Genomic DNA, 126,421 nt, shown 5'->3' with positions numbered 1-126,421 from the left:
AGGCTTAGAAAAAGATCCTGGTTTGGTGATACCAGTGTGTGTATTTTTGGAAAAATGTGTGTGTGTTTTCGTAATAACAGGCTATTGGACAGATGGGATTTCAGTCCACTGGGACATTTTTCAGATTATTAGGGTTTCAGAAGGCTGTCAGAACAATAGCACGGCACCAGCTGTGGTCAGCTTGAATTCGAGCAGTTCCAGTGAATTTCAGTTGTTTTCATGGTGGACAAAAAGTATCAAAATGTCCAAAGAAACTTTTCTAAACCCCTTCTTCGTCATAATCCTCCTCTCAGCTGTCCATCTGTATGCTCATTGTGTTCCAAACAATCACATTTTGCCAAAACACAGCTAAAGACACCGCTTCCTGGCACAGCTTCAACGAGTTGGTGTACTTAGCCATATTTTGGTGAAATGGTGAGATAATGAAAATGCTAAAGATATGGGTGGACAGTGAGGAAATTTATTATACCACAGGAGTGTTTTTTTAATTCTGCTTTGAAACCATTTGATTCCTTTTAATCCGACGTGTTTTAAGCTGTCCACAAGCGCTGTTCTACATGGAGGAGGAAATTACTTACAGCCACCTTACAAGCACAGGGGATGAGTGTGTGATAGTAATAAGACTGGGTGGATTATCACTTCAAAATACCCACTTCTGCTTTACTCACTGCACAAAGGGTGGGGGGTTTAATTTTGTGTGTTAATTTACAAAAATAGAATTCGCTATAATTACGTACTGGATTTGACTTGAAAACAAGCCTCCTTGATTTTTTTCATATTGGTTTAATTCAGGCTAAAATGGAAAGAGTAGATCTTTCCCAGTGAACCAAAGTCTATCAAAACTAAACTTTCTCCACTGACTGAAGCATTTTATGGAATATTTATGGGTGGTGGAAAACCCACACAGCACAATACAAGAGAGCAGAATTGGGTAAAATGCATTCGGTTTGATTTGGTTCTGCAATTTAAAATCCACGTGGGTGTTCTGGATCAGAGTTAGAAACCACACACAGTACTTATTATGGCCTTAGGAATCACTCAGCAAACTAATTATGTTTAATCAAGATGTGTGATACTTATGTCTTAATTGGTCCTCTGTGCCTGTTCCCATTAACCCATATATATAGATATATATATGTATATATTTATACATATATTCCAAGCGTTTTCCATGAAGAGAAGGATGAGCAGTTACTGTTGTTGTTTTCACCCACCTTCCAAATGCCTTTCATTTTTGTCAGATGACGCTGATCTTGAATCATCACAAAGAAATGTTTGCACCAAAAAGAGAAAGAGGAGAAGGTATTGAAACATTAATTTTAATTTCATCCCCAGGTGTACAAAAAAACCTAAACTTTGGTTCTTCTGATGTGAATTTATGTTCTTATTCTTTGCATGGCGTTTTGGAAATATCTTGGAAATATTAATCACAGCACAGATTATTTGTATGGTTTCAAATGGACCTCTGTAATATAAGAAAAATATTTAATTGTAATAAATAATATATGAGTTTGAACATGTGGTTGGGAGGGGGTTTTTTTTATGGCTTGTGTAATAAATTTAATTGGCAAATACTCGAGCCAGGTTGAGAGCTGTAGTAGTAGTTGTTGCCCACATGGTGGCTCACTTGGTCAGTATTTTTTTTATCTGATTGTTTGATCAAATACAGTCATCACAGTGATCAGGACGCTGAGGTTTTCAGTCTTTCAGTCTTTCAATTCATGCAGGACTTGAAAGACTGTCAATATTAATTGACTGCAGGTTTTCAGAATATTTGAGGCAGCGAGCTGTATCCACATTACAAACTCAATAAGGTTTGTCAAGCTCTTGTGTAATCATGATCGAATCAATTCAGCCAATCAATGCTCACAACGTTTAGTTCACAACAATGCATCCGTCAGCCAAATGTGTATTGTCTGTTTTTTTTGTGGACAATTAAATTAAAAATGCATGTTGCTTTCTGACTGTACACCGAAAAAAAAAAACCCACAGGAATTTAGTGTAATAAATTAATCTTTTTAGAATTAACATAAATATATGAGTTTTATTTATTCGGCTTAATTGAACGTCAAATTTCTATTTACTTTCAGGACTTGAAACATGAGTTCTTCTCATTTCAAGTCTGTTGACGTTATGAGTTGATTTAATAAACTGTACAGAGTGCAATCAACTCATTAAATTAAGTGTCTATAGAAACATGATCAGCATGTTAGCAGACTTCCCAGCATGCATTGTTTGAGAGTTGAAACTCTCCTGATAACCTTCTTCTTTATAATTTGAACTGAAGAAAACATGCATGATGAGGTCATTGTTGCTTGTTTTCACAATAAAGAAAACACTACAAACATGTTTTCTTAAGTACAACTGAATAGGTTTTTTCACAAGAAAAGTTTATTTGTTTTGAATTATTACAAAATTACCTCAACTTTTGAAATTTGGTCAACTTGAAATTTTAAGGCACACTGGACATTAACTTTTTCAAGTTAAAACACATAGTCTATAGTCAGTATATACAGTGAACTAATTATGACTGTTGTTTTGGAGAGTTCAACCATGTAAGAAAACTCAAACTACCTCTGTTGCATTAAAGCACCTGAATTTCAGAAATATAATTTATCTTTATTTGCATTTTAATGTAAGAAAAAAAAAACCTAAAGAAGAAGAATATTTTAGGCTATCTTAATAAATCAAACTCACAGTTTTCTTTCCATTGCCTCAAGCCTCTCCCCCTTGTTTCCACCTTTGTAATTCATTCATCTCCTCCACCTGGAATGATTACGACCCCATTTATCTGTTCCGCTGCGCAGATCATGACAGGAAAAACAACAGCGTGAGCATCTTGAAAGCAGACATGAGGAGACATAAATCATCTACCTTCAATAATCAAGCCTCTGATGAATATGGATGAGGCCTCTGGCACCACTCAATCAGGTTATGAGGTTTTAAATGGGATGAGTGGTAAATCATTTGCATCTGTAACAGCGAGCATGTGTGGAATATGAGTCAAAAAGTTCAGCTGCTTCAACTCATGGCTTAGCCTACTTAGCAGTGGTGTGTACACGCTCAGTGATCATGCAGTGTGAGTGTGTTTGACTTTGTTGCTGTTCCTTCTCTATATCCTGGTCCTGTTTCCTGCAGTGACACGGGCAGCTATTCCCAGCCAGGGGTAGGGTGCTTGCATCCCACAGGAGTATGGCTAAATCTGCAATTGCCAGGAGTGTGCGTGGAAAGCTTAGCTGTGCTTTGACTTTGTGCAGTGCTGATCTGAAGTACAATTTTGATGCAATAAACAGCTGATGACAAGACAGTAGCATGCACACAAACAGCTGACATAGCTAAATGTAACTTATGATGGTTATTTCCAGCTTCTGCCACTGATAATTAAATGCAAACCTGACTAAACCAGTTAGTTAGGTAGTTAATTTGATAGAGCTGCAGGAAAGGCTGCCTTTTCTTCCAAAGCCTCTCCTATAAAAAAAAAAACTGCAGGTGTTAGAACTGGTGAAGAACAGTTCAGTCCTTTCCCCATGTACACGAGTTGTGCCGAGACAAAGTGTATTTAAATTACACACCTGCAATGCTTTACACGACTGACTCATTCCAATTTTGCACCACTCTGTTGTCTTTTGACCCTTTGCTGCCTACTATACAGCTGTACACAAGAAATATACTGAATCACAGCCACATGGCTTTACCTTTTTGGAAGATTTCTGATTATTGTGGCAATTTGTTGCTGATTTCTCTGCAAAATCTATAAGAAAATGGAAAGTGTTGCAAGATATGCTTCTTATGCTGCAAGAAATATTAATATGACCATGTTTTTCTTACTTAAGAGCCAAAAGGCTTTCTCATTTTATTCAGAACAGAGAAGAGAGATTTGTTTTGCTACTCTTTCGGTCTGTGCAAAATCCACACGAAGGCAGAGGAAAACCATTTCTTATCTGACATTCAGGATTTTCACACCATCAAAACTCCCACTAATTATTCTGGGTTTTACACACCTCTGCTTCTACTGCACCCTCCAGGTAAAACTGTGACTCCACAGGAGGTGTTTTTTTTTTTTTGTTTTTTTGTTTTTTAATAAGAACCTTATGAGTCTAGAGAGAAAAAAAATACACAGTAATATCAAGTGAAAGCCTATAAATTGTTTTCTTCATCTCAAAACGCCCTGCACGGTTGTTGCAGAATTGCCTTGTTTGAGCATTTTTGGCAGTAAGAGCAGACTTCAAAACAGCATCATAGTCCTTTTTGTTGTTGTTGTCGTTGTTGTTGTTGTTTTTCTGCTCATGTTAGGTATCACAGTGCCACAGCTGAGTTGTTTTTTTCTGGACATTACAGATGCATAGAGCTGATGGGAACAATCTAAACAGCCTCAGAATGAAAGAGGACAACCATCTCTTCTGTGTTTACACTAACACCACACAACTACCAGTACTTACTATATCAGGACCACTGACGATTGCATGTGAAGACTTACATTTGCATTTTCATAAACAATGTTCACAACACAATCAGACATGAGCATAACATGTAGCATAAGTGGATGTGTGATTTACACGTGCAGCATCTCATGCTCCAATCGGGAGAGGTTGTGCTTCCCTGATATAATATTCAACAAGTTGTCTTTACTTAATTTCCTCCTCTCTTCATCCCCACATCCACTGTTTTGCTCTGCAATCATCTCCCAACCATTAGCTGCTAAAACATAAACTTATTGCTTTGTAATTTTACCCAAAAAGGAATTCTGGGTGTCTGAAACACAAGCAGCCTCAACACCACCACCCTGTCCTTTTTTGTGAGGTAACATCTGAGATGAGATCAATAAAATGAGCTGTTTAGAGCTTAAAATAAGACCCATTCAGTGGCTTTGGCTTAAGAAAACTAAATGACACCACTCAGCCCTCTGTTTGATTAAGTGTTAAGTGCTTTGTGGATAATTCGCTGGATATTTTCTGATATAATTGCCAAAGAAAGGGATAAATGGTTTAAATTTCCTCACAAAAAGTAATATTATAATTGCACATTCGTGGCTAACAGACACCATTATGGTTCTCAGTGTTTTTTCCTGGAGTACCATTGTTTCATACTTGCTATTATATGAAATTTAAAAAATTCAAAATAAGTAATCTTTTTAAAGATTGTTTGCTTTTATTAGAGATAATAGTCAGACACATTCAGTTTAGGTGATGAGTAACACTTGTTTTTCAACGTTGCCGTTGTAACTGGGTTTTCTCAGGAAATTGATTTAAACAGACTTTGAGAGCCATTCATGGCTCTTGAAAAAATAATTTACTCACATTCATTACAGCTTGTTACAACCTGGCAGCTCTTGGTCTTGACAACTTCAGGACTTACAAATGAGGTGAGAAGCCCCACAACGGTGCATTACTCATTTGTTTTCACTGCTTTCAGGTGAAAGTGACTCATCTTTCAATAACACTGAGCTGTTGGTGCTCAAAGACACAATCAGTCGTGCTAGTAACACGATTACAATGTCATAACTGTGTTCTGGCAGCACATCAGATATCATGCCAATAAAACATACAATGTAAAATAAAAAGCTTATGGGAATTTAGTGGAACCAACTAATCGTTTCTCGTTACCTTAACATAGATATACAGGTTTTATTTGTTCAAGTTAATTAAACTTTAAAATAAAATTTTAAATTTGTAGTATTTATTTTCAGAACGGTCATAAACATGAGTAACTTGAAGTGTTTTGACTTGAAATGATGAGCTGAGTGAATGCACTGTTCAGAGTTCAGTCAACTCATTATATTAAGAAACATGATCAGATGCCCCAGCATGCATTGTTTGAGAGTTAAAACTCTCTTGAAACCCTTCTTTTACTTTAGTTTAGTTTAGTTTGATGAAAACATATATGATGAAAACTTGCTGTGTGTCTCTAATATACTTTAACAAAAGTTATGTTTGCGTGTTTGGAAACAGTCCAATTCAAAACCATAGTAGTAAATTACTTTATTAAAAGTGAATAAATTATAATAATTGTTTAATGTTGTAAATGTTCGTCACAGTGACTGAAGAGTTGTTAGTTAGACAAGTTTAAATTTAAATTCAAATTTGACTGGAAAAGCTTGTTTGTTTTGAATCATTACAAAATTACAGATTGTATTTTATAATTCAGTAAACATAAAATTTTAAGGACGCCATTTTTTTTTTTTACAGCATACTGAAAGCAGTTCAACCTGCATATCTTGCCAGCCATTAGTGTGACAGTTTCCAGAAAGACAGAAGACACAAGCGCCTTGCAATGACATTGTGCATATGTAAAATATTTTCACACAGTAGGTAAACAGTTTAAGAAATGCACATATAGCTGTTAAACTAGTTTTAAAACTCATCAGATGAAGATTTTGAAAAACTTTGTGTTTTTCATTTGTCCATTAATTAAATTCTCTCTCAAGTCCATTCATTCATGACCATTTTCCTAATGAATGGCACTAATGATGCTTTTGTTCCTCTCACCACCTAAAAGTTGACATTTAAACACGCTGAATATTTTGCCTACCGTGTTGTGTTCGTCAAATGTCAGCTGCGGCAGAAAGTGTGAAAAGCTTTCGGTGGCTCAAGGCCAAACTGAATGACAGAAATACATTATTCATTCACTGTCACAGAAACTCCTCATGTTCATATTTCATCCTTAAAACTACATTAAATGAATGCAGACAGAAACATGATTTAAATAACCCTGTTTATTGAGCGACATTTAACAAAACAGATCTAATATATATATGCGATACACATATACGATTATCCTAATACACTAACAGTTAAAGTGGACAGGAATTGGAAATGATTATTTTGATCATTACATTATATACATAAACATTATGTACAATATTAGAAATTCACATGAACATGAATACATACAATTAGAAGAAAATTATAAAATGTGTGTAGTTTTGCAAAGACAAGAGCAGAAACACTGTGTGAAATATATATTTAAGGTCACAATAGCATATTTTTCAGTGCCAAGTAGACTTAAAATACACTTACATGAGACTGGATGTGGTTTATTAAAATACCAAGAGCATCACTGGTTCCAGTCTGCTAAGCCTCAGTAATGTCAGGGAGGTAAGGTGCCTGCACTGAACCCAAAGGATACAAAAGGACAACACGCACCCCAGTCGCAGCCTGTTCACCCTGCTGCTGTCTGGCAAGAGGTACAGAAGTATCCGCTGCTGTACCACCAGACTGAAGAACAGCTTCTTCCCCTGGACTGTGAAAGCACTTAACTCATCTTCAGCAAAAATAGATTGTTTAATATTTATTTTAATGACTTCTCGCTTCAACTAATCTACTGATATTTTTTGTATATAATGTTTTTTTGAAAAGCAAAAAAGGAACTACAACTTAATCTCCCTATACAACCCTGAAAATGCTAAATAAATCTACCTTGTTCAGGGTCAGCTGCTTTATAAATCTAATCAAGGCTCATAGGGTAACCACAGGGGATCACAAACAGCCGAATGAATTCAGACAAACCCAAAAATCGTTCAACCTTTTTTTGTAATAAAGAAAGCCAAGGCTGGCATCATAAACTGAATCAAAAGCATGTCTCTCCTTGAGAAGAGTCCCTCTCAGACACCAGCTAAACTAACCGGGCCTTTCTTTCGTGAAGCATTACTGGTGTGTGGTCAGGTTTTAGAGTGAGTTCTCACCGACGGCTGTGGAGGCTCCAAATGTTAAGGTTTTCATGTCCATTATGATAAATAAAAATCAATAATACAACACAAAGCTTGGTGCAAAAGACTAGGCCTGCTTGTGATTGGGTGTAGTGGAGCACAATAACTCATTAGTGCTGAAATTTCCACATATTTCATTTAGAATATAAATCATTACCCATCTAATACTTTTAATCAAAGCAGACTAGTGTTTAAATTGCATACATTCATTCAAAGAGACAGGCTGCAGTGTATTTTCGCTGTGCAGACTCTGGCTGTAACTGGATTCATATTAAATTTGGAGTGTGGAAAATACCAAGCATCATTTCTGAAGCAGAGATTTTTATCCAGTTGAGCGGAAGAAAACACCAGTGGATTCATTTTTTGTGTCTATTCATCTGAAACGGCAGTTTAAGCATAGTTGTCCTGAGGACCGATGTTATTTACAACAGCGTCTGCCGCAGTGGAGGAGGTGTGAAGGCGCTGCGCTCTGTGTGACACTGTCATGATGCTTGACCTTTGGCCCCCATCCTTTCCTTTTCCTTTCCTCCAGGACAGGAAGTGCTGACACACACAGGACAGGAACTTGTCGTGCAATGAGGCGTAAATAAAAGGGTTGTAGCAGGCGGAGCTCATGGCGAACAGGTGACTCGACACCTGGATGATGTTCACGTAATTCTTCCCTAAAATGGAGAAGTCTGTGTCCAGGTCACGGATCAGATTCACCACCTGTAAAATTAAACTGTGTTATTCAAAGCCTTCATCCAAGGAAAAGTTTGAAAAATTTGACAATTAATTCAACACATCTTCATAGGACAGAGTTGTTTGTTTGTCAGTGACTGCTATAACGATATATATGACCGTTGGACAGTAGCAGTGACAGGTGTAACAGTCAAAACTGTTGCATTATGGTAAGGTTTAGGCATCAAAATTACTTGGTTAGAATTAGGAAAAGATTATGGCTTGGGTTAACATACGTAAAGGTAAGTGAAATTGTATTACATACAAGATGTAAGTTAAGTATGTTATGTAAGTAACTTATGTGCGTAACTTAAAATAAGTCAACAATAATTTTTGGTTTCACATGGGACATTGTAATTAATACAATTAATTAATGATTAATACAATACAAATTGCCTCATATAATAACTTTAAGAATGAATTTATTCATGTTTTCAGATATATTTGTCAGATCATAAATCTCTCTTTCTCGCTCATCTGTACCTGTAAGGGGAGCCAGGAGAAGGCGAAACAGAGGACAGACACCAACAGCAGGTAGAAGGTCTTTCTCCTCCGTCTGCCCCATGCAGCTCTTGCAGATCTCAACTCTGGACACGCCGTCAAGTCCGACGTGGTTCTCTGCCGAAGCTGATAGGATATAGCACAGTAGGAAATGGAGACAGCAGCCAGTGGGACAAAGTAGGAGAAGAAGAGAACAAAACAGGAGTAGATGAGGCGGCCTCGCTCCTGGCCATCCCAGAACTCCTCACACACGGCCATCTGCAGCCCTGCAGCCCGCAGGTCCAGGTAGACAGTGTGTAGTGCTGTAGGTGTGGATAAAGCCAGAGAGGACAGCCAGATCAGGATCACCAGACCCCAGCAGAACTGACACCCTGCTCTTTTGCGGATGGGATAAGCCACAACCACGTAACGATCCACTGCGATGGCCATGAGGGACAGGACCGCTGCGAAGACAGCTGCAGACTGCATGACCGTGACAAAATGGCACATGTAAGGGCCAAACACCCATCCACGCTGGTCAAAAGCATAGGACGCAGTCAAAGGCACGCAGAAGATGCACATGACCAGGTCGACCAGCGCCAGGTTGCTGATGAGGAAGTTGGTGGTGTTATGTCTTTTCTTGTTGTGCCAGATGAGGAAGAGCAGGAGGAGGTTTCCGGAGCAGGCGACCAGGACCACGGCCGAGTAGAGGGGGATGAAGACGAGCTTCAGGTTGGACAGGAGGTCCAGGCCGGAAAAGGAGGGGGCTGAGAACGGGGAGGTCAGGAAGAGGGGGTGGGAGGAGTTGCAACAGGAGGAGAAGGTGGATGAACAGTTGGACATGGATGGAGGAGAAGAAGAAGCTGGAGTAGAAGAATTCAGCCCAGACTGGTTCAATGACTTCTTCCAGTCCATATCTGCAGAAACATGATGATGTAGTATGATGTAGATTAGTTAGCTAGTTCGCTAGCATTTTGTCTTGACAGGCTCCAAATTTTTTGATTGGTTCCCTTGTTTAAAATTGTGTGCCTCCTGTCTGCCAATCAAATCAATGCACATTGCTCTAGGATCTGCCATGCCTGCAACCAGCTGCCCACGTCGAGGTGGGTGTCATCAGACAAGAATGACTGTCAATGCTGGAAATTCAACAGGGTAATAATATGTCTTTTTAGTTTCGTCTCTCTCCCTTTCACTCCTCTCGCCTTATATCTCACTTTTTCTCTCCAGATCTTTCTCATCTCATTCTTTGCTATGTGTTTTGGCATCTCTTAGCTCTCTCCATATACAGCAGAACACCTTAAGAGTCAAACCGATTGTCCATGATTGTCATTCAGGACATATGCTCAAACATATGGACCCAATTCTCGGTCAATGATTCGCTTATCTCCAAGCAATAAGACATACTTATCACTGAGCATCAGGCAATCAGGTGTGAGAGCGTGAAAATTGGTATGAATGCTCATTGATTCCACATTTTGCACAGAGGCTTATAAAAGCTTCTGTCTCTTGTGCCTGTGACTTAAAGGGCTCGTTAAGGAAAACCACATAACAGCACTGAAAAGAATGAGAGCGCTTCTATCTAAATCCGCAAGATAAGACGAGAATGAAAAAATCTGTCTTCTAAATGAATGTGTTTCGGGCTGGATGGCATTTTTGATTTCATTCATTAAAAAGCAACAAATCTACCTGAAAAACAAACAATCACTATCTAAAAAATTTATCCTGTCACATTTGCCAAATTCCAAACTGTTGTAAAAGGAATGGGAAAGCTTCATTATTACATTTGTAAATGAAAAACCTTAAGTGCCCTATTGCAAAGCATGAAAATGTGCTTATTAATGACATATTTAAACTAAGAAAGACCTACAGACCACCGCATTTATCATTATGTTCACTAAATTGTCAGAATTTCCCAAGAAGTACTGCTCAAATTGTGCCTTTCTCATGCTGAATCAGCTTATTGCCTCATTGATTGAACAGTGATGAATTAAGTTGCACATAATTCAACTGTCTGCTTTTTTAAAAGATTCTGTTAACCCCTTAATATGCAACATCATTTTGTTAACAGATCATTTTCATCTCTTAGAAATAACTGCACATGAATTTGACAGTTATCAGAGTGCATACATTTTCAAAAAAAAGTAAAAATCAAAAGAAAGAATACCTCTGAGAGACGTCAGTCTGACATTTTTCATTTGACTTGAGCGATCCAGCACCTGTTTTTGTCCTCTGTCTGCAGGGAGTCCCACTGTTGTGCAGCCGTACCTCAGCCCGCTCTGCTTCAGAATAAAGAGATGTGCTCTTTCACTGTCTCTCACACAGCATACACTAAGTGTTCATGTGAGTGAGTCACCTCCAGTATGGTGAAATGGTAAAAGATTGTCATCTCAGTCTCACTCATCACACCCAATGAACAATCATTATAGACTCCTATAATATACCTCTTGGGATCTATAATGTGTCTCCAGTGATAAATTGTGAATTTATAATGACTTTGTCCTGTTTTATGGTAATTTAATCCAACATGGATCACTGTAATCTTCCCTTTGGGACTTTTAAAGTGTCTGTGGTTTTATGTAAATTTATAGCGATCCTGGCACATTTTATGATATAAGTTATAATGTTTTATTTTATAGACCAATTACATGTCATTCATGTTGACCTAAATGTTCTGACTGACTAAGTGTAATAGAAGGAAAATTATTAGGTTGAATAATCTCTGCCCACACCTTCCGTGAATCAGCTTTAATACTGGATGTCAAATTTCCAGCTGTGCAGTTCCTCGCATTAAGGTCACTTTCTAGAAAAACACACTCGGACACAAGCATCAGGGAACAGAGCAAAAATTGAACAAATAAGGGACAAATCATTATCTTTCTCCAGCAGTACACATTAAATATTCATCAAACTAAAACTAATTTAAAAAGCATATTGGTGCCAGAGGTACTAAAGGACTAGTGTGACTGTGTGATTCATGCGAAGTATCTGCAAAGGGTCATGCAGAACGAACTCATTAACATAGGACTGCTTGAAGGAACAGACGGCTGATTGTGAAGATAATGAAGATGTCCTTATCCTAGACGACATGGAAAATATTAGGGATTTGTAAAAGGACATGTACATTATCATTACATTTACATTATATATCACATATAGATATACACATATGCACATATGTTTCTGTCATCTATTGTGTAAATATACGTTTCATATTTTACCATCCGACCAGTGTTTGCTGGGGTGTAAGCTAGCTTTAGCCTAAGTCTGTTCACTGTAACATTATATCATGTACGCAGCTGTTAAGTAAGTAAATTTACATGTGAAATCTGCCAGCGTTGCATAGAGAAAGAAAAAATATATATATATACATATATTACTTCTATCACATATATGACTTGATCATGTCTGGCAGAAAATCACACAAAACGTTTTCAGCCATCCGGTCTTCATCAGTGTGTGCCACTGCGCAGTGTGACCGTGGAAAGCTTGACAGGCATAGCAACAGTAACTAAGGAGGGCGGGCTTAGCGAAGTGTGAATTTAGCCCTGACATTGACAAAATCATTCCACTGACAGACAGACATGTAAGCACCTGTCAAAGTAGTCAAAACAGCCTCTGTGGAGATTCACACTACAGTAGGTGTCTCCAGGGCCACATTTTGCCATGATGATAGACACACACACACACGCAGAAACTCACAAGGTGAAAGTGGCACAGCCCACCCTGTTGCGTCTCTAAATATAAATGCAGCGATTTTCAAACCACAGGCTAAAATCTCAAGGCACACCTGCATTCATAGCCATGCATAAAAACCTCTGTAACCAACCTAAGCAACAGAGGCAACAAATACTAACCAGTCAGCTAACCACTGGGGTGGACAGCAACCTCACATGTCCATCTGCTTCACAGACACGTGGATCAAGTGGCCACCTGGTGATGCCTCTGGCGTGAGCGAGGGCAGTCCTTCCTGTTCAGAGGTGATGGCAAACAGGTCTTTGAAAAGTCTTGGGCTTCTGTAGAAGAGTCAGAAAGTGTAACCACTGCTGATCTCTGCCAACACAAAAACCTTTTCGATCTCTTTGATGCTTTATTTTCCTTTGTAATTTCTCTTCGCATAGGGACACAAGACATGATACAACAACAACAAGAGCAACAGTAATCACATGAAGGAGAGGGGCACAGTGTGTATTAAATTTGAGTGCACAAACATCACATAGGTGGATAAGTGGACAGGATAGCAGGGAGATCTTACGTTGATAGAAACATGTTTAATGGGTATGTGAGCACTGACAAACTGGAGAGGAAGTATCTGGGTTCTTAGGAGCTTAGGAAGGATCTTCTAGACCCTTTAGTGTTGACGCGAAACAAACAAACTGAAGGAAAGCACAAAATCACCTCAGAGCACTAAGCCACATAACTTAAGGCAAAAATGTAATCTTGCTGTGAGGTTGCTGTGTGCAGGTTAAAGTGGTGTTAATGTCGCTCAAAGATCCAACCTCTTTTCAAAATTCATTAATATAACTTTCTGGCAGAGATGCACAACTCTCAACAACACCAACAACAGCGACATGGAGAAGGCGCCACAGTACATCCTTTTAAATTGGAGTGCACACGTCACATAGGAGGATAAGCAGACAGGATAGATGCTGTCGGCAGGGAGACCTTATGGTGGTAGAAACATGTGAAATGGACATGTGAGCCCTGATAAATAGAGAAGTATCTGGGTTCTTGTGAGCTTGGAAAGGCTCTTATAGACCCTTTAGTGTTGACATCATGATTACATCAAAGGAAAAGCTGGATGCAAACATTAAATCACCTCAGAATAGTAAGACACATGAGCTAGTGCTGTGTTACTGTGTGCCAGAAGCAAAGTAGTAATGGCTGATGTTTGTTTTTTTTTAAACTGACCAAAACCATTTTGGTCAGTCTTTCCACTGTTACAACAATCATCAACTCTGGTTTGGTTGAAATTAATCCTTAACTCAGAGTTAGATGGAGAGTAAATGACTGTTTTCTTCAGCGGATCAGTCCTTACCTCATTTACAGTATTTTTTCTAAAGCACAGATATAATTTGAGCTTTTTGAAATTCAGTGAATATAAATTAATAGATAAATAGATTAAACATTAATTGGAGTTATTTTAAGTTTATACTATAATATATTATAAGTCAAAGTTAACTGAGAAATCTGTAATATATTTACTGTAATGAATCATAAAATGATCATAATGTGTCATCTGAGATCAAAGAAACATGTTGAAATATTTGCTTCTCTGACATCAACATTACATTAGTAGCTACGGTGTGCTTCGAAATTTCTATTCCAGGCCAGACAGCTGTTTTAATTCACATTAATTAGGGTTCAAATTAATGCTGAATGTTCGGCAAATGAGTAAGTGTCTGGTTATGAGTGGTAAGAAATCATAAATGGTCTTTTAGAGGGCGTAGATGTTTATAACGGTTAAATTGAGCGATATGTTAATGAAGTCTGACAGGCACTGAGACAGACAGCCACTTAGATTGACTCCAGAGTGTATTTACAGAGCAGTGGGCTTTTGTTTTCAGGGTAACAGGCTTAAATTTTCATTGACAGACAACTGACGGTATAAAAACAGCTGATCGACTGCTTTCCCTGCAGCTTGCCTCGGGGAAACAGCTAATTAGTGTTTAGGGTTTCAGTCTATTTAACACACAGTCTATGGCTGGACTGCAGCTCTCATTTTGTCTAGAACTGCTATATATTGTTCCATTAAATATTATTTCTTTTTTTTTTTTTAAGGGATGATGTTCAGGGTTAAATAGTTACTAGGTTGCTGAAGCTCAATTTCTCAGGGCACATCACAGCTGGCTTTCTTTATTAACACCTTACAGTCCAGAGATGGAAATTACATTTAATCAATGACGGGTGCCAATCACATTCTAATTATCTGCTATTCTGGGCTTCACACTATTATTTGCCCTCTCAGTCCAACCTGTTAGCCCAAAGCACGGCTCTGTGACACCTGGAGAGTCGCTAACTTTGCTCGCTGAAATACTAATAATTGTAATAAGCATTTCACTTGAAAGAAAAATGAGAACAATCCCTGTTTTAATTGCGTGCATTCAACTGGTTTCACATTTTCAGTCCCCTGGCTCCTACAGCAGATAGACTGCAGCTAATCAAGGAGTTCCCAAAGGTTTTCATGTCAAGGACTCCGACTAAAACTGAAATTGATTCACGTTAGAGAATTAAACCATGATTGCCATTATTCAAATGAACACTAGTTTAATTTTTCTGATTCTCCCAGGTTGAATCGATTTCATTCACTCTCAGCGGCTAATTTCTTAGATAAATCTGGGTAAAACTTACGCAGCAGCCCTGCAATAAATGTTAACTTTGTGAAGGTTATAATGTTCAGTCTTTGTTGAATGTAAAGGATGACCAGGACACATAGCACTTCGATATTGTTTCTCAAGCTTTTGGCAGTAAAATTAATGTTTTTTTCTGTATTGTGCCTTTTACCAGACCCTCCTGAAAGAAGATGAATTCTTCAAAGACATTTCAAATCACTGAACCCCAGTCTGACAGATGCAGACTCCAACACCATGAGCTGTGAAAGAAACTCTTTGCAAACCCTCTCCATTCAAGAGCGCTCCAACATTTCTTTTTAGCGTTACATTCAGAGATGAGCCGAAACCATTACGGTGTCTTTCTGTTTTCAGTTTCAAACGATGGTGTTGAAAAAGCCTTCAGTCCAGTGGACACTTACTGTTGAACTTTGTCTCCATTCCTGCTGTCAGTTGTGTACTGGCAACTACTGATTAACAGAAATGTCAACTAGAAGAAAAAGGATATATATAAAAAAAATGTTGATAGAAATGTATTACATTCCTTCTGAATGTAGAAATATATTGAAAAAGAGATGGACTTTATTCAGGAGTGATAAGCTGAGATTTTCTCATTGGTTTTTAAAGTCAACACATCATGAGAGTTTGTTGTTAATTATATGTTTATGCCTGTAGGCTGGTGACAGTATTTGAGATTAGCTGCGGACAAACTGTAGATCCAGTGATCATGCACACACACACACACACACACACACACACACTCACTCATGCATGCACACATGGTCCACACCAGGCATAAGGATAAGGCATAACAAACAAATGGAGATGGTGGCAGTGTTCAATATAGCACAATATATAATTACTAATTTCTATATTTATATGTCAGTCATTCCAATAATATACATAATAAGGTAAAGGAAGGTGAAAAGCCAAGCTGGCTATACTTACAGTAAATATACATACTTGCGACCCAAATCCTAAAACGGTCCTCACTTTGCATGTCCTCATTCCTAAAGTCTAAACTTCAAATAGGTCCTCACAAAGATGGTACAATAGCACAAACACACACACACACATACTCACTTCAGCGTCTGAGAATATTGTAAGTTTTAATTGCATGTCAGCTGTTCCTCAGCTCTCTAGCTAAATATAACCGTGCCCTTGTTTCTGCTAATGAGCAGAAAGACGAACAGAAACCATTGTAGTTATTTTTATTGAAACATGGGTAAAACTTCATGTAAAATCAACATGGCAAAAATAAAGATGTTACAGAATATGTTACAATATTTCCAGGAATATATTCCTACTCTAGACGTCACAGTTTTTAAAAACAGAAAAATAGTGTATCTGCGAGATAAATGTATTGCGTATGTCTTCAAAGTCTCATTTACAACATGATACTGCATGTGGTCCTTCATTAGCGTTTGCATTTGTACAGAGAGTAGAGAGCCATTCTTGTAACTGACACAGTAGGAGTCACAACACAGACTGGATGCAAATTCTGCTGCTACAGGACAAACGAGTCTAATTTCAAACTCTTTATCATATATTTTCATGGTGTGATTAAGTTGAAGGGATGAATAGCGAGGACAAAACATGTGACTGAATAAGTACTCACAAACACTCAGTTGCTGGGGATACAGAGGATGATGACAGGCTGTAATTGCCTCTTTGACCGTCGTTCACAAAAGCTTTGGCCAAAACACTGTCGTGACATAACGCAGCTCAAAATGAGCGTGTGGGTAACAGGTCAGCCCGACTGAATGCACGCCAAATTAGTTCTCTTTTCAGTGTTACTATTTTAAACGCGCTCATTTCTCCGGGCTGGGGGTGTCATCTTCCTCCGGGTTGCGTCTCTCTTCCTCTGTCTCCTCGTCGTTTTGTGTTTGGTTTGGTTCCGCTGCTTCTTTACTCTGAGACGGCCTCAGGAGATATTCCAGCTCCTCTGCACTGATGGCCACCTTCTCAGGAATCAACCACCTCTTGAAGTGTTCAAGAGCACTGAGGAAACAGTCAAAAGATTTTAAGATGAAAACACGTCTATTTCCGTTGTCTAGAAAAACAAATTACATAAACTCTTGTAAATTTACAGCACACTAGAGGAGCAGATGGAGTCGTTCCTGCAACAAAAGTCTGAAAATCAGGGTGTAACTTTAAAGAATGTCACTACCAAACACCTATTTTCTGCATTTAGGCAATTTTTTTGGGTTGATATTAAAGGAAACATAGTTTTTATATGTGAACAACTGTTCAAAACTGTGTGTGTGTGTGTGTGTGTGTGTGTGTGTGTGTGTGTGTGTGTGTGTGTGTGTGTGTGTGTGTGTGTAAAACAGCGTAATTCATCCCTGCCATCATACCTCTCATCCATGTCACCGCCTTGGAAGAGCTCTGAAGTCTGGGCGTCGTGCAGAAATCTATCCCAGCATTCTTTCTTAGCTTGAGACAAGGAGCGCAACATGTCCCTGGAGGTCACATCGCTGGACTGGCCCTTTAGTTTCTTCAGGCGGTTCTCTGCACCAAAATGTCGGGGAAAAAATGTATTTTACCTCCTAAATCAAGAAGTTTACATTTTTGAGTGGAGGTGGAAGTTTAGCTTTGACTAAACATACAATACAGGATGCAGGCCACTGTGAGTCCATCAAAAAATTTAACATGTGTCTCAATACATCATGGTTTACTGCCCAAATGTTTCTGGATATTTTGCCATCATTAAGGTAGCATGAGGTGTTGTTTCCTCTCTCTTCATATAGAACACATCAATAAATCAGTCAGTTATTCTGGGGTTAAAAGATTATTTTCATTATTGATGAATCTGAAGATTGTGCTCTCAATTAATGGAACAATCATTGAGTCTAAAATGTCAGAAAATTGTAGGGAAAAAGTTAGTTTTTTTGTTTTGTTTTGTAACTCCAAGGTGATGAATTAAATTGCTGGTTTTCCCCAAAACACCACTGCAAAATATTCAGTTTACTACTAAATGAGACAGCAAATAGCAAAATTAGGAGGCTGGAACAAGGGTGTTTCTGGCATTTTCGTTTGAAAAATTACATAAACAACTGATTATGCAAAAGTACCTACAAGACAAAACACAAGATCTGGGTGCCTTACCACCTCTGCTAAACAATTTCATCAATAGCTTTTTCTACATCTTAAAAAAAAAACTATTCTGGAAAGATAATTGTTTTATTTGTATTTTGGGTGATTTAGAAAAGGGAACATGAAAGGATGAATTGATGCACTACGTCTGTGGAAACCTGAAACAACTTCAGATACAACTTTGATGATGGCAGGATAGCTGAAAACATTTGGGAAATGAAGCACGGCACACTGGAGAAGAACTGTGCCACATGTTTTCACTTTGATGGACTTTGACACACTATCAACCGTACAAGGATGCAAAATTAACTTTTTTTGTCCACTGGCCAAATAGCTTGTGAATGTTCAGATTTTACCAGCCATGCAGTTGATTACCATTGTTTTGTTTGTTTGTTTTCTTGGCTGGTTCAATCCAATCCAACTTTATTTGTAAAGCACTTTCATGAATAAAATCTAGCAGCCAACATTTGGCTGGTGATAATATTGTTCCCTGATCCCTTCAATCTCCCAGACAACTTGACTGAGAAGGATGTATGATGGATGCTGTAATCAGGTGGATGGAGGACAACGTGAGCTGAATGCGGCATGTGTAGCAGACCTAAACTGTACCTAAACTGGCAATGTAGATCTCAGAGTCCTCCATGGGCTCCCACTTGGCGCTGGAAGAACTGGTATTTGTCCCATTTGACTGTCCATTGACCTCCTGCACTCCGACTTGCAATGCTGGCTGGAATGAGTCTTTGAACTCCGTGTTGTTCTCTGCAGCTCCTTCGTCTCCAGTCTCCGGCAGGCTGGAGCAGATTTCGGACCACAGCTCCCCGCTGGACCGGACCTCTTGACCCTCGAAGTCGTCAACCATCCTGGTGTACTGAGTCAGAACAGATGTCAACATCAGTTTTCAACACCAGTTAGCATAAACACGGTGTTGTTTGCGACCAGATTGTCTCAGCAATAGAAAACAGATGGATAAAAGATGTGGATTAAAGAGAAATGATGCCGTTTCCCAATTACGAAGGGCCAATCAAAGCTTTATTTACATTAAAATACCTAAGCTAATTGGTTTCTGACCTATTGTATTTACTCTTGTCATGCATTTAAAATATTCTTCAAACGGGTTGTCATCACGATAAATTCCAACTTTCTCTTACCTGTGTGAAAATCTCAGTAAATTGGCCGTTAATTCCTTAAATGTATGAATTCAAAGATTAAAGATTAGCTTCGCTAGCTAACCGTGTCCATGATCCACAATGTTGGCCGTAACTGAAAGAGAACCCTTGACTTGCGAAACTCTCGCGCGATTTGTACGCGTTGTTTCGTCGCTGGACACTTTGTAAAACTAATTACATTTTTTAAAAATGTGACATCGCTGTGGTTAAAATCTGTGTAGGTTCATGGACAGAAAACACGTGGTCAGGATTAGTGAAAGATCAAGGCTTGGGCTTAAATGATCATTCTGTCTAAATCTTTCACGAGTCTGGGGTTCCCTTTAAGAGATGACCAACATTATTGAATGCGCGATAACCCACTTCCTTATTTAGGGTGATATGATTGGATATTATAACCGCCCATCAAACAGCTTCGAGATGTGATTGGATCTCGACAGCGTCCCGTTGGAGAGACCGCATCTAATTGGCCAGGCGTTGTGGTTCGCTCAAAAGGGATCCAGGAAGTTTGTCTCAGCTGGAGGACGGAGTAACAGTGGCGAACTACCAAGGTAAACAAGCTCTACTGACCTCCGTTGAATTATTTTATTCGTCGGGTTTGACTATTTGAAGAGCTCTCATTAACATTAACAACTGTTATAAGATATTATGTGGTTATAAGGCACTGTACGGATCGCTTACTAACAGTCAAGTTTAGTTGAATGTGTGATTAATTTGCTGTGCCACGTTCAGTTCAGTCTGCTTGTAAGGGTTGAGAAAACTACTCCAAATTCACCAAACTGCCGCCTTCATTGCCACACGGATGATACAACCTGGTCATTAAATGTATGTTACAGTTATATGTGTGTCATGTACTCAGGTGTGAAGCGCTGCTCATCATGTCACTGCAGGGAGATCCAGTGTAGGAGATGCTAGCAGCGTTGCGCCTGGCAGTAGTGGCAGTCCCTATGGGTGTGCTGCTGTCCCGGACCATGGCGTGGATGTCCAGCGGCAAAACACATCCAGAGCTCATCAGCAGGCTCAGAGGTAATAACGGACTTTGACATGTCAAGGTCTTTCATTCAAAACCTCAAGGTCCACAAAGCAGAGATATGCTGAGTGTGTCAGCCAGTGATTTTATACCTATTTAAAATACACTAGGGTGATACTATTTCTTGTAGTGTGCATATCTGATAGGCAAGTAGAGGTATTCATTATTAAATTTACTCAGGAACATGGAGGATGATTTTACCCAGAATTAATTCTCATAGATAGATAGATAGATAGATAGATAGATAGATAGAAAAAAACATAGTATACTCTATAGGCAATAAGATATATATATCCACAGAATACACACTACAAAGAATATTATTTAAATTTAATGAACTCTCTAAAAAAAAACAACAACATTTTATTAAAATTTGAAAACAAAAATTATTTAAAAAAATAATATGTCATCTTTTTGTTCATCCATTTGTTTATTTGAGCTGTTTGCAAATGAGGCATTTACAAAGTTTAGCTGCAGCTTTTAAGACGAGGAACACACTACATGTAAGCTACATCATGACGTTACAATGACCAAAATCCCTCACAACTATCAACAGTTAAATATATTGATGTTACTCTGCTTTCATTCTCATTTTTATCTTCTAAAAAGCCTGCATTGATTATATTTCCCCTCACATTATTAGGTAAAGGTAAACACAAATCAAGAGGGAAACTGAATTCAAAATTGCAGAGTTCATCCTGCACTCATTTCACTCATTTGTTCTCTCCTGCAGATCATGGGGTGATCCGCAGTGACCAAGTGTTTGAGGCCATGCTGGCGACAGACAGAGGACTCTACTCTACAGACTATCCTTATGCAGACTCTCCTCAGTCCATAGGTAATCATTCCAGTCACTCCTTGCAGACACATACACACACTTGCCTATCAGTATGGTAAATTGGAGTGAATACATGGTGTTGTAGAGTTAAATCTGTTTCATGAGCAAAGGCGTGTGCTGTGACTTTGTCGTGACATTTTCTTATTACAGGCTACAGGGCGACCATCAGTGCACCACACATGGTGAGCAACAAACTGAACTGTTTTGTGATGTGAGCAGATTTCTTAAGATGAACTATAATTCCCTTATGTATACTTACGCTTGTTTAACAGCATGCTCATGCTTTGGAGCTGCTTAGTGACAAACTAACGGAAGGGGCGTCGGCACTGGATGTGGGTTCAGGAAGTGGATATCTCACCGCCTGCTTTGCGAGGATGGTAAGTTTAGTAACATTTTTTTTTATAATGCCCATGTCTATAATGCATTATAAACAAACATATAATGTGTTATACAGTATGTATAGCAATGTATAATTATAGTTACATGCACTAATAATATGTTTTGTGTGTTGTTCTAGCATAATTTCTTTTTTTTCGCTTTTCTTCAAGCAAACTATGATCCCTTATGATGACCTCAGAAAATTTACTTAACTGTAATTGCGCAATGACCACTTAGAGTAACTTACAATCGCATTATAATGCATTATAACAGTGATTATAATGCATCATAAAATGTATGTAATGTATTACAACTGTGAGACTTATAATACACTATGATTTTTGCTGAAAATGTCAGTGAACGACCAGCAGTTATTAAGTATCATGATACTTATCTTATAAGTCAACAGAAAATGCTTTATAATATTTTATCATTATTGTAATAAATCATCAATATTTGTCAGTGCCTGCATGTTTCATACCATACACGTTACTCACTTGATATATTTCACCCAGGTAGGCATAAAATACAGTATATGACTGAGTGCAGTGGCTGTATGTTTCTGTTGTCTGTAGACTGGACCGAGTGGTCGAGTGGTTGGCATCGAACACATCGATGAACTGGTTCAAAGGTCAATAAAAAATGTGCAAGCTGATGACCCAGAACTGCTGACGTCTGGACGCATCAAACTCGTAGGTGAGTCAGGAGTCGTTCCTCTTTCATATTTAGATGTTGAAACTGCACAGCTAGAAAATACTATAAAATCATACCAACGTCTGTCCACATCTGTCCACAGTGGGAGATGGAAGGCTCGGCTGGCCAGAGGGAGCGCCATATGATGCCATTCATGTTGGAGCAGCTGCCCCTACTGTTCCTAAACCTGTAAGAACACTTAACTATGGCTTTTACTCTTGTGAAAATAGAACAGAAGAAGAGAAATTGTGCACAAGAGTAAAGGTTAAAATACATTTCAGTCTTAAAAGTATTTAAAAAGCAGTGAATTTAAAATTCTCAAAACAGGGCTGTAAAAGTCTTGAATTTCATTTACAGGTCTTGATTTTTTTTTTCTTGTCATTTTGTAGGATTTTAGAAATAATGACCCTAACATCATAAATAACTGTCAGTTGTATAAAATGGTTGAGCCCTGGAGCTAAATTATTAAAGACCATAGTATTAAAACGTTATTGGTTCTATGTGTACATTTTTATCTACAGTAGTAAAGTGAATCTTAGACAATTTCCTCAAGTGCTGTAAGCTGTGAGGGAACTTTGACATGCAGAAAACAGAAGTGTCTCCACTCTGACTGACTGAGCTGAATCTGCCTCCTGGACTCACCTCATGTGAATTTTCTGTGTTCTGCCCTCTGTTTTATTAAAGCTCTTGGAGCAGCTGAAGCCTGGCGGGCGGTTGGTTCTCCCAGTGGGCCCCGATGGTGGCAGTCAAGTGCTAGAACAGTACGATCGTCAGAGTGATGGGACCTTCCTCAAGAAAGCTTTGATGGGAGTGGTTTATGTCCCCCTGACTGACAAGAGACGCCAGTGGCCTGGGTAATGCACAAATCATTATTTTTCTCAACAAAATTAATGAAAGAAAGCCTATTTCTGCCGATATAATGGAAAAAAAATACATCTTGTAAGTCATTAAAATGACACTTTCACAAAATGACTGTTTTGAGGAAGTTATTCATTATTCCGAGTCATTGTTTTAAGAAAGCTTCTCATTATTTTGCAATACAAAGTCATTGTTTTGAGAGTTTTTCATTCTTTTGCAAGACTAAATCACTATTCTAGTCACCGAGTCATTTTGAGAAAGATTCTCATTATCTCGTGATACAAATTATTCTTTTGGGATACTAACTCTTTCCCATCACACTGGCAGAAATGGGTTTCTATAAAACAAAAACTTGTCTGTACAGACACAAACCTGCAAATTATTTTTTAACTTTATGTCAATCAGGTGTCTCTGTAATTTCATGCAGTCATGAGTCACAGCCACCTACATCCTGAAGCTTGTCCCTGCTGATTTCCATGCTATCCGTCTCTCCCCAGAGGTGAGCTCTGACTGCAGTGTGGTTGCCCCTGCAGGAGGTGGCGTTGGTGTTGCATCTCTGGAGCCCCATAGCACTCCTCGTGGTTTCACTGAGCCCCAGACTTAACAGCCACCTGCCCCGCTGGGTCGTCACCTAGCAACATACAAGGAAGATCCCGCTCTGTTTGTCCGTCCAGATTGTCTTCCGAGAGTGCTGAGACAGTGAATGAGTGACCGCTGCTGGACTGATGACTTCACCCCCAGAATCCTTGCAGTCAGTTTAAGTGATTCACAGCATTATTCATGGATAAGTTAGTGAAGTTCAGCAATGAGAAAAACGCAATTACAGCTTGAGGAGCTGCAGTATGTGTTCTTGTGAATGCTTGTGGGAATTTCAGATGAATGGGGAGTGTGTGACGCGTGTAATCTAATGGTAATGCTTTGGTAATGAAGTACAAGCCAAGGAATTTAAATGGAAATTCAGCACATTAACAGATTAATATATATTTTGGGGAAAGAACTTCTTACTGGCTTCACATGCTGTATGTGTAGAATATGTCTTATTACTGTAGAGAAAAGGAGGCATCGTGCCAAAAATTGATCAACTGAGGCACTTAATTTTTTTTTAAACTGTACAAATATTGATTTATGTGTACACTTTATTAATAAAACTTACTAATGGATACTATTTTTCTACTGATTATTAATACATCATAGTCCAGGAGAGCTATAGAAAGGACAAAAAGGGAATCTTCATGATAAATGAAAGACTGACACATGAAATTTTACCATTTTCTATAGTTAATCAAAAGCAAGAAAATGTGATCAGCACCTGCAAAGGGGGTAATATCCTTATTACTTCAATGGATGTATGTACTGTATTATATTTCTAAAATAAAATTAAACATAAACCTTTCCTTTTCACATAAAAAACAAATTATGATTAAGACTTAAGAATCATATAATTTTAGGGGAAAACTAGTCATGTTTTAAGAATAGAAAAATGTATATAAGTGTAGAGAAATAATAAGAAGTTGTAAAAATATGTACATTATACTACAGTATCTAACAAAAATAATACAACAATTTCAGATTCATTAATAGGACTGGGTGTTAGAATCCTTGAATATTCAGCACTACTCCCACCTGAGCGGTGTTTTTGGAGGTGACCACTGTATGAAGCTACCAGTACAACACATCATCAGTTGTGGACCTCGAGGTTATCGGGTGTTTCAGCCTTTTATCACAAGACGCCCTCAGTCAGGGCAGGACCAACCCAGGTTGATCACAATAATGATAATATAACAAAGATGCACAGAGTCAGACCAATATATCTTCTGGCCAATATTATCAGCCTGGTATCAGCGTAGCACAGCTATATCGGTATGTTGTCTCATTTATATATTTTCACAGAACATAATATGGTCAACAACAAATAAGAGGTATGTGAAAAATATTTGACTCATTCTACAATATGTAACAGCAATATATATAGAAAAAACAAGTAAAAGATGAAAAAAACATGCAAACAAATGTTCACACTGTAATCTATAACAGTGTAAATAAAAATACTTACTCTAGAAATATTATTACGGCATATTTTCTAATACCTACTACAAATTGCTGTCACCCACATGATGCAGCATGACGTGAAACATTATGAACAGTTGGTGGCGATAATGCCCCGGTAAAGAGGTGATTTAAGAAGAAGAAACAGCAAGGTATAGCAGTTTTAACTACATGTGAGGCTGATTGGACTACAGTTATACGTCATTACTGTGCGCCTGTGAAGACGAGAAGGACCTCTCTTGCTACAAGGTGATGCACGTGAGTGTGTCTGTTACAGCATTGATACCATGTAATTTATCGTCTTTCCTCGCGGGTCAAGTTAATAGACACGTAATCAATCAGATAAAACGTCACATTAGTTTACGTTATAACGTTTATCCTCCTCTGAATCGTCTTTTTCTGTCTCCACGGTGTCAACAGAGCAGCTCCGCCATGGAGGAGCAGGCAGCGGCGGAGGTAAACAGTCTGCCGTCAGAGGAGAAATCAAACGCGAAAGAGGCAACACACGCCGGTAAACGTAAAAGCGACGAGCCGGACCAAGCCGAGACAAGTGGCCGAGGGAAGAGACGGAGAGGAGCGGGGGGGAAGAAGCTCCGTCCGGGCGAGAGATACATCCCCCCTCCGCAGAAGAGGAACCCGGGGGTCAGCTTCAGCCAGGAGCACTTCATTGAGACCTCCTACTACTTTGAAGGAGGTCTGCGCAAAGTGCATCCGTACTACTTTGACTTTAAAACTTACTGCAAAGGTCGGTGGATCGGGAAGACTCTGCTGGAGGTGTTCAAGAGTGAGTTCAGAGCGGAGTCCATAGAGTACTACCAGAGGGCTGCCAAAGAGGGACGGATCAGGCTGAACGACACACCTGTGGAGGACCTGTCTGTGGTGCTTAGGGTCAGTCTCACCTGGACATAACTGTATGACTTAATGTTTTAGACACTCTGGGTCTCTAGCTAGAGATACCTCCTGCAGGCTCTCCAGAGCCAGGGCAGATTGTCAGCCCCACCAGACCCTATCCCAAAACCTATAATCAACCTCCAGCATCATGCTCCAGTGGACTGTCCAAAGCCAGTCACTGGTTTTGCAGCCCTGAGACAGCCTCTGGCAAGCCCACTGAAGCATGCTGGTTCTGGGATTTGCTGTGGCTGAGAGCTGGTGGGTTGAGATTGCTGGAGACTGTCTTAGAGCTGGAGAGACAGTTTTAGGGGCTTTGCGTTAGGCACCACTGCAGCATGATGCTTGGGGTTGGTTATAGGCTTTGGGATTGGCTCAGCATGGGTCTGAGAGCTGGCCCTGATTCTGGAGAGCCTGCTAGAGGTATCTCATAAATTCAGAAAAACAGAGCAGTTTTTTTGCTATTCCATGAAAACCTTTCAAACAATTCTGAGATAACAATCTTGTTGATTCAGAAAAACAGGACTTTTTTTTTTTTCCTTGAATTGAATGCTTGATGCGTCTGAACTAATCAGTTAAAACACAGAAGGCTCTCTGACAGCAAGGTAAAGCAGTTAAAATATTGTGTACACTTACTGTAAGGTTGATTTTGTTGTTGTTTTGTAGGTGGCTACAATACAGTATGTTTTGATGCTGCCCCTGTAGACAGCAGTACATTGTTTAGCTTCCTGCACAGGTAGTCCTGCAGTCCTGTAGAAAATACTCTGACTGGTTCCAGATGGTATCAGTCTTGATAAATTACCGCAGGGGGTGTAAAGTTACTATATATTTCACATTATGGCAAAAGTTGAAATCTTCCCTGACTCTCCACAGAATAATGACCTAATGAAGAACACGGTGCACCGCCATGAGCCCCCTGTAGTCGGCAGACCCCTGGAGGTTCTGGTGGATGACGGTGAGGTTCTTGTGGTCGACAAGCCTGCCTCGATCCCAGTCCACCCCTGCGGCCGTTTCCGCCACAACACAGTGATTTTCATCCTGGGAAAAGAACGAGGTATCTCTGAGCTTCACACAGTTCACAGGCTGGACAGACTCACCTCAGGAGTGCTGCTATTTGCCAGGACGCTGGAGACCTCAAAGAAACTGGACCAGCTGGTGCGAGATAGACAGGTATGTTTATGGCAGAGTGGATTGAAGCTGTCACTTAGTTAAATGGATAGTTTGCATTATTTGGAGTGGGGTTGTATGAAGTATTAGCAGTAGGTGGTGCTTGGCATGGCTCTTAAGCATACTTTTTTCCCATAATGCGTCAGAAGTGCATTTGCCATAGGATATGCTCATAAATATCCTGTGTTTTTCTAACAGCTTGAAAAGGAGTATGTGTGCCGAGTAGAGGGAGAGTTTCCAGAGGGCGAGCTGATCTGCGAGGAGCCCATCCTGGTCGTTTCCTTTAAAATCGGTCTCTGCCGAGTCGACCCGAAGGGAAAGGAGTGCAAAACTGTCTTCCAGAGGCTCAGCTCTAACGGAAAAAACAGCGTGGTCCGTTGTCTGCCCCTGACTGGACGCACACACCAGATCAGAGTCCACCTCCAGTACCTGGGCTTCCCCATCCTCAATGACCCCATCTATGGGTCCTCAGCCTGGGGTCCTGACAGGGGGAAGGGGGGCCTCGTGGGAAAGAGTAACGAGGAGCTGCTGCAGGCCCTGGTAGAGGAACATCGCTCTCAGGAAAGTCTCCACCTGCTGGATATTCCAGATGCTGGGATTGGGATTGAGCAAGAGGCAGAGAAATGCAAGACATCTGAGAAAGCAGATAAATTAGGTGTCACGTCTGAACCGAACACAAGTGGGGAAATCCATCAGACACACACTGACACACAGCTGCCAACAATCTGTAGCTCAAACAGTGAGACGGTGAGTCAGGGCTGCAAAGATATAAACACTGACAATACCTCACTGAAATCTGCATCCAAATCAAACGGAGATCAGACAGAAGAAACTGACTCGACTGACAAAACTCCCCCAGGGACCAGAGACCACCTGTGCAGTGAGTGTAAGCTGGTGCGACCAGATCCTACAGAGAAGGAACTCATCATGTATCTCCATGCATTACGCTACAAAGGACCTGACTTTGAATATTGCACGCGTTTACCCGACTGGGCCAAAGAGGAGTGGGTGGAGGCTGATTAGAGCCGACCTGAGGGGTGTACTACGAAGTGAGATTAATCAGTTAGTGAGGTATGTTGAGCCTAGAGCCAGAGTTTTCAGTGTCCTGAAGGTGGCACTCTTTGAACCTAGAGAGATCACCAGGGTAAATTAATTCAGAGTTTTGGTTCAAAGCAACTCTCTTTAATGAACTATGACAATATTCTTTGAGTGATACGGATTCTCAGCTAAGGGACCTCCTATCTAAACCTTTCTTTCTTTCTTTATGCTAGTAATGTCACAGAACAAAGCCATGTGACATGTATGCATGTGACCGCAGCACCACAAACTGTATGCATCACCACAAGAACCTAAGTGCATTCAATTGGCGATGCAGAAAGCCATTTTTCCTGTTTGCGTCAGGTCATATCAACACCACACAGCATGTCATTCATACACTTAAAGAATAATGAAGCAACTATAGTCTACTTTGAATGATGTTTTTAAGCTTGATCCTGATTTGCTGCCAAGTCAGCTCAGAACACTGATTAGAAAAGTGATTGATCCATTTGTATTCATCACAAAGAATATTCAATCAGTAAAATTCATTTTAATTTGCCCCAAAACTAAAGTGATTATCACCTTTCCCCGACTATGGGACAGTGTCAGACCTGAATGCATGTCTTGAGTATCATGTTATAACATGTTGTATGAAATTTAAAGTTTAAGAGCTCTACAAATGTGCAGTTGTCAGTTAAATATAAACTGAAGGCATGAAGCATGTATTAAGTCAAATAGTAATTTTCTGCCAACATTTCTCTGTTGCCTTATTTGCAGCAGCAGTGTTACTTTTTGCCTTAACATTTTTCATAGCTCTGTTGCTCCAAAGTAGGGAGCAATAAAGAAAACACAGAAACGGAACAAGAAGGTTTCTAACCACCGCTGTGATACCCATTATCTCTCATTTCGGGTTTTAAGTTTTGTCGAGCCAGCTAATGCAAAGAAACTCTGGCTATGGGCAACTTGCTTTGTATTACACCCCTCTGATGAGCACCCTGGTTTTGAAGACATTTAAAAGTATGAGGTTTTGCGCTGAGGCAGTTTTTTTTAATTTTGCAGCAATGCATTTTTATTATTTCTTCAGTAACTTCTCTGAAGGTGGTATAAAATGCCTCAAAATATGTTTTAACAGTTGCTGTTTCCACCAGAATATGTTTTCCTTTGGCTCTAAGCTGTTTAATGTCAAGAATCTGACATGTTTTCTAATTTAATTTCATCCCTTTAAGCCTGTAATCTACCTGGTACTCCTTCAACCGAGATTTGAAATAAATTAAAAGCCAAAACTCTGCAGGAAAATAAATGTTTCATTTTATTTCAGTTTTGTGAAAAATTAACAACATTAACACCTTTACATAGGGGTGGTGGTGACCTTTTTAGTTTCTCCTGTCCACAGAAAGCCTGTGATGAGTTTCATTTGTCTCTAAGGCAGGTTTTTCTGCTGAGTGATGTAAAGTGAAGGCTCGTTGAAGAATAGTGATCATACAGTCAAGATGTCAAAAGCAAACACTTCTTACAAAGAGAAAGCTGGGAAAAAAAAAAACGCTGCTCATAGGCACATTTGACAAGTGAAGTCTCTAGTTGTCCAGGTCTGAACCACCATCACTACATAGACACATCTTTTACTTATTTAAAGGACACATCCTCTGCACAAACACGCACAGTTTCAGTTGTTTCAGTGTATGAAACAACCTGTTGAAAGACATTTGGCACATGCTGTTCATGTCAATAAATACTGTTATTTAAATGTTACTGAGACACATAAAATCAGCCGATGAGACATCTCATCTGTGGGATGGGGTGCAGATAAAGGCTCTCTGTTAGATAATCTGTTAAAGTTTCTCTGAACAGTGCTGCAGCAAGGTCTATATACAAATAGTGAGCTGCTGAAGCAGTGGCATGTGACAGTACAACTACTTCCTCAGAAATAAATCACGTCTTTTCAAAGGCTAAGGCATACACTGACATCCACAGATCCTGGAATAGTATGCACCTTAATTAAAAACCTGCATATAGAGATATCTATTAAAAACCTTTTTTGCCTTCTTGTACAGTAAGTAAACATTACATTTTTTGGCACTGACACTGGAATCAACATGACTTTTAATTTGACAGTGAAACACTAAATGCAAACAAGCCATGACACTACAAATAACACAGTATTAACTTTAGGTTTCTGGGGCCTCGTGACAGAAAAAAAATCCTAACTGCTTGTCCTCCCTTAAATTTCAAGGACTGAAAAAATCTTGTCTTCATATTACAGAAGCACTTCCTAAACTCAGAAGACTGCCTGTGTCCTTGGCAACGGCTGTCTCACTTGTCACTATAATGGACAAGTTAAAAAAATGGGTGTTAAACTTAGGTTTTTATGGGTCAGAGGTATTAAATGTGTTGGTGGAGGAAAAGGAAATCCCATCAATCAGCACACTGATAAATTAACCATCTTGGCAGTCAATACATATCCATTAATATATGGTCCAAGAAATATAAAGTGCCATTATATGTTTTGAGTAGTAGGGAGAGTCACAATTTCAATATTAAATGGAAAATCGATAGAAATGAGCTTTCAATAATCAAAATCAAAGGCAAACTCAGTGATTCTCCTCCAATTTTTTCTAAATGCATTTAGGAAACGTTTCTGTAATACCAAATATCCTAAATGGCATCCTAAACTGACAAGAAATAGGATTTCAGACATAAGAATTTTCTGTAATGAGGCCCCTGGTTTTCTACATCATGGTCACAGAGGACATACTGTACATTTTATCGCCACAAAATGCAAAACCAACTGACTGTAAAGTCTGTTAAGTGACAGCTGTTTGCTACTCAAAGCAGCTCTTTCTCTGCAAATCACATTTGTCTTTTAATATCCAGAAGTCCATGAATGTATATGGCTCATTAAGGTCAATTCCAGCATGAAGAAAGGCCATCGGCTGTTGTTATAACCCAGTCTGTGCAGGTGATAAAACGTTCCAGGCACAAAGTAAATTCTGCAGCACTTGATTATTTTTGTGTAGACAACAAACTCTGGCTTTCAAGTGTGATATTGGTGTAAGGTTGTGGCTGAAAATTAGGCTTCATCTTTCACTGCTGTCTGTCTGCAAATGCCGGGGTGAACTGAACAAGTCATGCTTTGATTTGACCTTTGGCTGAAGAGACACTCATGCTCTGACCTCATTCACACACTGTAACAACCTTAGCAGCAACATTAGACAACAATGCTGTCACATGTTACATTTGCAGTTGGCTTATATTTCCTTTGACTACGGTACAAAAGTCACATTGATTGCTCCTTTTGTAGTTTCTATTTGCCTTTGTAAGTTCAGTGATTCCTTTTTTTTAATGCACAGTGTTTGCAAAGATTCCACCAACTTCACTTAACAGGTATCCTCCCGTTGTCCATCTCTCTTTATCCAAACATCTGGCAGGTCTGGTTTACTGTTGGGTATGATGACAACTTCTTCGCTCTGACTGGTGCGACCTTTATTGCAACTCTCATAAACAGTTTCTTTCAGTGAGAGACGAAGTGTGTCTCTCTTCCCGTTTAGATGTCCTGGCTGTAGCTGAACCTCGTCTTCTCCTTCGTTGTGCTGCGTGCTGGAAGGCCCCGGTTCAATATCACTCAGGCACGTTTCATTAGAGTCCTCCAGGCCCTCGCATGAGCTCTGAGACTGGGAGGAGAGGTGCCCTTTATTGGAGTGACGATGGCGATGGAGACTCTCCTCTGTGGTTTGTTCCTCTTTGCAGGGAGACGGCTGGTCGATGGTCTCCAGTGTGTGGCTGATGATGGTCTCCTCTAAGCTGGAAGATGAGGAGAATGATGTATTGCTCCAATGCTTCACCCCACCAGCCTGACCTCTGCAGGTTTTACACAGCAGCTTGTCTTTAGCTACATCTTCTACAGGCCGTAGGGTGTTTTCTTTGTACGGAGATGAAGTCTGGAGGGCTGGAGGTGCTTGGCAGATCTTATGTTGATGGCTGCACATTTCCTCGTTGTCCCCGTCCATGCCTACATCTTTTCCGCAGTACTCGATCTCATCGGACAGCACAGAGGGTCGGTTGGACAACTTACTGGTGCAGGTGCTGTTTTCAAAGCTGTCACTCAGTCGATAGGCCAACGGCTGCAGCTCGTACTGCTCCGGGCCCAGGCCCCCGCCTCCTCCTCCTGCCCCAGTCTGTTTCTGTCTTTGCTGACGCTGGTGGTTGGGGTAGAGATAGCCACCTGCCTCTTTGTCATAACTCCTCCTCACTCGAGATCTGCCAAAGGCCCCGTTAGCAGCAGCCAAGGCTGATGAAGACCCAGGGTCTGCTGCCGAGCACGAGGACAGCGTGCCATCGGTGTGATCTGAAAAGCACGGCAGCGTGATCTTCCCGCAGTTTTTCTGGGGTCCAAAAAAGCAGCAGAGGGACTGGAAAAAGAAGGTTGCAAATCCACATGCTACACATTTTACCAAAAACAGGAAAATCCCCAGTTTTCTGAACAGCAGGGCCGTGGCAGGTAACATGATGATCCCCATGGAGAAAAACGCACCAGAAACTATTGCTACAGGACAGCCCATCCTTTTAGTGGAGTGTGCTACTTTCCCGATTCTGTCTGAATGAGGAGCCAAGCTGTAAGATATACAGTAGTTAGCAACAAAGTCAACAGACAGCCCAGCTGCTGATGATATGAACAGAGCCTCGATGCCGCTTAGCTGCCATTCAAGAAGAACGAGGAGGCCGACGGTGACAAAAACACTCCCTCCTATGGCTGCAGTCCCATATATGCTCAGTGGAATATTCCAGGTAGTTAAGAGAAGCAAAGCAAATGTGAGAGCTACTGAGAACCCAGCTACGACCAGAGTCTCTGAGCTCAAAGACTGCTGTAGGTCGAAAAGAGACAGATGACTGATGAACCAGCCGTTCTCCAGCCCTTGCGGCGCTCCTGATATTTCTCTGTTGAACCATGTGAGGATTTCTCTGTAGAAAAGACTGGTTCTGCTGAAGTTGAAGCTGTAGAGGTATGTGGTTTTGAATGCCAACACGAGGGCCGTGACCCTGCCATCTGGCTGGAAGTACAGGCCTCCACTGTGGGCCAGATGGCCCTCGGCATACCTCTCCGCCAGCATCATACTGAGGCAGTTCTCAAAAACACTGGGAGGGTAGGGGAAAGGGATGTCATTACAGCAAAAATGGAGGGAGTCATCACTCTCTGAGCACCGTCGGACAGATACCCAGCGTATTAGCTGCTCCACAAGACAGATATTGTCTGTCATGTCTTTATCCTCAGGCAATGGAGGGGAGTAAAAGCTTTGGTTCTGAACCCGTCCACATAAGTCCCTCAGCCAAACCTGAGCGTCTGGTCGGCTCATGTTAAAGTCTGGGTCTAGAACCAAAGAGCTGTTGCTCTTGGGGTTAAAGTGATCGCCATTATCAGTTGGTTTGACACCCCAAACGAGCATCAATGTGACAGGTTTGTCCTCTCCATTCCTCTGTCTCTCAAACATGAACATGTGACGATACTCTGCATCGTATCTTTCAAAGGGGTGGCTGGAGCGGAAAAGCTGGGTGACTCTGCTGTCCAAGGTGGGAAGCTTCATGCCTGGGTCGATGCAGGACATATACGTGCCCCCAGCAGCAAGCACTGCAAACCAGCACACCCAGATGTACCTAAACTTCACCACACCACAAGGCAGGATTTTCATAAATAATAAGTTGGAAGTGTCTGTGAGACCTCTTTTTAATTCTCTCAGTTTCTGCCCGAGAGTGAAGAGGCATCGCTTGCGCGAGCTTGTATCCCAGAAGCCGCCGCCAGTGTTTTTGGAGCAGCATGGTTTCCACCCCTGCACCGCCACAGATGCAGAGGACGCCTCTGTGTATCGCTCACGGAGAATGAAAGAGCAAGGCAGCCACACCAACGCCAAGATCGAGCTGATAAATGAGGCGGTTCCCAGATAAACAGAGAAACATCTGATTGCTGTGATGCTGCTGAGATAACCGGAGAAAAATGCTGCGCTGGAGGTCAACCCTGACGCAAAAATCAAATAGCCCACTTCCTGCAAGGCTCTGTTTACTCTCTTCTCCAGGGAGGCTGAGGGATTCTGGGAGAGCTGCAGATTCCAGAAATCAGCAAAGATGAAAACCTGATTGGAGCAGCTTCCCAGGAGAATGAGAGCCGCTGTGAGATTGACCAGGGGGAAGAAAGTCAGGCGAAATGCTACTTTGTAGAAGAAATAAGCAGTCAGGAGGGAGCCGGTAATTGCTATTGCAGATAATGCTACTATGAAGAGAGACTGGAGATAAAGTGCCATCGTGAAGAGAAGAGAAACAACAGCCAGGACGGGGTAGACTGAATCTCTCGCTAGGTAGTACTTGAACAGTGTCTGCTTGATGCCGAAGTCCATGCCAGTGATGGTCGTGTTGTTGTGCGTTAGGTCCCTGCCCTCGAGACTGTGCATGTACATCTCCATCATGTGCTCTCCCTTGTCCACAGGTAGGAACAGAAGGCTGTACTTCAGTGTAGGGATCTGATATTCAACAGTCTGTGGGCCGAGAAAGTCTTTATCAACCAGGAAGTGCAGGATCTGGAACACAACGCGGGATTGTTTACAACGGGACGGGACAGAGGAGCAGCCGCCATGTTTGGGTCTTTCCACACAGGCTTCCACCAGATGTCCTTCATGATAGTACGGAGCACATTTCCGGAGAAGGTTCAGAGACTCAGACACCTGTTGTGAAAGAGAGAAAATGAATATATTCAGTTGTGTTATAGTGTAGTGTTGTAGATTACATTATCATCTTTTGTACCCCACTTTTCCTACATTATCAACTTCAAGTTGAAGGAAAAGTTTTGGACATTTATGTGATTCCTGGCAGAAAGTTCGACGAGAAGATTGTTATCCCTCTGATGTCTGTATGACAATGTGCCATTTTACAGGGACTGATGTGCCAGATTATTAATTGGCTGGGACCAGTTGCCAGGCAACCAGTGGAGTTTCCAGGAAGTCGCTACTCCCAGCCAAGAAATGGTCATGTCTAGAAGGGAACTCTAGATTTGTGAGATTTTCTGCACTTGAAAGATTTATACTTACTGTTTCTTCATAGAGGGTGCCTCCCACCAGGCTGTACGCACACCACAAATTATTTACATAATTTGTGTTTTGTGAGTAGCATGAAGGTAGTAGACTAACATTTTGTTATAGAACCCTGCATTATAAAATGATAAATATATGAACTTTGTATTATGTGACATTTATTCATCCATTTACATATTTTTTGTTTTACAAGCAGCATAAAGGACTTCAACTAGCATTTCATTATACATTTATAGTTTAAGAAGATGCTGAGTGTTTAGAATACATATGTAAAGTACTTTGAAGTTACTCAGTCACAGACAAAGATATATATAAGGTAATAAAATTAGTCTTGGGGTTGACCTTGTGCGACTGCAGAGACTTAAAACTTAGTTAGAGAAGCATCTCCAGGAGCATCTCATGGTATATCTGCCATTGCTGAGTCAAGCATCACTGTGCTGAAGTGCCCCTGCACGAGAGTTTCGCAGCTTTAGAGGGTTTCCCTCTAGACGCAACTCAAAGAAATAAGTCTACACATAACCAACCATAAAACACTGAATTTACGTTTTTGCACAGATTTTTGTGCAGATTACACAAACGAGATATAACATGATAATTTGCGAGCTGTAATGGTGCTAGTAATCTGATTTTGTTACCTTTGGTCGGAGACAGGCTCGATGTTTCCCCTTGTTTCCAGTCTTTGTGCTAAACTAAGCTGCGGGCTGTGGCTTCATGTTTACTGTACAGACACATGAGTAATATAAGCCTTCTCATCTAACTCTTGACAAGAAAGCCACTAAGTGTATTTCCCCTACATGTTGAACTATACGGTGCTGCAGGGATGCTGTAGTTTTGTAGGCCAACCTGGGAGTTCCCTCCACAAATTTTTTCATTGGATTTTGGATTACTGCAGAAAATTAGCTCTGTGGCAGACACAAGTTTTTGATGCTTGATATAAAAGAGCACAACTGTTCTGATTTTTGATGCATAAATGCAATCAAAAAGGCTAACATCAGGCTTTAATCAAACTACACCACAGTCACATGACTTCATATCAACACCAGAAAGTGACGAGTGTTCAGTGTGGTGACGTTTAATGTCCCAGACAACCTCTGTAGTCTTATTCATTTGTTATTAGCATTATGTAAAATCTTCAATTTTACTTCACATAGTCTGTGTTTATTTAGTTAATAACAAGAATTATAAAAACATATTTGAGCAATCTTAATATCTTAAAGTCCTCTTATCAGCTTTTTTTTATGCGTAAACTCCATCTGTGAAAGAAAACTGTGAGACACTGTTACAGAAAAGTTGAGATTATTTTATAAAACTACTATTTCCATGGTCCAAATTGAACTTTCAGGGTTAAATTTGTTTAATTATTTGATTTTTCACCTTAAATAACATGGACAGTTAACTTTCTTATCAGTCCAAAATGGGCTATTGCAATGTACTTTGTGTTTATAATTGCAGTTTATATAGTAATTTGTTTGTATGGTAGTTTCTAAAATGTGAAGAAAGTCTCAGTACCTGGTGTGAGGTGAGACTGAGACAGCAGGAGGCATTAGTGAGAACAGCCAAGTAATTCCCCAGAGACCAGCTTGGACAACAGCCGCTTCTGGAGGTTCCTTCAGCCTCCCCTCTCGAATGCTGCTGGCACAGATCCTGGAACTGAGCCTGGGAACGAATCTGTATCAGACGAGAGAAAAGGATTTTTTTTGAACACATGCCCAGTTTTGCAACAAATTGACAAAAAATGAATTCATTTGAGATGAGGCAATGCACATATAGTAGCGTTTTTAATTTCAGTAGAGGATTTAAATGTGAGTAAAGGTCTCAGGACATCAAAGAGAAAGAGTGAGATCTGACAGAAGAGATGAAGAAAGTAGAAAGACAGAAGAATGAGATGATGGAGAGCTGAGTAGATCAGAGCGAACCCTGGATTGCTCCATCTCACACATGGCGTGGATGGCCTTCAGACTCCACAGACTGGCCGAGTTTTCTGATCGAAACACCAACTGAGCCAAATGCTCGCCTGCACGGACAGAGACAGATGGTTTCAACATACAGGAACAAGATGACCAGCAGTGAATCAGCACTCGTTAAGACGGGTATAAATGCAGGGAAAATCTGCTAACAACAAATTTCTTGTGTGTTGTATCCAGCTGTCTGTGTTGAATAAAAATTAGGCTTCATAAAATGAAAACCTCAAGGCTTGAGGAGTTGCTAATAAATCCATTTAGGGAGCTTTCCGTGTATTTATAAGTCTTTGATCTACCAACACACTATTTCAAAGTAGAGCTTAAAGAAGAAAATCTGGAAAAACTCTTTGAAGTTACAACAAAAGCTTTTATTCACATCTTCTCACACATCTCACTATTTTTTTCTGTAAATTAGCATTTAACCAATAAGCTGTCACTGTCTTCATTAGTTTGCTGTGAGTGCTGATTACTCCCTCACAGGCTGGATGGCTTTGCCTTCAGCTCACAGTATTTACATAGTTGTTGAAGTTTCCCAGCTGCTGAACAGGCACATATCACATTTACATTTTTAAAATAATATTTCCACTTATTTTTTTTTTCCCAGCGTCTGCTCCGCTGAGTATATGCTGGAGCCAGCACATATTCTTCTTCTCTACTTTTGTAAACGTGACACAAAAAAAAGTGTCTGAAGTTATTCACACATTCAGTACTCCTCGTTCACCATGTAGAGATTTTTATGGAGAGGATTCTCTATATAGTGAAGAAGAAACCCTTTCAGAAACAACTCTCTGCACAGTTAATTGTGTCACTGCCTTTAAGTGCAGTGGATGATGGGATATAGTGCTTGGTTAGTTGGTTGCTTGGTTGACAATGCAGACAGCGCTACAAAATTGGTGAACTCTGTATGATTTAGTGGCTGATTTCATACACACCCTACAACTGACCCATCCAAAGTCCCACCCCTTTTCACTCTGTGCTCCAATAACGGCTGAGCAAGCTTGGTACCCGGCAGAGCCTCAGTCAGCGTTCTCCTTTCCTGTTTCCTTTGCTTGGATATGCTATGTGCTAGGTTCACCTATGTTGAAAAGAAAAAATTGAAGGTGATCACAAGCTGGTTGACATTAGCTAACTAGCTAGCTTACCTTGTACAATCGTTTGCCAGATATGTGCATCATTATCCAGCTGCTAGCAAGTTACATCTAATAGCTAAGGTTAGCAAAACACAAGCTAACTAACTAGCTAGCTAATATACACAAATTGTTAGCTAGCTAGTTAGCTACTGTTTTAAATTAATCAATTTAAGATGTGACTATATATAAGGTTGCTGTTGGGCAGAAATATATAACTAAGTAAGTAAATAAATTACAGAGTGAAAAATGGCGGGCCTTAGAAAGAGTCACTTTGGCTTGTGATTGTTGTTTTGATGTGGTTTATATTTTTATTGTTACTAAAAACAGTGTGGCAGAATTTTGAAGGATTTATTTATCGACAATGAATTTTATCGACGGGGATGAACTGATCAGGTTTGACCCACCTGGAGCATCGCAGAGGAAGGTCTCTGGAGATGAGTCTCTGGCCAGCATCCTCTTGATACGAAGCCTGGAGGAGTCCTGGCTGCCGCTGTCGTCCCCGCTGGCAGCTCCCCCAAAACTAGCACAGACAGATACACACAAATATGCACTTTTTTCCATCCTCAGTAAACACATACATCTGTTTCCAAAGCTGATGAAAGTGATACGTCTCACAATTAAATCGTTTTAATACAGAGAGAAAAATGTTTCATTGGCCACTTGCAACTAGATTATTAACACAACACTGACATATCATCTCCCTTTACGTTGCTTATTATACCTCCAGCAGTTACAAAGCAATATCATTATTCATTTGGAGTTCTCCACCGTCCCCTGAGGGAAATATGTGTCCCTTTGCTGTAAATGCTCCACTTTATCCACCAACCGGTTGCTAACTTTGTTTGGCGTTGTGTGTGTAGTGTACAGCGGTTTTATCAGACCTGTGATGAGGGCAGTGAGAGTGAATCAGACCAGTAAAGTTTGCGGAACCAAAACAATCTACAAACTAAAATGGAAGGAGTCTCTGTCTGTCTGTCCTTCCATTTTCTCAACAACTGTTCATCCGATCAGCTTCGCACTGGACGTGTACTGCTGAGGATGCAAGGAAGAGCAGTGTTGAGTCCAAGCTCTTGAGATCTATGAGACATATTTATAAGAGGTGTGTTACCACCCACAGAAGTACACGCTGTGTAGTCTACATGCTCGCCACAGTACATTCAAGAACAGATGAGGACAAAAAGAGCAGAGAGTGGAGATTTTACATTGCAGTAAAGTCTTGTAAGTTTACCATTTTGGAATAAACACTTTTGTTCCTGAACATAACCTGGTCCCAAAAAGCTGGCTGTTGTCATTGCTGATTATCTCATGCTTGCTACTACTTTAAGTTGAATGCCATTTTCGCTTGAAATGCCCATCTTTCATTATGTCTTGTGCATCACCATTCAATAAGAAGTTTGCTAGGAGACACAACTATATCACTGCAGTGGACCTAAGGAAGCACAGTGTCGTGTGTGATGCTGTTCGGATGAGCAGTTCTCACGAAAGCTGCAAGCAGTGATGCCAGAGGCTGAGCAATCAGCCTGCTCTGAACAGGGAACTGGGGCATTGCACGATGCAGAGTCAGGTGATAATTCTTAGTTTGCGTTATACATTTGATCATTATTAATAGAAAAACATTAATTAGAATAGCTCCAGTGGTATAATTTATTCAAACAAAATGTTACTGACTTTACATACTACTTAATTAATGTGTTCTTATGTCAATATTCTGCTGACCTTTTACTAAGCTGCTGTGGTAAAGGAGACAGAGTTTTCCCTGGGCCTGTGTTCTCCTGCAGCTCGGCCAAGCTGGACTGGCGAACTCCGATGTATGTTCCCCGTGGCTCAAAGCCCTGAAGAAAGAGCACACACACACACACACACACACACACACACACACACACAGTCACACAAACAGACATCAAAGCTTCAGACACTGTGTGGACATCGACATCGACGCACTGCAGCAGCTTTCTGAATGAATTAGCATCATGAGCACCCTATAATGTTGTCTGAACCTCCACATAAAAACACAGAGAATGAGCTTGTTTGGTAGATGAGTGTTTGATGTGAAGAACCACACACTCATACAGCAGAAACACTTGTGAAGCCGTTCTTTTGAAATCTTTTTGGATTCATCATTAATGATGCATTGTTGTGATTCACATGTTGCATTAGCAGAATTATGTCTTAATCAGTGTTTATCCTGAAAGCATGCATATAAAAGGTAAAAATTAAGATTAATTAAGATGACAGTGAGCATGATTTAATTCAGTGCGGTTCAATGAATGTGATATGACTGAAGTAAATGGAGAGATCATGAGCCTTTAGGGAAACAGTAATTAACACTCAGCCTGAGGTGGTGAGGGGGGGTTGTATTATAGACCTGACAGAAGGGTGAGAGCAGAGATACGTGTGCTGCACCACAGGACACCTCAGGATTAAATTTTACACACTCATTGCTTTTTTTTTTTTATGTGTGTATGACTGTGTGTGTGTGTGTGTGTGTGTGTGTGTGTGTGTGTGTGTGTGTGTGTGTTTGAGACTCACCAGCAGCGGGTCAGAGAAGTCTGGCAGTGGACCAATGAAGAGTCCGGCCAGTGAGCATCCCAGCAGCAGCATGGCACAACCCACCAACACTGCTAACGGATAGTCCACTATCACCTGGGAATAACTGCCAAGTAGAAAACCACAGAAGAAGAAGAAGAAGAAGGAGCTGTCAGTGACATGGAGGTAAAAATAATTACTATGATTAGCCAATCCTCTGGGTTTTAAAGGGAAAATTGGTTTCAGCACTTACTTTCTAAGGATGCAGTAGAGACCCCCATCCCTGTGAATAATTGAAAACATCATTATAAGAATGACTCAACACAAATTTGAGAAGGCTGCAACGCAAACGGCCCTTAAAGGGACAATTTAACAGTTTGAGAAATTCTCTTATTAGTTTTCTTGTCGAGAGTTACATAAGAGATGATACTGCTCTCATATCTGTTAAATGTGAAGCTGCAGCAAGTGATCAGTTATCTTAGCTTAGCACAGAGACTGGAAACCAGGGGAAACTCTGTCCAAAAGTAAAAAATATACTTGCCAGCACCTGTTCTCTACTTGTACAATGTAGTGTGGCACACATATTATAAGTCAGGGCTCTCTCTCTGTCTTAACTTTAAACTTGTTACTACTTTAAACTATTGAAGGGCTGCGCAAGAGCACAGGGACATCTTTGTCTGTGTAACCCGATCCACTTTAATGTCCAAATGAAAATGTAGGACAACTGAATACCGACAACAATAGTGGCATTTTACATCTTAAATATAACTCCGCCAATCTTAATCGTAACTCACATTACCTGCATATAAGGTGCGCCATATTATGTAGTTACAAATTTAACTTAAAGACCAGAATACAGCATGAACAATGTAATTACAATTAATTAAATTATCGATTCTAAATAATGAGCCTGAGAAAAATAAGGTAATCTACTAAATAAATCTTGTTTACTTCCTGTCACCCCTACAGTGATGTTACACCTCCAACCTCACAAAATCATATTAGAGTGCCTTTTCATCATTAAGTTAGTTGTTTCACGTTTCACAATTAGCTTTGTACATATTTTCATAGTATTTTCGAAACTATTTCTTTAAAAACTGACCTTACTGTCACCACGTGTCGCTGTGCCGGTTTCTGCGCCCCGCTTTCATTCGACCCGTGCAGCCAATGACATCTCACCGTGCCGTGACAAGACGTCTGATGGGCAGAACTACAACTGTGTCCCACTTTCGCCGCCACACCTCCTTCAGCATGAGGACCTGTTGTGTTTGAATGACAGTCGTGGCAGGTGTTTGCTTTGATTGGCCCGTAATGGCTGCAGTGGGGACATTTTCGGGAATCGTAGGCCTCAGCTTGAGGGCCCTGAGGGACCTCGAGAAGAAAAAAAGGACATAGACATAAAAGATTCTGTCTTTCCAATGACACACTGACTATTTTTGCTGCTGCCTCCCAAATACTGGATCTATTTCGAATCTTTTGAGACATTCTGACTCTGTTTTAATGGGTCTCCAAATATCTCTCCTAAACAGCACACAGTACAGTCGGTGCTCAGACTTACTTGGTGATAAAGCTGGCAGGAGGAAGAGGGTCTGCCGAGGTTGCTGCAGCTGTCACACAGCTCCCCTTCAGACTGGATGACTGTCAACTGGGCCTCAGTGCCACAGTCGCTGTCAGGAGGGCACAGAGACAGCGCCGGGATCTCACTGAGGAGAAGAAAAAGACAGACAGGAGCAGCAAAAGATGGGAGAAAGGGTGTGAAAAGATGAAGAGAGGGAAATTATGAAAATATTGTTGCAGGAGAGAAGAAATGATTGACAGATATTCAGGAGAGAAAGAGGCAACAAAGCTTTTTTTTAAGTAGAAGGTACAAAAGTTCAGTCTGTGAAACAGTGCAAATATCCGGACGGGAATGTTTAGAAAACTTAGGCATAACAATCTGTTTCTCCCACCACACGTTCATTGATTGACATCTCAGTTTTCTTCACTGCGTTCTTTCCTTGGCTTCAACTCATATTCAGCGAAGAGTCGAGTGGGCCAGCAGAACTAATGAGGTAAAGAATGGATTTCTGGGTAACACGCCGTGGCTACTGGAAGTACGGAGGCCCAATTAAAAAGGAAAGGAGGAGGGTATGAGAGAGAGTGAGAGACTGTTTTCACATCGTGTCACAGACCCCATTATGAGAGAGGTGGGTGGCTGTCGAGGATAGATAACATGAGAGTGAGTGAGGACTCATGGGTAATGACGGCAGCCAGGAGAACCCTGGAGTGACGCCTGTAATGGTCTGACTCTCCCGTCTGCGTTTGTAATGTATTCATTTCTCATTCCTGCAGTAAATGATGCAGGCTCACTTTATGAAACTTGATTAGCAATTTTAAGTTGCTCTGGGGATGGCGATGTTAGTTCAGATTAAAATAAAACTATTTGATAGGTCAACATGAAACTCAGACGTTATTGGTTCCCAGTAGACGAATCCTGACAGAGGAGGGACCAAGACATTGTTTTGCCAGTTACAAGTACGTCTCAAGTTTTTGCAGTCCCAAGTCCTAAACAAGTCATAATGCTCTCTTCACCGAATGTTATGCAATCTTAACAAATTCAAATGTCAAACTAAGTTGGAAGGTACTGTATCTTTCTGCATACTGCACATGTTTTTTTGTTCACTAACTCATAGTTCAGTAACATAATGTCTGTTCCTCTCTCTTGCAACTTGATTGGATGCTATCAGACAGGCCCAAACAATGTAGATCTGGGGAATGATGTCATCTTTGGGCTTGGGAGAAGGACACTCAAGTCCAAGTACAGTCACAAACCTCACAAAATTAATCAAATTTGTGAATCTCATCTCTCTCATCATCTCTGAATCCTACTGACTTTGGTGATTCCTGGCTTTTACACTCACACAACCATGATGTTGGTGTTTGTGTTTTTTTGTGAAAAGTCTCAACAATAATTGGATGAATTGCAATAAAAGTTGGTACAAACATTAATGTTCCTCACAGGATGAACTGTGATAACTTTGGTGATTATTGACATTTGTAGTTGTACTTAGTTGTACTGTACTTTGGCTTATGAATAAAATACATGCAAAACTAACAACATTAATTTTGGTCTCAGCTTTACTTTAGTTTTCAGTGCTACTAAGCAACTATTAACATGCTAACACACACTAAACTAAGATGATGAGCATATTAAACATTAGAGGACTGTCCATTGTTCTGACAGCCCAGTATTCTTAAAGCCTAGTAGTCCAAAAAATGTCCCACTGGACCAAAAGCCCAGATGTCTGACATATTATCCCGAAAACAATCACCCATTGCCCCGAAAGCCTGCTGTTCTGAAAATACAAACTGTCCCTGGAGTTTTTTTTCCTTCAATAAACTTTCTTACTGTATGTTGACATGCAAACATCTGATGATCTCAATCAGGTGACCTTCATCATCATGGTAACAATAGTCAGGTGACCGTTGTTATGGTGGAGTACCCTTTGCTGACATGGCAGCAAGAGTATGAAAAAATAACGAAAAAGACACGCACATGGGATTGGTGCTGATCACAAAAATGCCTGCATATATAGAGAGAGATCCGCACACCAACATGTCCTGTTTAAAGTATTTATTTATGTAATCTGTACTCATTTTTATTCATTTACTCATAATATTTTTTAGGGGTTAAATCTGATCACAGTCCTGCTTTTCAGTCAGATAGGATCATTTATTTCATTTTCATTTAACCTATTTCCAGGATTGAATGCAGAGGTCTGAAAGTCTAGAGAGTAAATAAACAAACTGAACCACTGAGTACTGCTCCAGTTGTGTCTCAGTAAAGGGGCCATGAGGTCTGTACAGTCTCGTCTACCACATGCTTGTTTTTCCACAGTAGACTGGATGCAACCGCACTTCCTGTCTTGTCACCACGGCAACGGAGTAAGTCAACAGAGCCTAAATGACCTCACACAGTTTTATTTGCAACCCATAATAAGGTGCACAGATGATGAGTAGTGTGTTGAATTGGTGGTTTGCAGTAGCAGAGGGATTGTGGAGCTGATTAATGGTGGAACTGAACCTCAGTATTTTGTCTTTGTATTACAATAAAAACGGTAACATGATCTAAATAATAAATAGCCTTCAGTGTACTCAGCAGCTCTTTGTCACAGAGCAAATGTTTGTCATCTAGTTTAACCTATTTAGGCTCTGGAGTGAGTGAGTAAATAGACTCATAAAAAGTATCTGGAAGTCAACACTGTTTCTATTGGTGCAGCACTGTAGACTCCATCCATCCAGATTCACTCCAGCAGGTTCAAATATATACTGAATCATTAGTAACTGTGTAACCTGCGCCTGGCAGCCTCCTCACTACAGAGTTCAGGATAATTAGTATGTAAGCCTATTACTCATCTTTGGTAGTTTCTCAAAGCACACACACACACACAAAAACACACGCACACACACACAAGGGGCGCAATTTGTGGAGCTTATCAATATTTCAGTGGCTGAATACAAAAATACACCCAGGAAGGTGTCACCGAGTCATTCCCCACACCCAGGAATAAAAAAAGACGGTTGCATTGTGCACTGATGTCGGACTGACATCATAAATCTGAGAATCATCAAGTGTGTAGAAGGTAAAACAAAGGGTCACACTCATTATTTGTAACATAAAGTAAGTTGCCAGTTTGAGTACAGGTACACCCATCTACACTTGTGTATGTATAATAATGCAGTCTAATACAACAGCGATGGCATAGAAATGAGGACGATAAAATATTAGAAACGTTGCAGAATAAAGCATTATAAGAACAGCACCACAATCTACAGCCTCCAGAATGGCCCAAAAGATGAATCAACACCTCTTCAAAACAGTTTAATCAAAAACTCAACCTTCACAAATTGTAACCTTCACTGAAGTGTATTAGACTGTTTTAATTTCAGCTAGGTGTACCAAATAACAACTGACTATATGAGGTGATGGATGAAATATTCATAACCACACTAAAAATACTCTTAGTCCTGCTTTAAAAAGTCTTAAAGGGTAATTCTAGCATTTTTAAACCTGGTCCCTATTTTTACTAACCTGACACAAAACAAAAACAAAACACTTGGCAGGTGATTGGATGAACCATCTGACATGTCTAACCTTCAACCAATCTGATCAACCCACCGAAGCGAACCTGAAGCCGCCTGGAATCGATAAAAGCCCTCAGTGCCGTTCTTTGCTCCTCTTTCAAGAAATACTCTCCAGTTCTGATATAGTTGATGATTTCGCAGTATCTATGCTAATCTCTTCAGGAGCCGCCATCGTTTGCTCGAGACAAATCGTTTCCATGGACACTTCTCATTGTTGGCGCATCTAAAACCACGCCTCTAGCTGCCAGTAGTCCCTCCATGGATGCTGACTGGCTGCACTACATCTGGTACGGACACAAATGGATAGCTTAGAGCCTGGCAAGATGGATTCTCACGTCATCGTGTAATCTCATGATCTCAAAATATGAAAAAAAAAAAAATAAAACAGGGCCCAAGTTTATAAATACCTGAATTACCCTCTAAGTCATCTCCGGAGTTGCACAAACCAGACGACCCTGGCTCTTTTCTAACAAGAATAAACTTAATCTCTGTTTCTGCCCTGTGCTTCTTATGGGACTTGTGCAACACAAATAAATTGATTGAGGCAGTGGTAGACCAACAACTCCCTTGTTCTGTGAGGTTAAATGACTGTTTTTGTCAAAGGAGTCCGGTGGCTTTGGATCGAGTCATATAAAACGGCTTCACTTTCCCGTTTGAAAAGGTCTGTCTCTGTGGGATCCTTTCCTTTAGTGTTGGCAAAAACAAGCATTTTTTGTCGACATGCTTTGACAGACTTATTAGCCACCAAGGATTGTGTTAGAGCCATTGCAGCCCAGCTAAGGTGATCTACTGGACCAAATCCAAATTTCTTTTTTACCAGTACATAATCATTATCAGCTAAATGCAAGTAAAGATAGTCAATGGAGACAAAATGGCCACTGGGAGTATACTATTGTAGTTGGCTGAGCTGGAGCTAATTTTCACTGTTTACATTCTGTGTTAGATTTCATAATCTCCTCCTTTGGTATGTAATTGAGGTTCATTTTATTTCCTTCTTACTGAGGTCCAAACTAACTTTAAGTTAATTAAAACTAAGTAAATGTTATGAGCATTAATCCAGACTGTAACAACAGTGTTTAAGGACCGCTGTAAGGCATCAGAATTACTCCAGCAGGGAGAATCACAAAATATCTAACAAGCTAAAGACTGTCAGCTCTCCTCTGTCTTTCCCACTCCCTACAGCACGTCTCTTTCATCAACTCTCTGGATGCCAGTTAGTGTCATGTCCTCAGACATCTCCTAAAGCGCCAATCACACATGAAAAAAGGACAAAAGCTCAGGCTGTATGCAGGAGACAACTGTTAACCTTCCTCAAAAGGGAGCTGCTTTCTGCGGGGGTGTTATTCAGAGGAAGAACTCTTGAGGGTCTGCCTTCCAGCTATAGGAAAAGAAAACCAAGAGAGGATCCTTCTCGGAGAGACGAAACATGGCCTGTTGCTGAGCTAAAGGATAGCAGGCCTCAGCTGTTTGCAGCTCCGCTGTCATGTTTGAAGCCCCTTGGCCTTTTTTATATGCAGCAGCAGAGTGAGTGACAGGGTGACATCCGTGACCCAGAGAGCCGAGGCTGATGACACCGAACAGATCTTACAAAAGTCAGCTGGAGTTTAACGGCGACAGAGGGACTGTGCTGTTGTGCTGCTACTGCATGCACTATTATGCTTCAAAGGCAAGTCATAAAAGCATAAAAGCTTGTTTATATGGGGACATATGGAAGTCTATTTAGTGTGTTATGTCTCAGTATCTCAAAATACTGAGAAACTTTCTCAAACTAATGCCTAGATATCTCAAAATGTCTACTATATATATAGCATCTAAGCCCTTATTTTCAGTTTCTCACTATTTTTTAGATACTAACTCATTATTTTGAGACACTAACTTATTATTTTCAGATATTAACTCATTTTCAGCTAATATTTCATTATGTTGAGATGGTAATTCACTCATCTGAGATAATAGCTCGTTATTTTTGAGAAACTAACTCATTATTTTGAGTGAATACTTCATTATTTTGAAATATTTACTGATTCATTTGAGGTAATACCTCATTATTTATCATAGTAATTCCTTATTTAGAGAGTTTGCCGTCATTCTGATATATTAACTCTTTCCTTATGAGGTACTAAGTCATTATTCTGAGATACCAAGTTATTATTTTCCATATACTAACTCATTATTTTTAGAGTTTCTCATTATTTTTAGATACTTATCCATTGTGTTAATACACTAGCTCATTATTTTGATATACTAACTCAATTTTGACATACCTACCCATTATTTTGAGATTTCTTATTAGTTTGATTACGTTTCTCATTATAATGGCTTACAGGGTAATTTTTTCATCACATTAGTGGAAATGGGTTTTCATAATGCTAAATCAAAGAAGGCACTGAGAGCACTAGCTCTTATTTATCACCTTGTAAAATACTGATGTACAGTGTGATCTTTTGCATTAACTATTGATACGTGACCTGGAAATGTTGTGATTACCCAACACAAATTGTTAAAAGTAACTTCAGCACATTACCATCTCTTTCAGCAGTACAAACAGTCCGTAACAAAATCAGGAATAAATGGTGTAATAATGTTGAAATGACAGTTATAGTAGTGTAATGTGAAAAAAAAAAAAAAAAAAAAAACATATCCAGGACATAAATCCTATTGTCCACAGCAAAAACACAGCTGGATTGAACAATACTCACGTCGACCACAGGAGGGTAAAGACACACTCACGTCTCCTACTGTAGATCTCATTTAATTTCTCTACAGTAATCAAGTTACACACTAAGCAGCAGAGATATCGGACATGAAAAAAAACAACCCACCTCTGGCAAGCCTCCTGAATTTCCCTTTCATCTGTGGGAGAATCATCCATCACTATCGCATCCGTGCTTTCTCCTATTATCGAGCAAGCCTCCATCTCCCTCCTGGTTCTGCTTCAAAGCTGATTTTTTAGAGAGGCAGTCATGAATTTCCTGATATTTCTGAATCGGGTAAACGGAACAGCCTCCATCTGCCCAGACGAGAGTCCACGAGGATCAGAGGTACAGTACGGGCTTGTTTCCCAGGCTGATACTACAGAGCAGCACCGGGGCTGTGGGGGTTAATCTGCCCCGAGCTGCGCGCTGATTGGCGGAGCCGCGGTGATGCTGAGGACGCTGCCTGGTCGCTGTCCAACCGGCCTCGGTGCTGGAGCACAAAGTGACGGAGAGTGTGCATCAGTGGCTGCTTAATTGGCTCGGACAGGAGCTACAGCTGCTGTTTAATGTACGCTTATGAAGGTGCACAGACAGTTATAATGTGTTCAATTAAAACAATCAGTTAATTGGGACCTCCAGCTGGTGCTAAATGTGCTGCAAACAGTTTTACCCCTGTCAGGACTGATGAGATGAAGTCAGCTGAACACAATTATCTACAATTTTCTCTATTTTCATCTATACCCAGGTTTGGGAGGATTACTTTCAAAATGTATTCTGATACAATTACTAATTACCTGTCAAAGAATGTAATCCAAATATCACAGTATTAATGTAATTTATTACTGTCCATTACTTTTAGATTACCTCATTACCAAATAAGATGAAACTGTTGAGCCTAAAAGGTTTGATGTTTGTTGTAGGTTTATTAATTGTTTGTCCAGCTATTCCTTCCTTTGTTATGTGCAAATGCATTTTTTAGTAATAGTGGTAATTACACAAATTAGAATTTTCTTTATTACATAAAGTCATATATGAACTACAAGTGCTCAGGGATGTCATTATCCATATCTGTATCTATTCTACCAACAAAATGATCTGTCTCCATATCTGTATTTGGATAGAAGACCAGAGATGGGTGTAGCTTATATCAGAAATCATGTTTAATTGGGCAAATGTTTTTTTTTCTCTAATTTAACATTTACTGACATTACAACTGTTGTGCCTCCAAAGCACTAAAATGTTGATTAATTATGAAACAGATTTTTACACACGGGCGGCACGGTGGTGCAGTGGTTAGTACTCCCGCCTCACAGCAAGAAGGTCCTGAGGTTCGAATCCCCCAGGTGGCTGGGGCAGGGCCTTTCTGTGTGGAGTTTGCATGTTCTCCCCGTGTCTGCGTGGGTTCTCTCCGGGTTCTCGGGTTCCTATCCCAGTCCAAAGACATGCATGCTAGGTTGATTGGTGACTCTAAATTGCCTGTAGGTGTGAATGTGAGTGTGAGTGGTTGTCTGTCTATGTGTCAGCCCTGCGATGAACTGGCGACTTGTCCAGGGTGAACCCCGCCTCTCGCCCAGTGTCAGCTGGGATAGGCTCCAGCCCCCCGCGACTGTATGTAGTATGTCAAGTATGTCAGACAGACAATGTGCCTACATTAGGCTGTAACACGGTGTTACAATTGCCTCTGATCTTGCACTCATGATAAAATCTTGTATGTTAGCTAACAACAGCATAGTTTGTTCATGTACATTTCTAACCAATAATCTAGAAATAAAAGGTTTGTATTTTTAAATTTGCAGTTGTCTAAACTTTAGACAGCGAAAGGAAATTACTGTACATCCAAAAAGTAACTTTCATTTTTTTTTGTTGAAAAGTTCTGCAGAGGTGAAATGATCCTGCTCCTGTTCCTTCTGAGCATGTGCAGAGTGTCATCACTCTAGCTTGTTTCTGATTGGGTGTGTTTTACAATTACCCCCTGTTACAGTTGCCCCTGGTCTCCCCTACTTGTACCAGAGTATTTCCATTGTATGCTACTTTGTACTTTGACTGCACTACATTTCAGAGGTAAATACTGTACTTTTTACATTCTTAGTTACTTGTTACTTTTTCCATTAAAACCATATGCTTATATGAAATGATCCAGTACTGTACTACTGATCGAAACAGCATCTAAAACTGGCTCCATTTTAAGAAACTACAAATGTTCTTACATGTATTCATTGGTGATATTATCAGAATAATATAATGTATAACTAGAGAAGGCTATTTCTGAAGAAACTACAAGTGTGAATGCTGGGTGCAGAAATGCTAAACTGCACTGCTGGGTTAAAAGATTGAATAACACTGAGAATCTATGAGAGATGTAGAATATGTTAAATGTTTGTTGAAGGGCTGATGCTAAAATGAAGATGCTGAAGATGTGTGAGAATGAGGGGTTTTCTAATTGGCTTCAATTAGAAATAAGCTTCAGAGAAAGTTGAATATTTTGAAAAGTTTTAATGGGATTTGAAATGTGTGAAAGGTGTGGTATACTTTGATGTTCGAGTAGCATTTCTCGATGAAAGCATGAATAAGTAGTTAGGAGCTGAAAAAACCTTGAAACTGTGAAAATGTGTCAATTTTCAACATTATGTCATTTACTTTGAATGTGAAAATTTAACCAAAAACAATTAATATTTTGGAAAGTATAAGAAAGACATCCAGCATCTGAATGATAGCAACCATGTCCTAATTGAGCTGAATATTTTAATGTTTAAATGATGTTTCTGTGGTGATAAAATGTGGAACTTGTTAGGTGCCAAAAAATACGGCTGAATTTTTTTTGTAGAAGAACATATGGTTGTGAATGCCTATTCAGCATTCAACCCAATGAATGTTGACTCAGCATTCACACCCAGTAATATAACACTGTGAATGAAGCCATTCTGCATAATGAGTGCTTTTACTTGAGATACTTAAAGTACACTTTGAAGTATACGTTGTACTTTTTTAAAACTTACTTTTAACAGAGTACTAGTAGTGGAGTTTCATATTTCAACTTATACTCAAGTACTCAAGGATCTTCGTACTTCTTCCACAATGTATAAGTGGCAGATGCAGCTAAGTAGCAAAGTAAAGGGCCTAAAAGCAGTTTAACAGTTAGTATTGCTTAATGAATTACTACCATTATTACTGCATATAGCACAAGAGAATTTTTCATAAACCCAAACATTGTTCTTACAAAAGCATTTGTAAATGATTGACAAACCACTAATAAAACAATCACTTATGAACCCTTTATAAAGGATGCCTTATTAGAAAGCTGAGATGTGAAGTAATTTATCATATTATTATCTTGACTTGTGTTTTAAGACCACAGTCATTATATAGTGATTAACCAGGAGAAAATGGGGCCAAAGAGAAATCTTGATGTAGTATCTGAAAATCCTCTTTAATAGATGTACTTTCTTCTGCGGATAAAGAGTTTCAGACTAATGATTTTCAGACTTTGATCTGGTTAGGATGTGGATTGTGCAATAGGGAGATCAAAAGGGGAATTGTTCACAGTTTTTATGCTCAGTTAAGAATTACATAATTTTGATATTGATTTGTAGAGGCCAGAGAAGTTGCTATACTGTTTAAGAGAAGAGATGAGAAGAGAAGAGGAAAAAGGAAAGACGTGGAAACAGAACATGACTTTGGACTGAGTGTTAAGAGAAGCGAGAGTCAGCCAAATCCACCCAACCGGCTCAAAAGAAAGGAGAAAGTGTGACACAGCAGACCTGTGTGACTCGCCGCTAATGAGGCGGCCGCTGGTCTGGCTCTGGTTATAAATATGAATCATGGTGCTGGGCCCTCGTGTCTGAGGGGCCACCTTGGAAAAGAAAAGGAAATGATTTATTGGAAGAAAGGCAGAGATCGGGAGGAGGAGGGTGTGAGAAAGTTTAGTGGGAGAGATAAAAGTCCTGTTTTATGGTTTTAAATGAGAAGCAGAGACAGTGAAGGGGCTTATCTTTATTTTCATCTCAGTAATGAAGCATCATTTATATCTGTTGGTGCTTCAGTGAGTTATGATGCTGAAAACTGATCCATGCATATTGAATGGGATGATTAAAGGGGCAGTTTCCATCCTAAATCAAAAATTCATATTTATTAGATTTATTTCTGGATTGAGTGTGAGTTGCTAACTTTTGGAGATACCAGCAGTAAAGATGTCTGCCTTCTCTTGACTATAATGGAACTATGGGACTTAAATATATTTGACATACTCAACATTAATGTCTCTTTCCAGAAATCATGACTCAAGATAATCCACAGACCTTGTTGTGAGCAGTTTCATGTAGGAACAACTTTGTTTCTACCCAACAACCGTATCAGTGAGCAGAGGGAAGCATGCACCTTCTCATGGACAAGATGCCTGTGCAGGATGTAAACATTTAGGGCTGCCCCCAACAAAAGATTTTTCATTTATGATATTAACTTAATTATTTAGATATATGTATTTTGGGGCACAAAGCAAGCTGATTGCTTTGAAGCTAATGATTCTGAATGTGTAAGAATAACAAGCAAAGAAACTGAACCCTTGGTTTATTTCAATGCAGTATAATATCACACAAGTTTTATTGTTCAAAACACAGGAATAACCAACTTCCAACTGCACAAAAACAAATACTTGCAGACACAATAGATGATATATACTTTCAAAGTCACTTGCTACATTATAAACTGGCTTAACAACTGCTTCATATCACCTGCCTCTGCCTGAACCTGCTGGGTCTTTATTGTCCCCGGAGTCAGAGTCCAGTCGGAGCTGTTGTAAATCACCTTGGTACTGTATTCCCTTCTGTCAAACTGGCCACCGTCGGTCTCAAAGGCTGTTTCCCAGTCTAATAGCACCGCTAACCCAGCTAACTAGCTATGGGTATCTACAGCACAGTTTGCAGCAGTACAGTGTTACATAATGAGCTCAAAATGGAGTTTGATGGGGTTGCTAACAGTTGAACTTGGTTGACTAAAACTCTTCTCACTGACTAATGGTTTAGTCGACCATTAGAGGGCAGGCTTATGAAACATTTTCTAAACATTAATGGTGTCTTCCTTGGCTGAGCAGCAATGTTAGCACCACTGAGCTCGCTAACATGATGTACTGTACTTGGTAAAATGTTATTTCATATGCTCTTTGTGTTATTTCATGTTGAATATTTATTGTCTTGTCAACACTGTGTTTAGTTTCCACGGTGGATTTGAAGAGAGGACTTCAAATAAACCAGGAGCAAGAAAGACACTTGTGTCTTACACAGGCATCTCCATCTCTATAATCTCCAAAACTCTGCAAATCACACCAAAACAATCTAAATGGATAAACAGCACAACAGGTAAGAGGAAAAATGTATATTTTTGATACTGAGGTGAACTATTCCTTTAAGTCTAACCTGACTGATTCAGAGTTTGTAAATGCAGTTTAAATGCTTTATCCTTTAACTTCAAATGATGCAAGTAAAAGCTGCTAGTAAGTGGACCTTTGAGCTTCGACTTTCTTTACGATCTTCATGCTCGAGTGTGTCTGTGCAACAGAGTCCTGCTGTGTTGCTGGTTGGCATGGAGTTTTCTGAACAGCCTGTGCTGCAGCTGACATGGCTAATGCCTCGCTGACTTCAGACACTGATTAACTTACAGCCTGCCACACACATGCACGAGGAAAAACACCCAAATACACACGTACCCAGAGCCTGACAGGCACAAACTGGATACCAGACCCACATATAATGAGCGGCTGAGGAGAGGGGGTTTGGCTTCTGGCTGCTGTGAAGGTGACAGCCATGGTAATTTCCTGTGGCAGAACTCTGCTGTACGGTGAGTAGTGATGCAAAAGGAAGCACTTGATTACAGCTTCAGTGCAGCCTGATGAGATGTGGAACAAACACAGTGGGATGAATAAAGATACAACTGGGAATATAACATAAAGACTGTGAGAAAAAAAACCACCAGAATCATGTGTTTCTGTGGAAATGTTTCTGAACACCAAGAAATCGATTTCTATAATTGTCTGTTTATGAGTCCAGAGAAAAAGGTGTTTTGCTGCCCCCTGTTGGACAGATTGTGAAGGTGACTACAGACCTCCGTCTCTCAATTACAATGTAAAACACGTACAGGCCACAGAAATTGTTGTTTAATGTTGAACAAACAACCTTATGTTCATAATTTGAATGAAATTAATCAGCATACTATGGAAGCTACTTTCAGCCAGTAAAAGGTAAGTCGTAATTGAAACTTTTAATTTTGGCTTTTTATGTCATAATTTAATGTTTTTTTTCGTGAAATCCCATGCTCTCAACTTTTGTCACGTAACTATGAATTTTTAACTCATAATTTTGACATTTTATCTCATAATTATAATTTCTTAACGCATAATTCCTACTTTTTAACTTAAAATTTCAACTTTCTCTTGTAGTTCTACATTTTAATCTCATATAATTTCATATATATATTTAGCTCTAATTATGAGTATCCATGGGGAAATTCTGTTCTGTATGTATACTATTCTTTGCTGTTACTGGCGGAAATGAGCTTTCATATTAAATAAAGTAACTCAATATTACTTTGTAATCAAAGTTTAAGTGCCATTGCAAATATAATTTGTTTTTCCAGTCTTTTTAAGTGCCTGGTTAAAGTAAAGCACGCAGTTTATCATTCGGACACTGCGTTTCTTTCTATCACCACAGACTTGTCTGATTGCGGTTGTAAACTCAGCTGCGTAAAAGGCGCTCGGACACGCGGATTATTTGAGTAACAACATGAGGTCGAGCTCTCCTGCAAAGTTGTTCGGCGGGTGTAAAGTTACGAGCGCACAGGACACACCTCTAGAGGGAGTTCCCGGGGAGGTGGAAACAAGGAGCTGCCTGCTGATCACTTCTCCTGCAGAAAAGTCAGGAGTCCTTTCACTTGGAGCGAGCGGTCGTCCGGTCCGAGCCCGCGGCCGTCCGTCCGTCCGTCCGTTCACCGTGCGTCTTTCTCCAGCAGCAGTAGCCGCCCTGCCACGGGACGAAAATGCCCGGCGGGATGGGCAACTCTTTACGCGCGGCTGCCCTCCTGGCGTTCGTGGTTCTTTCTATTCTGGTGTCACTGTTGATTAGCAGCGTGCAGCAGTTTGGAGCCAGAATTTCTCACGTCTCCAACTCAACTGTTGCTGCTGCTGATGATGATGAAGGGGAGTTTGCGTCCCTCCGCGGGGCGTTGATTCACCAAATGAACGAGAGGCGCAAAGAAATTATTCCGCTGCTTTTACCTGATGATGATGATGATGATGATGATGAAAACGGACTGTTGAGACATTCGTCCCAACTTGATGAGGCACTAGACTCCACTGTGGATTACAGTCTGTGGAATGAAATCACGCATGGCTCCAGGAAAGCGCATTTGGATGAAATGGGTTGTGAGTCTCTGGTGGACATGCAGGCGGTGGAGGTCCTCGGCTCTGGATACACCAAACTGGTTGTCAAAGTGAATCTGGCCGGAGGTCAGCCCGTGGCTTTAAAACTGGTCAACGAGCAGGGCATCGACATGGGCAAGTGTGTGGAGGATTTTAAAGACCCTCAAGGCTGCCGGGAGCTCGTTTCTTACAAGCTGAAGAAAGAAATCGTCCTGTTGCAGCGGCTCCAGCATCCAAATGTCATTAAGGTAAAATGTTTCTTTCCTTTCCTTCTGCCCGTCCTGTCTGCACACTTTTAAAGACTTTTAAAAAGTTTTCATACACTAAAGAGCAGGGATGTAACGATGCCAAATACCCAAGGTACGATAATAACGTGATAAAAAAGTTCATGGTACGATATTTAAAAGCAAAGAAAAATAACGATGTGAAAAATATTATTAAATTATAAATCCGAGCATCATTTTGTATTTGTATAAAATTCGTTTTTCCTTTAAACTTAAAATGCTTCTGCTTTCCTTCTTGTATAAAACTGTCTTTGGCAGTGAATGTTTGAATTATGTACAGCTGCAATACAAAACAGTGCTGCAGTCAGTAGCATTCCTTTTATAAAATAAAATTAAATAAAAAGAATTAAATAGAAATATTAGCCATCTACTGTCATGGTTAGGGCTGGTTAGAGGTTATCAATTCATCTCTCCATCGTTTTCTTGACTAGTTGTCTGGCCCAGAAAATGATGAAAAATGTTTATCTGTCTCCCAAAGCGACATCCTTAAATGTTTTGTTTTGTCCACAAACCAAAGATCTTCAGTTTACTGTCACAGAAGACCAAAGACAATATTCACATTCGAGAAGCTGAAACCAGAGAATTCAGACATCTTTTTTTAAAAAAAAGTACTGCAAATGATTAGTCCATCATCAAAATAGCTGTCGACAACTAATCGATTAATCAACTAATCATTGCAGCACTTATCATGTATCACCATTTCCTGACATTTATGGACCATATAACTAATTGATTACTCAAGAAAGAAAGATTACGGTAGATGTAGCCCTAGATTTCATGATATTTGATAAGTTTAATATCTAAATGCCTGAGAAACATTATAGACAATGCATTTATTGCAAAGTTAAAGAATGTAGGGCGTTAAGAGCTCACTTTGTACTGGAGCTACTGCTGGAATATTATTAAGATTTTCCATAATCCATGTCTGCTCACATTTTCCTTTGTCTCACACACAGTGAGCTGCATGAAAGGCCTCATTGGCTCTGCAGAACCTTCCCATGTAATTAAATTAAAATCACTGACCCTCCTCTGACCTCGGGGTCCAGTTTGGCAGCAGCAGACAATGTGCCTCTGTCCTCTCTACTATCCCCGGTTGCATCTGAAACCCCCGGCGCTTATTCACTCAAACCATTACAGACCAATTTAGAAACTAGTTTGAACTAAGCGGATGACTTTGTTTGTGCGATGGCGGTGTGTATCCAACAGCTTGATCGATTAGTTTAACAAGTGTACACAGCACATTCCCCCGTGGGCTAATGTGATTTCACTGTCACAAGCCTGAGCTGCAGAGAGCAACGTTGGCAGAACATCATGTCCCCTTAATTCACCTCTGCATGCAGTAGACGCTTGATCATTTCTGCAGAGTTAATATGCAAAAACAAATAGTAGCATAATTATCTTTTTTTTTATCGTCCACTCCACAGCTCAAAGGTCACTGTGCGGGAGACACAGGAGGAGAGAGAGGAGGAGAGAGAGGAAGAGTCACAGTCATTCTGGAGCAGGGGAATCCTCTCCAGATGATCCAGCTGCTCCAGAGTCCCTGGGAGGACAGATTCAGGGTAAGAACGTTAGCTCCCACTTCCAGCTGTTGATACGCATACTCTGTCACTTATCCTTTATGCTACGTTGCACACTGCAAGGCTGAAAGTCTTCCTCACACATGTTGCACATGAGGAGTGTGTGTAAGTGTGAGTGTGGGTCCTCCTGCTCCTCTTGCTCAGCAGGAGGGATGAAAGTTGAAAGATGAGGGAGGAGGACATTTGAAACTCCTGGAGGTCCGACATCTGTCCCTCAGTGTATTTGATCAGGCCCTGGCTGGAACGAGGAGATGGGTCCTGGAGTTAATCCACTGCAGGCTAGGAATGTCATCTCATCACACACACACACACACACACACACACACACACACACACACACACACACACACACACACGCACACACACACACAGCTTTAGTCAACCCCCATCACAGGTATGCTCACAGTGGGAGTCAACAGAGGCTGAATTTACACTCCAGAGCCCATATTACAGAAACTTACTAAATTGCAGATCCAGTCTTAACTGTTTGATAACCATAGTAATTAGAGTTACAACCTCATTTAGTAAAAAGCCGTTACAGATGTACTGTTCCTAAGTCAATGTTCTTATCCTAACTGAAGATAGGAAATGTGTATTACACAAATATCCTTTCCAATTCTTAAAACTTAAACTTACCTCACCTCATTTTTACTTTTCCTCTTGTAGTAGTAGGGGCAGCTAACATATTAACTAGCTAACACTCGTGTTCGTTCACACCAGCTAATGGTTATGTTTGCTAATGGTACGGTAGGGTTTTATAACAGAAGCTACTGGTAGTGTTAGCTAACATTAGTTAATGGTAATGTTTGCTAATGGTAGCTAACAGTAATGTTCAGTAACAGTAACTAATGTAGTGTTCACTAGGGGGTATCAGGATTCTCCAAATCCACGATTCAGTGCCACTTTTGATTTTAAGTTCACGATTTGATTCGATAATTCAGTGTTTTTAAAATTTTGTGCTTACAGTCTTGATTTGTAAAGATCAGCAGATTATTGGGTTAATGCCCTTACAACTTGCTTTTGTCCAAACTTTAACCTTTCCACCTCGCTAGCAGTAGTGTTTGCTAACAGTTGCTAACAGCTGTGCTCCCCAACAGTAGCTGACAGTAGTATCAGCTAACAATAGTTAACAGCAGTATTAGCTAGCTTATTTAATCTATGGCTGCTCTTTTATTGCTTTTATACAGTGGATGCTGGATACAGTGGACACTGTGTCTGTGTCCACTGTGTCGTTTTCACTCCATTTTTTTTGTTTGTTTCAATGAATGATTCAGCATGTTTCAATGGTAAAAGACCAATGGCCAGGTGAGAAATGTTGGTTGCTAGATAACAAACATAGAAGTTGGTAAGCGTTGGATTGAGGGTTTAGGATTTCCTAACCTGAAATAAGATAGGATGAAGTAAGATAAGATAGGGTTCCCAAAGTTAGTTAGGATTTGCATCTGTTACACCAAACTGGGAAAAATCCAATTTTAGACTCTTAACTGAAGACTAAAGATAGGACGTTTCTGTAATACGGCCCAGGGGTCCAACTCTGTGTGTGTGTGTGTTCACGCATGAATGTGTTTGAAAGAGAGAGAAAGAATGGGTAGAAGAGAGAGAAAAATATGTCAGAGCATGCATGCTTTGTTTTAGGATTAGCTAAAGTAACATCACTGTCTGCGAGTATCATCTCAACTGTGGGCCTCATTCTGCTGCATCGCCCAAATAGCCGTTCATAATACCCCCCCTCGAGCTGCTCGGCCCCTTTCAGCCATGTTGCATCTGCGCAGGCTACAGTAATCCAGGGGTGTTTGGTTTCACCCAGTACTGTTATTACAGTGCTTCGATCCCACCAAGTGACGTCCAGGAGACTCGGAGCATTACCTAACACCGCAGCTATGTTTGTAGTGTGACACGATCATTTCATGCTCTGTCAGTGCGTGGCTAATGCCTTTATTTTGCCTTTAGTCGCCTACTTATTTTCTCTTTCTGTTTTTATTATAGGATTTAAAGAGTACTATAAAAGCAGTCTCAGGAAATGGTTTGCAACTGTGGTTGGTAAAACGTCTTACAAGCAAACAACTGTTTTTGTGTGAGACTGTCGGTTTTATATTTTACCATTTTTAGCTATATAATGAAACTTAATTACATTGATTCAGGAAAAAACAAGTCTGTTTTTAGCTTGACCAACAGGAATTTATTTGATATTCCAACATTATTTGATTGAAAGCTGTAAGGAACCATGTAATCCTCAAATTTCTGTGAAGCTACAAGAGGTGGCCACTGAAAATCTTGGGGTGGTATACCAAAACCAAAAGCCATTAACTGAATTTGATGGACTAGTGCAAAACTATGCTAATATCCAAGTTAAGGAGTAATGTAGTAATGTGCTTTGGTTTCTTATTTTACAGTTAATGTTACTTATTATCTGATGTGCATCGAGAAATACTGGTACTGGTATGGTCAATAGCAGCTGGCTGTGCTTTTATTTTTCTTTCACATGAACTATTATGAATCCTTTTCAGGTTTTCCAGTTAGAATTTCACTTTTTGTCTCTGTCTTCTCTGATAGTAAACTGACTTTTGTTTTTGGACTGTTGGTCAGACAAAACAAGCTGTCTAAATAAGTCAATTTGGGCTTTTTGTTTCATGAATCTGGGATAGATAGTTTATTTTTGGTCAAATGTTCCGTAATAACCTTTTAAGCATAATGTAATTCAAGTGGTCAGACAGGAAATGACTCTTCTGCTCCTCCTCTTGGCTCTGATTTAGAAAATTGGCTTTAGAAAATCTAGCATGTGACGGAAAATTTTGGCCAATTACAGATCAGTAATATAGATAATTATTGTGTCTCATTTCCAGAACATAAGTATTTGTCGACCTGAGACTCAGCAATCAGCTATCTTTCTCCGGAACTGGTTACTGCACCTTTAATCAATTATCATAATAATCATTTAATTTTCTGTTGGCTGATTGACTGATTATTTTGTTACAAGGTTTTTGGAGTTTTAAGGACAATGTGTTTCTCCTTAACTACATTTTTGTGCACTCAAACAGATAGTTATCAATCCAGCTGATCAGGTTTCGGCATGTCTGATCTGCTCCCAGGTGTGTCTGGATCTGGTCAGGCTCCTCCACTTCCTGTCCCAGTCTCCTCTGGGCTCCGTGGCCCTGCTGGACTTCCAGCCCCGGCAGTTTGTCACCGTGTCTGGCCAGCTGAAACTCACGGACCTGGATGACGCCAGCGCTGCGGAGACCTCCTGTCGGACGGACGCAGACTGCACCCTTCAGTTCCCACACAGAAATTTCACTGTGCTGTGCTCGGCCCAGGGAGTGTGTGAGGGCCTGGGCGAGAAGAGGAATATTTACAACGCCTATAGGTAAGAAAAGTGACAGTTTTATGGCATGATGGATGTGTGATGGATGGATGGAGCAGCCACTACATGGATGATTGCTTAAATATAGCTCAACTGACAACTAAAATGCTGTTGATAGTAAAGACACACAGCTGGAAATTTGTGGTTTGATGGAGGAGGTGTGATGAATAAATTGGTACTTTCAATGGAAAAAAAAGAGCGCTTTATGTTTAAAAAGCCTTCAGATTTTTGACAGCTTTACAGGCTGTGTTTGTTTTAACACCAATGTGAGACAAGTCATGTTCTGTGGGAACTATGTGACGGGGCTTGTCTGTCTTTCTGTCTGTCTGAATAAGTTGTCTCTGCCCTGGCCCCAGGTATTTTTTCACCTACCTGCTGCCTCACCAGGCCCCGCCCGGGCTCACACACCTGGTGGACCACATCATGAACTCCACAGGTGAGGACGAGAGACGTCTTGACTTGACGTTAACTATTGAAGATCAGAAAGCAAATCGTTCCATCGTTGTCGTCGTGTAAAGACATGCCTCGCTTTAAGTGCTTCTTTTAATGAGCTCCACGAGATGCTTCATGATGTGTAACACCATAATGAAGACAATTTGTCCTCTGTTGAGATCACACGACTGGGATTAGAGAAAAAAATGTTAACACTTTATATTAAGGTCCCTGTAATAAGCAGGGCTGCAACTAACGATTATTTTCATTTTTTGGTTAATCTGTCGATTATTTTCTCGATTAATCGATGAGTTGTTTAGCCTATAAAATGTCAGAAAATGGTGAAAAATGGCAATCAGTGTTTACCAAAGATGATGTCATCATGTTTTTCCCACAACCCAAAGATATTCAGTTTGCTGTCATAAAGAGAAAATAAACCAAAAATATTCAGATTTAAGAAGCTGAAATCAGAGAATTTTGACTCTTTTTTTCCAGAAAAAAACTTGAACCCATCAGTCAATTTAATAATTAATTATGCAATTAATCATTGCTTTATTTAGTTTTCTACATACTTAATTAAGCATTTATTAACAGTTAACTATGCATTTTGGTGTTTCCGATCTAAAGCGTGAACAGTGCTTAATGAGGTTAATTAATCCTTTATTATGCACTTGTTAAGAGATACAGTTTTTTTCGTCATAGTGTGCATAATAAAGATTTAATTAACTTCAAAAAGCACTGTTCACACTTAAGATCAGGTAACTTTAAAAAAAAGTATAGCTAACTGCGTATAATAAAGGGTTAATTAACCTTAATAAGCATTGTTCACTCTTTAGATCGGTAGCCCCAAAAGGAATAGTTAACTGTTAGTAAGTGCATAATAAAGGATTACTTAACATTAATAAGCATTATTCACTCTTTAGATCCGGTAAAATGAAAAATTTACTGCTAATAAATGCATAACAAAGTATGTAAAAATCTCAATAAGGCAACAACATGACGTAATAGGAAAGTTAGTTAAAGTCAGTAAATGTGTTTGTAATGCCATTATGAGAAATTCGTAAGGCTTCTGTTAACATTCTTAAGCAGTCTATAAGCTTTTAACAAGTTTCTTCTGAGTTCTTACAAATGTCTTATAATCTAATATAAACATGTTTATTATGCTATTGTTAATACTTCTAGTCTTGTTAATTAATGTTAATAAGCATCTGATAAGGGTCTTTATACCTATTAACTAAAGCTTATTACAGGCACCTTAATATAAAGCGTTACATAAAAAAAAACAATGATCCTCACTGGATGAGTATGACTTTATGCCTGTAGTCAGTTAGATCTTTTACCAGATTTAATGCATTCTGTGTGTCCAGGGGAGCTGAAAGCTGACATCAATCAAACGCTGGAGGCCTTTGAACACATCCTCCTCCTCTACAAGTCTGGCCTGCACCTGGACAACCTGCCTCCATCAATAATCAGAGGTAAGAGCTCGTGGAATGAAGGCTGCTTTTTATAAGGTACAGTGGACCCTCTTGTAAACCCCCTTTTCTTCTTTTTTTTTCTTGGAGAGAATTGGCTTTTTTCTGATCCCCTACTTTTGGAGAAAACTCAGACAGTCTACACCTCTGTTTTCATTTTGTATCTCTGAAAAAAAAAAAAAAATGAAGGGGGTTGTTTCTCCCGCTCAGGCTGTTTTGACAGGTTTATTAGGCAGCTGGAATGAGACGACAAGACCAACAAAGTGGGATTAATCCTGCATGTCTCTGGCTCAGAAAGCACAGTCGGCGTTCATTTAAAAAAACAGTGCTGGGATTACATAGAGTTATTCTTTACATGAGAAATGTTATGTTAAGTCTTTTTTGCCTTTCAGAACAGTCCATATAGAGATTTTCTCATCCAACTTTTGAATTCTTAATATGAAACTAAAGGTGGCAAAAGTCCACACTTACATAGTACATATGGAGTACATACTCAAGTAGAAGTACAGATACTTGCATGAAACCAGAGTCTGGTTAAAGTAGAAGTATTGATTCACCTTTTTATTCCAGTAAAAGTGAAAAAGTGAAATGTACCAAAAATATAAAAGCAAAAACTACTCCTCTGAAGGACTTTTCTATCAGCTGTTTCTGTGTAAAGTCTTTATTTTGTCTGATTACGACTTTTTTAATTTCATTACATCTTTTATGTTGTTTTCCTCTCATAGTGTTGTGTTTGTCTTGGTATTTCTTTGTACGCTGTTTTTGTCTCCTTGCATCTTGTTACGTCATTTTAATCTTACTGTGTAGTTTTTGATCTTGTGATGACTTGTGTTGATTTTGTCTTGTAATGTCTTGTTACATTGTTTTTGTCTTCTTACATCTGTTGTGCATGATATACATTGTTGGACACAAAGGAATCATCTTTTTTTATGTGATATTGTCCAGTTCATTTAGGTTGAAATAGGTCTTCATGTTGGGAAGTCAGCTCACCCTAACGCAAAAAAGAAATAATTAATAATTCCACTTAAATGCATTAAAACTAAAGTAAGTACAAGTTTAAAGTTGTCAGAAAAATAAATAGTTAAGCAAAGTACTTAACACAGTCTCAAGTACAGCCACAAAGTATTTGTACTTAGTTACTTTCCGCCTCTGCTCCAGTTAACATACTTATGCTTTTCAGAGCAGTCATAGTCAGTAATTCTTTTGCAAACTTTCTGTAACACTTTTTGTATTCTTTCAGTATGAGCACTGTAAGTCCTTCACTTTTCTTCTCTTCAACTCTGCTCCACTCCACTGCAGCCCCCCTCACCCCTCCCCGCCGCTCCTCTCAGCGCTATGAAATATTAATAACAGAATGACTGGCTGCGTTCCTGTGGTGAGATTTTCCGTCCCCCAGATGCTGGACTGTTTATATAGCAGCGCTTTGTGAATTTAATCACAGATTCAGGGTAAAGAGGCCTGGGCGCTGAGGCTGACACCAGGAGGGAATGTTTTAGCTTAACAAGGAGGTGCCATGAGTCAACCCTGCTGCTGCCGCTGCTAAGTGTGTGTGATAAGACCTAAAAAAATGTCTGTGTATATTATTTCGCCATATTGTGGGTTTAGTTGAAACAGAGGTCATCTTGAGGTCGAAGCCAGGAAAAGTTTTTAATTTAGCTTAGTAGTTTAGCTTAATTCAGTTTTGTTTGGTTTAGTTTTGTTTATAGTTTGACATATTGGTAAATAAACACGGGCCTATTAAGTTTCTTGGCCGGAGTCTGGTACAGTTTTTTCTCTGGTAAATGTATTGCTACTCTTAGCAGCCACTTAGCTTAAGTCAGAAGACTAAAAACAGCTAGCCTAGCTCTACTAAGAGTAAAAAAAAATCTACCCACTAACACCTCTTAAGTTCACTAATTTGCATTTTCATGGAAGAGACTTTGTTTAAAGTCTCAGCCAGTTGATAACAATTAATTAGGAAGTTATGGCTACTAGCCAAGCAAAGTCTAGCACATAACCCCCGTAAAACTGCAAATTGTCATTTTAGCACTGGAAATAGCTATTTGGTTTAGTTGGCGTTAATTATTTACACTCTTAAAATGTGGTTTTGGGAAACCCCCTATTCATTTTCTTGCTGAGAGTTACATTAAATGTCCAGGAAATGTACCGCTATTGCTAGCAACCAGTTATCTTAACCTAGCTGGAAACAGCTAGCTTAGCTCTAACATAGTTCTGGGGGGAAATGCTTATTCATTACATTAGTCTGCATATTCACTACATTACATTATATGTCCAGTCATTGTACAACTACAGTTAGCTTAATGTAGCATACAGGCAACGTTACGTTACTGGTCCCTGCCATGAAATGGTGAGGCGCATAAACTCCCATAAAATTGTCATTTACACTTTATTAAGCAAATTAAATACAAGGTAATTAATTAGTGACCTTAAGATGAGCTGGTAGGCAGGGTTTTTTTTACTGCTAGTCAGAGAAAGGCAATCTGTTTCCAGTATTTCTTTATCCTAACTTTAAGTCAACCTAGCCAGCTGCTGGCATCAGCTTCATATTAACGCACAGGCATGAGAGTGGTATAGATCTTGCCATAATTGTCACCGAGAAAGCAAATAACTGTATTTCTTGAACTCTTGCTTTTAAGTGATTAAACAACCAGTAGAGAAAAACAAAAAGTTTAAGGCTGCGTATTAAAAAACACATGGACTCATTAAAACGACTCCCCTCAAAAGAGAAAAAATAGAATCGAAGCCAAAGACATAACTAAGCCTGATAAAAGAAGCCAAATGGCAACGCAGCTCAAAGACGTACATAGTGTAATAATGTGAGCGTGTGTGTGTGTGTGTGTGTGTGTGAGAAAGACATCATCAGGTCTCAAGTCTTAATTTGAAATTGCTGACAGATGGAGATTCATGGCTAATGTCGATGTAACTTTTCCACTGTTGAGATCATCTGTGATTTGAAGGAGTGGACGTAATTTATTAAAGTGGCCGTTGCTGCAAGTATGAATTTAGTTGTGTTCTAAAAGGCAAAGAGTGAAGCACTGTCATAAATGTTTTATATACTTTATATTTATTTTATTATTAAAGGAAGGCGTTTTTCCATGCTTCATCTTAAACACAGAGAGCTTATAGTCATATGTCTCTGTCTCCTCAACAGCTGAGACACAGCTCCCCAACAGGCCTCATTTTTCCTCTCCCCTGAGAAGGATCCTCGAAACACTCCTTCTCCTTGTTCCCTTTTCTCAAGCCCAGAAGGCAGATCCTCGTGTCTTTTTCCTCTTAACAATACCCCCACACACACACACCGGCTCCTGCCATTTAGGAAGGTTAACAGTTTGTAACAGTGTGCCTCCTCCGTACGGACTCACAGACGAGGCTTTTGTCCTGCACTGGTGTGTGTGTGTGTGTGTGTGTGTGTGTGTGTGTGTGTGTGTGTGTGTGTGTGTGTGTGTGTGTGTGTGTGTGTGTGTGTGTGTGTGCTGGCACATGTGTGCATGCTTCTTTCTCATGGCTCCTGCTAATGTGTAGCAGATGATTTAAGGCCAGATCCGCGAGACGTCTGACTGAAAGACTTATAATGATGAATGTAACACAAATGTTGGGCAGGAGTGAGGTGAAGGAAAGTGATTTTTCAGGGCGGGCAAAAAGTTTGCAAGAGAAACGCTACAAATAGTGTGAAATGGAGATTGTTTTTATATGTAATAGATGTTAGGGATATAAGAAAATATCAATACACTTGAGTATCGCAATGTTACGTGTTTTGTGATACTGTACAGATTCTCATTCTGACAGTGGTTCAGTTTGTGTTTGAACCCCTGAAGCCCTAGTGTTTTTATCCATCCTGTTCTGACGGCATAAAAAAGTCAATTCTTAACTCAGATTTTTTGCATATGGTGGTATGTTCTTTATACTATGACAGTTTTCAGAAAATTAAGGAGATTATCTACAGTATACAGAATCACAATATATCACAAACTTGATTTTGTAGTTCCAGCATCTCAGTCATGAGGATTTGCTATTTTTCTTTCACTCTTGTGTAAGAAGATATTAAATATCTTTTGTGTTTTGAACTGTTAGTTAGAAAAAAGAAGCAATTTCAAGATACAAGATGAAAGAGATTTATTTATCAGTATGCAGCAGGGTTGTATATCAGGTTTTGATGTCGCTTTGCTGCACATAATAAAACAACACAAAGATTCTCTACAATAGATTTATAAATAAATATAAAAGATAATACAAATCTGATGTATACTTCTGTATCTCTTGCCAGACAAAGACATAATATTGGGCTCTGGGAAGTTCTATTTAAGAAAAAAATGTGATTTTTCAGAATTTTCTTACATTCTTTATACCAAACAATAAAGACAATAGTTGGCACATTGATCAATAATTCATTGCAGCCCTAATCTCTATAAAAATTGGCAGCAAAATTTAAAAAGTTCATGTTCAGGTTACCTTTTTAATCAACATAAAACTGCTAAATATACGTGAATATATTCTTTACCTTTAAACCTGTCAATCATAACCATATTATGAATCCCTTTGAGTCAGTGCAAGCTTTGTAGTTGCATGACAAAGGCGGTGTATCTTCACCTTCAACCTGTTTGTCCTGCTTGTTCTTCTTCATGTTCTTATCTGTATTCTCTTCATTCGACACTGCACAGTATCAGTTTCCCCCCTCGGGGATCATTAAACTTTCATCTTATCCTCAGAGAGCGCTTCAAAATCTTTCAGTAGCCTCATGTATTGAAGTGGCATCTCTCGTCTTCTGTGGCTAGATTACACCGTGATGCGAGGCATGGGGACCTCTGGGAACGTGGAGTACCGCTGCTGGCCGTCCTACAGCCAGCAGGGCTGCGTGCTGTCGGTGCACAGCGCCAAAGAGGCGGCGCACATCTGCAACTCCCATTCTCAGTGCAACAGCTTCACTCTGACGGGACAGAAGACGTGGACGGGTTAGTAAAGACACAGATTAACTCCTTTCTTTTCCCCTGTATAGAATGTTTTTTATTAGTAGATATCAGGTCTGGAGTTAAGTCATTGTTAGTGCAAGGTCACTTTGGCCCTTGAAATACACAAATTTATGGGGGCATTGTGGATAAAATATAGAGCACCAAGGCCAAAACCAATGGTGCAATAACAATGAATATGAAGACAAAGCATTATAGTAATCAATACAAATAGATTGTGCACTGTGAATAAGACCACTAACTAACAGCAGTGGCCTTGTGTTTCTGTAGTGGTGACAAAATGTTAAATATACAGTATTAGTTTGAATTAAACTAATGCTTCCTACACTCTACTGAAAAATATAACAGCAAACTAAATCTAACAAGTCTGTATGATATCGACCTTTTTTTTTTTTAGTTTTTTTTTAAGCATCAGGTTTTATTCCTGTCCCGATTTGGTTTTATGCCTCCACACCAGTAATGAAAGCATAATGTTTTCAGGTTTTCCGTACGTACGTACATCTATCCATCTGTCCCGTTCTCATGAACATGATATCTCAAGAACAAACATGCACGTGGAGTCGAGAGTGAATTGATTAGATTTTGATGGTCAGAGGTCAAAGGTCACTGTGATCTCATGTATGTTCCATTCTCGTGACCGAGATATCTCAGGAACATCTGGAGGAAATTTCTTCAAATGTTGTACAAATGTTTACTTGGACTCAAGGATGAACTGATTAGAATTTGGTGGTCAAAGGTCACTGTAAGCACTGAAACTCAAGAGATCATATACAGATTATTACAAAATCTTACACTAATGTCTAATAGGATAAAATGATCTGATTTATATCCAAAAGGTCAAAGGTCAACTTCACTGCCACATCATATCACCTGTCCTCCTCTGTGAAAATAGTGTCTAAGTGAAGACAGCATGTTTCTCACTGGAAAAAATATTCACTCAAAGCACACATGTCAATATAGTGATTAAAAAATACACTTAATAGTCGTTTTCATTAAATTCCTTCAAAGTCTTCCCCACACATGATATATGAGTGTGGACATCTGGACAAACATGAGTCAGTGGAGGCATGCAACCGCGAGGTGGTAGTTCTAGTTCCAGCTCATTTTAGTCTGAATTAAACTCATTACATAAATTGAATCAGCCTCATGCACAAATACTGGCAATGCTCTATAATAAGCATGTATAATTACCCAGTAAATCATGTCTGCCTGTCACATGACTGAGACTGCTGAGTAAACAGACGCTGCTCCTTTCATCTGTTCATGAAGCTTTTGAATGTTGAGCTGTATACAGTTATTAAGGATTTCGAGTCAAAACATGTTACTTTATTGATGTTGCAGATGTGTTTAACATGACTGTTTGTGCCTCACAGGTCGCCTCCTGGCCTCTTTCAGGAGCGGCTTCAGTCATGTGGTGCCTGATGGGATGTCAGAGGTGTACGTGAAGAAAACCAAAGCCCCCGAAACGTCCACAGTGTGACGTGAGGAACAAACAGAACAGTCCTGTTTCAACTGAGCTGGAGCGGGATGAGAGATAACGGGGATGTGAGGCGAGGCGAAATGTTGAGAAGTGCGTCCTCCTTGTGAGCATGTTGTTGAACGCAGCTCGGCCCTGTGGATTCGCAGGAGGAGCGTAGAGGCCGCGCCGAGGAGGAGGCGTTTGAAGTGAGGCAAGTGAATGTGATGTATTTATAGGGCTTCTGCTCAGTGACTGTTTGATCTGCCTGCCAGCTCACTGCCTCTGCCAACTACTATTTAAAGGGATTTCCCTTCAGGTACAATTAAGGAGGGGAGAGCCTTGTGCCCTCGACATGTTTTTTTTTTTTTTCTACCTTGTCTTTATTTGCCATGTGTGTTGGCTTTCCTTGTGAGGCCGGGTCCCCATAGTAGAAGGATTTTTAAGCCAAAGAGGTAATAAGAACAGCCGCTGCAGCTCAGCGTTTGAAGCCTGAGGACGAGAAAAGAAAACAAGCTCTTATACAAATACACTTTGATGTTAATGCGCTGAGGTTGTGGCTGTTTTTTCATGGTTCTCTGGCTTAGCTGCGCTGTGGTATGAGATGGCAACAACCATGTAAGCATTTACACGTCAACAATGAACGAAGATGATTAAAACCATTCCAGAGCAGTCTGTTTTTATGTACTTTTGTTAACTTAGTTTATAGTGGTTACTTCGTAAATATTTATATGATTGAATGAAATGTAATTGTTCTTACATGATTGTGCATTATAGCTTACGTGCACCTTGTGGGTGAAACTTTTTTATTTTCAATGAAAAATTATTCACTTCAGTGTTTTTTTTATACTTCACTTATTGTAATTGTACAGTTTGCCATTTGTAATTATATAAATGTATTGTTTCTACTCTTTGGTGTTGTGGTCATTTGCTTTTCTGTTGAATTAAATCAAACATCAGTTCAATTTTACTATAAGGCTACCCTTCTAAATGATTTATAAATGGTTTATAATTAGGTTAATAAAAGCCACTACAAGGTGTTTTTAACTGGCTATGAAACCATCTCAGTTTATTACTAATGCCTCTATGTGACTTACATAAGGATGATTAGATCAGCTGTTACTGTATAGTCCTTGGATCAGTTAAAATGAAATCAGACAAAATGAGGGAGCCTTATTGTAAAGTGTAAAATGGTGCATGTTGAAAATGTCGAGGTAAACATGCATGACGGTGGTTAAATTTTAGTAACTTACTGACAATAACAGGTATAAATGCTGCTGAAGGAGAAGATCTGAGGCTTAACAGTACAGATGAATGTGGACTCACTATTTAGCAAGCAACAGGTAATTTTTATCCGATGTGTTGTAACAGTTTATCAGTGATCTACAACCTAATTTAGAGCCAAATTAAAACCATGTTTAAATCATTTATAAGGGTAATCTTACTGTAAAATGACACCACTATATCTAACAGCCTATTTATTTCTCATTAGCGCCTTTGTTTGTGTGTGTGTGTGTGTGTGTGTGTGTGTGTGTGTGTGTGTCAGTGGGGGAGGTGAAACTTGCATGTGTATACTGACCTGGTTTTGTGTGTGTTTAAATCCTTTATCTGCTCGTGTGCCCCCACATCTGCAATCTGTAGCCCATCTGAATGGCTGAGACTGCAAACCTACGGAGCTCCGCAGAGTTTGCACAATGACAGAGGAATGCATTCAAATGCCCCGTCATGCTGAGCTCATTATGAGCCTTAATTAATACATGTAAATTAGCTTACTTACTGGCCTTTTCTTATGTTGAGAGAGGGGGCATGACTGTGAGACAAAGGCAGTCATCAGGACAATCAGAGCTCAATCTGCGGTTTGCACACGAATGGGCTTGCCATCTGTGCCTGCCAGGACGAACCGGGTGAGCTTGAGATAAGGGCAGGACTTCATTCAGGGTGGCAGGCTGAAGGATTTGTAAAGTCAGGACTTGTTGCTGCCACAGAGTCTCGGGTGGGAGAGAAAGAGCAGACCAAATACCAGTGATGTACTGATATGAGCCAGAGACGTTGGTAACACGTCATCTCCCACTCTTCACATGTTTCCTGTTGCCATTACAAAGGGATAAAAACACAAACCTTTAAAGGAGCTAAATGTAAGAATTGGCCACCTATCAAATCCACACTCCAAACAAATTCAGGGCATATCATCAGAAAGTTGAGGTGTCCGTAAGAAACAAAGAAATGCACAGTCCTTCCCATAGATCTGTCTTTGTTTCAACAAATGGTTAATATATACCACTTTTTACACCACGATTAGTGCACAAATGGCGATAAAAATAAGTGACTGACCTGTTTCCCATTGTCAATGGATGAGTTTTCCCTCCTGTTGTGTGCTAGAAAGCCAAGATTCAACTCATGTGTGCAGGGGAGCAGAGAGAAAGTTGTTTTTAAAAGCTGAGTTCAGCTCTCAGTACTTTTGTAGCTTCTAACTGAATCTCTGTGTTTTGAAGTTTCTCTCCTGCATAATTGTTTTGTACTTTTAGGAATCTGCGTTATTTGACTGTTTCAGCTGATAGTGAGTCGTGTTAAAATATTGTAGAATTTCTCAGCATTTTCTGATTTTGTCTCTTCATAATAAAAGCTTTTACATAAAAAAAATAATGGGGGATTTTGTTATGAAGAATTTATAGGAAATAAAATGTTTATCCACCATTTAGATGCTTTGCTAAATACAAGCTCCTCCTCAGTTAAATACACACCTTCAAGCAGGTCAAGCCAAGCCACATATGTGTTTGGGAAGGAGCTAAAGAAGCAACAGGAGCAACTAGGAGCAACAGTTACAGACGGAGGAGACAAACTTTCACTGCCGCTGCCAAAAAGGGGTGAAAATTAGCGTGTCCAACCAGTCATTGTGTTTACATTTTTGCCGATGGGAGCTGGAGCTGATAAATACCCTGCTACTGCAGAGTCATTTGACCCCGGAGTTAATGCTGATTGAACCGCTTTCCACTGAAGACAAAAGCCAGATGTTAATGGGTGTAAGTTGGTTTTTGTTCGGTGTAAAGGGGGCTTCAGCAAACATATTAACACTACGAGTAATGTTATGCAATTAACTACCTTTATAAGGTATCGTTAAAAAATCAGTGTTATTATTAACAGCTGTTTACTTACCAGTCTAGAAGAAATGATGTGAATTCAGCTTCAAACTTCATATCTTTACTTGCTAAGAGCTGTCTCCAGCAGTGGAAAGCAACGCCAGTGTTAGCTTTTGTTATGCTTCTGTTTATTATTTCATCCTCTCATGTTGGACTGAGGGTAAACTGGATGCTGCAGTGACTCACTATTGCCTCTTTCGGTACAAAGTCATATTACCAGACAAATCAGGCGAGGGCTAGCTAGTTAGCATGCAAACTTATCTATATGTTTCTGCAACAGAATACGTAGACATCACTGACTGTTCTTCAAATTCTGTTGATAATTAGGTTTTGAATGTTTTGAACTGAAATTCAAATGATGTTGGAACTACTCAGCAACTTATTGCAGAAACACAAAATAACACAAAAACTAAATTTCATTGCTAAAAGAAAAACAAGGATCATAAACGAAAGTACAACCAACTCCATATATCTTTGTCATTCAGTCACATCACTACTGCTGACTTGAAAGGGCTTGCCCAGTCTACAAATTACACTTTTATGGCTGAGACACCGGTGAGGCCTCAGGGTCCTCTTTGCCTCATGTTGGCCCCTTGTTGTCTGGACAAAGCTGGCTGATTAGAGTCTGATTATGGAGATAAGGAGTCTGAGTTAGATTAGATAAGACCAAACCAACTCACTGGACCAACACAGCAGGGCTGACTTGAAGGACTGGTTGAGAGGTGGGGGAATAAGCCACCGCAGGGGTGTGTGATTTATCTCTTCTACAGTAAATAAGACTTGAAACCTTACTGAAAGAATTGCAGATAGCCCAAAACACTTGAGCACAAAAATCAATATTGGATTTGTTGAAGGAATAGTTTGAGAAATGCATTCATTTTCTTTCCTACAGAGAGTTAGATGAGAAGATTGATACCACGCTCATGTCTGCAGGGTAGTTAAAGATGAAGCTGCCATGAGCAAACAATTAGATTAGATTAGATAAGAACAAAGATTGGAAACAGCTAGCTTAGGTTTTTTTTGTTTTGTTTTGTTTTGTTTTGTTTTTTTTACACAGCACACTGTTTTGGAAAAAAATACTTATTTGCTTTCTTACAGAGTATTAGATTAGAAGATTGATAAAACTGTACAAAGAGGATGATACCACTAGCAGACATTTAGTTTATTTTAGCAGACTGCAAATAGTTAGTTGTTTTACTTTAGGTTTTTCCACAGTTTTCTTCCTGGTAAATTCATGGCTATAGCTAGGAGCCAGTTAGCTTAAAATAAATAGTGAAAACAGTTGGCTTAATTTGTTTTTTACACAGTTGAAGTATATATTTGGGAAAATTCTTGCAGAAAGTTAGGTGAGAGAATTTATAGCACTGTCATACAGTATCTGCCCAGTAAATTCATGGCTATAGCTAGCAACTAGTTAGCTTAGCATAAAGAGTGGAAACAGTTGGTCTGCTTTTGGTTTTTACACCGTTGAAACTAGACTTGCACCGATTGCAACTTTCTTAGCCGATTCCGATTTCCGATTATTGATGGGTCTGACCTACCGATTCCGATTTTGGCCGGTTCCGATTTTCAGTCTTTCTAAGAACTGTAATTGACAGCATTCACAAACATTTTTGCAACTTTTCTTGTAAATATGTTCATAATAAGACACTGACTATTAAATATTAATTTAATACTTTCTCCAAAATCATCCAGATTACAACCAGGCCTTGTTATAATTTTATATTAAGATTATGAATTGGGTGAACGTGATCTCGCGATACCATCTCGCGGGATTTCGTGGGACGCGATTTCACGTGATCTTTTGTGGAAGCGGATGTAAACAAACCGGAGACTAACGTGGTGCAACAGTTTGAAGTAAAACTTTGCCGTGAGAAAAACAAACACAGAAGTTAAAGGAGTCTGGATGAGAAAATGTTTGAGGAGACACATCAACACAGGTTGTTTATTCTTCAGTCAGAACAGGAGGTGAGATTTTAACTGTCCCTCTGTGAACAGCAGTCTGCTGCTAGCTTGCTAGCATTAGCCTGAAGTGCGAGAGAGTTTACGGCTGTTTTGCGACATTGTCAGCTGCTCTGTTTCGTTGTAGACTGTCTGTCTTCTCTTTATCTTGTTCTTGGAATCTGTCTCTGACACCATCTTCAAGCAGACGTGTGTCAGAGTGTGTAGCTGTTATCAGCGCTGTGTTGACGTCACGGTCAGTTTGTCTGCTGCGCGCATGACGTGACCATCGTGCAGAACATGTGTATGACAATGACTGGCACAGAACCGGATTTGTGACGCTGACCGGCCGGTCACCGGTCAAGGCCAGTCACGTGAAAACCGGCCCGATTCCGAGCACTGCCGATTAATCGGTGCAAGTCTAGTTGAAACACTGTTTTGAAGGAAAATGCTTACTCATTTTCTTGCAGATAGTTAGGTGAGAAGATTTATAACAGTCTTTACAGTGTCTGGCCAGTATAAGTTCACAGCTAGTTATTCAGTCAGCTTAACGTAAAGACTGGGAACAGGGTGAAACAACTAACCTGGCTCTGTCCAAAAGTAATTATATTTTTAAAGGAAGTTACCAGTCCCCGCCAAGAAATACTGTGGCACACAATCCCCCATGAAATGGTGAAATGTCTTTAACATTTCAGTTTTTCTACAGATTAAGTAAACAAGATACTGAATGGCGGGTTAATTAGTGAGCTTTAAGAGGGGTTCGTAGGTGGATTTTGTTACCTTTTGAATAGAGGCTGACATTTTTTTGTGATTCCTATGGGATTCCTGCAGGTTGGGAATTAATTTCACAGTTCATCATGTGAAAAAGAACTCAACAGGAGCGGGTGGGATGGCAATCAAAGTCAGCAGTAGATCAGTTTTTATACAAAATATGCAGCAGTCTTCAGACTGATAATGGAACACACCCTTTGAATATCTCACAGTGATGAGCTTTAATTTATTGTATTTTACAGCTGCGGTTCATCCTCCAGTTCATCAACTCGAAGAAGAAAATGTCTGGCGTCTGGTTTGTCTTGGCACTCCTTATGACAGAGATAATGGATGTTCTGGCTTCATCTGGAGCCTGCACATGTTATTTTATGCCTAAATGTTATTAAACACATCAGAAATGCAAAATGTGATATATTCATTAGTTTATTCACTGTATATTCACAGCAAAACAACGCGTCGTTCTTCATATACAGCTTTGTTGGAGAGCCTGCAGGGTTGGTGAATCTGCGGCCGTTCCAAAGGAGGTCTTCACAGCACAGTTTCTGTATTCTCAGTTGAGTCTGAAAGTATTCCCTTTCTTTCCCCTGACTTTGTTTATTTAGCTGGAAATATGTGTGGAGGTTTCGAGGGTTGAGCTCCTCTAAGCTTTTTTTGTTTGTTTTGTTATGAAAGCCTTTTTTTTTTTTTTTGTTTAGGGATGTTTAGGGATGAGACATTGAAAGCATAGTATCATGTGGTATAGCTGTCCACATGTTCATGTGTGGCACACTGTTCCCCTGTTTTTAACCGTGTAATTGACAAGTTGCTCTTTTCTAGAGGTTCATGGAACGAGCTGGGGAGGAGGAGGAGGAGGAGGAGGAAGATTGTTTTTTTACTCAGCTCCATACCCCTCCATTTCTGTTTTTTTAAGTTTCCAGTTTCACCCGACTTGTTTCCGTCAGGTTTTATTCATGACCTCCATCTGGAAATAATATATGTTCATGAAAACAAGCCATCAGCAATTTTAGGGAAGACTTGTGTGTGTGCATGTGCGTGTGTGTGTGTGTGTGTGTGCAGGGAGGGGGACATCAGGGCCTCTTCTGTAGGGCTCAGGCTCCTCCAGTGCAGCAGTGTTAGTGCAGTCAGAAAGACGTGTATGCTAAGCTAAGAACGAAAGCCTCCATCATCCTCTCTTAAAACCGTGCTGCAATGCATTTGTGGTCTGGCTAAAGTCTTTGATTCGAATGCAAAGTTAGTCATTAGATGTAAGAAACCGCAGCTGCTGGGAGAAATTACGTGTCAGGCAGGTCTTTGGCAAAAATGTTTGACCTTGGCTCAGCCTAAAAATATGCATTAACTCAGTGAAAGCCTGCATAGTTCTGCAGGAAAGAAGATCTGGCTTGTGTTTGAGTTGCTCGCAGCGGCGTATGCAGCCTGTGACGGGAGAGATAGAGCAGATATTCACTCGACTCCAGGCTCACAGAACACCTCTGTGCCTGTCTGCCGCCTTGGCTGCGGTACACAGGAGACCGGCCGGTCACACCTGAGAGCCTCTGAAGAGCAGCCAGACATTTAGCCGGCCCGTCCCGAGCACAGAGGCGTCTTAGTTTGCAGGGCGCTGTCTGTATATCTAACTGTCTAACTAACTATTTGTCTGTCTGCCTGTCTGCCCGGAGCCGATACAATCTCTTTTAGAGCCATAATGGCTTTAGCAGGCCCCTGAAGGAGAGGGAGCAAGTAGGTGTGTGTGAGGAGAGGTTTTCATTTCTGCCTGTCTGTCTGTGTCGGGGGGTGGTGTGTGTGGCAGGATCATGTTTTAAAAGCCCCGAAGTTAACCCCAGTCAAAAGGTTTATGCCTACCACTAAAGCTACAGAGGCATCTTGAAAGGTGTAATAGCTCACCGTTGTATCCAGTGACATCTCCATGGACCCACTGCATAGTTTCCCGCTGTACAGCAAAACTGATTACTGCAGTGCTGTACAGTATAATCCAAATGGAGCATTAAAATGAAAAAAAAAAAAGAAGATTTGGTGCCAGCTCTTAAACAAAGCTTAGTCATAGGTGGAAAACACACATTCTTTGGTAACAAAAGGCAAAAACACAGCAGTACTGATTCAAGTGAAAAAATAAAATGTACTCTGAAGTGTACTTAAAAATGCAAAGATACAAAGTATCCCTCTGAGGGACATCTGTACTGGCTGTTTCTGTGCAAAGCTAGCTGAATGTCAACTTTTCTCTGCAGTCAAGTCTCCCTCTCTTGTCTCTTTCATCTTGTTACATATATTCATCCATTTAACTCCCTTTAAACTAAAAGCCTTTTTTAAATAATGTAAGAAGTGGAAAATACAGCTATTATACATTCATTTTGTCACAATAGAGAGTAAAAGTAAATATTCAAGTAAAGTAGCCAAAAAACTCTACTTCAGTACAGTAATAAAGTATTTGTTCTTTATTACTTCTCACTTTTGGAAATAGTTTATTTATTTCATGTTCAGTGTTTTAACTTTGTAAAAAATCATACAGGAATTAACTGGAATCAACTAATCTTGTCACATTAACTTAACATAAATATTCAGGTTTTATTTGTTCAAATTAAACTTAAGTTAAACACTTAATAATTTATAAACACGAGTTGTTCTTACTTGAATTCTTTTAACTTGAAATGATGAGTTGAATGAACGTACTGTTCAGAGTTCAATCAACTCATTAAAACTCTCCTGACACCCTTCTTTTTATAGTTGGAGGGAAAAAATATGTGACAAAAACTTGCTGTTTGTCTGTAATACACTATAAGATAAGTCATGGTTGTTTGTTTTTACAGTAATGAAACTTAAAATAACACTCAACACTTAAAGTTAAATTAAGTCACAGGGAGCAGTTTCACATAAGCCCCTTTTACACTGGGCAAAAAAATCCTACTGACATCTGGCTTCTGTTGTCAATGTGAAAGGGTACAAGCAGCATTGATTCCCGGGTCAAATGTCACAGGTATTTATCAGCTCCATTTCCGCATGGCAGTGATGGAAACATGACACCTAGGTGGACATTTTTTTTGTGTACCTTTTTGGTAGAGGCAGTGAAGACTTGTCGCCTCTGTTAGTAACTTCTGCAACTCTTCTGCCCTTTTTCTACACACATGTACTGCTTGGCCTGCTTTGGTTTGACTCAGAGCATCAGCATCAGGAGTTCGCACCTGCTTGAAGGAGTGTATTTAACTGATGCACAATTGTCTTGAGATAAACAGCCATAAAAGGCTAGATTTCCTATATATTCTTCACAATAAAAGTCCCCCAATATTTTGTGTCCTGAAAGCTTTTATTGTGAAGCAGCAAAATATAGAAAAGTTATGGTTTTGGTGATTAACTTAACACCACTCCTATCCAGCTGAAAGTGAACATGAAACAGTAAAATAAAACAGACCACTGGAAGTACAAACAGCGACACAGGAGCGAAACTAAACCACAGATAATCAGTTAGAAGCTTCAAAAGTACTGAGAGCTGAACATGCAGAGTCTTTTAAAAATGTCTTTCTTTCTGCTCTCCTGCACCAAAGAGTTGAATCTCAGCATCCAGCAGCACATCAGAATTATATATACAATATATTGGCAATAGGAAAAGGGTCAGTTGCCTATTTTCTTATCAGGCATGTGCTAATTTTGATGTAAAAACTGTAAAATGTTTGTCAGTGTGACAGTTGTTGGTTCAACTTTATATCTCGAGCTCATTGAACATGTTTTCTTAAGTACAACTGAATTAATAAAAAGTGTATTTGTTTTGAGTCATTACAAAATTCCCTCAATTTGTCTTTTCAAATTCAGTTTACTGTAAAGACAACCTGGACACTAAATTCTGCAGACTGATTTTTTACAGTGTGCTTTAAACCCTTGTCTGGTTATGAGATCCCCACATGTTCTGCTGTCCTGCACTCCCTCCCTCTACATCACAGCAGCAGTCTGGGTCATTTTTTCTTTTGAAGCTCCCACTCCCCACCCCCACCTCTCGTCTTCCTCACCAGTCCATCCATCATACAGTCTGTGGAACCTCCTCTCACCCCACCCGTCCTCCTCCTCCTCTGCTGCTGCTTCCACTGCCCTCCCTCTCTGTTTGAAACCGCTCCTTCAGGCCAAAAACCTCCACAGCTTTGCTATTAATTTAGGCCTCCTCCGCTGCCGCTGCTGTTAAATTGTTCCACTCCATACATAACTTAAACCCTCCATCAGTGTCCTCCTCCTGCCAGTCTCCCACTGCTCCCTTCTCCTTCCAAGTCACAGCCCACAACTGCTGCGAAGCATCTGGAGTTTCCCCTGTCTTTCAACCGGCTGAGACCTGAGGGCAGGGCTGCAGAGGATCAGGAACTGTGGTTTGTGTGTGTGTGTCTGCGTGAGTGTGTGTGTGCTGACTAACTGCTGTTCAAATCAAAGTGCCTGCCTTTTGTTGCGTGCTCTGGAATCCCCTCCGTCACACCTCGGCCGTTTCCCAGCGGGGGGGACGACTGCCCCCAGCCAGAGGAAGTCTTCCTTCTCTACAGTTAATCCTCCACCAGAAATACACCACGGCCCCCTTCTGAGCCACTGAATTATACACAATTAAATGAATTTGTGCCTTCAGGACTTTTAATTTGATATGCTTTTGCAATTTCTTCAAACTCAAGAACACATTTAGCCTCTATTATGACCTTTTCAGTTTACACGTAATTAAGAAACATTCCCCTCACATTAATCTTGTTGATCCATAAACTCTTTTTTTGTTTTTTCTCGTGACAGCTCTGCAGATTTAGAAACCTGGGAGGAAGAAAGTCCTTTATCATGATCAAAAAAGACACTTTCTGTCTTTCCTCTGCCATTCTGTGCACAATTAATCCAATTTTTTGTACATAAATATGTTGTAAGCAACTTGAAATTATAATTGATGCTTTTCTTTTCACATTTTATATGTCTTACCAACTGCATTTTTAATGTCTGATACAGAACAAAGCAGTGGCTTGTAATGTCAGGTGTAATTTGCCAAAATATTTGGCTTGACAGGGAAGTAAATTAACCAAGTAAATAAGTATAATCACAAATGAAACTACTAACAACACTATAAGTTTAATTATTTGTTTTAACTATTTGTGTCTGATTCAAATGATTCAGTTCTGTCAACTAATTGCAGTGTGAGAGTTGAATGAAAATTTTAAGTTGAATTTCCTGAAAATATTGGAGTTAATAGATAATTTTAATGTAACTATAATCAAAGAGCACATGTACTATTGACCAACAATAAAACTTTTGAGTTAATGAACAAAAATTGTGGCAACTGATCATCTGACTTTATTAGAACTTATTTGGGTTTACAGTGTAATATACTCGCCACGTTTCTTTGGAAACTTAATTTAATGAGTTGATTTAACTCTTTACAGTGCATTCATTCAAGTCAAGTCAGTTAAAGTCAAAAGACATCAAGTCAGAAGAACCTGTAATTACAGGTTCTGAAAGTAAATGCTAGAAATTTTAAGTTTGATTAACTTGAATAAATTAAATCAGCATTTTTTTTTTTCATTAAGTCAATGAGAAAAAATAGTTGGTTCCACTAAATTCCTGTATGATTTTTTTTTTTTTTAACAGCAAACTAAGTAACTAGTTATAATTGCTGAAGTTGTTTGTATTCTCTCCTGTTTGGCACAATGAAGTGCAGCTTCTGTTGCCTTGTGCAGGTTGTTAAACTTGTGAAGGGCTGTGAAGAGAAGCTCTTTGCCACAAGTCCCCAATTAGGGTTCTGCCCACACGGCTATAAAACAGTTAGTAGAATCATTCAGAGGCTGCTAGATTTAACACTATTAAGAGTTCATTAGTACCTGCATACACTACTGCTGCTGCCACAAGAGGATCATTAACATAAAGCTGTTAAAGGAGGCTAGAGGCCTTTTCACCCATTATTAATTAAGCTCCCTTTTGACTATCACCTGCCGTGGTCTTAACGCCTAAAAATATACTATAATTTATCTTATAAGTGAGGCGGTGTAAACAATGCAGGTTTTAAACGTGAAGCTGCAGCTAAACTGTAACAGATTAACAGGATATGGAGAACTGTCACCTTTCAAAAACAACTTATTAACATTAAATCAAGTAAAATACTTGCTTAAAACCTATGAATTTGTAAATCTAAAACATTTAACTTGTCTATCTTTAAACTGTTTATCTATTACTGATTTTTAGAGATTTAAAATACTTATTTTATGCCTTTATGGCTTTTAAACCATGGTTGCAGTAGGGTACTGAATACACAGCACCAACAAACAAAAACTACATTGCATGTTAGTGCACAGTGTGTTGGAAAAGATTCAACATCAGACACTACCCACTGGTAGTAATTTGTTGTAATCATGTCTGTCTTTAATTTCAATGTAAGCTGAGTTTCTTTTCCAAACCCTCTGGGGGTTTATTTGTCATCTTATTTGTCCATTTTTTATGTGATTGTATATTTCTTTTCCTTTGTTTTATTATATGCACAAATAAAGAACAAATGAAAAAAACTCAGTATCTACATATAAACCCAAAACCACTTAGGCGTGTGCAATATAAAAATTACCCTGCATATTTAAAATAAACAAACAAAACAAAACACTGCTGTGAACTCATGTTTTCATTAATGCATGACATTAAATAATCAAGTGTTAAATTAATTAAAAATGCACACAACACAAAATGTATAAGGCATACAACATGGTGAGAGTGGAGAAGAACTAATACTAATCACGTCTAAATTACTGCATTACTGCAGTTTGTGACCATAATTTGCATACAGGCGAATAACTTTCAAACTGCTCTCATATCTTCCATTTAGAGCCGAAGGTTTATGTGCTGAGTGGATGTGAGCTGAAGAAAGTGGTAGCAACTTGTTGAGTGAAGCAGCAACTGAAGACGACAGAAACTGTCCAACACAGGGGAGGGGAGACAAAGAAAAACATCTGTAGAAAGAGAGAGTGGTTTAGCAGGAGGTCAACAGAGACAGTGATGGAGAGAGACACACTGAGGAGAAAGGGCAACATGTTAGAGAGGCTACAGTCTTTGTAATGAATGATCATTCAAAATTGTACTTAAAAAGTAAAAGTAAACAAAATAATATTAATATTAAATAGTTAACATTAATATATTCCTACTGATATATAAAATGTGACCATTTTTGCTTTTGCTTTAATGTTTAAGCAGCTTTTTATGGTGAAGTTGTAACTGGTTAAACTGAGTTCACACAGAGTGATCAGTGCTGCCACATGAAAAGCTCACCACACTTGCTTTGATGGAAATTACAAACGGTCACTATCCAGCTGGGTTCGGGACAAATCACAGTGCAATTATCGCCCACTTTGTACAGCTTTGTGAGGTGCTTTTAATTGCTCTATCAAAGGAAACTGACGTGGTCAAGCATGTGCTGCTGCTTACTAAACCTATTTCTTTTTGATATATGTAAATTGTTTTGAAAAACCATAACAAACAAATATAAATCAGAGTATAAATGCAGGAAATTGTCTTCTGCACTTGAACTATTTACCAAACGTGTTCATAAGGATCTGTATGAGGTCATTTTATTTTCTGTTTTAATGTCTCATAGCTGCATGACAGTAATATTCATTAATATGCTGATGACATGATCCTGTATTGTCATTAATTTGGTCATTTTAGATCCCTTATAAAGCATATAATCTCCTGTTCTGCTGCTCGGAGTCTCTCGTTAAAACAATGACAGAAGACGTACTTTGATGGCGTCGTGAACGTGGGGTCATGGGAGCTGTTGTCGTTACTGTCAGGCACCCACCACGGCTGATGACAATTTATCTGGCATGACTCAAGCAGAAATTATGTTCATGGATGAGGTGATGTCTGTATATATCTTGAATGAGTTATGGGCTTTTTTTTATAACTCACAACTTCCACTAATTAAAAAATGCGTTAAAAACCTTAAAAATCTAAAACTATGAAAACCTACTGATAACATATGTATAAACATGCTTTTATAATCATCTTTGTTTTAAAACAGATTTTTTTTAATGCAAATATTGTCCATTTCCCAGCATAATTGAAGAGTAAAAATCAAAAAAAGTAGATTGTAGATTAACAATGAATACAACCAAACCTTACATTTATTAATTATACAGTTTCCTGTACTCTAAAATATACTTATAATGTTGTGCAACCTCTTTAGCCTGTTCATCATTGTACTCCTGGCTGTGTGATAAATGCAATACGAGCCTATTTGTCACGTTGAAGTTTGGCCGCCTGTGTGTATGTTGGCATCTTTTCATTTATTATCTCATTTCTTACAAATTTCCTCCATACAGGATGACACAATAGAAGGTCAATTCCTTCAATACTCAGTCATCAGATACCACAACGGTTCCCAGAACTATGCATCTTAGATCTTTAGTCTGTCAAACTGTTCCACTAACATTTAATTAGCTTTTACTACCATTTGATGGGTCTTAATTGCTACTGATAGTTACTTTTATGGCTCTCAGTACTTAATTACTATAGCAGTTTTTAGTTTGCAACCTGTTTTTTGTGCTCTGATCGCTCTCTTCATTGCAAAACGACTGAAAATTAGAGCTTGTTTTGGCATTTGCTGCATGTAAATAAAGTTAAGGTCTTAACTTAAACTCAACATTCCAGCATTGACTGTTGACTTGTTTACAAAGAGTGTGTGTACTTCAACAAACAAGTAACATAATATCACTCAGAGTTGCAGAGTTGTGCAGAGTTGTAATTAACAGCAGCAATGAGCCCGCTGGATATGGGTAAAAATGAGTGCAGGTTTTACAGACACCAGGTTATTGCAGTGGTCAAAAATATGTTGTCACACTTCCTGCTTCTGTCTAACTTCTCCCAGTAACCTAGTTTGTTCTCGTCTGCATTGTTTATAGCCAATGTAAGAATCCAAGGCCTGAAAACTCATATTAAACTACTTTACAATCTAATTAAGTATCATTTGGATACCATTTTGAATACTCTGGAGTATATTACCTCAGCCGAAGTAATTGCCTGTGATCATTACTAAGTAAAACCAGTCACAGTGGTGGATGGTCCACTTTCTGTTTGCCAGAGCGAGAGGGGTCGAGAGGTCTTTATGGGGTGAAGGTTTGGGTTACGTTTGCAGAAGGGCCTTCGAGCTCTTCTGCAAACAAGAGGTGGAGATCAAACATCAAAGCTGGTCCTGGTGTGAAGGCTGGGTGCTGTGTTAAGTTAGGGAGGAGGGGGTCACTGACAGGCCTGGAGGACAGATAAGGGCGCAAGAAACCCTCCAACGTCTCATCACCTGTGTTTTCTCTCAAAAATCTCAAGATAACCCCAGACCCTGACAGAGGTGCCAAGAGTACAAATATTCTTTACTCAAGTAGAAGTACAGATACTTATGTTAGAAAAAGACTCTGCTAAAAGTAGAAGTACTGATTCAACTTCTTTGCTCAGGTAAAAGTAAAAAAAAAAGTGCAGGCTCTGAACTGTTTTCGAAGTGTAAAAGAAAAAGTAGTCCTCTGACAGACATTTTTACCAGCTGTTTTGGTGAAAAGCTCACTGAACCTCACCTTTTCTCTGTGGTCGAGTCTCCCTCTCTGTCCTTCATTGTGTTATGATTGTTTCGCCTTATTTCGTCTTTTACGCCATTTTTTTCTTCTTAGGTCTTGTTATTTATTTACTACTTTATTTTATTTATTTTTTTTTTTCTTGCGAACTTTGTTTTCATCTCGTCATGTCTTTTACGTTGTTTTCCTCCTCTTACATCTTGGTATGTTGTTTTTGTCTTGTTACATTGTGTTGGTCTTTGTTTTTCTTGCTTCACCTTGTTACATTTGTTTCATCTTGTTCCGTCTTTTACACCGTTTTCGTCTTCTTATATTGTTTTCATTTTGTTAAGTCGCTTGTTTTATCTTTTACATTGTCTCCCTCTTCTTATGTCTTGTTATGTTGTTTTCATCTGGTTATGTTTGTTTCCTTGTCTTATGTTGTTTATATTATGCCTTTTTTTTTGCCTTGTTATGTCATTTTTGTCTTGCAATGTCTTGTTATGTCTTGTTTCTGCTTTTTTTGTCCTGTTGTGTTGTTTTCATTATGTCTTGTTGTTTTCATCTTGTTATGCCTTTTAAGTTGTCTTTTGTCTTGTTATGTCTCATTCCTCTTGCTACATGGTTTTAATTTTGTCATGTGTTTCATCTTGTTATGTCTTTTACGTTGTTTTTCTTATGTTTGTTGTTTTCATCTTGTTACATCATTTCATGTTCATCCTGCTGTCTTTTTCACCATTTTGTTACCCCTTGTTACGATGTTTTTTGTCTTATGTCTTTCTCGTCTTGTTATGTTGTTTTCATCTTATATCATTTATGCCATTATTTTTGCCTTGTTTTATTGTTTTCTTCTTGTTACTGCTTTTTAATCATTTTCATCTTGTTGTGTCTGTCCTGCATGTTATGCACAAAAGAAACTGTCTTTTCTGTGTTATTGTCCATTAAGAGTGAAATTGGTCTTGATGTTGAGAAGATGCAATGATGCTAAATAAGAATAATCAATAAATCCCCTCAAATTCATTAAGTAACAAGCCTGTTTTAAAATGTAGGGAGTAGGAAGTAAGTAAAAACTAAAAAGTTGTCAGTAACATAAATACCCATGTTAAATACAGATACCTGAAATAGTTACTTCCCACCTCTGGTCCCTGACACTTAAATCCTAACCTCTGTGACACTGGTCCTGTTGGACAAGTTACCTTCTGACCCCACTCAGTCACATGTGGGACCTGTCCCTCGTGATAATCCTCCTAGTCAAGTGACAAAGGGTCAGCTGAGTAAGCTGAAAAGTAATTCAGGAATGAGGGTATGGAGAGGTTGGCGCTGAGCTTAATCAAAGCTCCACGGCGTTAAGCATGTTCTGAGGAACATTTGTGCACTCAAGTGGGCCGGTAATCTGTACAGCATTATGAAGTGCCTGGCAAGCACTTTTCTTTGTCTCCTGAGTTATGAAAGTGCTTAGAAGGAGAGATGAAGCTGGCTGCCATCTTTGTTTCCCCTGTTTTCCCTCTTCAGGAATTCTTTATGTTGCCTCGTCTTCATTAAAGAGAGAACTTTCTGTTTTTCTGCTCCCCCGCCTGTCTGTCTGCGTTTAGCAGAAGTTGGCAGCAAATGCAACCTCTTGGAAACATGGCCTCTGGCTTTTTTTATGAGGAATAAAACAGACCATTGAGATTAAGTTTAGCTGTCAAATTTGCAGTCTTGAGCACAGAGTCACTTGACCCTGGAAATTTCTTGGTATCCAGGCCACTTGAGGAGCTGAAGACAACAAAGGATTTCTCCTGATGTGAATAAGCTACTTTTCAATGAGACACAAGCGCCCCCAGTTGGAAAGAAAAGCTACTACTGACAAAAAATACTGAGATTAATGCCAGGTTTGGGCCAACCTGTGTCCCAAGGGATAAGTAAGAACTTTCAGTGTTTTCTGTTAAAGGCTCAAGGGATAAGAAGAAAATTACACAGGAAAACAACTGAGGTTCTTTAGATGCTACGGTGAATTTGTAAGCAGAGGGCTTGGCCTTCTTGTAAAAATTACATTTTCTTTCTTTTGCCTCATTTTAGTGGTCAGGTGCCATTTCACAGAACTTCTTATCTTAAGTCTTAAGATAGCTAGTTTGGCTAGTTTGTAACTAAATTGAAATTATACAATTATCATTAGGAGAGTTAGGAGAAATTATTTAAGATTTTCAGAAGTTAGGATGCTTGTGTAACATACTTTTCCTATTTTATGTTAGGATATGAACATTGACTTATGAACTGTTCATCAGTAATAGTGTTTCCCCCCTAATGTTAATTACCATGGTTACTAAACAGTTAACTGATAGGCTCTACAAGTTACTAAGTTTCTGTAATGTGGCCCCATATGTTGTAGATATATGAGAAAGTCCATGAAATCATATCTTAAAAGGCCTACCATATGTAAGGGAAACAGTATCCCAAGGGAGGACTGTTGGTTATAAATTTAGTGACCAATAGCACAGTGTGTGATGTTTGATTGGCATATCCTCTGGCCACTGGACAGATTGCTGAGAGAGGGTGAGATAGGGGGGAACACAAGGAGAAAGAAAGTGAAGTAAAGGAAGCTAAACACAGAGAGTCTGACAGCTAACAGAGAGTTTGCCAGCAAAAGATTCAGATTCAGAAGAAGCAACAGGCTGCAGAGACTCAACTGACAAGAGAAGACACTGTCCTGATCCTCTCTTCTGTCCTCTCTGTGGCCATGTCTGACTGTGAGGGGCAAGCAACGGGTAAGCTAAAACACTGTGGTGCACATGTGCGTGCATGCTCTGCTCAAGAGAGAGATATATGAGGTGTGTATCTGTGCATATGTGCTTGTAAACTGTTTGGATTTGTGTGTCTGCATATGTTTGAGGGTGTAGAGGGTCTTTCTGGGCCCGTCCTGCTAAGCCCTCCACTGAGACAGCTCACCCAGCAAGTATTCAGCTGCAAAGAGGAGCTGGTTCAGTTTCGGCCCTTATATGGAAACTTGGAGAGAATTCCCTCTCGTTTCATCAAATAATGCAGGATGACTCTGCACAAGTTTTGATCACAGATATGTAGAGAAACAAGCAGAGCAGAGAGGAAGGTAGGTTTACCTCTCAGGCTCTCCCAGTGTACACAACAGTGCTGCATGTGACCTGACTGTTCTGGACAAATGGTATAAAGATGTGGGGTGTGTATGTGCAGGTGTCTGCTTGTGTGTGTGTGTGTGCAGTTAGGCATTAAGTGAAGGGCCATTTCCCGCAAGTGCAGCCAAGCTGAGAGAGGAGCTGAAGCCCTTACTACAGACCGACAGACACAATCAGTTATAAATAGAAACCGTCCCCTTGTCTTGCTCTTCCAGTCACTCATGTTTCAGTTACTCCGTCCCTCTGTCTATCTCATCTCTTCTTGTCCTTTTATCTCCTCTTTTTCCTGTTTCCTTCCTTCTCTACAGGCTCAGTCCATCCATGCATGATTCCCTTAATTACACACGACTCAACAGTTTGATGTTGTCAATTATAGGACTCGGCTGCCAAGACTGTTGTTGTTGTATTTGATGGGCTGCTGACCACACCTCCATTATCTATCATATCATCTTTAATGTTTTTGCCAGGAAGTTACATAAAAATTGTTAGAGCTTAGTCGCTGGGATTTACTTACTGGCACCGAAACACTTTGAGCTCATGCTGTTCCCTTTTTTGTGCCCTCCTGTCCTGTTGATACCACAAACTGATAGAATAATCTAGAGGCTACTGACATTTAGTTTAGTTTTTTATTTATTTTACACAATTTGAAAAATATACACAGAAATGACAAATAAAATACAGTGCAGGGAGAGGCTTATTAATAATACAAGTGATGACAAACTAATACTAACAAAATGTGTATGACAGAAACAATGATAATTACCAACAATAACAATAACAACAACAACAACGATAAAATCCATTTAAAAGCAGAAAATGTGAGTATGTAATGTGTATGGACATGTGTGAGTGTTATTTTAAAGTCTTAAACCTGGAGTTTCCACCTTTACACTCAGGCTTTTTTTTTTTTCACATTGTTTGGTGAGCGTTTTCTCAATATTACTCAATATTACACCTTTGCTTTAAAAACAAAAAACTTTTTTTAATTACAATTAATTAATCCTGTCATATATATGGCTTATATATGTTACTACAAACAGAATGGAATAAATGAAAGAAAGATAGAGAAAGAAGAAGGGGGAGAAAAGGGGGTGGGGGATCCTGCTGAACTCTTTTAGTTTTATTGTTTAAAATTTCCTTGACCCATTTATTCCAGTTTCTTTTGAATTCCTCTTCTCTGTTTCTCAACTTATAAGTAATTCATTCCATTTATTGGGTCTTTTCTGCAGTTACTTTTCAGGTGTTAATAAATCCAAACAATTACGTAAGATTTGTTGAATGTGGCCATACGTATTACTGTATACAAGTATTTATCTCCTCTATTTCTGATGGAGTTATACCTGATACAGTATTGGTTGCTTGCAGTGAATTCTTCAAATTAAAAATGTTTGTGGTTTTGTCCTGATCTGCAACCCCCCCCCCCCCCCCCCCCAGAATTTTCAACATCAGGCACAAATAAAGAGCAGGAATAACTTCCCACAATGAATGCTATTATGAATCTGTATTACACTTATTCTGAATTAAATATTAAAATCTGGGTAAACTGGTAATTCTGAAATGGTTGTGCAATAATTTAATCATTTCACTCATTTTGTATTTTCTGAAACCATTATTTGGCCGTGCCGAAGTGTAAGGACATATGTTTGTGTGCAAAGCTGACCCACTGAGGATGTGTGGGAATGAAGATGTTATCTGAAGGAAACAGCACTTAAAGGAAACCGCACTTGTAGAAATAAACTGTTTAGAAAAGTGGCCTAGTAGTAAGAGAGCAGAGAAGTTTCAGTTTCAACAGCACATAGAATACATTTATTCCCAAATCAGGTAATAAATTAACATCTCTCTTACTGTATATATAAGGTCGTATATTACATTCAAATTATTTTAACAAGTTATTTTAGTTGTTAAATGTCCGAGAACAAATGCAAAATACCAATAACCTCAAACTGAACCAGCTAAATGGAATCCAAGCATAATTAATCTGATTATTTACACCTATGCTTGCAGCTGTGATGTCAAAATGTTTTCAGTGAAAAAGGTCTGTTGTTACTGTGTGGTATTTAGCATCAAGGGAGGAAAATTGGCTGATTAATGGGGCTGATTATCTGGCATTTTGAGATAATCGGCCTGCGCTCACAAGGCGCATAAACAAAAAATATCGGGCAGCCGCATCAGTCTGGCTGCTGTCAATCTGTTATTGTTCAACCATATGGGTTTGGGAAGGTGGTGAAAAATTTAGTTTTCAGCCCTGTTTAACTCTCAGGCATTCTCTTATAAATGTTTACTTTATAATAGTATAGACATATTTAAACTATATACATAGTCAGTCCCCATAATCTTTTCTGAATGTTAACATGACAGCAAACTAATCGAAAACCATTACTGGCTAGTGTTAGATAAATAATATTCAAGGGTCAAGGGTTCATTTAATTGTCATTTTACAGCACAAAGTTTGATATTTACAGCAACATTTGTAGTCACTTATACACACACAAAGGCATACTGTACAGAGTAATGCATTGAATCACATTGCTCAGAAAAACTGTTACCTTAAATACCAGTCGCATTCTCAAATCTACAGCAATATTAACAAAAAGTTCAATTTAACACAAAATTGTACTGACAGGGATAAAGTGTATTAGTGTGTTATGTGCATGGAATAACGGGATTACACATGACTTTTCTTTGTTTTGATATCAGCATTATATATTTCAGAGATTTGTTTTCCACATTCTGGTGACTTTAAAATAATGAAAATGACAAAATAATAAATAAACTACAGCAGAATTTTATGTTGAATATAATAATGATAATGTTATTTTTAATTCTCAGGAAAGAATAAGAAAATTGACATGGAAGATTTTACAAAAATGCATGTCCCAACATGCCTCAAGAAACAGGAATTCTTCTTAGGAAGTCTAGTTTGGTGTAGCTGTGTTTTTTTCTGAGAGGAAACAGTAGATGTTTAAAGTAGTACAGGGCTTCTATGAGCTGTACAGTGTTAACAAGTCATGACAATGAAAAGGAAAATAACATGTAAAAACTTCATCAAGCAGTTCATCAAATGTCCTGCAGGTGGCAGTATTTGCACATTTTATGAATGGTGGTACTGACGATTGCATGAAGGAAAAGCACAGGGTCATGAAAAGTGGGAAGTTAAATAGGAAAAAGGGTTGAAAATGGGGTTTGGGGATACAAATGGAGATGAGGGACAAAAGTGCAGAAAATGAGATGGGACAAAAAAGGGGAAGTGAAAGAGGAGCGAGGAAGATGGGAGGTGAGGGACAAAGAGGGAGATGGGGAGGGTGAGGAGGATGAAGGGGCGAGGGGGTGTAAGGCGGTGGCTGTCTCCAAGGAGATCAGTTTGGTGAAAAATGAAGAGCAGCTCTGGCTGCTGTGTGTCATGTAACTGAGAATTATGGGAGCATCAATGGGAGCTGACAAGTCTTTATGTGACAGAAACCTACCAGCATCCAGTTACCACCGGCTGCAATACAAATAGTGTACACGGAGACTTCTGTGTGTGTGTGTGTGTGTGTGTGTGTGTGTGTGTGTGTGTGTGTGTGTGTGTGTGTGTGTGTAGGCATGCAAGAGTGAGTGTTCAGAAATGCAGATGAGACATGAAGACAGCATCATGGCCTGCTGACGTCAGCCCTCCATCTGTGCCCTGAATATGAGGACAAGTAGCTTTGCTGATGTTAAACCTATTCCTCATGTGAACAAACTGCGTGAAAATGGGTCATTTGTCATGCAGGTTTGAGCACAGTCACCTGCAGTTTTTGCGCCGTGTGTGTGAAACGTGCAGGGAGGAACGTGACTGCCACGACATATGCATTAGAGTAAACTCTGCAGCAGACGCCAGATTTCCTCAGCAGAGTTTATTTTAGGCCGTATTGATCGGAGGACTGAGTTGCTCTGACTTTGAAAGGAACAGGAGAGGAGAGACCATCAAATGCAGGAGGAGAGCTTATTTGGTGCGGAAGCATAACATGGAATGGAGAGAAAAGGCATTCAAGAATTTATAGTGTAGGCTGTGGGAGGTGGTGCATGAAAAGCAAGCAAAAGATAACACTGTGTGCTGAAGGGGTATACATTTTCACCCAAGGACATAGTTTTGTATGCATGCATGCAACTGCTAATGTTAGCTACACAGATAAACCATTGATGATGATAGCTACATGGTTCAACTGCAAACATTAGCTACACAGACCAATTGCAAACATTAGCTACATAGATAAACCATTAATGTCAGCTACACAGACCAACTGCTAATGCTTGATGCACAGACTAGCCACTTACATTAGTTACCAGACAGACCACTGAATATGCACAGTAGTGCTTCCCTCCTTTCTCCTACCTACCACTTCCCACTCAACCTGTAGACTTTACATTGTGATGAAGTTGGCAGCAAGGCTGGACGACAACGTCCTATCTAGTTCATTCATACATCTACGTTAGCTACACAATCGAACCGCTAACATTAGCTACACTTACCAACCAACCAACCACACATTAGCCTCACAGACCAACCACTAGCATTAGGTACAGAGACCAACCACTGCTAATGTTCACAACACAGACTAACCACTAATGTTTGCTACACAGACCAACCGCTAACATTGGTTACATAGACCAACCCACCGCTAATGTTACCTGCACAGACCAGCTATTAACATTTGCTACACGTTATATTAGACTAAACAATTTCAACATATTTGTTATTGAGGTAATCCAAAAGTAATGGAAAGTAATCAAGTTGCATTACTTTAATATTGTGATACTTGGATTAGGTTACTGACCACATTTTTAACAGGTAATTAGTAATTATATCAGAATATTTTTTTTAAGTAACCCTCCCAATTCTGTATATATACTGTACATCTGTGTGTGGTACAGAGAGAAAGAGTGGAGCAGAGTTCTTGGTTGTTCAGGAAATGGGGGAAGGGTGTACATGGATGTTTCAGCGGCCAAGCAAGTCAGATGTGATTAATGTTGTCGTCGCTTGAGAGAACACACAGCCCTGCACACTCTGGGATACACAGTGTTAGTGTGTCCATGTTACACACCATAGCACTTCTGGACTTTCATGCTAGTGATGAGGCGGGTTTGATAGATAAATGGATCATTTTCGCAGCAGTTGTGGGTTGACAAATTACAATGTCTCCTACTGACCTGCAAGACGCTGTTTTCTGCTTTTTAATGGCCGCACACAGCATCGGTCACATTAGTAGATTTCCATGGACTGGAGTCCGCTGAATTACACCAGTTCTGTGTCCGAGTTATGCCTCATTAACATATAGATTAGATGTAGAGAAGTCAGTGTGGTTTATAACCCTTCTTCCACACTTCTATTGCATCATTAGCGTGAAGGCGAGGAGGTCAGGCAGGGAGGAAGGAGACGGGAAGAGGTATCAAAGGTTGACAGAAGCAATGAAGGCTCAAGTAATACTGCACAATATAATTTGATATGGTCACGATGCTATGGATGTCATACTTTTGTGCAGAATAATAGAGTAGGTCCCTTTTACTGGAACACTTTCTATGCTCCTCAGTGCTCTTCCTTCTGTCCATCTCGCCTGCCTATGTGTTCATATCTGTCCTCTCAGAGTGCTCATGTGTCTCAGTGAAAATCTAATCCTGTTCTCTGCACATATACAATACCTAGTGTATGTCTGCCCACTCCATCCTGCAAGAAGGAGTCCTTTTTCCCCATTAAAAGTTTTCTCTTGGGAGATTTTCCTTATCCAATTTGAGGGTCTAAGAAAAAGTTGGTGTACGCTGCACAGACTGTACACACCGTGGACAAAGACTCAATAAAGGATCTACAGTTGCAGAGGCGGAGGTGTTGGCTGTTTGTCACAATGATTATGTTCAGCAAAAGGTGAATTTGTCACCTCTGAAAAAGCACATTGTGAAGAAGTGCTGTATGCGTGAGAGAGACAGCTGGTTTTGGTGGAGTATTTTTAAAACTGGGTCACATATTGTATACAAACCACTGGGGCTGAAGTTTACATTTTTCACCTTTTAAGGAATTATACATTTTGAAGATTAATTGTCTGGTATTATGCTGTCTGAATGGTCATTAAATCTCTTACTTCTAACATTTCCTATCCCTGGACATTTACTTAGACCACATCATTAATTCAGCTAGCATCAGCTTAGGTCAGATATTACCATACCATCAGTGTTGGGCAGTAGCGGCGTTACTAGTTCAACTACATTTCTCAGTAACGTGGTCGTAACGTCGCTGTTTTCTTCATCAAACAGCTTTTCAGTAGTGAAGCTACTTTAGTGATCGAATAACGCGGTACAGTCGACAGAAGCTACATTTCCCCACGCATTTCTAAACCTTAAATGCGTCTCTTCCATGTGACGTCACGTACCTGCCCTCCTGCTGATGCCCGCCATAGACTGGGTAGAAAAAAAATGGCCGCGAATTGTCGCAGCGGGGCAAGATGGGCCGCGCGCAGCAGGAGACGTGTACGTGTCGTGAATCTCCGTGGCCAAACCTGAACAAGTTCATGTTACATCTGTCCACATCCAAGACGTCCAACTCAAATTTAAGGACACACATTCAGGTATTTCCCGAAGTTAACACAACAATCGCTAGCTAAGCTAATCATCACAACTCAGTCAGCAAACACCAACAGCTAACATGGCGCTAGCTAGCAACACGTCCTTTGGCAGCAAAAGAATAAAACTGTGTTCATGAGTGTGTGAAGGGAATTTAGGCAGGAAGAGGTAGGAGAAATGACAAGACAGGAGAAGCTGAAAAGTATAACTTTGGGTTATGTTACTCAGAAATATTATTTGTGCAGTTTTGTTTTGTTTTTTTGGCAAACTTCTCTACAAAACCAAATTGTTGTGGTCAATTTAAATAAATAATTTGATATTTGTGTAGCTGGCTCCTAGTACAAAAGGGGGCCAATAAATATACTACTAAACACAGACAGTACTTTATTTTTACTTTAAAAATGGCTTTGATGTAGTTAAGCTACTTTTGTCATTTTATTGTAGCTTAGCTAACTACATTTTCCAAGTAGCTTGCCCAACACTGCATACCCTTAACTGGATTTTAAACGTAAAGGAATAGTTCAGTATTTTGAGAAATACACTTTTGCTTTCCCTACTGAAAGTTAAATGTGTAGATATCATCTGTCAATAAAATATGAAGCTGAACAGAGGAGGCGGTTATCTTGGTTTAGTACAATAACTGAAAATAGTGGGAAAACAGCTTGAGCTATGGGTGTTATAGTAAGTTACTGATCTTTATCAAGAAATAAGCTGTGCCTCAATTCGGATACTTCTCTTGGTACTTTGCACACTATGTACCTGCTTGCATAGTGTGTGAATTTCAACAAAGTGCCATCTCAAATCACCCCTTTCTGGAAAATGATTACATCTTCTTCTTCATGGGTGAACTGAAGCCGGGTGGAGCTTTACTGCCACCCACCAAAACACCTATCAGCTTGTTTCTTAATTTGTGTTCAGTTTCACTTTTTGTATTTCGTGTGAGGTTAAAAATATGCCAGTCTCCCTTGACAAGCAATATGTTTATTTATATTTGATTCACAGTACCAAATCTTTACAAACTTAACCAAATAAATGTATTGATGGCTTCAATCCAACAACAATGTAGTGGTACTTACTGATAAAAGTACATGCATCACTTGTATCTGTATAATTCAGTATTCACAGTGGCCACTGTTGTTACTGCAGCTGCTTCCATGGCCACCATATTCACAAGTTTGGTAGCCCTGCCTCTTCTGCTCCATAGACAAGATGGTGACCGTTGAGGGCGAGCCAAGTCCAGCGTTCCACAATCAAGGTTTTGGCCATTTTGAGTACAGCATGTGACATGAATGTGAGAGTATTTAACAAAGCCTTGTAATAAGTGGCTATATCATACTGCAGGTGCCAATGACATCTAGTGGCAAAAAGGGATAGTTCACCCAAAAATGAAAATTGAGTCATTATCTAACTACCCCCATGCTGATTGAGGGTCAGGTTTATTTTGTTAGCCCGGAGCCACGTTCATGTGCACATGCACACTGTCTGAACTGGGTGTGTTTGTTGTGACTGTGCAAACGGCATGTCAGGACTTTAGGAGACTTGGATTACACCAGACAAGTAGTATAAATGCATTTTATTTATTAATTAATTTATTTCTTTTTCTTTTTTTATGTTTGAAAACTGGTTACCATTCACTTCCATTGTTTTGGAGATTCTGCAACACTGTTTTCCTGTGAAGCTCCAGCAGTGTTTTGTGGACTAATACAAAAAAAGACCCTCAATCAGCATGAGGGTGAGTAGATAATGACTAAATTTTAATTTTTGGGTGAAATGTCCCTTTAACTGCCACTCGCTGTCATTGGCACCTGCAGTATTTTATGGCCACTTATTTCATGGCTTTGTTAAATAATAAATTCTGACATTCACATCAGGGTTAATGACTGAATTTTCATTTTTGGGTGAACTATCCCTTTAATGTCAGGTATTAACACCGGACAAGCTACAGCTTCAGATTTCAAAGTTGAGACACTGACAGGTGCAATGTGTGTCATACAACAAATCATTAAACTCTATGAGGCAGAACCACTTCAGACTTTATTGCTTGCATACAATAAATAGACCAGTAGGGACGTGGCTCAAAAATGCTGACTCACTTCCTGGTTTTACAGCAGAGAGATGAAAGTCAGATGACACTAAGCTGTCTATTTAGTCAAGATAAAGTGATACCAATTAACAGCATATTATAACACACGTGCACTGTAGTGGTTTTGTGACCTATAATTCTCGCTTCGGTGCTTTTTGATGGGTTCCACCACTGAGAGAAGAGGAGCAGGAGTAGGACATGTAACGCTGCTCCACAGCCTCAGGATTAGGAGCTATTTACAGCCCAAAAGCAGATTCTCCTCTTCTACACTCACGTGCCTCTTGTGTCTCTGTCCCTTAAAGTCTGTCTTCACACGCCATCCACTGAGACTTAACAGGGGACAGGACATCTTGTTTGTAAGCCTCAGCCACCAAAACACCTCTTCACTATCAGTCACCTTGAACCCAATAAGCACACTCTTGTTTATCTTAGAGTGAATGTAGCTGCACAGCAGGGCCTGTATTTACTGATTTATTTAAAGAATTACAGGTGATCAAGCATTACTCAGACCCATTTTTTCCATAATGCATAATGCATTATCGCACCACAGTGAGTTTGGCAAAACACATTCCCACGACTCCCACTTTCTCTAAAATAAATGTTGGGTTTTGTCGATATTACAGAGTCTGGCAGGGGATTTCTACATGCATAATGCTATTAGAGACCATGACCAAAAGACTGCACTAAAAACACAAGTGGTGACCCAGTTTTTCAGAACCATAACATCATTATTTGGCATTGCTGCTGCTTGTGTGGCCCACAACAGTGTACTGCAGTATGTCACTGCCATTTGCTTTCATCCTGTAGCCTTGTTTCTCTGCAGATGGTACAAAAAATTATTGTACAATTTTTGTTAGTGTTAGTTTTCATTGGGTTACATAAAATATTAAATTTTACCCTGAAAAGGGCTGGAAACACATTTACTGTTTCGTCTTCATTGAGCCTCATGCCTGCCCACCACAGATGCTAGGTGCTAGTTTGACTAGTTCAGAGCAGTCCTCGTCAAGATGGCTAGCATGCTAGGATGCATCGCAGAGATCGAGCGATGCATGTTTGAGCTTTAGTCAGACTCAGATGAGGAGTCTGCTGTGCACCAAAATCAGATGTATCATAATAGTAAGTGTAGTTAGGTACCAAATCTGTCAGGGAAGTGCACAGACATCTCTCCCTTCAGTAGGGGAATGTGAAAACACCTCTCTAGTGACAAACAGATTCAAGTCAGTGTAGTCAACATCAGACATTTTAGGGGACATAAACATAAGAGGATGACAGGTAAGAAGGTGGATGATTTACTGGGACAGCTCATGTTTTCATTTGTGCTTTTGAATCCAGCATCTACTGTATGTCGCTATGAGAGCTCATATTCTGCCTGATGCTGCCCCTTCTGGTTTCTCTCCCCCATTGAAAGTAGGTCACCGTTCCTCCACATAATTCATAATGACAAAAACTTTCAACAGCTCTTGTTCATGGATTCTAGTTGATTTTGCAGGGTTGAACTAAACTAAATGTTTCTCTTTCACACATGTACACAGCAGAGAGTGGCTTGTCGGCTTTCTCCTCGTTGGTGTTGGGTTAGACCTTAATAATTGGAGCATCAGCTGGTGCTTATGCATGTGTGTAAGCAGTCTCTTTACTTTAGATTCTTGAAGCTAATAACGTCAGATCTAACGGGACCAGAGATCATAATGCAGTGTCATGAAATGTGTTTTAATCTGGACTTGACACCTCCTCTGATAACCATGTATTATGAATGACAGGTTATTTTCCCCAGCAGGTGGGAAATGATGTATTTTCAACAATCACTCAGCTGATTTTCTCCCCCCCCTCACATTCAGTCTATCTCTCCTCATCTCTGTCTCTGCTCTCCTGTCCAGACAGTTATTAGAAAGAGTGAACCTGTCAGTCACAGACAGTATTACATCCTCTGCTGGTCTGGCCTCTTCTCACCATCTAGGTGCATCAATAGCACAGCTCCTGTTATGAGATGTCAAACTGTCACACCTTGAGAATTGATCCTGGTTTTATCAACCAAAGCCTAAGGTAAGATAAGATATGAAAAGATAAAACATTAATGTTCCTAAGAAGGTTAGACATTTTAGTGTCAATGAAAAGGAAAATGAAAGTAGGACAGCTCATTTAAATTTGAGCGTTTTGTCAGAATTGCTTGCATATTGCATACAGTGTGCTGAGAGGCTGGGCTAAGCTAAGTGCTAACATGAGTATGCTAACATGCTGATGTTTAGCAGGAATCATGTTTACTCTTTTAGTTAACATGTTAGCATGCTGTACTCAGCTAAGTGCCAACATCAGAAAGATGGAAATTTCATTAGTTTACCAGCTATTTCCAAAATCAAAATGGTGGAAAAATGTAGAATTCTTACTCAGTTATGTTGTGAGTGTAGGTACCAAATTTCATGGCAATACTTCCAGAAATTATTGAGATGTTTCTCAATCTCTGTATCTCAATCTGCTGTTGGCAGTCTTTTCAGTCTTTTACTGTTCCTTGCACTGCATGTTGGCATAATGACCAGACTATTGAACTCATTAACTTCATGTGAGTTATCACCAGGAAGATTAATGAATAACTTCACTTTCATGTTGAGAATATGTTTGCCACACTTTCCTGTTGGCTGACCTTTGTTACCTGCTGCTACATTTTAGATTTTGCACATTTGCCTCTCCTTCTCATCACTTATGTGAAAAATAAACGGTCTCAATATCATCTTTGACTTGGGATACATTTAGTAGCTCATAACTTTTTATTTCAGTGAATTCATTTTTGCAATCTTACATTCTTATATGCTGACAAGGACGTTTTACAAAGCCTTGTAAAACTTTGTTAAATCTGGCAGCTTCCCCAGTGTCATTAGCATACTGCAATGTTTAACTATTTGGAGCAAACCTTCACAGAACTGCCTAAAAATATGTTCATAAAGTTGGTATACAGTCTTTGGCTGTCCAGCTTGACTGATATAAAAAGTATTTACATCCCCAGGCTGCTTAATGTTTATATGAGTCATTAAGACCCCAGGTTGGATTAATTCATGGTGTAGAGCACAAAACAGCCCAATAACCAGGACAGGCACACAGATGGTGGCTGGATCATACAGAGGATTGACCTTGTTTCCTCCTCAGCTCTGGATTTGATTGTGTGTAATCCTGGCCCACTGACAGACTGACTGATCATCTGTGGATAAAAAGGAATGTCAGCGGTTTCTTTTCTCTCTCTGGAAGAAAAGAAGAACAACCGGCTCGGTTTGAATATGACCTTCAAGTGCCTCCTGAGATCCAAAACTGTAAAAACACCGTCAGCAGCAGGGCAGGTGAGAAAGCCGTGCCAAAGTGCTCTTAAGCAAGACACCGCACCTCTGTCTGATGTATTATGTAAGACAGCTGCGTGTACGACCCCTCTTGTTTCTGCATGATTCCCATTTAACTTCTTTTAATCCTTGTTGCTTTACATTTATAAATCATTCATCAAACTATATGATAGTATCAGGTGCTTGTTTGAACATGTTACTGAGGATACAGTGTGTTTGCACTGAACTGAATAGTCCAGGCCAAGCCCATATGTTTTTTCATTGAAATTCACATTTTATTCATATTTACCTTAAATTCAGCCTGACATATTATATGTAGAAACCTTTCTCTCCATTAGAAATTTAAATTAATTTCTCTAGGTGAGACCAACACAACAAATTCGGAAAAATGGAGCCAATGGCAAAAGTTTAGAGGTTAATCCTCCTCTTATTGTGGGCAGCAGAAACAAGATGTGGACAGTACATTAACATATCATATTTTAAGTTAATATATGTTAGCTGACAGTTGCTTATTGGAACAACCAACAGTTACAAGGTATCATTTGGAGTCGTGTTTCAGATCACCTGTGTATGTAAGTCGGATATTCACATCTCTTTTAGCTCAGTTTTTGGTCTCCACCAGCTCCTGAGGGAAATATCTGTCTCTTTACCTGCTAAATGCTCCACTATGTTAGCTAGCTAAGCACTAACTGTGTCTGCCATTTGCTGCTGAGTAGTCTTGCATAGACATATTTCCATACTTAGTTTTAGTGGTGTGCTGGAGAAGGGTCTGGCTGAGCCCATTACCATTCTGGAATGGTGGGGGAAAAAATCACTTTGGCTTGTTTGTATTTCTCATGACCAATCACAATATTATCAGTGTCGCTAAGCCCAGGAAGCACCTTGCAAAATGATTTGAGGTTGTAACTTATTTCGGTGGAATATATTCACTATGCTTTGTCATTGTGTTATTATGAAAGTGTTGATTATAGCCATATTAATAGTAAAAATAATTGTATCAATACTTATATTTAGATCATTTACATTTAGATGGTTGCCCCAGTTTGCACATTAAACTGGGGCTCACTGACTGTATATTGTGGTCTGCAGACATATTACATAGCCTCACACTCTGCACAGCACTATCCTGTTTATATTGTGTGTGTGTGTGTGTGTGTGTGTGTGTGTGTGCACCCCCTGGATTTACTGACGGGTGGTGGGAGGAGGGAACAATAGGGAGGTGTGAGGAGAGGATGGGTGGAGCAGCAGCGGTCCCACCACCTGCCACCCGCTGGGTTTGTAGGTGGGGTTTACAGAGCTGTGGGGGGTGGATTTTGGAGGGAAGATAGCCCAGTTTTTAGCTGCCTCCTCTCACGTGAGCATATGCACTGACACACAAAAACCAGACCTGTCCCTAATCTAGATCCCAAATCTGCCCCAGAATGAGATTTACAATAATCTGAACCCCCTTCAGACAAAACACCAGCGTGACTCACAGCCTTCAGAGGAAAAACACAAAGGATGTTTACAGTGTGTGTAGCTCACTCACTCTGGGTGATGAGCTGCATGAAATTCCTTCTGTATCTGAATCAAAACACTGGATGTTGAGGCCTTTGGGTGGTTAAAACATCTGACATGTGACTGCATATTCTAAAAATATGGTTACACTTTATTTTACAGTACACTAATAAGATGTAACAAGATGTACTTTGTCTTAATTAGACAAAAAATTGCAGGCTTATTAACACTGTGATGGGTAGGTGCTAAGTTACAAACTTGTTCCTTGACCATTTCATGTCTCCTGTCCTCACCTGAACCCGTCTTCATCTTCCCTGGATTCAGAGTTCAGCCGGAGCCGCTGTAATCTTAAATCATCTTAGCTGCTGTATTATTACCTGTCAGCTGGCCTTCATTGATCTCAGAGGCAGCGTAGCATAGGCCGTTAACTGAGCTAACTTGCTAATGGCAGCTACAGTGCACTTAGCAGCAGTGCGCCAGAGTAAAAGGTGCATGTTGCAACAATCCCCCAGGCTTAACGACAAGGTGCAGCTCCAAAATGGAATTTAGGTGGGTTTTGTACTGCTTTTAAGAAATAAATGAAAACGTGGGTGAGTAAGACTCTTGGCACCAACTGACAGTTAAGTGGACTATGAGGTGGCAGCCCTTGTATTATTTCCCACAGGTAGACTGATTAAACTTTCTTAGAGGGTAATGAGGGACACATTATAACAGAACTGTATTGTAAACTAAAGTGAAATCACGTATCTGCTGCTTCCTCATTTAAAAACGATATGCGAAGCGGAGCTACAAAGTAAAAGTCAAAATTACAGCAGTAAAGGAATATTTTGTCTATGAGTTAATGCACAGTACTTAAGTGTACTTCACTGTCTAATAAAGAACATGTTATTTCTAGTTTTTGTCTAATCTGTAGAAAGTACAGCTTGTTGCGTCTCATTAGTGTACTGTAAAATAAAGTGTGACCAACTTGGCACCTTTTTTCCACCACTGGTGGTAGATAAGAACATTAACTGTATTTGCAAGCAAAGAGTGATGTGTACAAATAGTGTAAAGGTCAACGCTCAGTCTTAATTGCTGTGTTTTGAAACGTAATATCCTTGTGATTTTTACAAAACAATTATTGCAGTGTGCAAATGTAACACTGGTCTACAAAGAGCACCTTGTTTTCTCACATAATCCCGGCTGCTGCTGCTGAGCTCGGCGGATCTGTTGGTGGCTTTTTGTTGTTGTGTAATAAGTGAAGCAGAGTGCAGTGTTTTCCTGAGGGAGTAGAAGAGGAGGGAGAGAAAACACTGAGGTCAACAACAGAGGGGCCTTGAACCATAAACTGATCAACCGTTAAAAGGTGCTTCGCTGCATCCCTTTCATCCTCCAGTTAAAGGTCAAATCTAGCCGGGGACACCTTTGAACCAGAAATGATTCTGGATATTACGAGCGATACCTGCACAGAGATTATATCACACCTGCCGAGGGAAACAAATGCATCCTTTCATGGTCTTTCCCTCCGCTGCCGCCTTTTGAGCATCCCCCTGCCTTTGTGTAATTTTTGTCGGCTCCGTCTTGTGATCTTGCAAGAAAGGGGGGAATGTTTCAGACGTGAATATAGGCCACAGACTCTGTCTTCTTTAGCCTTGTTATTTTTCCCTGCAAGTGAATTATAAATAATGCAAAGAGGCCCCCCTTCACATGCACATACAAAAACCCCCAGTTTGAATTAAGAGGCACCCATTTTTGGGGGGCATTCCCCTTTTTTCCCTCACTAAACTCCCACCCGGCTCACTTTTTAATTTGCTCCTTCTCTCTTTACCCCCACACCCTCCTCGAGCACTCCCTCTTTCTGGTTCTCCTCTATCCCCTCCCCCTCCATCCCATTTATTTCTCTCTTTTCCTCAATCCCCCTAGCCTCCCTTTCATTCTCTCCCCCTCTTGTCCTTGTTTTAAGGATCCCTCGGTCTCTGTGCAGTCTGCAGCATGGCAGATAAGACAGACGGAGGACAGAATGATAATCATGTTTAGCCACAGCACAGCACAGATCCCCTGGCAGTGTGTGAATGTTTGGCTGCAGGAAAGAAGAAGTGGCGTTTCGTTTGTCATGGATGTGTGTCCCCGTGTGACTCCATACCGTTACATGTACAGCGTGTGTGACTCTGTGACTGTGTGCGTGTGTGTGGAAGAGCATGAGAATAATGTAGTAGCTGTGATATATTGACTGAGGGACCTGCAATGCCTTGGTCATTTTGGTAACCAACCAATTGTTTGTTTTTTCATCTCTGCTATTCCTTTCCTTTCCTACCTTGTCCCGTCTTTGTTCCTCTCCTCTCCTCTCCTCTCTACTCTCTTGTTCTCTTTTCTCCTCTTTCCTTCTTTCTCCTCTCCTCTTTTGGCTCTAATCTCCCCACCTTTCTTCTACTGTGTCCTACTCTGCCTTCTCATCTCTTTTTCTCCCTCTCATTTCCTCTCCCCCTGTCTCTTTTCCTTTTCGTTCCTTGCTCTTTTCCTCTGTCCTCTGTCCTTCTTTCTTCTCACCTCTTTCGTCCTCCTCTCTTGTCTTTTATCATTTCCTTTCTTCCCCTTTCCTCTCCCACCCTACCATGTCATCTCCCCTTCTCTCTTCTCCTCTTCTTTCCTTTGACCTCTGGTCCTCTTCTTTTCCCTTTCCCTCTTTCCTTTCCTCTCCTCTGTCTTTCTTTCTTTCCATCTCTTCTGTCCTCTGTCCTATATTCTCCTCTCCTCTCTCACTTCTCTCCTCTTTTATCATCACCTCTCTCCTTACTTCATCTCCCCTCCTACCTTACCTTGTCTTGTCTGTCTCCCACTCCTCTTATCTACATTTCTTTGCTCTGCTTTCTTCCCCTCCTCTGTCCTTCTCCTTTTCCTCCTTTCCTCTCCTCTTCTTTCTTGATTTCTCCTCTGCTTTTTGCTCTCTTCTCATGTCCTTTCCTTTCCTCTGTTTTGCTACCCTGTCATCTCCTCCACTTCTTTCTCATCCCATCTCCCTTTCTCCCATTTCATCCTCTCTTCAATCTCCTCTCCTCAACCTTGTCCTCCTCTTTTCCTCTCCTCTTTTCTTCTCTCCTTCCCTTTCTCATCTCCTCTTTGTCATTCTCTCCTCTTTTATACTTTCATCTCCTCATTTCCTCTCCTAACCTGTCCTTTTACTCCTTTCAGCCTTTCTTCTCCTCTTCCTTCACCTTACCATGTCCATATTATCCTCTCCTTGCCTCCCCTCCCCTTCTTTCTCATCCTTTCTCATCTCCTCTCTTACCCTGTCTTTTCTTCTTATCTCCTTTCTTTTCACCTTTGCCCTCCTCTCTCCTCTTTTATCCTTTCCTCCCTTCACATTTCTCCTCTCTTCATCTTTCCTCTCCCACTCCACCAAGTTTGGACCAAACACAGTGTCGTAGTGTGTCGTAGTTTGTTGACTACTGGTTTGAAGCCTCGAATTTGGTGTTTGGGGTCACCACAGTTGGTTTTTCAACCAGAACATGCACCATAGCAACAAGAATGTGGAGCTGGCAGATGACGTACGGCGACTTTGGCAGTGCTTGGTTTTGGCACGTCCGTTTCGCAGGAAATAACGACGGGCTGCCTGGTTGCAATCTTTATCATATTACAAATAAACAGTAAACAAAAATATGTATCTTAAAACATTTGAAGCAAGAAACAGACAATTTAGTAACAGAACATTGATCTGTATTTGATCAGCACTTTCTAGTTTGGCAGTTTCATCTGGGATTCTGAAACAGAATGGCAGTTTTCTGGTTGCGATCTTTTGTATAGCACAGCTAAACAGTATGTGTAAACATCTTTCTAAACACATTTTAAACATAAAACGGGCAACATAGTAACATAATCTAATCATAATTGTTATTTGATCTCAGTTTGATCAGAGTTTCATGAGCCCTGTGTGTTGCAGTGGACGGACTCACTGAGAATCTCCTGTCAGCATACCCTGCTTTAATGTCTTATTGTTCTCTAAGTGGAACCATAGTTACAAAATGATCGTCATGCTACATTGAAGAAGACGAAGAAGTAGGGTAATTTTCTCATAAGAGTACATACAATCAAGACTTATTTTGCAGCCAGTGGAGTCTCCCTCTGCTGGCCACTAGAAATAATACAGCTTAATTTCAGACCCAGAAGCTACCTTTCCTTTTTTCTTCTCTCCTTTCCTCTCTCCTCCTTTCTCATCACCTCTTTTGCCCTCCTCTCTCCTCTGTTATCCTTTCCTTTTTCTCATTCCTCCCATCTTCTCACTTCTCTCCTCTCCTCTCACAGAGGAGGAGGAGGATATATCCGTCAGGCCCAGCCCCCTGCGCTCTGACTCGTCCACAGTGTGACAGGGGAAGGCTGGGCTGTCCCGAGCTTTATCTAAACACACACACACACACACATACACACACACACTGAGCCAGAGCCTCCCTGCCTGCCTGCGCTCTCAGCTCAGCTCAAGCCCTCTTAAAGCTGTTTTTCTGCTGGAGATCAGCGAGAGCTAACGACACACAGCTGCCTCCGCTGAAGACAGAAGGGCGAGAGGAGAACAGAGGGAGGGGAAAAGAGGAGCAGGAGGGAGGAGAGGACGAAAACAAAACCACCAGCAGCCTCTTAACTTCTGTCTCTGTGTCTCTCGGGCGGTCCGGTGCCGTCATTCTTCAACAGGGAGTGTTTTCTGCTGTACTTGAGGACTTTTTTTCATTTTGTTGTTTTTTTTTTGTGAGAAAAGAAGTAGAAGAAGAAGAGGGGTTGGAGTTCACATGACATAATCGGAGTGAATGGGTTGCCATGGTGACTCACCCAGGGAGCCTGACCCGTGCAGAGTGAATGGAGGGAGCGCCTTGGACACCAAGTGAACGATAAACTATAACAGGAGGGAGTCACCAGAGAGAGAGAGACGAGAGGAGGAGAAGGAGGAGAAGGAGTGGTGGATAACAGAGGGAGCCAGCAGAGAGAGGAGCGGAGCGGAGCAGAGGTTGAGAATGGAGGACGGATTTTCCAGCTACAGCAGCTTGTATGACACCTCATCACTGCTACAGTTCTGCAACGGTAAAAACTCACTAATCCTCTTCCTCACTCTTCCTTCTCCATCATCCCCCTGTATCCCCTCGGCTGTATGTTGTTTCCTCTGGACTTGACATGTCACCAGCTGACTGGCTAAACTTGACACCAAGTAGGGTTGTGTTTGTGTGTGTGTTGCAGTCATGAGCTATTTTAGCTTCAGCTCCTATAGAGCTCTGGTGAAAAAGGAGTTCAGCTTTTATGTTCTTGAGCATTTGGGACAAATATTTCTTCTGTCTTCCATGGCTTGTTGGTATTTGGGAAAATATAGTAGAACAGAGGGAGACACCCAAATCTAAATATGTCAATTGGTATTCTGTTCAAAGTTGTCTGTTATTTGGGGAAGAGTAGTAGAATATAGGGATGCACCCAAATCTGATATGTAATTTGGGAAAACACAAATAATGTGATGGAGACAGATATTACTTCTATCTCTTATTGCTTGTTGGTATTCAGAAAAGAATTGTAGGATAGAGGGAGGCAACCGAATCCAAATATGTTATTCGGTATTCTATCTGAAGTTGCTTGATATTCGGGAAAGAGTAGTAGAATATAGGGATGCACACGATTCTGAATGTGTTATTTGGGAAACACAAATAATGTGATGGAAACAGATAGTACTTCTGTCTCTTGTTTGTTATTATAAGGGGAAAATGTGGAATATGCAGATACACCAAAGTTGTTATTCTGGAGAGCACAAATCCAAGACTGCTTGTTATTATTCTGTACAATATAGTACGATATAAGGATGCAACTGAATCCGAATCCATTATTTGGGAAAGCACAGCTAATGGGTTGGAAACAGATATTTCTTCTATCTGAAGTTGCTTGTTATTTGCAAAAAAAATTGGTAGAATTTAGGAATGCGCTCGAATCAGAATATTATCATTCAGGAAAAAATAATAGAATCTAGGGAGGCACCAGAATCTGAATATGTTTTTTGGCAAAGCACAAATAATGCAATGAAAACAGATCTTCTATCCGAAGTTGCTATCATGTTTTGAAGACACAACAGTTGCATTGCCAGTGAACATTAGGCTAGAAAAAAATACAACATTGGTCTCATTTAATGTGACTTTGGGTCTAAACCACACCCACGTCCAGCCTTCTATCCGAATACAGATACAGAGACAGGTCATTTTGTTGGCTGAGCAGATACAGATACAGACGTCTCTGTGCACCTCAAGTAAAATATAAAAGGAAAGTTTCTGGAATGAAGGCCAGAATAATGTCAACAGTCTGTGTGAGCCAGCAGCCCTCAAGAGAGCTAATAAACAAAGAAGGAGGGAGGATGAGGAGCAGTCCTCTGCTCACAGCAGCTGCCCTGATTACTCTGGTTCTGCTTGATGTGATGAGGGGTATGTTATGAATATATTTCTCCCCTGTTGGCTGATTGTGATCATTTTGTTGAATGAGACAGAACAGGAATGACAGAACAGGACACTATTGCTCTTGTTGCCTGCTGCGCTAATATAATTCATTTGCTGGCAGAGGGAGAAACCATACTTTAGGCTGCTAATGTTATGGGTGGGAGAGGGGGTGACTCAGGGAAGAAGTAAGCCAGCATGACACATCACTATGACATCAGTTTAAGATTTATTTCCAAGAAGAAGCTCGTTTTTTTAAAAGTAAACTTAGATTTCTACCAGAACTATTACACTATACTCAAAAATGTTTTATAGTGGTGATAAGTTTATCTGTGTTCAACAATGGAGAGGGATTCTTCTTTCCAGTTATGTTTTGTTTTTGAATGAGGCTGCATACTGACAGACTACAGTTGGTGAGCCCCCTACACAAAGGGGATTATCTGACACAATAACCGGTGTCTCTAATAGAAACCAGTACTGTAGCAGAGGGACTTTGAACCGGGCTGTAATGCTGATTTGAGCTTCACTGAACCAGCTAAATGAAGATAAAATTAAACGTTTATCATATGAAGAGGGGAACCTCCCAGTTTAGAGTAGCATCCTCAATGTTTTTAATGCACGTCTAACATTGTTCAGCGTGTATTTAGCAGTCGCAGTGATCGTGTGATGGTTAGCGAGCGTAAGCTATCATTGTTGAGGCGCAGAGTAACCTATAATTGCCATTGGTGGATAATGAAAAAATCAATAATATTTACTGCGCTGTGTAAGCAGTAGCAGTCAGTGGGATGAGAAAAGACTGTTGTCAACCAGAGCAAATCATAGATGTGGAATTACACAGAGGTATCTCCCGCTGCGGATACCGGGTACCTCGCAACTTTCATGAATGACTGATGAGATGAATCCAGTTAAGAGCTTTTATCCCTTATGGATTTCCCTCATTAAATTTATAGCAATCACTAAGGAGAAGATGCAGACAAAGAGAAAAAGATGAGTTGGAGAAGCTTGTAGCTGAGATATAGATCATGCAAAACTGAAAGATGATTATAATGTGTTATATATTCAGTGTAGAAAAGAGAAATATGATAACTATTTTTGTGCAGCTGGACAGCTTCCCTGAGTACATCATGTCCATAAATAACTAATTAAAGATGGTACATCTGCTTCATTTTTGATGGTTCACAGTGATAAGGTCACTTGGAACAAGGAACAAAGATTAGGCTTTTGCAGGGCTCTACATTAATCATGGCCTGATGGCCTGTGGCCATAAAAAGTTGCTCTGTGGCCACCTAATATTACATGTAGATGGCCCCATAGACATATATACATTGTCTTTAGATCATATGTCTGTATTGCCATAATGGAATGGTGGCCTGTAAACACATAGGAGTAAACAGGGGAACTGTTTTTTATCTAGATAAAAAGCACTATAACGTCCACAGTTCTCAACCGATTTCAATTAGTTGCTTTTATATTAAAGGGTTTATGATCTGCGTGGTGTAAGCTGGAGAAAGAAAACTTTTTCCTCTATTCCATGTAGACCATAAACCCTTAAATACAACATGACTCACTAAAATCAGTTCAGAATTGTAGATGTTATAGGACTCTTTATTTAGAAGAATGGCAGATCTGCTGTTTACACATATTTGTGCACAGGCTATGGGTGCCCACCACATTTTATCCCCATACTGTGAGCCTTCACCAACACAACATTATAGTTATACAAACATTCTGCATCCTTTGTGCTTTTTACTTCAACATTAAAGGAAAGGAACGAACAGTAGCACGCTAACAATATGCCAGGGCTACTGAAGTACAAAAAAATTAATGAATGAATGCAATGAAAGGCAATGAAAATTTAGGAGTAAATAGAAGCAAGAGGGTAAGTGGCTAGAATATGACACACCTAAGTATGTATTGTACTGCAGTGTGTGCTGCCAGTTTCCTCGACTAGCTGAGAAGTCTAGCTTGTTTTTCATCAGAAACAGTGCCTTCAGGAAACACCTAGACCGACTTTCCTGGTGTACGCTGTGGGTATAAGCCTGCCATCGGTCGCTTGTTTCAGGCAGTATCGTGGCATCCACTATTTGTATTCAAAAGGCCCCTGGAAACAACAACAACAACAACCTCTGATCGAGCAATCTTCATGCTGTAAATGGCAAATTAGCACTTGGGTCAGTAACAGTATGAACATACACAAGCTAGCAGCAGTTACCTTTACGTTTGCAGTGATTTAGACATTTAATTCCAAGACACACCTCCCCATATGCAAATGTTGCTTTGAAACAAGTTCCCTCCTGACACAATTTAGCAGGGTTATCATCAGTGCATCCTGTGTTTCGCTCCACCCAAGACGATTATGATTGGTTTAAAGAAATACAAAGAAAGCAGAGTGTTAGTGTGTGGGACCAGACCTTTCTCCAGCTGTGGAGATGGGACTGTCAATGCAAGACTGGGGAATACCATGTCACAATTCATGATTAAAGTGGACAACACAATTGACATAGTTAAAGAAGGCTGTGATAAATTGCCTTTTCTGTATTGTTTTTTACATAGATTTACATTTGGGCCACAAAAATCTACTATTTAGTGACTTGGTGGGCAACTGCTTAAAAATATCAGCATCTATGCCTGGTTTGCATGTTATAAAACAGAGCCACCGGCCCATATGTCACAAAAGTAAGTCATGATTTCTATAGTTGTGTTAAGAGAAGAGGTATGCACCCTGTCTACTCACGTGCTGTTTGCGCGCCAGCGATAACGACTGAGGCGGGTCGTTGGATTAACCTGAAAAACAAGTGTAGGTTGTTGTACAGTATCAGAATAGTTCTACGACTTCCTCTGAGGAAATGACTGACCTTTAAAAATCTCACAAATTACAGTGCAGTGGCAGGTTCAGCATTTCAGTACTGCAGTATGTACGTGATGCCCTCAAGGCACTGTGGTTTGGTGACAGGTGGGAGAAGGTTAGTGTCAGACAAACTGTGATTTCCTCCTCAAAATTTGGACTTATTTGATCAAAAACTCTGGCGAGTCCTACCTACACTTTTCCCACTTAGTGCACATTCATGTTAACTTGTGATTACATGCACCTATGTTTCTTTTTTTGAAGATTCCCCACCTTGTTCTTCTTGCCATGTTATGAACAGCAAGCAGACGGAGAGCCTGTGAGTTCTGTGAGGTTGTTTGTAATCCCTCACGATGTCATGTTTCCTCTCTGAGAGAAAGCCGATGAAATAAGACATGCTGCTCAGAGGCTGTTGCCAGGGATTTTCCAACCTCCCAAACCCCCTGATTTCTCTCTTTCCTTCACACGCACACACACAGAAATACATTTAACTGCAACAACAGGGGAGCAGCGCCTCGTTCGTTGTTCCAACAGACTGCTTAATTGGGTGAGCCTCAGTTAAGATGTGTGTGTAGGTGTATACAAGCTGCAGCGGATGTTTTTGTGCGTGGTTGTGTGTGTGTGTACGGCCTGTAGGCCAAAGTGACATCATACTGCCGCTGCCGTCCAGCTGAACCCAGATTCACTCAAAGCAAAAGTCAATGATGTCATTCATTCTCCCTCCCTCTCGGCTCGTGTGTTGTGGAGCATTCAACCAGACTAATGTTCAGACTAGGTCAGCTAAACTGCAGAAACACGCGCAGGCTGCATGCTTTGTCCTCAGGAGGTCGGGGCTAGCTCCGGCTAACTGAAAATTAGCCCCATTACACACCAGGACACACAGTCACACACTCTGATTACAGCTGATGAAGGAAGTGAATCCTTTAGAGAAGCTTTTTGTCTGTTAAATCACATTTGGGATCTACTGGTTCTGGAGAAGAGGGCCGTTTTGATTAAATTTGTCTGTGTTGTGCGGCTGGTAATGAGATTGCAGTTGTTTTTATAGAATTATCGTTGTCCTCGTATCAGATAGACGGGATTCTTGTTCAATTTAAGGGAAAGAGTGTCCAGTTGATTTTATCATCACTTTAAAGGACCATCTTGTTTGTTTTTCCCTACTTGTTCTGCTGTTATATTGCCACCAACCATGATCCAAAGCCTGCTATAACTTGTTCCTAATTCTATTCCATTTGTTTTCCTTCAGTTTTAAAATCAGCTTGCAAAGGACTTCCCACTTCTACGTTGTCATGAAACATGAAAGCAACACCTGACACCTAAATGATAGATATTGGAACATCCTTGAATGCACCACAAAGGATTGTTTTAAACTTACACCCCCAATATAATACAAATTGTATTTGTCCAGTATTTGGGTTGAAGACCTACAAAACTAATGACAATCCCATCAGCCTCTGATGTTCTTTGTATTGAGTGGCAATTAATAAACATAGCATGCTAACACACACAATTAAAATGATGAACATGGTAAATAAGAGCTACCATGTTAGCATTGTCACTGTGATTACGTTAACATGCTGACATTAGCATTTAGCTCAAAGCACTGCTAAAGGTAAATAAAGGTCAACATGATAGCATCAGCAAACTCTTGTTTGTTCCTTTTCTCTGCAGAAATCATATTCATTCAAGTTAGTTTCACTCCATATTTTTTCCCGGGGTCATTCACACCACACCTGCAGTGTTTTGTGTTTTTTTATGTGTGACTCACACATAAAAAAACTAGAACCAGTGGCTGCATTGAAGGTAGAAACTATAGCTATCATTAGAGCAAAAACATGACTTAATGTGATTCCTGGTTCATTATCTCCAGATGTACCAAAAGCTCCTGATGTGTTAATAAGTAAATCTGTTAATACTTAAATCCGTCTCACTTACGGCGGGGTAATACTGATGATCACACACTCATGTTCATCTCAAAGCACCCAGCCTCTCCATCACTAACAAATCCATGAGCCAGCATTCATTAGCGAGATTTGGTCCTGTACCTTTTGAACTAATGAACTAATGCTCAGTTTTGGATCAGACATCTCTTTATCTCTGTGCTCCACGCTCTGTAGAGCTGCACAACCACAGGCACACTGGCACAGCCCTTACCTCAGTGGCACTGTACCATGATGGCACCGGAACACGCTAGCGAGACATCTGAGGGGGCATAGTGAAGAAGGGAAGAGGGATACAGAAACGCAGCAATGTGAGGAAGGAAAGGAAGGAAGTTTGAATAAGTGGGAGTGCAGATGGATGGGGCAGGCTCACATGCAGGGCAGAGAGGGGAAATTAATAAAGATGGAGGCTCGTTTGATGTTTGTCGGTGGTATTTTGATACATAGTGGAGGTGACACGACTCCATCCAGTCTCCTCCTCTTCTTGGCTGTGCATCTATGTTATCTTCATCCAAACCCTGATTGATGATGGCACGTGGAGAGGGATTAGGATTAAAGATCCGCTCACGTTACCAAGCACAGTAGCCAAGGAGGGATGCCAAGGAGGAGGAGACACAGACTCATGCTCATGTTTATGTGTGTGAGTTGGAATAAGATGACTTTTCTTCAATTTTGAGGCTACAGTGAAACACTACTTTAAATAATATTGATAGAGTATTTATTTTATTTGATTTATTATTATTTATTATTATTGTGGTAATAACATTTTGTATAAAGCTCATGTCTAATGCGTTATAAGCACATTCACATAAAACTCCTTATTGGGGATGTAACATTACCCAAAACTCAATGTGCAGTAATAGCATAATATAAAATTCTATGATACAATATGTAATGCAATATTTAAAAATGAAGAAAAATGAGGACTTGAAAAAATGTCCAAATGTGTACAGCAATTTTTTGTGCAGTAGGCAGTTTGAGGGGAGATGAGAGGAGGTCCCATCCCCTTTGTTGGCAGACTGACTAGCATGCATCCCTATTGATAACCTGCCATCATCAGAGTGTCTGACTCATTGATCTGTTATCTGACTGAGGTTTATGCAAATTAAGATCTATGGCCCTGACACTGGCCCTGAAATATCAGTAACCTAACTGTGTATCAATAAATCCATGGTACTGTCCATGGTTCTGAAGTAGCAGATTGTTACCGCTACTAAATAAAAACAAAAAAAATAACTAATTAAATTTTAAAGAATCATTTATGAAATTAAATAGCAGCAGTATTTGCTGCCTGTAAATTCACATTTTTATCAAAACAGACAATGGTACAAAATATTCAACAGTATATTAAAAAATAATATAACATTCAATAATGTTTTAACTTTGCAACTATGCAAACATGAATAATAATGACAACAATGGTAACAAGTCCCTATATTATATCTAAAAATAACCAGTAAGAGATTTGATACTGTTCAAAAGTAATACCACTAAAAAGAGCAAATACAGTGACTGAAAAACCAAAGTGATACTCCTCTTCCTCATTTTATCCTCTTCAACTGCTCTTTTGCGTCATCTATCAATGCCCTGTAAAACCTGATGGCAGCTGACCTGCACTCAAAGTAAAACTGCACATAAATGTCAACATAGAAAGAGAGTGAGGAGAGTATCAGGAAATGATGTGTCCGTCTGCCATTATTCATGTGTAAGTGTAACATGGAACCGAGCTGCAGCAGTTTAATAAATATCGACCTGAATAGGATAACTCATCCACTGCTGCTGATTCATTTAAAGGTTGACATTGATTTCCTATTGCTTTGTCAGTGAGAGCACACACACCACTCTCCATTTCTCTTTTATCTCACTCCGGTCTCACTCGGTGTCGCAGCATTTCTTGCATTTTTAACTCTCTGACTCTTTCTGTCCTTCACCTTTCTTTACTCTCCCTCTTTCCCGTCACCCGTCATCCCTGCGTCAGACTCTCTCACACTCTTTGTTTGATCTTGTGTGAGTGCCCCAAGTGGAGCTCAAAGTGGTTTTCTGGGTTTTTTTTTTTCTTTTTATCTCCAGACAGATATTGAGCAGGGAGGTTTGGGCTTCTGTAGTCACGAGTCTCGCTGCCCCCCCCCCTCCTCCTACTCCTTATCTCCCTCACTGTTTCTCTCCCCGTTCTCCTGATAAGGGTTTGCCTTGCACTTTCTCTTTCACGCTGCAGAATAGAGAGCCATTAGCCGCTAACAGTTACACACAGTGACAGTGTGTGCCCATTAAACGTGTCGTGTACATGTTAACAGCTTTACTGAGTTTGTGCAGCAGCAGCAGATATCCAGAGACTCCAGCTCTGTGGTTTTACTGTTGTCTAAAACAGCAGATTGTGGTGCAGTAGAGTCAAGCTGTGTGTATGTGTGTCTGTGTGTGTGGCTACCCTTGTTGCCAGTTGAGAAATGATGCCAGTTACATAACGAAAGCGGTCCAGTGTCCACGTAGAACCAGCCCTCCTCTTTGGCACCCTGCTTTCTTAATGAATCTTCTGTTTTAAATACTTGAAAGTGGGTCATTCTACACAGCAGAAAGTAGAAATCTGTATACAAAGGAGAATTTATCCACGTAGTGGATTTGTTGTTGTGTATTATCTGCATAGAGGCCACAGGCCAGTATCACATTGAGCTAGGAGGATCTATTGCTACAGAATAGCAGGTGGGCGTTTTACCAGAAATGTGTGCAGCCTTTGTTATGAAGTTAATTATTCATATTCAGAGGTGGGGTCAAGTCATTGTTTATCAAGTCACAACTCCCAACTCATAAACTTTGAGTTTCAAGTCCTAAACAGGCCACAATGTAACAGTTTCCAGCCTGATTGATTTACAATGGTGCTTAGCTGTTAAGCTAACATTAGCTTGCTAGCTATGTTAATATCGGCCGCAACTTCACATTCAAATGTTGAAATAAGTTGATAGTTATTTGCTCCGTTTGTAGTTTTCAACCCACACATTTTGCATATTCGCATATTTGTTTTTTGTTGGCTACTAGATAGTTAGATTTAGTTTTTGAATGCGTGAAATTTTATCATTCTGTTATGTTACTGTCATCGTAGTAACATAACACAACATAATACCATGTAACGCAACACAATGCAACATAATGTAACAGAAATGTTGATATTTGCTTAATACAACAAAACTAGACAGATGGCTTCACTACATGTGACAAAAAGTCTAGGAGGCACTACAGTGCTCTTCACCTACATGCGTAACATTACAGTAATGTAACACAATGTAATATTAGTTCTTCATGGTTCTCTCCTGCAACTTGATTGGATGCTGTGAGATTGGTTTAAATAATGTGGATCTGTGTAATTAAATGTCGACCTGTTGGGAATGAATATTGTTAACATCAGTTGATTCAGGAACTGAAGGGAAATGAAAGGATTCATGGCACGCTTTTTAAATATTTGACCTTTTAATCTTTAGGTTTGAAGGAAAGTATCAAATATTTTCAAGTCAAAAGGCTCCAGTTCAAGTGAAGTCACAAGACATTGGTGTTAAAGTCCAGATTGAGATGCAAGTCTGTTTGATTTTGTCTAGTCAAGTCTAAAGCAATCAAATGTGTGACTGGAGCCCACACCTCTGCTGATATCTGTTGAGTACAGACATGCAGACTAACATATGTAAGAACAGACTGAGATTCCCAAGGCTGGGTCTGCCAACAAATCTATAGGGCATTAACTAAGAGTAGACTTAGACTGAGTGAAGTTTAGTAACTGGGAAAGTTATTAAATTTGGTTGTTTTTATTTTCATAATCTGCTTCACAACCAAAATTATCATAATATATTATGTTTCATGTCTGCAACCAATTATGATTTTTACTTAAATTTCAAAAATGCCAGGTGGAATTTCTCAGATCACAAGTTGAAGTTGTGAAAAACGGCCCCAAATCCAAAGATATTCAGTTTCATTACATGGAAAATAAAGAAATGCAAAAATCTAGCGTGTACATAACATCAGTATTTGACGACTTGGGAATGAGACTCAATAATCAACCATCTTTCTCCAGAATAAATTGCTGCACCTGTAAATGATTAATCGAATATCAAAGTAGTTGCAGATTAATTTTCTGTTGATTGACTAATATTACGAATCAAGCAGTCCTGTCAGCTATGTAATGTTTAGTAGCTGTCATGATGGGTTTTTTTTTCACAAATGAAAGTATTATGATGATATGATGTATTTGTGTCTGTAAAACACTCTCTAAAACTCAGAAGTATTTTTTTCTTTTTGGATTGCATAAATATTGTTGTGTATCGTGTGGTAACCTTGTGATGCATTGCGTTTTAGTCAGAAATAAGGTCAGAATTGACGTGCTCATGTAAAACAGCCTCTTGGTGAGCCAGCGGGCAAGAGATGCCATTTGTTGTCTGAACTGAGTATTCCCTCTCCTCTCTTCTCTCTCTTGTCTTTTCCTCCACTGACACACATTCAGCAGCCTCATCTTATGACCCACTAAAACAATCAGGCATGTAAAGCAGGAGTGTGTGAGTTCCAGTGCTAAATATACACACTGACTCTGCGTGTGTGTAACTAATGCTTCTGGCAGTCTGAGCACTCTCTGGTCATGTATGAGTGTATTTGTGTATGTGTGTGTGTGTGTGTGTGTGTGTGTGTGTGTGTGTGTGTGTGTGTGTGTGTGTGTGTGTGTCCATCTTCAAGTTCAGTCTGTGTGTTTGTGCATGTGTGAACCATCACAAGGTCATGAGAGGAGACACGCAGGCTGTGTGAGTCCTTGAACAGGATGTCAGGGATGCGTAAAAATACCATGAAAGAGCCAGAAACAGAATCGTCAAGGATGCCCACACACTCTCAGAAATAAAGCTGCTGACTAGAACCATAAAGGGTTCTTTGGCTTTAGAACCCTTTTGGGTGTTGGTAGAACATTTTATAAAGGTTCTTCCTGAAACCCTTTCAGAGAGTTCTCACTAGAACCCAATGTAACATAAACATCTGTGATAGGATTCACTGAGAACCCCCTCTACCAAGAACCCTTTTATATTCAAAGAGTTCTATCTAGGACCCACTCATGGTGTTCTTCCGAGACCCATTTTATATTATGAGACAAGGAACCCTTGAAAAAAAAGAGTTCTTAAAAGATTTCAACAATCTTTGGAGAACTTTTTCTTCCAAAAGGGGTTCTATGAAAAAGGTTCTTAATAGAACACTAACTTTTTAGTTGAAGGTTCTTCAGAAATGAATTGTTCTGGATAGAACCTCAGCCCTTCAGGAAGAACCCTTTTGGAACCTTTATTTCTAAGCGTGCACTCTGCATGGTAACACTAAATGTGCTCAGCAGAGCGTTGACTTCTACCTGTGGGGGAGGGCGACGACTTGTAATAAATCACTCCAGTCAGCAGAATCCCGGGGAGATGCCATTATTTTTAGTCTCTGCTTGATGCTCAAAGTGTCACCAAAGCTCTTCTGTCCAATCAGAAAGAGACACGAGAAAGACAAACAAGGATTAAATCATGAATTTTTACAAGTGAAGACGCTGTAAAGTGCAGTCAGGTATTCAAATATACTTCAAATTAGTATGCAAATGATTTCCAGCACAGATCATCAGTGTGTGTCTGTGTGAGCGCAGGTATGTGTGTCTGCATTCATGTGTGTACATGCATATCTGTGCATACGAATGTCTGTGCATAAATCTGCTTTTTAATCTCACAGTACGTCACCAAACCATTTAAGATTAATTAAAGATCAATTCAATTACTGTGACAAGGTGAGTGCCGCCTCGATTATATTTATGCTAATTATCTCCATAAGCGTATTGTCTCCAGTGGGCCTAAAGTCACGCTTCATTGATTTGGTCGCTCTTCATCTCCAAACCCTGGCCGGGATTTCATCTGGCCAGTTGTGATGTGAACAGATATAATTAACCTCTCTGTGCCCATGGTGCAGCTCCCAGAGGCTGCTCAGCACCCTAATTGGTCTCCTACACCTGCTGTTAATGGAGGAACCGAAAGGGAAGCCCGAGCTCTGCACGCATGTGTGTCCATCGTTGCATGTGTTCAGTCTGTCTATAACAGATGGAGAGGGAAAAGAGGAGAATCCCATTAGAAATTCCATTAAAAATAGATTCATCAAGAACACAGGTGCGGAGATGAGAGGAAAGAGGGTGGACATGATGATTTGATTGTTGTCAATTTGTCAGTTTCAGTGAGGGGTCAAAGGAAAAAGTCTGTGCTTTAACAGAATTCATTAACATTGTTGCAATATTTTAATTTATCCAGCTCTGTTGTTGGAGAAGTAACTTTTGTTTCCAAGTAGATAAAATGTTTCAGAACTGTTCTAGTGCAGCTACAATTCAGCCTGATTTCAGAAATCTGTCACCATAAGCACCATTCTCAAATGTCTCATTTTGTTCTCAGATTCAAAGAGCAAGGACTATTTTATGCAGCCAGAACCACGGAACAAGGGAACAAGTTCCCATCTCCTGTTAAAGTCACTGTTTTGAATGGAAAACTTAAAGCTGTCTCACTAAATAAATCTGGCCTAAATCTAGAGCAGATTCCTGCACCGGTCCAGTTTTGCAAACCCACACCCACAAAGCTCAGTACTGGGATCAATCCAATTTGAACTCGCCCTGATCTGTTAATATAAGTCCCTTGACCCGACACAACTTCACAACCTCTCGCAGGTCTTGTTGTGTCTTCATGTATAATAGGGATGACACGTCACACAGTATGATGCTGGGAACAGGCTCTACTTCAGTGACAACGATGGATATCCGTCTTTCACAAGCAGCTAAAATCTGTCTGTTAAGCCGTTAACAGAGAAGTGTGGGATCTGATTTTAGTTTTTGGCTCTGATTCATTTCTGTCAGACGGTGTTCAGGGCTGAGATGCATCAGCATTTCTTTGAGCTCTGTTTGTTTACCATATCAAACCTTTCCATCGCTGCTCTGAAGGTCGCCATTTATCAGACTGCTGAGCTCCTGAAAAATGTGTTACTATGACAACCAGCAAATGTGAGTTGCCATGTCATTAGCTGCAGCATAACTGCATACTAAGCAAAGTTTTAATTAATATTGTTATTTTGATATTCAATGTTTGTGTTCTTCTGTTTTGATATGTTTGAAAATGTAACATGAAACGCAGTTAATAGAATTAACAATAAATAAACAATTTTATGCTAAATCTTGCAGCATTCCTGGCATGTCCTCAGGGAACCCAATTTTGGGAACCACTGATCTTGAGACTTCTGTCTCTGCTTAGACTGAAGTTTGGAGAGCCACCACTGACAATCAGTTAAACCCAGAAGCTGCCTAATGGAAGCTAACTGGTCCAATCAGTGAGCTATGGGAAGAATTTAAATGATGATTCGAGACCTCTCAAAATTTCCAAAACTATTTAAACCAACCAGAGTTTAAATGGAACACATATCCAACTGCAAGGACTACTTCATTTCTCAAATGTATTTAGAAAGCTTTTTTTCGTGAAACATCCATGGGGAAAAAAACACCCAGTGAATTACATGTTTGCCGGGTCTAAGTATTAAAAAATGAGGAGAATGCTTGTAAAATGTCCCATCTGCCCTGAGCCAGTTTCAAACACCTAGCCAGGGCTAAGCCATAAACATGGACACAAGGAAAAGACCTGATGAGCAGACCAACAGTTCAGCTTCAAAAAATCCAAAGAACTCCTGGCCAACTAAAACTTGCAAGTATGATGCAGCATACATAAAGTATGGATTTAGGTCAAACCGTGCATCACTATTTTTAAAAGGCACGTTGCAAAGCGAGGGTCCTGGATATAAGCTAAGGCGTTTTGGGGGGTTCCTGTCATGGAACAATTTGGGAACCCTTGTCCACAGAGAGCAAAGAAAATGTAATGAGGTGGCCTTGTGAGATTTATTATTGACTGAAGTAGCTGGATGTGAACGGCTCAGGTGTATTTTCTGCGTGATGTCAACTCTGGTTATGAGAACAGACTGCATGTAGAAGCAGACGCAGCTGGTTCAGAGGAAAGTCAGAGCACAGAATTGTAAATCATCCCAAAATAACTACTGTGAAAAAGCACTGAGAATCACAGACATATAACAGTGTAAGAGTGCATTAGCAGGTAGAATGGAAGAACAGGAGCACCAAAAAGACATTTTTTTAAGTCGAGAAGAATTTTAAAAATCCCTTTTAACTCTTTTATCACATTCTCAGTTCGTATTCTTATTTCAACGTCAAGATTCAAATCAAAATAAATAATGCTGTTTCATCTGATCTTTAATTTTTCCTCGTCAGTCTAGTTGTGTAATGATCTCGTCTGCTGCCAGTAGTGTCAGTGTATGTTCTCGCTTCCCTCCAGATGGCAGATATATATATGACTGGCTGATGTTCAGGATGGGGACAGTCTCTCTGGCACACAGACTGTGTGTATCTGTATGTGTGTGAGACCATTCTCACACCATGGAAATCTGTCTCCCATAACAACACAGTTACTGGATGGAACAACACGATCGCACACACACACACGCACATACACACACACACACATATATTGGACAGAACAAGTGTCCCGCCTCCTGTTCCTTCCTGGTTGTTTGTTACTGAGGGACAAAGCCCTGTTTTATGTAGAGAAAGGTTGAGACGGAGAAAGAGGCTTGTGTGTCGGAGCCTGGAGTCACTGCCAGGCATGACTTAGAGCGTCTGTGGTCTGTTTCCTCCTCTAAAAGTCACAGCAACAAGAAGGATGCCTTTCTTCAGCCATTTGTTACTGTTTATAAGTTAAATTTAGCTCATGAAGACAGAGATGTCATATAAAGTCCAAATCACCCGTGTTTGGGTGAATATTGTTGCCCTGACAACTGCACCCCTGTTAATGATGAGTCAGTAAAGAGCTCCATTCTCATGGGTCCATCTGTGTACAATAGTATGACTATAAAGGGATTTGTTGACAAAATAGAATTGTAGAATATACCAGACTTATAGCTGGAAACTTGTAGCCTTTTGGCAAACTTTGCCAAAAATATATCACCTTCGTATTTTGTGTTGATCTGAAGAGTTTAATCTGGAAGACGGGAGTTCCTTAAACCTCAAAGTCAGAAAATAAGCTCCTCTGCAAGGCAGGAGCCTAGTGCTTGTGGCTGTAACTTGAAATGTTGCAGTTAAACTGAGCTTCAGTAACATTAACCTTGTCCAAAGTGAGCCACTTCAGCTTTGTTTGGCCCAGCTGCAGCGGCGAGTCATTGAAAGCGGTGCGCCACAAATTGAACTGTCACCTTTTTCATCCCACTCGAGTTTGCAGGCCTTTCTCCCACTGTGCACCTGTCTGAAGAACTGATAGATAAAAGTTATTTAAAGGCCATTAAAGGCTTTGACCTTTTCTGCATGCTAGGACAGAGATTAAAGCACAAGCTGTGTAGCTGTTGCTGCTGCAAGGTAATTTAAATCTATAATGGAAGTGGCAGACTCCGCCACTAACACTGGAAAATACTGAATGAAGATGTAATAACACACTGTAAAAAAAAACATGGTTTGTTTTAATGAGAATCATATTTATTGCATCTATAAATGCATTATTTTGGAAATCTCCACTAGTAAAACACAAAAACACAGTCTATTTGACACTGCACACCACTATAAGGGTGTTTTCTGACTTCTAGGCCTGCAACTGCAATTATTTTCAAGATTAATCTCCATAAAATGTGAAAAAATAGAAGTGTTCAAAACAATTTCCTAGAACCCAAAGAGGTGCCTTCAAATAGCTTCTTTTAACCAGCAAAAACCCAAAGCCTCTTCATTTGCTGTCATAAATGAAGCAGTAAATCCCTGTATTTAAGAAGGTTGAACCAACAAATGTTTGACATTGTTGCTTGAAAAATGACAATTAATTGATTATTAAAATAGTTGCCAATTAATTTTCTATAAGTCAACTAGACTTTCCCACCTGTCATTGCTAAAACTGGGTGGAAATCACTACTGAGGAGCATCTGGTGGCTGGTAAGGTGTGTCCCAGAAAAAAATGCAAGGGGGCGTAGGTTTGTTGGCGGCTGTTTTAGTTACTGCCTTGCATTTTGAAATCCCCAGACAATCAGTAGGCGGCAAGATCTAATTGTCTGGTTTCAGGAGACAATAAATCGAGTAATTGTTGCAGTTCTACTGAGTTCAGCTACAGTTTAGTATATTGATGCTCCAAATGTCCCACACTCTGAAGTCTGCATGTCCTTCTAAACAGTCTGCCACTAAATCTGTCATTCAAGTGAGCAACATAAACGGGAGAAATAGAGGATAAATATTAGAGGACGTCTGCCAAGCCCTCTTTAAGTATAATCCTCCGGTCTCTCTTTTTCCTCCCACAGTCAATTCATTTCTAGCCTTGTTTAAAAAAAAAAACCATCCCACCACAGTTTCATGAGAGAGAGAGAGAGGGAGGGAGACAGACAAATAGAGGGAGAGGTGAAAGAGGTTAGAGACGGAGAGAGAGACAGAATACAAATCCAGCCTGCTGCTAAGCTCAAACCCCCTGAGTATAGGGATCACTAGCATTGAGCAAGATCTGCTCCACATATCCAGCATAATCCCTCCGCCACGCCGTGAACACTTCCTTTTTGACAGTGTGTGCAGGAGTGTGTGTGTGTTTTGTTAAAGCAGGGTGTTGGGATATTGGTGTATATACAGTATGTGTTCGAGTTAAGAAGGAGTTATTCTGCCTCAATGGGCCGTGTCCTTCTTCTTTCTCTTCCTCCCCCCGCCATCTCTCTCTCACTCCTTTTGGCTTTTGGATTCCTCAAACTGTCTCAGAAAGGCCTCTTAGGGACTGTACTAAAATTATTGTGATGGGAAGAGGAGTTAAACCATATGTTTCAGTTTTGAAAATTGCACGACCATCCCCAGCATTATTATTGGATTTTTGAACTTGGAAAAAAGAACCTCAACAGTCTCCTTCTAATATCTCAAAATATAGTGCTGAGTTGCTACAACTCTTTCAACAATTAAATATGAGGAAGCAAAAGTGCAAATTAGGCAGAACAATTAGGTATTCAGACCATCATGGGAAAGTAAGAAATGTATTATAATTGTAATTTATTCCATCGATGCTGTAATCTTAGTCAGAGCTCCTCTGGCAGCACCACAACACCTCTCCCCTTGTGCTGTGTGCCTCAGGCAGGAGACTGACAGCTTTATTATGGTTGTTGGAACACTCTGGATCACTGTTGCTCTGAAACTTGTCGACAAGAACGTGATGAGAACCGGTTATGTAAGTAACCTGGTTCACTTTGTTCATCTGCCACTACTCCATCATAGCTCCAGCTGGGAGATGCTTCTTTCTTACGAAATATCCGCCCCTGCTTTTTGTTACGATCCAGAGGGAACTGAAAGAGGAAACAACTTTTGCTAGAGGTTAAATTTAGTGAAAATTAATCTCTTAATTACAAACATATTCTCCGTACCAAGTCCAAAAGCACCCACCACTCATCAAATGCAAGTAAAAATCTATGTCGGCGACTAAAATAATCATAGGTCAACTGCCGTTGGTGTGTGAAATAAGTCTACATCAGTACAAACTCTAATCACTGCAACACATAGGTTGCATACATTTAGTTTTTCTATTTTGCATCAAATTTGCACACAGGTGGCAGTTATATTGCAATTATTTGACTGATCCCTGTTTTCCAGCATCTTTACAGTTCAGTTAATCGCTTACTTCTTATCTAACTCTTTACACAACACAGGTAGCTGGGTAGAATTCCACACTAACTGCAAAGAGAGTCTGAAAGTATGTGTTTTGTTATTTATTTCAGGTTGGCAGACAGACCAGAAAGTTAAGTTTGGGCCCTGTCTCTGTACTGTGCCCACAAAAAAAATCACGTGTCACAATTCTTTGAAAATGATTTTTTTTTTATGAATCTGCTCTCCCAAAAAGTCAGACATACCCTCCCCTCAGCCAAAAGAAAAAATAAATACATAACCTGGTCCCTTCCCCCCCTAATAATTTGTGTACAGTCCCTGAGGACTGTGTACAGGCAGAGAGACGTGTTGATGGTGTTTGTTGCGTCATCTGATCATGCACTCAGCCACATTAGGTTCTGTTTGCGTATTCGTGGTTCTGCACACATGACTGTCTCCTGTATCTAATGTTTTGAATGAAGTGTGTGTGTGTGTGTGTGTGTGTGTGTGTGTGTGTGTGTGTGTGTGTGTGTGTGTGTGTGTGTGATGGTCTGCAGCAAGGTGGAGGAGCTGTATCATCCCATTTGACCTAAGTTTGACCCCAGGAAGGATGTAGCTGATGGGAGGAAGGAAGGAAAGAAGGGTTTAACATGTTCGTAAAAGGACAGTAGGATCTCTCATGGGGGTCGTTTGGCCTCTCTTCATGTTCCTCTTTGACTCAGACACACACTCTTCATGACCACACACACACATTCACAGCTCTGTCTTTCTATTTTGTTTCTCTCTGTCAGTGTTTGTGTGATTATTTATCTCCCTGCACGGTCTGTCTTCTCCTCTTTAATCTCCGCTCAGGTTGTGTGAGGGCTTCCCTTCTCTGATCCACCTCTGTCTATTTATAGCTCTTAAGCTCCGGTCCAGCAGGAGCCATCAGAGCATGTTTGTAAACCAGGCGTCTGTCTCTCTAATCTGGCCAGCTGATTAGCTAATACACCTCTGTCAGGCCATCCACTGCTCGTTGCAGGTGACACACGAGATTGATCACACTTTAAGTAACTTTTTCTTTCTCCTCCATTAGTCTTTTTCTCCAATCTCTAACTCAACTGGTTTTGTAATTTTTCATTCTGCTGACACAGACCTGATGGATGAGTTCAGTCATGCCTGGGGCAGTACGCAATTTTCTAAATGCTGCAATTTCAAGCATGACATTTTTCACGTCTTGTACTCTGCATAATATTAAAATTCAGCGACACACATTCATATTATTTTTATCTTAAGCCATGTGAGCAGCGTGGCTCTATGGATGGCAGTGTCAGTCCACCAGGCAGAAATATTTGAAAAACTATAGGATGGATTGCCTTGATGTTTTGTAAAGACATTTATGATGAATCCTAATGCCTTTATATTTGTGGCTTTGAGTGAAATTGAAACTATTGGATGGATTGCCATGTGGTGCACACATTCATTGTCCCCTCAGGATCAATTGCAATAAGTTTCATGATTCTCTTGGTTTTTCTGTAGCACAGGCATCTTCAATGTTTTTCAGGCCATTGACCCCTTGGTTAGCTGGTCGGGAAAGAGCAGGGACTGCCTGCTACATATATTATATCAAATATTTTGGGTCCCACTTGCACTTTGCACGCAAACATAGCCGCTAACTCAGCGGCAGTTGTAGCATGGTGCAGGTGGAGGGTATGTCTCTTTTGCTTGTAATAATAAATAAATGACTAGCAGGC

The 126,421-nt window shown here is 40.0% G+C and overlaps 7 protein-coding genes across 15 annotated transcripts in view; 4 read left to right on the top strand and 3 right to left on the bottom strand.

The window, feature by feature from the left end:
* Positions 1 to 6,706: 6,706 nt before the first annotated feature.
* prlh2r (prolactin releasing hormone 2 receptor) lies at positions 6,707 to 9,827 on the bottom strand. Its single transcript, XM_084742561.1, has 2 exons — positions 8,909 to 9,827; positions 6,707 to 8,413 (listed from the first exon to the last, which is right to left on the bottom strand). The coding sequence occupies exons 1-2, from the start codon at positions 9,818 to 9,820 to the stop codon at positions 8,096 to 8,098; spliced, it is 1,230 nt and encodes a 409-aa protein (XP_084598687.1). The 5' UTR covers positions 9,821 to 9,827; the 3' UTR covers positions 6,707 to 8,095.
* A 6,598-nt stretch (positions 9,828 to 16,425) lies between these two features.
* ccdc32 (coiled-coil domain containing 32) lies at positions 16,426 to 19,690 on the bottom strand. 2 transcript variants are annotated; one of them, XM_084742655.1, is made up of 4 exons: positions 19,476 to 19,690; positions 18,937 to 19,195; positions 17,589 to 17,742; positions 16,426 to 17,232 (listed from the first exon to the last, which is right to left on the bottom strand). In XM_084742655.1, exons 2-4 carry the CDS (start codon positions 19,184 to 19,186, stop codon positions 17,043 to 17,045), a joined length of 594 nt encoding a protein of 197 aa, XP_084598781.1. In that variant the 5' UTR covers positions 19,187 to 19,195; positions 19,476 to 19,690; the 3' UTR covers positions 16,426 to 17,042. The 2 variants fall into 2 exon arrangements, with proteins under 2 accessions (XP_084598781.1, XP_084598780.1); XM_084742654.1 differs by lacking the exon at positions 19,476 to 19,690 and having other exon boundaries at positions 18,937 to 19,234.
* Positions 19,691 to 19,896: 206 nt separating this feature from the next.
* On the top strand, positions 19,897 to 24,449 carry pcmtl (l-isoaspartyl protein carboxyl methyltransferase, like). 3 transcript variants are annotated; one of them, XM_084742652.1, is made up of 9 exons: positions 19,897 to 20,041; positions 20,381 to 20,516; positions 21,254 to 21,358; positions 21,509 to 21,540; positions 21,631 to 21,735; positions 22,312 to 22,432; positions 22,533 to 22,618; positions 23,114 to 23,283; positions 23,821 to 24,449. In XM_084742652.1, the coding sequence occupies exons 2-9, from the start codon at positions 20,399 to 20,401 to the stop codon at positions 23,855 to 23,857; spliced, it is 774 nt and encodes a 257-aa protein (XP_084598778.1). In that variant the 5' UTR covers positions 19,897 to 20,041; positions 20,381 to 20,398; the 3' UTR covers positions 23,858 to 24,449. The 3 variants fall into 3 exon arrangements, with proteins under 3 accessions (XP_084598778.1, XP_084598777.1, XP_084598779.1); XM_084742651.1 differs by having other exon boundaries at positions 19,899 to 20,041; positions 20,350 to 20,516; XM_084742653.1 differs by having other exon boundaries at positions 19,899 to 20,041; positions 20,350 to 20,516; positions 23,785 to 24,449.
* A 1,109-nt stretch (positions 24,450 to 25,558) lies between these two features.
* Positions 25,559 to 29,217, top strand: rpusd2 (RNA pseudouridine synthase domain containing 2). Its single transcript, XM_084742419.1, has 3 exons — positions 25,559 to 26,221; positions 27,095 to 27,391; positions 27,587 to 29,217. The coding sequence occupies exons 1-3, from the start codon at positions 25,586 to 25,588 to the stop codon at positions 28,409 to 28,411; spliced, it is 1,758 nt and encodes a 585-aa protein (XP_084598545.1). The 5' UTR covers positions 25,559 to 25,585; the 3' UTR covers positions 28,412 to 29,217.
* Positions 29,218 to 29,710: 493 nt separating this feature from the next.
* Positions 29,711 to 49,572, bottom strand: disp2 (dispatched RND transporter family member 2). The gene is made up of 10 exons (XM_084742417.1): positions 49,060 to 49,572; positions 42,672 to 42,816; positions 42,216 to 42,484; positions 41,367 to 41,396; positions 41,117 to 41,240; positions 40,304 to 40,419; positions 38,992 to 39,107; positions 37,413 to 37,510; positions 37,006 to 37,164; positions 29,711 to 35,130 (listed from the first exon to the last, which is right to left on the bottom strand). The coding sequence occupies exons 1-10, from the start codon at positions 49,152 to 49,154 to the stop codon at positions 31,801 to 31,803; spliced, it is 4,482 nt and encodes a 1,493-aa protein (XP_084598543.1). The 5' UTR covers positions 49,155 to 49,572; the 3' UTR covers positions 29,711 to 31,800.
* A 6,297-nt stretch (positions 49,573 to 55,869) lies between these two features.
* On the top strand, positions 55,870 to 70,789 carry pkdccb (protein kinase domain containing, cytoplasmic b). Its single transcript, XM_084742432.1, has 7 exons — positions 55,870 to 56,586; positions 58,047 to 58,181; positions 61,289 to 61,560; positions 61,914 to 61,993; positions 63,357 to 63,464; positions 68,234 to 68,410; positions 69,799 to 70,789. The coding sequence occupies exons 1-7, from the start codon at positions 55,957 to 55,959 to the stop codon at positions 69,903 to 69,905; spliced, it is 1,509 nt and encodes a 502-aa protein (XP_084598558.1). The 5' UTR covers positions 55,870 to 55,956; the 3' UTR covers positions 69,906 to 70,789.
* A 16,982-nt stretch (positions 70,790 to 87,771) lies between these two features.
* The window catches only part of eml1 (EMAP like 1), a 73,619-nt gene continuing 34,969 nt past the window's right edge, over positions 87,772 to 126,421 (top strand). For 3 of the 6 annotated variants that reach the window (XM_084741753.1, XM_084741752.1, XM_084741751.1), the window contains exon 1: positions 106,210 to 106,877. In XM_084741753.1, the coding sequence (XP_084597879.1) occupies positions 106,811 to 106,877 (67 nt within the window). In that variant the 5' untranslated portion in view covers positions 106,210 to 106,810. Of the gene's footprint in view, positions 87,984 to 106,209; positions 106,878 to 126,421 lie in introns of those variants that run through there. The other 3 variants (XM_084741757.1, XM_084741756.1, XM_084741754.1) reach the window with 2 other exon arrangements.

The sequence above is a fragment of the Lutjanus erythropterus genome, chromosome 18 (assembly GCF_056507025.1).
Source record: "Lutjanus erythropterus isolate fLutEry1 chromosome 18, fLutEry1.hap2, whole genome shotgun sequence".
In the NCBI taxonomy this organism is placed as follows: Eukaryota; Metazoa; Chordata; class Actinopteri; order Lutjaniformes; family Lutjanidae; genus Lutjanus; species Lutjanus erythropterus.
This window is presented reverse-complemented; position numbering and strand designations above follow the sequence as displayed.

Coding starts and splice junctions, on each gene's coding strand:
- prlh2r (XM_084742561.1), bottom strand. CDS start 9,820: ATGGACTGGAAGAAGTCATTGAACCAGTCTGGGCTGAATTCTTCTACT. Junction 8,414..8,908: donor TCTCCTGGCTCCCCTTACAG/GTACAGATGAGC, acceptor TTAATTTTACAG/GTGGTGAATCTGATCCGTGA.
- ccdc32 (XM_084742654.1), bottom strand. CDS start 19,219: ATGTTGACATCTGTTCTGACTCAGTACACCAGGATGGTTGACGACTTC. Junction 17,743..18,936: donor GATCTACATTGCCAGTTTAG/GTACAGTTTAGG, acceptor ATTTTGGTGCAG/AGAACCGCCTGAAGAAACTA. Junction 17,233..17,588: donor GGCGGTGACATGGATGAGAG/GTATGATGGCAG, acceptor CTGTTTCCTCAG/TGCTCTTGAACACTTCAAGA.
- pcmtl (XM_084742652.1), top strand. CDS start 20,399: ATGCTAGCAGCGTTGCGCCTGGCAGTAGTGGCAGTCCCTATGGGTGTG. Junction 21,359..21,508: donor AGACTCTCCTCAGTCCATAG/GTAATCATTCCA, acceptor TTCTTATTACAG/GCTACAGGGCGACCATCAGT. Junction 21,736..22,311: donor CCGCCTGCTTTGCGAGGATG/GTAAGTTTAGTA, acceptor TGTTGTCTGTAG/ACTGGACCGAGTGGTCGAGT.
- rpusd2 (XM_084742419.1), top strand. CDS start 25,586: ATGCACGTGAGTGTGTCTGTTACAGCATTGATACCATGTAATTTATCG. Junction 26,222..27,094: donor ACCTGTCTGTGGTGCTTAGG/GTCAGTCTCACC, acceptor GACTCTCCACAG/AATAATGACCTAATGAAGAA. Junction 27,392..27,586: donor AGCTGGTGCGAGATAGACAG/GTATGTTTATGG, acceptor TTTTTCTAACAG/CTTGAAAAGGAGTATGTGTG.
- disp2 (XM_084742417.1), bottom strand. CDS start 49,154: ATGGAGGCTTGCTCGATAATAGGAGAAAGCACGGATGCGATAGTGATG. Junction 42,485..42,671: donor CCTGCCAGCTTTATCACCAA/GTAAGTCTGAGC, acceptor TTTCTTCTCGAG/GTCCCTCAGGGCCCTCAAGC. Junction 41,397..42,215: donor CGACACGTGGTGACAGTAAG/GTCAGTTTTTAA, acceptor AATTATTCACAG/GGATGGGGGTCTCTACTGCA.
- pkdccb (XM_084742432.1), top strand. CDS start 55,957: ATGCCCGGCGGGATGGGCAACTCTTTACGCGCGGCTGCCCTCCTGGCG. Junction 56,587..58,046: donor AGCATCCAAATGTCATTAAG/GTAAAATGTTTC, acceptor TCCACTCCACAG/CTCAAAGGTCACTGTGCGGG. Junction 68,411..69,798: donor GGGACAGAAGACGTGGACGG/GTTAGTAAAGAC, acceptor TGTGCCTCACAG/GTCGCCTCCTGGCCTCTTTC.